Here is a 143,771-nt window from a genome sequence, read left to right as displayed (position 1 = left end):
GAAGCTGATTGATAGTTGTGTTCAACTATATTTGATATTGTGCTTACCTCTTGAATCAATTATTGAGAGTGGGGTATTGAAATTTCCAACTATAATTGTGAATTTATTTCTCTTTGACGTTCTTTTTGCATCATGTATTTTGAAGCTCTTGCAGGTGCATAAACAATGCTCCTGATTAATTGACCTCTTTATCATTATTAAACAAACTTACATATTTAGCATGTAGTTATGAATGGCTTTTTTTATTCCTTTGGTTAAATCCAAATTTTGTATGTCTGATTTTTTTCGCTTTCATTTTAAAAAATTATTTCTTTAAATGTATTATTTATTAATTTATTTAATTTATTTATTTATTTTTGGCTGCATTGGGTCTTTGTTGCTGTGCACGGGCTTCTCATGGTGGTGGCTTCTCTTGTTACGGAGCACGGGCTCTAGGCTCGCGGGTTTCAGTAGCTGTGGCGCATGGGCTCAGTAGTTGTGGCTTGTGGGCTCTAGAGCACAAGCTCAGTAGTTGTGGCACATGGGCTTAGTTGCTCCGTGGCATGCGGGATCTTCCTGGACCAGGGATCAAACCCATGTCCCCTGCATTGGCAGGCAGATTCTTTTTTTTTTGCGGTACACGGGCCTCTCACTGTTGTGGCCTCTCCCGTTGCAGAGCATAGGCTCTAGATGCGCAGGCTCAGTGGCCATGGCTCACGGGCCCAGCCGCTCCGCGGCATGTGGGATCTTCCCGGACCGGAGCACGAACCCGTGTCCCCTGCATCGGCAGGTGGACTCTCAACCACTGCGCCACCAGGGAAGCCCGGCAGGCAGATTCCTAACCACTGTGCCACCAGGGAAGCTCCTTTGCTTTCATTTTTGAAAGGGTTTAGCTGGGCATAGAATTCTGGTTGATAGCTTTTTGTTTTCTTTTTCTTTTAAACATTAAAGATCTTCTTTTTTTTTTTTTTTTTGCGGTACGCGGGCCTCTCACTGTTGTGGCCTCTCCCGCTGCGGAGCACAGCCTCCGGACGCGCAGGCTCAGCGGCCATGGCTCACGAGCCCAGCCGCTCCGCGGCGTGTGGTATCCTCCCGGGCCAGGGCACGAACCCGTGTCCCCTGCATCGGCAGGCAGACTCTCAACCACTGCGCCACCAGGGAAGCCCTTCCGTAGCATTTTAAGATCTAGAATGATGAGGGTAAAAGAAACACGTGCTAGTTTTCCATTGTTAATTAACCTTTTTAATTAAAAAATTTTCCTAGCAATTAACCCATTTTCATTTAGATTTATTACCCAAAAAAATAAATGCTAGAAATTATCTTTTTGTTAAACTGTGGGGTCATAAGTTTGATAGAATCTAGGGTTATCAAGATACTAGAAAGTAAAGATGTGCTCATGCAATATAAGAATTTACTTGAGTGTGGTGTGTTTATACACAAAAAAATAGGACTCCTTTTCATTTCTAAGAATCTATGCCTAGAATACATTTCAACAAATTAACAAAGATGTGTATATATGATTGTTATTAGTGTTCTCGGCAACAACAAAAATAAACAGAACTCAAATATCCAAGTAGAGCACTGGCCCAATCAATAATAACCCTGTCATACAGTAAAATATTAAATATTAGTAAAACTGATAAACCAGGTTAATATTTACTCATAGAGAAATCCCCAGTTTTGTTCAAAGTATTTAAAGTATAATCAATTTCACAAATTGCTGTATCTATAGAGAGAGATTTTAAAGGACCTTAGTGAAAATAAAACTTTAATCCTTGCTTAGAATTTCATGTGGCTCTTTTCAGAGTCTTTAAATTTTTCTGTTTTGGTGATTACAATTTCAACGAGTCATTTTTCAGTTACAGGTATTAAGTATTTCAAGTTGAAAGAAATTTTTCACTGGATACACGTTGATCACTTAAATTATCCTTGTACTTGGAGAACACTTATCTCTCATTCTTCCCCTGACAAACTCCAACTTCTCCTCCTACCCCTCCAAAGTCCTCAGTCACTGAACCCTTCTCTCCCTGCTACCCCACTAACTAGTGATCCCATTTGTTGTGATGCCTGGATTTAATTTTATTTTTCTCATACTGTCTTCCCATTAGCATGTCAACCATCACTGGTGAATTATCATGCCCTTTATGAATCTACGAATACCTTCAGGCAAAGCTCTCACCATGCCAAATATCAAAAACCTTCTACTTTTGTTCAGCGTTATGAATGTGGTGAACGCAGCATGGCTTTTAGCTATAGATCACAACTTACTGAACACCAGCGAATTCACAAGGTAGAGAAAGCCCACAGATACGATGAAAATGCAAAGGACTTTAGGCATCCCGCATCATTTACAGTGGTCCAAAGAATTTACATTCTGGATAAACACCTTGAATGTAACCAATGTGGCAAAACCTTTAACAGAGCTTCAAAGTTTATTCAACATCAGTGCACACACGGCGGACTGAAACCACACAAGTGTGATGTGTGTCTGAGGGCCTTCAGGTTTCTTTCATCCCTTATTACACATCAGAGATTTCATGCTGGCAAGAGATCAAATCTGACTCAGCATCAAAGAATTCCTCCACAAAAGAAACTCTTTGTCTGTACATTTTGTGGAAGGACCTTTCACAGTTTCTCAGAAAAAATTCAACACCAAAAAACTCATACTAGAAAGAAATATTACACACGTAATCACTGCAGAAAGGACTTCAATCCATATTCAGTTTCTCTTACATCAAAGAGTTCATATTGGAGAGAGACCCTATAAACGTAATGATTGTGAAAAATCCTTTAAAAGCCAATCGAATCTTAAGAAACATCAGAAAATTCATACTGGAGAGAAGCCCTTTTCATGGAATGAATGTGAGAAGACCTTTACCCAGCTCATAGATCTTAATCGTCATCAACAAATCCACACTGGGGAGAAACTTTACATCTGTGATAACTGTAAAAAGACCTTTGTCCGTTTCTCAGATCTAACGCGACACCGAAGAACTCATACTGGAGAGAGACCCTACAAATGTAATGTTTGTGAAAAAACCTTTAAACATCAGTCAAATGTTATTAAACACCAGAAAATTCATTCTGAAGAGAGGCCCTTTACATGCGACAGATGTGAAAGTACCTTTCGCTATTACTCTGACCTTAACCGACATAAAAAAATTCATACTAAAGAGAAACCCTATAAATGTAGTGAGTGTCAAAAGTTTTTTAACCATAGTTCAAACCTTAGTAAGCATATGAAAATCCATACTGGAGAGAAACCCTTCATATGTAATCAATGTGGAAAAGCTTTCAGTCTAAACTCTATCAACTTTCTTGACATCTGAAAACTCATAATAAAAAGAAACCCTAAGACTATAGAAGATGCAGGAAGGCACTTAGAAATCACTTACCTTTTACTAGAAATCAAAAATCTAAACCAAAGAGATCAATGGGGAAAGGGTTTTTTTAACCAAAGCCCATTCTTCTGCATGAATTCATCCTGGATGGAATATTTTAGAAATTTAAATACATGTTGAAGAAACGGGAAGATGTGATCAGAGATGTACTTTCTATATTATAATTGACTCAAATCTTTGAGCAAAAATAGTTAAACATGCTCAAGCAAAACGTGAAACTAAGAGGCAGCTCCAAGGGTGTAGTAAAAAGAACAGATTCATTTTGCTGTTTGTTCACAATCTATTTTCACTGGGTGAATAAAGTCATATTTTTAATAGAGGTAGCTCTCTAAAAGTGTAAACTTTTGTATGGAGAGGATGCAACCCTAACCTAAGTGTAAGTAAGGAAAACAAAAGCCATCTCTTTGGAATTAAAACTTCAGAGAAGAAGAAACTTTGCCAGTGAACAATGAAAAACAAAAAGTTGGTCACTATTTAAAAAACTAAAGGATAAAGAGTTAAGAGGGTAGACATGAGAAATCCAAAGGTTGTGGGTCAGTGGTGAGAAGATAGTTTCTGCTCCTGTTCTAACTGAAAACAACTCGGAGACACCCAGCCTCCCCAAATTCTTGGATGTATCTGGAGAACGAAGAGGAGATGGAGAGATTGCAACAATTCTAGGACTTAGATTCAGGACTTGGAGAATGTATTACTCATAGTGTTATCTGTAATAAGTTGATTTCCTGTATTCCCTGATGACTAAATCATAAGTTTTCTAGTGCATGCTAATACTGGTGTGTAATGCTGGATACAATCAGGTCTTGTGTCAGAAACCTAGACTTTCCTGAATTGGTTCCCATAATCATTGGTGGCAGCTTAACCCTGTTCAGCCAAGTGGGATGGGCGTAGTCTAACAAGTCTCTTTAGGACTGGCCTCAATCCATAGAAAGTGATGGAAAGACAACACTGTTTCTTCGAGGGTCATCTTCTCAACTTTCTGACCTCTGCTTTCCCAGATATTAGAGTATAATAGTGGCTGCCACAGAGCTAAATTGTTGTAATCCCCAGATGTGGCCCCTCGTCTCATGATCGTTCCTTATGTGCTTTTTATCTCTAAGAAAAGGTGTGTACATAAGTTCACTTTTTGCAAATAACCTATAAAACTATAATGTGTCTGTTAAGTTACATATGAGCTGAAAATGCAACTGAAATAAGTTTTAAAATGAGTGCAAAATAAATGTTATAAATACAATTATAAAAATGTAAAATGGTTATTGGAATAAGGAGGGGAAAATTTGGCAATTACTCCTAATTTTGGTCCTTAAAATTCTGGTTTAGAGTCAAATTTAACAGGAATTATTTTATGTGCTTAAAAACATTAAGAATTTCCAACATGGCCCCTAACTGTAAAGTCTATATTATAAGGAGAAAAGAAAGAAGCATAATAGAACAGAATAGCTTGTACTGAAAAGTCTAGTATTCCAAATTTGCTAACACCAGACTCAACAGAAGCCTAGATTCCAATAAGCAATGTCTAACATATTCTTTTTATATCTGTTGCTATGTTTCCTGGGAACTATCACTAATTATAAGCCAAAAGTCTCTAATTATATGAAAATAAAAAGGATAAAAGGATAGTCATTATGCAAAAGTTAGGCCATTCAAGACATTCTCATTGGCAAGTTTCAGCTGAAAAATCTTAATTTCCTATCGGATTTTAATATTAAAACACATAAGATATTTCTACTGTTTAAGCAAATAATAGAGTTGTCGGTATGGTAAGTGGAGAGAGAAGATAGAAATGCTTATACAGAGGCTTAAAATGTCATCTAAACACTAACATAGTGTGCACAACTTCCTTTTTTTGCTTTTAATAATTAATTCCTTATTTAAATCCACTATCACATGTTTGAGGACAGAATCCAACAGGGTGTTGTAGGTTGACATGGGTTGCTCCAAAAGATACACTGAAGTCTTAACCCCTGTGTGCAGGAAAAACTCAGTTCTCCTGTGTTTCTCCTTTATCCCACACTACCACCACATTCACACTTGTGACACCAGATGTGTGGGTTTTCTTCCCACACCAAGCAATTCTGTGATACTGTTGAGTGTCTTATAATTTAACTAATTTCTGACTATACCCACCTGGGGGTAGTGTCAGATCCCACAGGGTAAGGGTACAAGTCCCACAAGACTGCCCCTCAACCCCAACTTCAAATCCCAAGTCCAGGTTGTCACCTGTGCTTCTGACAGATTGGCTATAAATCAGAGGTTCCCGTGACCCTCTCCTAGAGTTTGATTAACTTGCTAGAGCAACTCACAGAACTCAGGTGAACAGTTTACTTGCTGTTTACCAGTTTATTATAAAAGGATATGATAAAGGATACAGGTGAACATTTAGATGGAAGACATGCATAGGGCAAGGTATGTGGGAATGGGCATGGAGCTCCTGGGGAAGCCACTCTCCCAGAACCTCCACCTGGAAGTTCCAAACCCCATACTGTTGGGGTTTTTATGGAGGTTCCATCATGCAGGCAGGATGTGGAACCAGGAGGATGGAATACAATGGTTAGTCCCCTTATTACCACCTCTGCAGATGAAGGGATTTGGGTCCATTACTAGAAGGCTATGGAGACAGAGTTAGAAGACAAAACCCAACCTGTTCAATCTGAGAATTTAAAGCACCATAAATTAGGAAATTATAAGCTACTAAATTATCATAGGAACAGTTGGTTTTGATGTGGAATGAAATAAGGTTAGATCCTCAAACATACTGTCACACAACAATGTGGAAAGGAACAGATTAACTTAAACATCATCTTTTTCATTATTTTAAAAGGGAGGCACACGTGGCATAATGTCTGAATTGTTGAACGTTTTCATGGTGCCTAGTGAATGTTACAACACACTTATTAAACACACTCTATTTTATTCTCCTGTGTGAGTTTTCTGATGTGATAATGAGGTTTGATTTATGGCTGAAAGTTTTCTCACATTAATTGCGTTTATACAATTTCACTCCTCTATGCCTATCCACAGAGTTTTAGCATTGTGTACATTACATGATTTGTTCCTTTGTTGATCACCACTTTCTCGGAGCTCATTCCTTATGAGTTTTCTGATGTAGCAGGAAGTTTGATTTGTGGCAAAATGTTTTCTCGCATCCGTGACACTCACAGGGTTTCTCCCTATGTGTATTTTCTGATGTTCAGTGAGAGTCCACAGCCGATGGTAGGCTTCCCCACACTTGTTACATTCCTAGGGTTTCTCTCCCATATGAATTCTCCGATGTACTCTGAAGGCTGACTTATGGCAGGATTTCCCACGTTCAGCACATTCTTACGGCTTCTACCCAGTGTGAGTTCGCTGGTGTTGAACAAGGGGGAACTTCTGCTGGAAGGTTTTCCCACATTCATTACACTCGTAGGGTCTCTCTCTCCTGTGTGTGTCCTCTGATGGCGAGTGAGGGCCGACTTCTGGCAGTAGCTTCTCCCATACTCGCTACATTCATATGGTCTCTCCCATATAGTTCTCTGATGCTTGATGTGTGAGTTTTTGTTGATGGCGTGTCCATGTCCGTTGCACTCATAAAGATTCCCCTTTGTGTGCACTCTCTTATATTCACTGTGGTTTGACGTCACAGCGAATGTTCTACCACATTTCTTAAAGACACTGCGTTTCTCTCTAGTGTGAGTTCTGTGATGTATAGTGAGTGTTGACTTATGGCAGAAAAATTTCCCACATTTGTTACATAGGTAAGATTTCTCTCCTCTATGAGTTATCTAATGTGCCGTGAGGGCTGCTTTAGTACATAAATTTTTTCCACACTGACTGCATTCGTAGGGTTTCTCTCCTGTGTGAGGTCTCTGATGCACATCGAGGGCTGAATGACAGAAGGTTTTCCCACATTCTTCACATTCATTTGGTTTCTCTCCTCTGTGAGTTTGCTGATGAACAGCGAGGTAAGATTCTTGTTGAAGGTGTTCCCACATTCTTTGTGTTCGTAAGGTTTCTCCCGCGTGTGACCTGAAATGTTCAGTGAGGGCTGACTTCCCAAAAAAGGTCTTCCCACATTCATGACACTCATAGGATTTCTCCCCTCTGAATTTTCTGATGCACGACGAGGGCCAATTTGTCAGTGAAGGTTTTTCCACATTCGCTTCATTCATAGGGTCGATCTCCAGTATGAATTCTTCGGTGTCGAGTAAGGTTCGTCTTTACACGGAAAGTTTTCCTACAGTCATTACGAACATAGGGTTTCTCCCCTGTATGAAATCTCTGTGTACAATGAGGGTGGACTTCTTAGAAAAGGTTTTCCTACATTCATTACATTAACTTGGTTTCCTTTCAGAATGTACCCTGTTCTATGTGAAGAGGACTGCCCTCTTGAAGCGGTTTTCCCACATTTTCCATAGCCAAAAGGTTGCTTCAAAGCCTGAATGTTCTGCTGCAGAATCAAATCTTCATTTTGACTTCTGGCTTTCCTAACCGGATTATATTTGTATTGTTTCATTCCAGAACGACTTTTCTCTTGCTTAGAAACGAGTTGTGTTTTCCCACATTCACCAGGAACCTTTTAAAAGTAGCTTTTCTTTGCAAGGATTACTTCTGAATTAGTTTTTAAACTGTTTCCACATGGATATCTGTAGGGTGTTTTTCTTGAGGGAATAATATTCATGCCCAGATTAAATGTTTTCTCAAATACAGTAGCTCTCTCTGTAATCAGTGTTTTATTGCAGAAGAATACAATTTGCCTCAAATGTTTGCCTTGGATTTCCTTGTCCTCCTTTAAGGCATCATCAGTCTAGGAGGGAGGACCATTAATAATAACTTGTGATCCGTGACACATTTGCTATGAAATGAGAGTTCCTTACAAATGCCTTGTTGTGGTGGACTGGCCCAGCTCTTCAGGATTAAGGAAATGTCAAATACAAACATCTCCGACTGATTTGGGGGAAAGAAAAAAACAAACAATAGAAAAAAAGCCAGCCCACCCACACCAGCCTGTTTAACAGGATGAAAGGAAGAGGAAAGTAGCAAAGAATACGAGTACCTCTGCCATGGAAAAAGGAAAACAGTCACAAGGAACAGTAAGCACAAAGTATATTGCAAGTGTGTCTGACACAGTATTGAATAAGACAGATGAGACTCAAAGAAGCACTCAGAGACAGTGAGACCAGCAGAACAGACTTCAGAGAGATGGTCAGAGTTACAAAGAGACACAGAGGAAGGGGTGAGTCTCAAATTTTGCCAGCGACATGGGAGCTTCAGAATTTGCACAAATACAAAGAATAGAAAGAAAGATTGTGGGCTGAGCAGGGCTGGAAGTAGGGTGAGGTAGGCGTGACCTCTAGGGCATCTGCACCACCCCAAGAGTGAGTGTCTTCTTAAGTTTTGTATCTGAGGCACCTTGGTTGTCTCACCCTAGTTCCCCCGCAGTGGGGCTGAGCGTGGAGAGTGAAACTGATCTCTCAGTTAAAGGATGGAGAGAAACGTGGAATGCAACTAGATTTGCAAATAGATTGTGTAAATCAAGCAAGATTTATTTTTTTAAGACTGACCTATGAATGTCTGAATATACAGCAAGTCTATGTTAAAGGAAGGTGGGGTCAGGTAGGCAAAAGAGAATGCCACAGAACTAAAGTTCAGAGTACGCTAAAAGAGGGTCTGTATACCAGGGATGGATAACTTAGCAGCAAAAATCTTTATAAATTTCGATTAAAGAAGTACATTTAGGACTTCCCTGGTGGTGCAGTGGTTAAGAATCCGTCTGCCAATGCAGGGGACATGGGTTCGAGCCCTGCTCCGGGAAGATCCCACATGCCACGGAGCAACTAAGCCCGTGTGCCACAGCTACTGAGCCTGTGCTCTAGAGCCCGCGAGCCACAACTACTGAGCCCGTGTGCCACAACTACTGAAGCCCACGCGCCTAGAGCCTGTGCTCCGCAACAAGAGAAGCCACCGCAATGAGAAGCCCGCGCGCGGTAACCAAGAGTAGCCCCCGCTCGCCGCAACTAGAGAAAGCCTGCACGCAGCAACGAAGACCCAACACAGCCAACAATAAATAAACAAGCAAACAAATAAATAAAAATTAAAAAAAAAAGAAGGACATTTATTCGGGGACAATGTTTTTAAGTATCTATAGCATGACAGTCATTTGCCCTCAATTACTTCCCAAGGTCTGGGGCCTATAAAAAGCGATTCCTGAGGAACATTGCAAAGATGCCCACTACGCTCACTAACCACCATAGAACTCTCATTTCCACTGGTTTCCACCTGCTTGGTTATCACTCACCTGAGTAGTGTTGACTTGAGAATTCCTCTACTGTCCATGGTTCTTCTCCTTGCTCCAGTCTGAAGATCACATCTGGTTTGCTAACGTTGATACCCTGTTAAAATGATATAGAACTTGGACCAAGCCCTTTGGACTTTGGGGACTTGAAGGATGAAGAAAGACAGCTTCAAAAGCTGTGTGATGAAGATGTCCAGCAACAGGTCATTAGAGCTAGAACATTCGGGAGAAGGGTGGAGGGAGGGCAGTGAGCACAAGCACAACGCTAACATTGCCTCAAAGGGTTTAATCATCTCCCCCCTGACGCTCAAGGCTCAATAATGAAATTCAACATGTTTTTGCAACACAGAGCAAACACATCTCTTGGTAGTTACACAGGGAAGCTGTACTTACCCACTGAGATGCGGTTGTTCTCCAGCATCACATCCCTCTATAGGAGCCTCTGAGCACGGTCCAGGTGCCGCCACTCCTCCTGGGTGAAGTCTGCAGTCAGGTCCTTGAATGAAACCAATCTCTGAAAGAATACGTTTAATCTGAGGTGAACAGAAGCCCAGTGGATCCCTGGGGTGCCCCCATCCTCCACTTTGGAGACCACTGTTGTGATCATGGAAATCCATAAAGAGATATTTGTCAGCCAGGACTATTAAGATTTGTGATCAAATTTGCATTTTGGAAGCAATGCTCCAGAGCATAGGGGTCTGCACACTACAGCCTGTGAGCCTAATCCAACCCACTAAGGCCCAAATCCGGCCATGCCCATTTGTTTACACGTTATCTATACTGCTGTCACACTACAGCAGCTGTGCTGAGTTGATTTGACAGAGACCATAGGGCCGGCAAAGCCAAAAGTAGTTATTATCTGGTCGTTTACAGAAAATGTCTGCTGTCCCCAACTCTAGAAAAATGGGAAATGGATTAAAGATCAAATTAGAGGGGAAGAAAACTAGGACGCCACGGTGAGACATGACCACAGGCAGCTCTGGTAGGGGTGGGAAGGAGGGAATCAATCCTCCATGATGAGGAACCAGAGGAGTTGGCCACTAATCGGTTGTGCGTGGGAGATATAATGTGCAGATTATTTTGTTCCAGATCTTTTTTTTTTCGGTACACGGGCCTCTCACTGCTGCGGCCTCTCCCGTTGCCGAGCACAGGCTCCGGACGCGCAGGCCCAGCGGCCATGGCTCACGGGCCCAGCCGCTCCGTGGCACGTGGGATCCTCCTGGATCGGGGCACGAGCCCGTGTCCCCTGCATCGGCAGGCAGACTCTCAACCTCCGCGCCACCAGGGAAGCCCTCCAGATCATTTTGGTAGCATCATATGCTGAGATTAGGAATACAAGACAAAACCAAGAAAAGAACTGAGCATAGGAAACTGACGCATCGCTGTTTCAGATGCCATGCTCGAGTCTGTGAAGGATACAAGTAGAGATGTCCAGTGGGCAGTTGGATATTTGGTTCTGAAGCTCAGAAGAGACAGTGGTGACCAAAAGCAATATTAGAAGGCATAAATAACGGGGAAGATCTCTATGGACCAATACGGAGTGATTCCCAGGCCATATTGGTAAGTAAGAAGGAGTATCTATAGTATGCTACCTTTTATGTAAGAAAGGGGATGTAAGAAAATACACATGTATCTGCTTATGTGTAGAAAAGAAAATACAGAAAGGGTAGACCAGAAACCAAAGAAACTGGTTACCTTCAGGGGACAGGTGGGAATAGCTGGAAAGAATGGGGGCGACAGGAATGGGGTAGAATGGGATGGGGGGAAAGCGACAACTCTCTAAGTGTATCTTTGTCTGTGGCTTCACAGACATTCTCATTGATGCATTTCAAGGAAGGTGCGGTCAGACTGTCAAATGCAACAAAGAGTTTAGTAAAGCATGAACTGGAAAATACCCGCTGGATTTGAAAATATTTACTAGAACAGATTCATGAGTGTGGTGACGGCAGAAACAAGACTGCATCAAGTGAGTTGAAATGACATGAGCAGGTGAGAACCGTGGTTCAAGCAATTCAGAACAATCAGAGAGTGGAGGGCACTTCCCTGGTGGGCCAGTGGGTAAGACTCCACGCTCCCAATGCAGGCGGGCCCAGGTCCAATCCCTAGCCAGGGAACTAGATCCTGCATGCATACCATAACTAAGACCCAGTGCAGCCAAAAATAAATAAATAAATGAAAATAAAATCTTAAAAAAAAAAAGACAGAGTGGAGATTGCAGGGAATGACATGTATGTGTTTAGGAAGTAATCTCCTTAGCTACGCCTGGTACCCCTTGCCTCCAACTCACAGCCTCACCAATCCTCCAATGAAGTGTCTTTTCCTGACACATCTGTACCCCGCCCTTCCCCTTCCATTGCAACTCACATCTTTCTTCTGAAAGTTGAACTGAGGCTTTGCTGAGTCACAATAATCAATGGTCTTTGAATATGGTATGATCACCCAGATTCTGCTCACCCTAGAGAGGAAAATTCTGGTCCAGTAACTCTTTTTTTTTTTTTTTTGCGGTACGTGGGCCTCTCACCGTTGTGGCCTCTCCCATTGCGGAGCACAGGCTCCGGACGCGCAGGCTCAGCAGCCACGGCTCACGGGCCCAGCCGCTCCACGGCATGTGGGATCCTCCCGGACCAGGGCTCGAACCCGCGTCCCCTGCATCGGCAGGTGGACTCCCAACCACTGCGCCACCAGGGAAGCCCCTGGTCCAGTAACTCTTGAATATGCTCCTTTCAGGAATTCTGTCTTGGCCTTAAAATCCTAGGGAGAGATTTCAGTTCAGAAACATGTTCTTCCAGGTGTGATTTCTGTCCTTGGCGCCTTCTGCTTTTTCCTTCGCTGGGATGGTTTTGTTTCCACCTGGGCGTAGCGGCCACTTTTCCATTAGCTGGAATCTGCACTTGGGGTCCCAAGGTTCAAGTGCCTGGTGATCTGGACCTTTCCTAAAATCCAATCAAGGCTGCCGAGAAGTGAGACAATACCGCCGGAGGCAGAAAGAGCCTAGAAGCCTCGATTATGCCTTCTGACCTAAGGAAAATAGGTCCAATGGTTTGATTATCAAAATACATAGTATAACTGCTTTCTAGGGCACACAGAAGGCAAGTCATCATGCCAGAAAAAACCCAATGTGTAGGCAGAGGGGAATGCATATTACAAAGATCATGAGACTGGGAGTAAAATAGACTTCATTTTAAAATCAACTCAGTCACCAGAGAATAAATCACTTTAGCTCTCTGTAAATGAGGTTTTAAAATGTGCTCCAACAGGGGGCAGTAATGCTGACTTCACAGCCTGGTTGGGAGGATTGAGGGAGATATCTAAAAATCTTTGTAACACTGATTTCAAGGGATACGTGTCGAGGGTGTATTATATTCTGGGCTTGCTTTTTACTTCAGAACAACCCTATGGGGCAAATATTATTCCTAGGCTCATTTTACAGATGAGAAAACAGGATGAAATAGCATGCCCTGGGATGCAGTGCTGCTCTGTGGCAGCACCTGGTCTGAACACAAACATCATGCTCTTAAAATCTCATGCAGCGCTGCAGACAACACCCCCCAGCGCCAGCCCCCTGAAGTCTTTTCCAGTCATATCTACACCCTGGCCATTCTCTTCAACTGAAGCTCACATCTTTCTTTTAATAAATGCTTAGTATAAAATAACTAATATAATGATTACCATATTTGTTTCTATAAATATTCCTTCCCTTCCCTAACGTCCTCCAGTATTCTTCAACCCAGCCCAGCAGGCTGCAGATCCAAGCGCCTCAGCGGAACTTTGGGGATCAGATTTTAGCCATTTGGACGTACAAACCTTGCACCTTCACAGAGCACCTTCTTCAGGCAATGAAGGGCTGCAGGGAGCGCCCGCCATGAGGCCTGCAGGTCAGGAGCCCGGCCCTCGCTCCCCTTCTCCGGAACCATGGGAAACCCGGCTCAGGGCCTCCCTGGAGAGGGATGCGGGGAGAGCGCGCATCCACTCTCCAAGGACCGAGGCCAGCTCCGCCCAGCCACTTCCCCTCCAAACCCCGAGGGCTCGGAGCTCCCCGCCGGTCATTTAACTTGTGGGTGTACCCGCTTCGCTCCCAGTTCACCAGGCCCAGGTGACCCCGGAACGCCGCGCCCCGGAGGCTGCAGGACCCTCCGCGGGAAAAGCCTAGTGGAGAACAAATAGACGCGCCCACGTAGAAAGACGAGGCCCCACATGCGCAGAAGAGGCCGCCGGGCCGTCCTTCCCAGGTTTTCCAAAGGGCGGTCGACGCCTTTCCGGACTACATTCCTCATAAGGCACCGCGGCCACCGCCCACAACGGAGGGCTCCTTAGAGGACCCTCTGTTGTCCTTACTCAGCTTGGTTGATTGCTAGGAACCATTAATACAAAAAGAAAAGGTGCATATGAATTTCACCGAAGACTATAGATGAGAAGCGAAGATTACAGACTATGAGGTGTCCACCAAAATGCTAATGATTCCCAAATCCTTATCTTTCTCCTAAACTTCTCTTAGGAACACCAGAGGTGTATAGTCCCTTATTCTTCCTACTGTTTTTCCCACTCAGCATCAGAACACACACTGGGGAGTATACCCAATGAGCATTTTAAATGTGAGAAAGCCTTCTATAGTATATATCCAGGATCTCATAGGGGAGCAAGCAGAAGAATGTAGCCAACACAGCAAAGCTTTCACCTATTTTGGTGAATCCATATACATATTTTGAATGTATGAAAACGTAGAATTCAAACATTCTCTAATCCAAGAATTCATGCTGAAAGTAAATCTATCAGTGGGGAACATTGCATGGCTAGTCCAGCTTATGGCTTGGAAAGAGCAGGGCTGGAGGATTGGGTGACAGCAAGAATATCCAAGGAAAAGACGTGTAACAGGGAGCTCAGCTCGGTGCTCTGTGATGACCTAGATGGGTGAGAGGAGAGAGATCCAAGAGGGAGGAGATATAAGTATACATATAGCTGATTCACTTCACTGTACAGCAGAAACTAACACAACATTATAAAGCAATTATACTCCAATAAAAAAAGACGATGTGAAGACACAGAGGGAATGAAACCTACAAGCCAAGGAACGCCCGAGGCTACAAGAAGCTAGGAGGAGGGCTTGGCGAATCTCCCTCACTTCGCTCAGGAGGAATCAACCCTGCCGACAAGTTGATTTCAGACTTCTAGCCTCCGGAACTGTGAGACAATAAATTTCTGTTGTTTAAGCCACCCAGTTTGCGGTACCTTGCTACTGCAGACCTAGCAAACTAACACAGAAGGCAAGATGGCAGAAGGAATGATTTGAGGACAGGCAGAAGTTACTGCAGCGCTACGGAAATTTTTTAAAAGGAAAATACTTAACATCAAAGGTAAAATTTACCTATGAGCCTGTACCTAAAAGTGATGATTTATGTAATATTTTTATTCTCTTTTCTTCAGTGCTTATCTCAGGGAGGATCTGTGTGTATTCTATTTTTTCTGCCTTTACACACACACACACACACACACACACACACACACATACATTTGAAATTCAACTAGTAAGCTAAGAATACTCTCATAGTCCTCTTCCTAAAAAAAAAAAGAAAAAGCATTCATGGCAGTGGGCAAAAATTGTGAAGATCTTTGTGTTTGTATTAGTTTTCTGTGACTGTGTAAGTGTTAAGGACCTGGGTCCCTGGAGTCTAATCCGTAGAAATTGATAAGAGGCCACAGTGGAAATTGCATTGTCAATATTTGCTGGCTGGTCTGCCTCTTTCCCATCCTCCCTCCAGCCATTTCCCCTCCTCTCCCACCCCTTTCCCGTTGCTCTCCTCCCCTCCTGCTAGACTGTCCAGACTGATGCACCACCTCTGAGGACCAGTCCCTGAGCTCTGTGCTAATAAGATTTTTTTTTTTTTTTTTTTTTTTTTTTTGCGGTACACGGGCCTCTCACTGTTGTGGCCCCTCCCGTTGCGGAGCACAGGCTCCGGACGCGCAGGCTCAGCGGCCATGGCTCACGGGCCCAGCCGCTCCGCGGCATGTGGGATCTTCCGGGACCGGGGCACGAACCCGTGTCCCCTGCATCGGCAGGCGGACTCCCAACCGCTGCGCCACCAGGGAAGCCCCTGTGCTAATAAGATTGAGCCATGGAGTTGGGGACCTGGGAAGCTATAGAACTCAGACCCCGTCCCCCTATCACTTTCCCTGTTTTCCCCCTTATTCTTGCAATAATTTCTCCTCTGTTTTTTAAACCATTCATTCAACAGATGTTTATTGGAGCACCACCTATATGCTGGAATCAGCCTGAGATTCACTATCTCTGCCGTAGATTCAATGCTGGGATTTCTACCCTTGCAAGACCCACTTATGTCGTATTGTCCAAATAACTCAGAAGAGAGAATATCCACACACATCACAAAGAAAATATAAAGTCATAATTAATTTTATTCTAATAGAGCTATCAGGAGGATTGTAGGACGGCATCATGTTCCCCTAAGAGATGTTGAAGTTTTAACCCCCAGTACCTGTCGATGTGGCCTTATTTGGAAATAGGGTCTTTTCATGATCAAGTTAAGATGTGGTCATTAGTGTGGACCTTAATCTGATATGACTGTGTCTTTACTAAAAAAAAAAAGGGGGGGGGGGGAGGAAGCAACATGCAGAATTTGGACACAGAGACAGACACGTACAGCATTATCATGGGCCAGCGGCTGTTGACTATAGGTGAACTTTGCTGCCCTGGCAGAAGGGTCCTGCTGCTGTGAACCTGGGTGGACTCTTCTGTGGTGGATATCTATTGTTGTTAGTTTTTTTGCTTCTGTTTTTGTTTGGTCCTCTGACATCCAAACTGCCTTTTTCTGATAACAAGCACTTCAACTTTCCTTTGAGGACCCACCCTATTCCCATTAAGGTCTGCCATATACACTCACATAGGCTATGCAGTGCACAACTTCAGAGGATCCATCCATTTAAACTGCTGAGTGGTGCTCACTGGAATGGAGCAGTACCCAAACTATACAACAGTCAGTAGCAGCCATTGAATGACAGTCCAATAAATTGCCCATCCTTCTCCTGGCCTAGGTGGGGTTGATTCATTCTGATATAGATGCCATGAAGCCACTGCGCATTAATTCCTGCTATGTGGATCCCTGGGGGTTATCCTGGCTATGGTTCTTTCCAACTCCAATCAATTCCTTTTTGATTTAATTAGCCAGAGATACTTTCTGTTGCCAAGATAGAACTCCCGACAAGTCACAATCTACACCTCACACTGGTAGCCAGATCTCAGCAAAGGGTGTTGAGTATTAAGATTAAAGTTAGTTTTTATTCATTGTCTATTCATTTGTTCATATAATAAATAATTGTGGCTACCTCTTAGATTTGTATATTTATTAAACTGGGAAACTGTTTTACTAAATATACAAATCTAGGCTGTCTGCAATGTTAATGGTGATCCCTAGGGTTGTGCAGTGCACAACCTGTGCACGTCTACCGAACAGCCCTGGACACCACTCTTTCCTCCAAGAGCCATGTTTCCCCAAATGCATGGAGACCCCTTCACCTCAGCAGGGGCAAGAGGGCCTTGCCCTGATGTGCCAGGATCCCCTCCCTGCCTGGACATCACACTTCCTGGTTCCTTCCAAGAGGCCAGTCTGTGCTGGGAACAGTCTTTGATGACACTGTAGTAAACAGGGGTGGCCTCCTGGGGCGGAAGCTGGGGCATGGCCAGCCGGCACTGAAATAGTCCATGGAAGGCCTCCCGGCAGCGCTGGGACACGAGGGCATAGATGATGGAGTTGACTGCGCTGTTCACATAGATGCAAAGGAGGCAGAAGAGAAGGAAGCTGAGGTTGAGGTAAGGTGGGCTCAGGAAGGAATTCACCACCACCAGGGTGGGGTAGGGCAGCCACAGCAGAGCAAAAAGGACCACCACCACAGCCAGCATCTGGGTGACTTGCAGGGTAAGACAGGAAAAAAGAAAGGCATGGGTGCCAAGGGAGAACCCTGGGTTCTGGGTCTTTCTGTGAGCTTGCGGGAGGAGTAGCCCAAAAGAGTATCCGGGCCTTGCCAAGCTGTGCCCTCATGCATGCTCTCCCTTCAGCTCCATCCCCACCTAGAAAACCACTATACAGTCTTCCCTGCCCTGCTCAAGCTTTTGGAAACCTCCCAGCTCCAATCTACCTCCAAAGCCCTTGGATGGGCTACCACATACTGTAAGCAAATTCATTCATCCGCAGAGCCTCAGTTCCTTCTTCTGTAAGATGGAGACACTGTACTGCCTTCATCATAGGTGGACATGAGGAGTGAAGGAGTTAGTGCCAGTAAAGAATGTAGAACGGTGCCAGGCGTGTAGTAGATGCTTATGTGGGTTTACTGCTGCTGCCGCTACTACTACTAATATAACCTCTACTACTATTACTATTGCAATTGCATGAGGTTCAGAGCTGGGCAGAACTGGGTTAGAATCCTGGCTCCACCACGAACCAGCTGTTTGGCCTTAGACATGTCCCTCTCTCCCCGTCATTCCCGGCCACACGCTCCCCTCCGGCTCTTTCACTCACCCTGCTCCCTCCCTCCTGAAGCTCCTTCCTGCCTTTGCCCTTGACCGCCCTGTAATGCCTCTCCCTGGCCCCTCCTCTTCACTTCCTAACTCTTCAGATCTCAGCCAGCACTTCCCTGACAGCATAGACTAAATAAAGCCTCCTAGATGTGTTACACACTGGAGGGTGTTTCAAAAGATGCATAGTTTCTAAATTCCGGAATGAAGTCACCACAAGGGGACATCTGTCAATGGAGCTGGACATCCTTAATACCTGGAAGGACAGCAGCTCACACGTGCTCCTACCCCTGGAGTCCTCAGTGACCCCTTCAGAGACCAAAACGTGGGTGGCAAGAGTTCACTTACTAGAGCTTAAATTGCCCAAATAGTTCTGGCACTGGTTCTGTCCAGAAAACCCTGGATACATTCAATCAGCTCTGGGGAATACGGGAGAGACAACTCTCTCATTAAGGAAGAAGCTGGCCTGGAATGTTCCAGCTTATGATCACATCTCAGAGTCCATGAGTTTAGTTCCTTTCCTAAGAGGCTTGGTTCTGGCTAAGGCAATAAACTCCTGTGCTATAATATTCTCCAGGAACCGTGAAATCGCAGGAATTCCCTAGTAGGTCTTGACTCCTGATTTTACTGAATTCAGATCCCGTTCCATTCCATTTTAGGTTCGTTTGGGTGATAAATGCTGGATGGCAGTGTGTGGGCTCTGGAGCCAGGTTGCCTGGGTTCAAATCTTGGTTCTGTCACTTACCAGCTCTGTAACCTTGGGCAGCCTCTCTGTGACTCAGTTTCCTCATGTGTCAAACTGAGATGATAACAGTTCATACATCATAGAGTTGTTATAAAAATTCAAAATGTAAATTTGTATAAGCACTAAGACCAGTGCCCGGCACATGGCAAATACCCAACAAATGTTAATTGTTGTTTTTGTTGTTATTATTATTCTCCACCTTGCACTGGGCTTTCTGGTTTCCTTTAATGCCTCTTCCCTGTTGGAATTGTACATTGCATTCTGCAAGGACTCTTGTAGGCATGAAAGGAACACTCGGTCCATAGACACAGCCCACCCAGTATGAAAAAAGACATTAATGTCCCAACAAAACAAGCATAATAGGGAGCATATGTTGAATAGTTACTATATGCCAGATTTATAATATTTACTACCATCCATTGAGGTAGATGAGCACTATAATTGTTCTCATTTTACAGAGGAGGAAATCAAGTCTCAGCAAGGTGAAGTGACTTACCCAAAGCCACACGGCAAGACCTTAGCAAAGCTAGGAGCCAGAACCCAGGTCTGGAATACTCTTTTCACCACCAGAAGTTTCACCTAAAGCATGCAGGCAGGAGTTTGACCCCAGTCCTTCCAGGTTGAGCCTGAGAGCAGTAAGCAGTAGTAGATAAGCCAGTGGGAGGGCAGGAGGTACATTTGTCTGGCACCTAAACTTAATATTTCAAACCTGCTCAGCCTGTGCCCTGCCCCCTTCCCTCTAATAGTTGCTTTGACCTAAAGTGGCTGCAAGCAGGATGGACCAAAGGGGCTTTTGAGGGCAGCTGGAAGAGCCCCCAACAGTGTGCCCACTGGAGAGGCAGGGACATGGCACATGTGGTCCTTGCCTGGCTCCGGAGTGACTCAGCCAGGACAAGGTGTCCTCCCGCCTCCCCTGTGAGCTGTGGGTGGGGGTGGAAGGCTGAAGATAAAGGCCAGTTGGGCCCAGAGAGCGCTCCTCCCCCCTGCATTCTTAGAAAACCCTTGGGAGGCTGCACTGCTGGAATGGGGGTGGGGGAAACGAGGAGCCTGGACACATGCGTTCCTGCACACAGTTCCCTTACAGTGTCGCCTCTGTCGCTCCCTTGTCCCCTCTAAGCCTGTATCCTTGTCCATAAAAATAGGTATGAAACCTCCCAAATAGGGATACTATCAGGAACCATCAGAGAATCAGGCACACAGTAAGTGCTCAATAAATGCTGAATTTCTCTCAATCTCCCCAGAACCCATCCTCTTGGGCTTTCAGACTGTCCCGGTCCATTGGGGCAGTTTTAGCGCCAGATGGCGTAGTATAGTCTTGGGAAAGTCACTTCACCTCTCTGTGCCTCACTTTCCCCATCAGTAGAAGAAAGAGAATACCAGCTACGGTGTAGGGACTCGCTGAGGAAGTTTAATAACAAACCAAGATGAATTTAGCGTTTAGTTTGTGACATTGATTCTAAATGAATCATGCCATTTCTGTGCCATTACCTCATACAACAGGAGAGGCAACGGAGGCTCAGAAACACTCAGAAGTGATGTCGCCAAAAACAAGCCGAGTAAGTGGCACCACCTGGACTTGAACTTGAGCTTGACTCTAGGAGGGCCCAAGCTTCCATCCACCAATCTGCTGCTGGCTCAGTACAGGGGTCCGAATGAGGAGGGACATCCCTACCTGCTTTTGGGAGTTGAGGTCACCCCTCTTGCCACGGAAGGAGAAGCGCCCTTGGCCAGCGGGGCCGCCCTGGTGCACAGAGCCCGATCGTCCCCAGTCACCAGGAGGCAGCGGCCCCGCGAAGAGGACGCGTGCTATGAGTGCATAGGACACGGTGGCCAGGCCCAGGGGCAGCGCATAGAAGAGCGCCAAGTCCAGGAAGTAGACGGGCGGGTAGAGAGCGTGACACGCGGTAGCAGCACTGCTCCTGTACGCCGTCGGTTTATGCGGTCTCGCGCGTGTCCACCAGGAAGAGCCAAAGCGCGTAGGCGCCGGTGCCCAGCCACACCAGCGCTGCACTGCGCTTGGTCCATGCCGCGGTGGCCAGAGCCTGGGCGCTCAGAGGACGGCAGATGGCGAGGTAGCGCTCCACCTTGGACGCGTTGATGCCCACGTACTGCACGTAGGTGATGCCCAGGCAGCCTGCGTGGCCGAAGACCCAAACCCGCGCGGATGCCGCCTCGGCCACGGTGGGCACTTCAGCAGCCAGGAGCACCAGCAGGTCCGCGGTGGCCAGACTCACCAGGTAACAGTTGGTGGGTGTGACCATGTGGCGGCTCCGGACCACCACCAGGACCACCGTGGCGTTGCCCGCCACACGCACGGCGCACACGAGGGGCACCAGGGTCAAGGTCACCGCCCGTACAGCCAATGGAGGGTGGGGCATGGGGCCCAGGCCTCGCGCGCTCGCGTGCTCGGTGGGTTTCTCCATGCGCCAGCTGAACTGGTTTCTTCAGCTCCCTGCAGGGTCTCGATTTCACTACGTACGCTGGGGACTCCGAGGAATCAGGAATTAGGCTCGTGCTGCTCAGTTTCCAAGACGACTTGTAGCCGGCGTTGGCGCGATCATTCCCGGGGTGGGGTTTACTGCAGGGGCTCGTTCTGGATTGTAGGGTCGCGCTCTAGTGGTGGACCGGGCACCCGACTGCCGCCCCCTACAGGACCGACTGCTGGAGCTCTCTCAGCTCTTACCTCCCCTCCCCAGGTTCTCGAAGCTCAGGACTCTAAATCCGGGTATCGAGTCAATGAAGCGTGGTGCGTACTGACCGATCTTCGCCTCCCTAGCGTTTTTCTTCTCTCTGCTTTTCACGACCACCCCAGGCAGGCTCCTCTGCTGGAGTTGGCTTGTCCTCTCCATCGATGCCACTTGTCTGATTCTGCTTGCACAAGGGGTCAGGTAGAGGATGCAGGGTGCGCTGGGGAACGGATGCCTAAAAGGGGCAGTGGGATCTGGCGCCCTGCCTGCGCGCCTTTGCCCTGGGCTTTCGTTCCCTCCCTTCCTTCTCTACAGGAGCGGCTCCACTGGGCAAGGGCGGAGGAGTCCGCGACTCGCTGGCTTCCCAACACAATCCTGGGCTCCTGTCGTGTTTTCCCTGGCAGAGACTTCAGCCCTACTGTTGACAAATGGGGAACCAAGGCCCAGAGCTGCGGGGAAGGAAAAGTACTTGCCCATCTGGACTTGGGTTGGTCCTGTGTCCTCCTTGTCACCTTTTCACTTTCTCCTGCTTACTTTTCCCAGTTGTTTTTTTTTTTTTTTTTTCCTCCTGAAGAAAACCTGTAAATTCTTGGAGGGTGTGCCCCACCTTCCCACAAGGGTTTCTCCCATCTCTAAGACTGTGCCACTCACAGGGCACAAACCTGTTAGGAATCTTTAGCTCTGTTCCTGCTACAGAAAAGGTGCTTAATGGTAGTCGAAAGAAGGAAAAAACTTGTTTCTTCACTAGAGGAAGCTTCCTGAAGGTGGGACCACACTAAGCCTCATAAAAGGCGTAAAGGCTGCTTTCCAGGGAGCCTAGCTTCCTGCCTGCACATAGCAGGTGCTGAGGAATATTCACTGCTGACGAGCCATCAATTACGCTCTCTAAAAATTATTTCTTCATCTGTGGAATGGAATAATCATGATAGAACCCACCTCAGAGTGTCCTTGGGAGGCTCACATGATTGATGTGGGGAAAATCCACGTAATGCTTAGCTGTGCTTGGCTGTAGTAAGGGGTGAATATGTTGGTAATTACAGTTATACACACTTCTCTGTGTGTCTGAGCAGTTTGCTCTGCCTACAGATCTGATAAATGGACAAAAAAATTAATGAGAGGGCACTTGGCAGGGGAGTATTTGGGGGGCACCAGCCAAGGTCCTATTGCCCCCCATTGTCAGTCTTTGTAACAAATCATGACTAATGTATGTGAAACACCTAGTATTGCCTGGTGATACTCTGTGTGCTTTACAAGTATTATTTAATTCTATACTCACAACATCCTATAGAGAAAGTATTATTAGATGCCCATTTTACAGACAAAGAAACTGAGTCCCAGAGCAGTTAAATAACATGCTCAAGGTTACATAGGTTAGTAAGGGGGCGGAGTACTAGAATTTGAGCCCAGTAGCTTGACTGTGGAGTCCATGCTCTTACCCACCATGCATGCTATACTACCTCTCAGCAATGTTGTCTGTGATCTTCATCAGTAACAATAGCAAAGCATCCTACTTGGAGCCAAACACCATGGCAGGTGCCTTACATTCATTATGTCTATATCTCACAGCCCTATCTAGGCAGGTATTATTATTCCCATTTTATAGATGAGGAAATTAGGTCCAGAGAGGAATAATTTCCAACGTCATGCAGACAGTAGGGACCAAACAGAAGCAGAACCCCAACACTCCCAACTTTATGCTCCCTGCCCCCACTCCAATCCCAGCTGTCCCTTGCTCAGCTCTTTCTAAGGTAGCAAAGGCCAGTTAAGTCCAGGTTGCCTCTTCCCTGCTCCAGGTGTGGCAGTCCTCCCTGAGTGTGGTCCAGAGCAATCCTTTTAGCCATATTAATTGCAAGTGGCTCCTGGACTTCTCTAAGCCTGCCAGCTCTCTCTCTTCTGCCTAACTGAGCTGTTCAGTTGCCAGCAGCAAGGCGTAGTACTTGGCAATGAACTAAAGATGTCTAAAGTGGAATTCTTGATTTCCCATAACCTACCTCATCCATTTCTAGTCTTCCTCATCTTAGCAAAGCCACCAGTTGCTAAAACATCCACCCAGTTGCTAAAACCAAATATTTGGGAGTTATTATCTTTCTCTGTCCCTCACCACTGACATCCAATACTTTGGCAAGTTCTTCAATTCTACCTCCAAAATGTACCTCAAATTAATCCAAATTTCACCACCATGTTCTCTACCAACACTTTCATTTATCCATAATCTTTTGTTTGGGCAACTGTAATTGTTTCCTAGCGGGTCTCTCAGCTACATTCTTGCTCCTCTCTCTACAGACAGCATCAAGGGATCCCTTAAAAAATAGAAACCATTCCCCTGCTTCTACCCTTCAACAGCATCCTTTTTCACTTAAAACAAATGCAAACACTTTATACAAGCCCTAGAATTCCCTCTGTGATGTGGCCCTTTTCTACCTCTCCCTCTCACTCATGACGCTTCAACCATAGCTTCCATCTTTCTGTTTGGCTTACGTGGTATACTAGGTTGAATAGTATCCTCCCCAAATTCACGTCCACCAGAACCTCAGAATGTCACCTTATTTGGAAATAGGGTCTTTGCAGATGTAATTAAGATGAGGTCATACCGGATTAAGGTGGCCCTAAATCCAATGGATGATATTTTTATAAGAAAAAAGGAGAGGGAGATTCAGACACGGAGACACAGAGGAGATATTCACAGGGAAGAAGGGCATTAAAAGACGGAGACAGAGATTGAAGTGACGCAACTACAAGCCAAGGAAGAAGCTAAGAAGAGGCAAGGAGAGATTCTTCCCATGAGCCTTCAGAGGGAGTGGGCTCTGCTGACACCTTGATTTCAGACGCATAGCCTCCCAAAATGAAGACAATAAACTTTTGTTTCAGGCCACTCAGTGTGTGGGAATTTGTTACAGCAGTCCTGGAAAGCGAATACATGTGGCAACCTCCTTCCTGCCTTGGAACCTTTGTACCTGCTGTTCCCTTTACGTGGAAACCTCTTCTACTGGGTCATCACATGGCTGGTTTCATATCATCCTTTCTGGTCTCCACTGGGATCTGTCTCCTCAGAGATGCCTTCCTCAACCAGCCTAAAGTCACTTCCCTTGAATTACTGTGAACCACAACTCCTTTACTTTTCTTCATAGCACTTACCACTCTGAAATTATTTTATAGATTTCTTTGAATATTTATTTGTTATCTTTCTTATCCCAACAGAAGCAGGCTACATAAGAATCACATCTACATACCCAATACCCAGACAAGTACCTTGTATATGAGAGGAACTCAATAAATATTTGTTAAATGAACTTATTAAATAAAGGCTCAGAACAGTCAAAGAAGAAAAATTTCCCAGTGTCACACCACCAGGAAGTGGCAAAGCTGTGATTTAAACACAGGTGCTCTGATGCTAGAGCCCAAGCTTATAACCATTATGCAATAACATAGTTAACTTTGATGCAGAGGAGGAATAAATAAAATTTGGGATGGGGTCCAATAAGAAAATAAGACACAAAAGAGATTAATTTTACTCTAGTTATTGGAGTTAGAGTATGGCAGCATTAGCTGGAAAAATAAGACTGGGTTTGCAGTGCAAGTCTGACCTAGAAGATTAATTTAAGGCCAGGAAGAAACCTTCTCTTAACATAAGGTTGGGGAGCTGTCCAAGGCCCCTGGTGCTGAATTCCAGGTTTGAGTTGGATGGTGTCATAGAGGCATCTTTCTCATCCATGGACACAGCTAAGACAGTGCATCCTGAGAGCCAGTTATCTGAATGGTGCTTCCGGTTTCTCACCTTCCTGATTATCCCAGAGTTGAGCTCCCCCGTTAAGGCAGTTCTGGGCTCTCATTCCTGGAGGTCCCCTCCTCCAGCCCTTCCAAACGTTTGTAGGGACTCATTCCCTGTATTACATATCTCCTGGCTTAAAATATCTAAAGAAATTTCTTTTATCTGTAATGAAACCCTGACTGATAGGATACCCAATTCAGCCCACATTAGTTCTTTCTAAATTAGACCAACTTAGAGTTTCATATTTCTTTTTGCTTCCTTATCTACCCCTTACTCAGATTGCACACGAAGAAAGCCCTAGAAGCTGACCCAGTGAGCAAGAAAGCTTACTTTTTGAGAAGTATAGGGGCGATGATGAAAAGATTGTAAACTCCTATTTTGTTTTTTAAATCCTTATTGTTAAAAGCAACAACAAAAAAACCAACTCAGGGTTTTACAATAATTATGGCCTCATAATTACAATAAGGATTCATGGTCCCCCAGATCCACTCTAGCCAGAATTTGGAGGGGAGCAGAGGAGGGAGGCGAGTTTGGCCCCGGGGAATCCACAGACCCTCTTTCTGCTACATTGCCAGCTCAGGACAGGCTGCCCACATTCCTTGGTTCAGGGCCCCTTCCTCACAATGACGTCACTCCAACCTCTGTTCTGGTCATCACATTCCCGCCTTTTGACTCTGACCTTCCTTCCTCCCTCTTATAAAGACCATTGTGATTATATTGCCTCCCCATATGCCCCAGAAAATCCAGGATAATCTCCCCATCTCAAGACCCTTGACTTAATCACATCCACAAAACCCCTTTGGTCATGTCAGGTGGCATATTCACAGGTTCTGGGGATCAGGGTATGGACAGCTTTGGGGGGCATTATTCTGTCTACCACATGCATGGTACAAGGGAGCTGGCCTTAGGAGGCAAAGCTGATGCACTTCCTGGGGCCTGATGTGGTTCTCTCAAACGTACTGGCTGTTTAAGTTGAAACTCTTGTCTGGGGATGTATTTCTTTTCTTTCCTTTTTTTTTTTTTTTCAACATCTTTACTGGGTATGATTGCTCTACAATGGTGCGTTAGCTTCTGCTGTATAACAAAGTGAATCAGCCATACGTATACACATATCTCCATATCCCCTCCCTCTTGCATCTCCCTCCCACCCTCCCTAGGGGATGTATTTCTTAGTGCTTTGTATCTTTCCCTTTGGCCACAAACTTGGCCTGATGCAGGCTGCTTCCAGTGCCTGACTATTCCCTTCTGCAAGCCCAGAATCTTCAGGAAGGAGCCGAGACCAGAGAGAGCGCAATTCTACCTCCAGATATCTGGCCATTCAACTAATTGTTCCTGAGCCCTTGCTCTGGTTCTGCTTTAGATGCTAGGAAAACTGTGGAGGACCAGACAGATAGCATGGGATTTACATGTTTGTGGGGATGACATGAAACACACCAGCAAGTAAACAAAAAAAAAGAGGCAGCTAAACATACGAATGCATAGGGAATGAAGGATATTGATAAGGGTACGTATAAAGATGGTAAAACAACTTAATATGATAGATCAGCGGTCAGCAAACGTTTTATTTAAAGAGCCAGATAGTAAATATTTCAGATTTTCTAGGCCACGTCTCAACTACTCAAATTTCCCATCAGAGCAAAAGAAGTCAGAGACAATACTTAAACTAATGGGTGTGGCAATGGTCCAATAAAACTCTATTCATGGAAACAGGCCCGATTTGGCCCACAGATTGGAGTTTGCTGACTTCTGTGATAGAGTAGAACTAGGTGGGATGGGACAGTTTTAGGTAGAATAGTCAGGGAAGGCTTCTCTGAGGAGGTGACATTTGAGCTAATACCCAAATGATGCAAAGAAGCCGGCCATGCCGAGACTTGAAGGAAGAGCATTCCAGGATATGGGAATAGCAAGGGCATTGCCCTGAGGTGCAAACCAGCCTCTGAGGAGCTTAAGTCCATGCGGCCAGGGCATAGGGAGGGAGGAAGAGGCTGGCTCAGTCAAGGTTTTGTGACCCAGGAAAGAGCTCTCAAAGGAATAACTACAGAGAGGTTTTTTTCTTTTTCTTTTGGCCTCACAGCATGCAGGATCTTAGTTCCCTGACCAGGGATTGAACCTGTGACCCCTGCAGTGGAAGCACGGAGTCTTAAGCACTGGACCGCCAGGGAATTCCCTAAAGAGAATTTAATGAAGGCATAGAGGTGGGGACTTGGTTAAGGGAATGATAGCGACACCCCCAGAGACCTGTACCTGGTAGATGGAAGCTGTGCCTCTCTGGAACGCAGGGGGTACCGTAGCAGTGGGAGCAAGGTCACCCAGAGCGTGGAACGTGGCCTTTGCCAAAAAAAATGCCCAGAAGGCCGCAGGGATAAACAGCCTGACCTCGTTCTCTCTTCCCACTTTAAATCACCCGCCGGTGCCTCCCATTGGCTGAGCCCAACCAGGAGTCAGAGGTCAAGGGAACCAGGGTGATAGAACCACAAATGTCAGACTCCTGGGAAAGAGAGCAGGTGAGAGAAAGGCAGAGAACGACCTGGAGGGAAAAACAGGGAATACCAAGCCCACAGGGTATGGAGTTGCGATTTTATTGTAACTTTGATAGGGATGCAGTTGCCATAAAATACGGATTACCCATCAATTTGAATTTCAGATAAACAACAAATGCGGGTTTCGGTATAAGTAGCCTCGGGACATACTTATACCAAACCCGTATTCATTGTTTATCTGAAATTCAAGTTGAACCAGGTGTCCTGTATTTTTATTTGCTAAACCTGGCAACCCTAGATGGGAAAACCCTGAAGGAATTTGAAGCAAAGGAATACAATCTAATTTAGAATTTAATAAATACATTTATTTATAAAATCAAGAAAATTTTAATGACCATAAATAAGTTCAGAAGATTCAGAGACATATAAATAAGTTCCAGGGGCGTTTAGACACCGTCAGGGTGCAAACTCTCCATCTACCAGGTACAGCAGCCTATGCAGACGGAAGCCTGGACAGACACCTGGCACCGGCTGGAGGAACCCTGTCTTCACTTTGCATCATCCTTTTCTGTTTATCCAGGCCTTTCCTGCCCAGTATCTCATTGCGCCCTTAACACATTCCCATGTGCAAAGTAGGTCACACTGATTGTTGTTACGCAGTCCTTATGCAGATATAGAAACCAAGGCTCAGAGAGGTGAAGCGACCTACCCAAGGTCACACAGGGGAGGCAGCAGAAGGGCCAAGGTTACCACTCAGGTCTGGGCAACTCCAGAGTGCTTTCCTCTCGGCGCCATTGCTCTCCGTACTTCCAGGTATCCAGCAGGTCTGTCTAGCCGTTCTAGGTGCTTGCTGCCCGGCCCGGGTTTCAGGAGCAGTATGGAGTGCCCGGGGCCAGCTGCTGGCCTCGGTGCCTGTCATATCTTCGCTGGAGCCGGGCATGAAGGTGGCGGACCCTCCTTGCCTCCTGGGTCTTGAAGAAGGAGGCAGCGATGCTGTGCCTCAGGCGACGGGCGTAGGTCTCCAGGAGGACCGTGGAGCAAGCGACGAGCTGCAGGGCGCCTGCAGCCAGGTGGGCGGCTGTGTGCGGGTGCCGGGGGGGCAGCAGCGGGCAGCCAGGGGCGATGAAGCGCAGCTCCCACTGGAAGGAGTTGTGGGCAGAGAGGAAGGGGCTCTCCAGAGGCGGCTGGTTGAAGAGGAAAGGGATGAAGCCCAGGATGGCGTATGCAGCCTTCAAAAGAGAAAAAGGCCAAGTCAGCAGGCAGACACCCCAGCCGTTCCCTGCCCTCCACCACCTCTGGATGCTCGTGGGTCTGGACGGTCCAGCTTTCCCTGTCCTCATCTACAAAATGGGCGCAAAATCTGCCGTTTTGACGAGGGTCAGCTGAGATCAGGGACCTGAAACAGGCTTTTGGCGGAATGAAAAGCACCATACAAATGCTATCTATATTGTTATTACACTTTGCAGGGAACACTTTAGAGAAAGCCAATTCATGCTTAAGGGCATTTACTCTTTTCTGAGCCCTTAGTGAAACTTCAGATGTTCTAGTCCATCAAGTAAGCACAAGTTTATGAGGATGAGTCCGTGAGGAGCTTCAATTAAAAGACGGGAACCTGGGCTTCCCTGATGGCGCAGAGGTTGAGAGTCCGCCTGCCGATGCAGGGGACGTGGGTTCGTGCCCAGGTCCGGGAAGATCCCACGTGCCGCGGAGCGGCTGGGCCCGTGAGCCATGGCCGCTGAGTCTGCGCGTCCGGAGCCTGTGCTCCGCAATGGGAGAGGCCACAACGGTGAGAGGCCTGCGTACTGCAGAAAAAAAAAACAGGAAGCTGGCAGGATTGGCCCGTGGGCTGTTCCTAAGGCTTCCTCCAGTCTGTTATCTACAGATGTGAGCTATTAATAATAGTCACTATTTATTAAACATCTCCCATGTGGTATGGAGCCGCCTAGGTACTTCTAGAGACTACCACATGTTAAGACTCACAGTAACCTTGTAGGGTGAGGAGGATTGATCCAGTTTGTACAAGTGAGAAAAATGAGGCTGGGATATGCTGCGACGTGTGAAGAGTGGCCTTGGGGGGCAAATTATTTTAATATCTCTGGGTATCAGTATCCTCACCTGCGATAAGGGGTGAAAACAGAACCCACTGCCTCAGGCTGTCGTGAGAATTACATGGTTCGTCTGCCAAAGCCCCTGGATCCCACAGCGTATCCAAGCGCCACGACTCGAAGGCAAGTAAAATTCAATTTTGAGTCAAGGGTTTAACAAGCCCTACCCTCTCCCTCAAGGAAATGACTCTATGCCCACCTTCCTGTCACGGCGCTTACATCATATTTGATGGTGAGCGTGACGGGCACAGCGGGCAGCTGCTGAACCCAGCCCACGGCTGCCTGCGCCAGGAGGAAGGCCACGTGGTCCATGGCCACTGTCACAGCTGCGGCCACCAGGAGCGGGGTAAGCAGCCCCAGCCTTAGGAGACAACTCAGCAGCTCCCCCTGGGACAGCCTTGGCTGGGCCGCCCACAGCAGCCAGGCTGGCGGGGAGGCCACCAGGTGCGTGGCCCCGACCTCTGCCAGCTGCTGAGCCAGCTGCCAGGTAGCGTAGATGTTATCAAACTGCAGGTCAGTCAGGTATCGATGGAGGTACCAGGCTGAATCCACCAGGAGGCCCAGCATAAAGAGCCCTGTGACTGCCCGCTGGGTCCCCAGTGCCACCGCCTGGGCCAAGGACTCCAGGCCGGAGAAGTCCTCCAGGATCTGCTGAGTGACCCTGAACACGTGGAGCCGGAAGGCGGAGCCATCGCCCTGGGCCTGGAGCGTCAGGCCCTGGCTGCCTGCTTGGCCGTCAGGACCCAGAGCCTGGGAGGCTCTGTGCAGCTGGTGAGTGGTGTTGAGCAGACTCTCCAGGGAGCCCTCCGTGACACACCTCAGCACCTGCCCAGCTGCGTGCATGTTGGCCAAGATGTTGGGCACCACGACAATGGCCAGGGTGGCGGTACTCCAGGATAGGAGCAGGCGGCGGCCCTGCTCCGTGCCCAGGGTGGGCACGCTGAGTGCAAACAGACAGCGGGCGGGGGGCACCAGTCCCAGGCCCAGGAAGGCCAGGAGGCCACAGACAGTGGCCACCATGGCCGAGGGCCCTAGAGGATACAGCAGCAGGGACACCAGCCCATAGTAGGTCAGACCCGCGGCAGCAATGGTCAGGGAACCGCACAGGAGGAGCTGGGTCAGCAGCTGGCCACAGCTGGCTGGGACAGGCTGGGAGAAGGCAACCCAGGCGGCCTGCAGCAGGGCAAGGGCCTTGTGGAGCCCCAGGTACCAGAATCTCCACCTGCACACAAGGAGATAGGGGGAGACTCTATCAGGAGGGTTGGGGCATTGTGTGTCTGCCCAATGCCCCTGCCCTACAAACTCGTCAACTGCCAACAGGCTCCACCCCTTTAGCCACAGTGGCGGGCACTCCTCCCAGGTGGGCCAATCAGAGTAACCCACCCCAAACCCACATGACCTAAGCTGAGCCAATCAGAGCCTTCCCCAGGATTATTCTCACTGAGCTGTCAGGGAAGAACTAGTTTCCACGCAGTTCCTGAGGATGAGAGGATGAATACCTGGGCTGCTTGTGTCTTGTGAGGGCAACTGGTGCAAGGGAATGAAAGAGTCATGGAGAGAGAAGCACAAATGAAACAGAGAGGACGAGAGAGAGAGAAATGGGGAGAGATGCTTTTTCACTTGAATTCATAGTCTTGGTCAGCTCAGTGTGACCCTGGACACTCCTTCTTTATGGATCTCAGTATCTCCTCTATAATTTAGAGGACGGGAAGATTGGACCAGTTGATCTCTGAGGAACTTTTCTCCTTTATTGTACTCTTATTTATTCATTCAACAAATATTTATTAAGCTACTACTCTGTGCTAGCCATTGGAGAAACAGGAATGGATAAAACAGAGGAGAATTCCTGGCCTCATAGAGCTTCCATGGAAGAGTGATAGCAGAGGAATAGTAAGAAGAGGTTGGGCTCTGGATACATTTTGCTGGAAGAGCCAACACGATTGGCAGACTGATTGGTTGTGAGTGTGAGAGAAAGAGGGGGGTTCAGGATGACAATGGGGTTTTGTGTCTGAGCAGCTGAAAGCACTGAGGTGTTGTTTCCTGAGATGGGAAATCTGTGGTTGAAACAGGTTTGGGTGGAGGGAGGAGGGGAAGAATTCAATCAGAAAGTTGAGCTGCGAGCTGCTGAACGTGTGACTGGAAACAATCTGGAACTCAGAGGAGAGAGCAGGCTGGAGATATAAAGCTGGGAGTTGTGGATTGATAGACGGTATTTAAAGTCATGGGGTAGATGAGATTCCTTAAGACAGTGTGCTGACGGGAAGGAGAGAGCTCCGAGGACAGAGCTTAGTGGCACTCCAGGGTTCATGGGTTGGGAGATGAGGAGGAACCAGCCCAGGAGACCAAGAAGCCAGGCACTGTGGAGCTTGGGAAGCCAAGTCAATGAAATGTTTCAAGAAGGGAGTGAGCAAACGTGTCAAGTGCTGCTAATGGGTCAAGAAAGATGAGAGCTGAGCAATGACCATTGGATTTAGCCACGTGGAAGTCACTGGTGACCTGGACCAGGGCAGCTGGGTGGCTTGTTCACTAGAGTGGACCCAAGGGAGGATGGATGGAGAAGAAATTGAGGCACGAGTGCAGACAACGGTTTCAGGTCATTTTTGCAGTAAAGGTGCAGAGAAATGGTGTAGTAGTTGACATGGGAAATGGAACCAAGTTCCTTTAGGATGGAGGAACTTGAGCATGTTGCAGATGGGGGATCCAATCAAGAGGGGAGACATTGATGAAGGGGAGGCTTGCTGGTGTGACATTCTTCAGTGAGTGGCATGGGTGAGATTGAGAGCATGGAAGCTGGGGCTGGTCTTAGAAAGGAGCAGGGGCTGTTCATCCTTAGTAGCAGGTGGGAAGGCACAGGAAGTGGTTACAGGTGTTGATGAATGGACAGGTAAGGTGTGCGTACTAATGTATCGGTATCAACCAGTATACACAGAAAGAGCAATAGTTAAGGGCGTGACCTCCAGACTGCATGGGTTCAAATCCCTGCTTCATCACTCACCATCTGCGTGACCTTGGCCAAGTTTCTTAACCTCTTCGTGCCTCAATTTTCTCATCTGTAAAATGGTGCATAAAAGTAATACCTCATAGGGTCATGGCACATAGGAAGTACCATGTCAGCTATTACCTGTCACTAGAGCCTCAATTCCACCAGGGCAGGGACTTGGTCTCTTTTGATCACTGATAAATACCAAGGACCTAGAATAGTGTCTGATGTATAGTGGGTGCTCCATAAATATTTGTGGACTATAGCACGTTTGCTTCTGTTTGTTCAGGGTAGCAGGAAGGCAGATCAGCACCGATGGTGAGGATGCTAGAGGAGATGATAGAAATTTGAAGGCGAAGAAGAAGGTATAACATAGGTGGCCAGGAAAGTGGGAGAGTAAATGAACTCGGGAAGCTAGAAACATGCTGGGCGGCATTGAGGACCCACTTGAGGTTAGAGGTGATGAATTATGGTCTTCCCAGTCCCGCTGACATTTTAATTTGGGACTAAACTCCCTTCTACTGTATAATTCATATTTGAAACATGGTAGCTGTTAAAATGATAGCTAATAATTTGAATGATATTGGAATGGAAAACCAATTCTAAGTCATATTGGGTGCCAAGGTCTGTGCTGAATGTTGTAAATGCTAAGGAACCTGCTGCCACTCGTTGGGTGCTTACTCTGAGCCGAGCACGATGGCAAGCCCTAAACATGCGTTTTCTCATTCAATTCTCACAACAGTCTCATAGACATTGTTATTACTCCCATTTCACAGATGGGGAAACTGAGGTTCAAAGAGGTGAGGATTTACCCAAGATCACACAGCCAGGGAATGGCAGAGACTGAGACCTAGCTCATACCCATCAGGCCTGACCACTGACTGTTTTCTTGCCTGCGGCCCCCAGTATCCAAGTCCCCAGACCTACCCGGTCCTGACGAGATGCTCAGCTATCTCCCGGGGGGCCCTCATGCTCCCTGAAGAGCAGTGGATCTGGGCAGGCGGGCTCAGGCAGTGAAGGTAAGTGGAGAGGAAGTGGGGGGAATTCCGTCCTCCAGAAGTGACCAGAACTGTCACTTCTGCTTTTCTGCCCTGATTTAAGTGCCTCTGGTGGCCTTGTCCCGCCCTGCCTGGGCCCACCTCCCAGGGGGGTGGGCAAGCTGACTCATCCTCTTCCTGCAGGCAGGAGCCAGTGGAAGGTATGGGAGGAGAGAAAAGGCCTTTTCCAAGCAAAGTCTCTAATCCTGATAGCAGGAAGGTAGAATTAGTCCCATTTTACAGAGGAGGAAACTGAGGCTCAGAGAAGCCATACAGCTCATTAGCAGTAGTGCTGGGGCTAGAACTCAGCTCGGCTTCATGTTCCTTCCCCCTGCATAGTTATGTGCCTCCAGAAGAGCCTGATCTCTAACTCTTAGGGGGTGGAAACCCACAGGAGACAATTGGACCTCTGCCATGACTCTTTCCAATCGTCAGGGACTCTGGTCTCCCTCTCAGCTCCCTTCCTGTCTTTATCCCAACATGGACCTGGCTTCCAATCACAGTTCCGTCCCTCCCTAGCTGTGTGACCTTGGGCAGGTGATCTTGCCTCTCTGTCTCAGTTTTCTCCTCTTAAAAGAGCGCAAGGATAAGAACAGTTAACATTTATCGAGCACTTGTTAAGTATCAGGCACGCTGCTACATAGCTTCTCTTGGCGTTCACTGAATCTTTTTTTCCCAACAACCCTTTGTGGCAGGGACTGGTATTTCCATTCTTTAGTTCAGAAAACTGAGATCCAGAGACTTAAGTCCCTTAACCCAGCCGCTCAGTTAGTAACAGGTAGAGCCACGATTTAGAGTCAGCATCCTTGCTCCAGAGTTTACTGGTCAGCCACTGGGCCCTACTGGTGGGGAGGGAAGAATTCACAAGATTCGTGTTGACCTTGGGATGCATCTGGCGCTGCCAAGAGCAGGCACTCAGTGAGTGTGAACTCTGTCTGTGGGCTCTGCCGTAGTCGCTGCCCTGCAGGTACACTTCTGGGCTGTTCTGAAAGCCAATCCCTTCCTGGAAAGCAGGCCCTGCTCCCCGCTACACTCCAGTGTCTTTGTGCCCCATCACTGCCAGCAGGACCACCTCCGCCAGGAGGCCTCTCCTGAGCCCCCAGTCCCCCATCCTACAGGATGGACTGGGGCGGGGGGCACAGTCAGGCAGTATTCCAGACTCCCTGTCATTTCCTTTCTAAGGACATTGCCTGGGTCACTTGCTCAGGCCTGAAGGAGTGTGTTCCATGGCCCAGATAAGGGAAGTGGCGTTCTCATAGTCACACAATTGGATGAGACACCTGTAGTCCTCAGAGGGCTTAACACCCTTCCTGGATCACAAGCCCCTCTAGGAAGCCAGCCCACTGTCAAGTCTGCAAAGAACTGGGCACGCAGAGTAGACCAAGAGCAGGAAGTGCAGGCCCCTGCAGGGGCCACCTAAGGTAAGGAGCAGAGGGCCAGGTGGAAACAGCAGTGAACTGCCATGCGGAGGCCCTTCGAAAAGGGTAGCTTCTACTCCGCTCCAGCCAAGGGCTGAAGCCCCTCAAAAGTGAGGCCCAACATTACCAGGGTGGCCAGTTTTTCCAAAGATGCCAGTCATTCCCAATTTTATGTAGAAGCCTCCAAGTTTCAAAAGCCAGTATTTTTAAAAAGTGAAAGACCCTTGTGCAGGCCAATCTTGGTAGGACTGTGGGCCAGAGCCAGCATGAAGGCCACCAGTTTACAAGTTCTGACAGAGGCCTCAGTAGGACTGATGCAGGGAGCAGTCTAGCTGTTCCTCTGAGCTGCAGGGTCCCTGGGGTGGAGGTGGCAGACTTCACTCAAAGGCCAGCCATGCCACTTACTGTGCTGTGTGACCTTGGGAAAGACACTGTCCCTCTCTGAACTTGGATGTACTCTGCTATAATGAGGAGAATACTAGTACGTGCTTCTTAGGGTTGAGAATTCAACGTGATAATGTATGTTCAGTGCCTAGTAAACAATATATAAATGCTCCAGGCCAGCTCTTTCCAACCTGGACTGCTAGTTTGGCCTGAGTGAGCCCCAGGCTTCTCAGACCAGATCGTACAGGCCTCTATGATGCCCACTGGACCAGATCCCATGGCCTGGGTCCCATCAAACAGGAAACTTCAGGGCATTGTGCTGGTCGGAGGGAAAAGTCCTGGAAAACACTGGCATTTGCTTAGTTGCTGCACTGGCACGAGGGAGCTGATTGGTTAAGGAACATGTTGGTCATTTCCCCAGGGCCTCTAGTGGATGCATAAGATCTGGGAGGATGTGAGCATAGGGAGGGAAAGGGCAGAAGATATTTTTGGCTTTTCTCAGCACATACAGGCAGTCACTTCTGCCTATATAAGGCTGGCCTGAGCCTAAGCCCACAACATCCGGAAGGAGTGTCTGAATCATCAAAAATAGAATGAGCTTTGCTGAGGGGAATTCTGGGTGGAGGATTCAGAGCCATAAGACAGAACATGAAGAGGAAGTGGTAAGTCTTCACTTCTAGAATCACAATCAGAGGTCCATAGAATATTAGAGTCATTGAAGTTTACAGCTTGTGGGGGTAGAATGTTGCCACCGTCCAGTTGGCTTCAGAATGTGGAGAGGTGGCTAGAGTCTTATTGGATAGGCAGTGCTCTCTTAGAGAAATGATGTGAGTCACATAGAAAATTTTTAAATTTCTAGTGGTCACATTAAAAAAGTGAAAATAATTTTAATAAAATATTTTATTCAACCTAATGCATCCAAAATATTATCCTTTTAACATGTAATTAATACAAAAAAATTATAAAGGAGGACCTGGATTGGCTGCATCAAAGGACTCCCTTACATTCTGGCTTCTGTTGGTATGACGGTTAATTTTATGTGTCAACTTGGTTGGGCCACGGTATCCAGATATTTGATCAAACATTATTCTGGATCTTTCTGTGAGGGTGTTTCCACATGAGATTTACATTTAAATCAATGGAGTTTTAATAAAGCAGATTGCTCTCCATAACATGGTGGGCCTCGTTTAATCAGTTGAAGGCCTGAAAAGAACAAAAGGCCAACTTCGCCTGAGCAAGAAGGAATTCTGCTAGCAGGCTGCCTTTGGGCTCGAACTGCAACTCTTTCCATACGTACACATCTTGTTGGTTCTGTTTCTCTGGAGAACCCTCATCAATACAGCTGTGTTTGCCCATTGGGGAGCCCCAGCAGGAGAGCTGAGAGAGAGAGAGGGGAGTAAGACCCAGGGCAGCTACTTCCCTGTGAAGTCATCAAGGGCTGGATGTGTCCCTGGACTGAAGTTGCCAGCTCCAGGTCAGCAGCTGTCCCGCAGACCCCGGGCTGAGAGGTGCTTCTCCATGACTAGCCCTTCCTCTCACCACCAGGGTCTATGCTTTCTCTTGTGGTTTCCATAAGTGACCACCTGCCCACACCTTGTAACTAGACCCTCATCTCTCAGATGGGGAAACCAAAGTCCAAACAGTAAAGGGCCTGCTTAAGGTCATACAGATGTTATGGGTGGAGCCAGCTGTCCAATGCGGTGAACTCCTCGCTCAACGAGTTTTACTCACCTTTTTCCCCCATTTACCCTCACAGCTTCCATTCCTCTGCCCACATGATCCTGCACTTCTCTTTGACGTTTGTGCTGGAGTCTGTCCGTGTCCATGCTATCACTCCACATTTCATCGCGTCTGCTTGTGGCCATGTTTCCACTGTGTGCTTCCTCCATGTTTTATTTAAATGCCCCTCTTCCCCAGTGATGGTCACCTTGGTGGCCTCCAGCTCCTTGGTACCTCAGACAACTGTGGCATGAATATCCTCCTACATTGTCTCCTTAGGGACCCATGGGATAATTTTGCTGGGATATAAGCCCAAGAACAGGATGGGCCATAGGGAACGCAGACAATGAATCCCCGATTACTACCAAGTTGCTTGCCAGGCTGACGGTAATAGTTGTCTCGCCAACAGAAAACAAGGGTTTCTGTGTCCTCGCATTTCACCATCACTCACTGTCCACTTTTCTAGTTTTTGTCAGTCTGATTGGCGTGTTGTTGAACCTTGGTTAAACTTGCCCCTACCTGATTACAAGTGGTCTGAGCATCTCTTTATAAACCTGCTGGCCACTCACATATCCTTTTTCAGAACGGCATATTCGTAACTTTCACCCAATTTTCTCTTGGGTGTTATGGTGGAAGGCTTCCAAAGTTGGTGGCTAGCCATCTTCTGCCCTGATGTGGATGGCACTCCACCCATTAAGGAGCGGAGTTATTTCCCTCCCCTTGAACCAGGCTAACCCTGTGACCTGATGTGACCAATACAATGTGGCAGAATTGACGTTCGTTCTTGGACTCCCAAGCCCACGCCTTAAGGGGACTTGTAGCTTCTGCTTTTGCCTTCTGAGAAGCCCACTGCCATGTACAGAGGTCCCGGCTGGACTCCTGGAGAAGCCACGTGACCCTGGAGGGTCCACAGCCATCATGGACTTTCCAGCGCCAGCTAAACCCCCAGCTGAGTGGCCCCAGCCACACCATGTACAGCAGAGACAAAACCAGGCCTGCAGAACTCTGGCCAAGTGCAGAAATGTGTTCTGTTTTAAGGCCCTGAACTTTGGGGTGATTTGTTATGCAGCCTCAGGTAAGTGTTTTGTTTTTGTCTCTTCTGGCTTCTGGGTATTCCTTGTGTATTCCAGATGAGTCCTTGATAAATTTCTAATGACTGTACCACCCCTGCCATCTCCTTTCCTCCCACACCACCTTGAGCACATGGCTGACTCCTACTGGTCTCAGCCCAGGGCCGCCTCCTCAGAGAAGTCCTCCCTGACCACCCTGGCTAACATAGCCTTTATAGCTAACATAGCCATAGGTTTCTCACATTGGCCAGTTTCATTTTCTTCTTAGCCCACATTATGACCCAGAGTCACTTTACCTATTTGTTTACCTGCCTACTGCCTGTCTCCAGGGCTAATCTCCATGTGGCTGGGGACAGTGGACTAGCACGTAACAGATTCTAAATAAATACTGTTGAATGAATAAATGGAAGAATGAGTGAATAAAGAAACGAGCCAAACAGACCCCAGATTGAAGAGTGAGTTTGCTTTCTCATAAATTCTGGTATAGATTTACTTATCAAATGTTTACTAAGCATCTACTATGTGCCAGAAACTGTTCTGGGAACTGGAGTTACAACACTGAACAAAATAAAGTTTGTATTCTCATAGGTTTATTTTCTAGAGGGAGAGAAAGTTAATAAACAAGAAAGTAAATAATACAGTGTCCTCACTAAATATTAAGGAGAAAAATAAAGCAGGATAAGGGGATAAAAAGTAATGAGGGTGATATTTTAGACCTGATGGTCAGGGAAGCTTCTCTGGGGAGGTGACATTTGAGCAGAGACCTGAATAAAGTGAGAAACAAGCATATATTTGGGAGCAAAGTGTTCTAGGTAACGGAAACAGCATGTGCAAAGGCCCAGAGGCAGAAGAGTTTGAGTATGTGGCTGGAGTAGAGTGGAGAGGGGAGAGCAGTAAGGAAGTGAGGTCAGGGAGGTCAATTCTGTGAAATCCCCAGTTCCAGAACTTAAGGCTTTGAAGCTGTTTTATGGCCACAAAGGCAAATAATCTCCAGGCCCAGGGTTGATTAACATTCTTTATTTTATAGAATTTTCAATCAGAAGTATTTGAAATCACGATTCATCCGGTTACAAGCCCTTGGGTTTCTCTGTGAATGAATTTCTCCACTGCCCCATCCAATAGAAGTGCACGCCCCACCCCAAAGGGCTGTAACTGTGACTAAATGTTGAAGTAATCCCACGGGAAGGACAGGGAGCCCATTCTCCCTCCTCCCCACTGCTCCCAGGGGAACATCCATGACTCACTTGTGCTGTTTCAAGAACAAGTTCAGTCCCTGGGTGCTGCTTCCCAGCCCGAGCTGCTTGGGGAACCTCATCCCTCAGAGGCGTAGGAAGTCGGGGATGTGAGCTTTCTGGGCCCCTCAGCCGGTGCCTTTTCGAGATGTTCCTACTTGAAGCAAGGAGGGATCAGATCCTCTAGGACAGGCTCCACCAGCCACTGGCTCAGGGGAAGTCTTAAGTTGTCCTCGTCCGTAGAAGAGGATTATGGTGTTTCCCTGCCTGAAACAGTTGACCTCTTACAAGGCCCCAATTTATCTTTTGACTTTTCTCTCACCCCTGAAAAATGTGGCCTTTGCTAATCAAACATGCTTACCGCTTCGGGTCGGGGCAGGGAGGTAAAGACCAGCTCCTGGAAGAAGAAGAAGGCTGCAGCCATGAAGGCCCCTGCGGGCCACGTGCGGAAGGGGCCTGGCTGGAGGGGCCATGGGTCACCTGTGAGAGGGCATGGCCCAGACTTGGCCTGACCCTGGAACTGTGGCCACACTGAATCAGACTGAACAGGAAAATCCTAATAAGCTCGGGTAGAAAGGTCTAGAACTCCTCTTGTGTGCTCGGGAGCCCGGAGAAGCAACAAGGAGGCTTTGCACGATCTCCATGTCCTCAGGATGTCATCTGTCCCTCCCCCTGTCTCCAGGGATTGAAAATACCCCTGGCTGCTGGGTATCAGCAGGGGTGATATTTGAATAACTGGTGGAGAACTGGCCCCCACCAAGCAGAGCGCACACCAGCTGTGAACAGCTGGAACAGCTGGACTGGGACACAGCAGCCCCAGAGTCTCTTGAAGGAAGGTGATCTCTAAAGGCAAGATGGTCTCTCCAGATGGTAACTCGTGTAGTCAGTGAAGGATGCTAGCTGTGCTTCCCGCGCTACCTATTCAAGACAAACGCCATTCCAGATTTGCTTATTGTTGCTGAAATTGGGCTTTCTTGCATCCTAACCACAGAACAGCTCAGAGATAAAGGAGCTTGTTGCTCAGGCAGCAGATCTGGGACGTAGCTGCACCCTGAACTGCATGACAGAGGAGAAGGTATCCTAGATAACGAGACTATGGACCCAAGTGGACCACTGGAAGTCACCCTCGCTTGCTGCGCGCTGGATCACAGAGAAGAATTGCTTGATCATCCTGTAGGGTCCTGACAGCAGGTGATGGCGAGACCTTCTGGGAGGGCCCAGCCCGAAGAGAGTATCTGAGGGGGACTCAGAGGGTCTGAAATGTGTCATTGGCCAAGGTGGCTGGCAGTGCTGTGACATTGGTTAGGTGGATGTTGGCCCAGTCCGGGAAGGTGCCCAGCTGGAAGATGGTCTGTGCCCAAGTATTCATGGCCAAGCTGAGCAGCAGGACGCCCATCACGTTCATCAGGAGTCCCGTCCGCGCCTGCAATGGAGCCCAGAGTGAGGGGGGGTCTGCTCGAGGCCCATTATACAGATGGAAAAGCCCAGGCTCAGAGTCAGAAAGCCCTTCACCCAGGACTGCACAGCTGGGAAGTGATGGGGCCAGACACAAACCCAGGTTGGTCGATACCCAAGACCCTTCCGTCTTTACATGCCTTAGGCTGACCCTCAAGGAGCTGAAAATGTCCCCATTCACTGAGTGGTTTCTAGGTGCCAGGCACTGTGCCATGCAGTTGTCACAGAGCTATGCAATTTACCCTGAAAGCAACCCTGTGAGGGCTGTTATCATCATCATTATTCCCATTTTACAGAAGAGGAAAATGAGGCTCAGAGAATTGGGCTCACCCAGGATCACACAACCTAAAAATAATCTGCTTTGATCAGTAAACATACCCTCTGCCTTTCATTTACTGTCTCCCTCATAGAAGGCAACCTCCTTAGAGGCAGGCCTGTGTCTCCCCTACACTGCTCGACCCCCTGCCCGGAACATGGAATGTGCTCAGCAAATATCTGTGCAGTGAATGAACCCACAGTGGATGAACGTCTGTCTGCCTGGGTCCCTGCTGTCTCTTTGCTCTGTGATCTCTTTCTGCCTCTCACTGTCTCCATCTGTCCTGGGGGAACTCTGTGCCTGGAGAGCCTGCGTGGGTTGAGGACTGGTTAAGCAGATTCCCCCATCTCAGTTGCACCAGCTTAGGACCCCGAAGCTTAGGTCCCTGAGCACCCACGGTGCAGACACCCCAGGCAGCCAGTGGCGGGGGAAGGGCAGCAGGAAGCAGGCAGAGGAGGGGCCAGGAGCCGGTTCAGCAGGGGAGCCTGAGGGGGGCTCTGCCGAAAGCTGGAGGTTCCCCACCACTGCCACGACCCTCGGCCTCTGTCTCCTCTCCAGCAGGCTGGGCACCGAGGCCCGGCCCTAAGTCCCAGGTGTGGTCCGCTGCTCCTCTCCTAGAGACGCCGCCACCAGGCACAGAGTGCTTGGCCAAACAAGTCAGAAGACAGGGCGGTGCCCAGAGAGAGGGGAAGCCCCTCGTCTCTGAAGCAAACTTTGGAAAGTAGTCGCCGAGGCAGTGCTTCCTGAAGTTGCCTAAGCATCTCAGAGTGTTTGCTAAAAGGTATATTTCTGGTCCCACTCGGAAGGACCTATTCAGAAATTGCGGGATGCTGGGGGAAGCACAAGTCCTGCCTTGCCCACCCCTGGCGTCCACCCACCTCCCCGGACCTCTGCTAGAAAGTGCCCAGACTCACCATGTCTTTGACCAGCAAGTGTCCAGAGGCGAAGGCGATTGAGTTGGGGGGTGTCGAGACCGGAAGCATGAAGGCATAGGAGCAGCCGACTGTGCCGGGGATCATCAGGTACAGGGGGTGCACCCTCAGACGGATGGCCTGGGCCAGCAGGGGCGGGACAGACCGAGACCGAGAAACACAGAGAAACCACACGGGAGATGGAGACAGGTGGGGAGACAGAGATGCATGGAGAGAGATAGGCGAGTGAGAGAGAACGAGAGAAACAAACGGGAAGATGGATTTAAAGACACACAGAGAGAAATGCGGCCAGAACGGACACACAGGCAGAAATAGAGACAGACAGACAAGAAGAGAACCAGACCGAGGGAGATATGGAGAGAACATTCCTAGGTTAGCGACATTCCAAGCACATGCAGGTTCATCAGGGAGGATGGGCTGGGGAGATTATTCTAGAACACTCCCTCTTCCAACTTGAGTGCGTATCAGAATCACCTGGAGGGTTTGTTAAACCCCAGAGTGCTCTCGCCACCTCTTGCAGAGTTGCTGAGTCAGCAGGTCTAGGGCGGGGGGGGGGGCGGGGGTGGCAGGAATTTGCATTTCTAACAAGCCCCCAGGTGATGCTGATGCTTCTGGTCCAGAGACCACATCTTGAGAATCACGGCTCCAAAAAGCCTCAAGTCCCCTGCCTGGTCCTTCTCTCAGCCTAACGATCCAAACAGCTGGCCTCTGGGTACCTTTTGTTGGGGCCTCACTGGATTTCAGAGATAAAGAGAGCTCAAGGTAGCACCCGTCGGCACTCATTTCCAAATTTCTAAGACCGTGTGGATCAAAGGTGTCTGTGGGTTGGCCTCAGTTAGCAGACCACTGGTTCATCACCTCCCCCGAATGACATGTCCACCTGTAACTCATGTTGATCACTTCGCCAGCATTTTATTTTAAGGTAAGGATTTTTGGCCCCTCTAGGGAATTTTTGTAAACCAAAGCATATACATTCTCTCAAAAAGCACTAAGATCACCCCCTTGCATGTAAAATGTTTTGATTTTGATGATAAGCAACGTCTAGAAGAATAAATCATTTGCTAGTATCTTCTTCAGCGAAAGCTGTCCCTGCAGACCTGACTGGGTCTACTCTCCCTCCTCTCCCCCAGAGCACCCCCATCTCTCTCAACTGCCCGATCCATCAGATCCTGGGGAAGGGTGTGATAAAATCCAATCACACTTAGCAGGGCTACGGGGACCCCTACCCCACACTGCTGGTGGGAGTGGAAATGGCACGCCCACACTTGGGAGGGCAATTTGCCCATCTCTTACAAAATTCTAAATGCACGTGCTCTTTCACCCAGGGATCTCAGTTCCGGAGATCTAGGTGTATCTACATATAAAAAGGTGCTCAGACAAGGAGAGGCCAAGGCAGCATTGCTGGGAAATAGCAGAGGCTGGAAACAACCTCTGTGTTCATCAGTAGAAGATTGCTTAAACAAAATCAGCAGCTATGGATTCGTAATGGAATATTCTCTAGTCACTGAGGAAGAATAAAGTGTGCCTGTGTGTGCTAATACAGTGTGATATCCATTATAAATTGATGCATAAATAAACAAAGAAAAAGCAAAAAGTGATCCAGACAGTGTGCCTGGCATATCACTGTTTGCATACAAAGCATATGCTTGCAACGTTGATTTAATCTGATCACTTTGGTCTATGTTGAGATAATCATAATGGTCTGGTCTTCTTTAGTCTATTTAAATATAAAACTATACTGAGAGTGTCTATTAATCAGTTTGGAAATTTCTAGTAGGATTCACGTGACCTTGGATCCATTTTGTTATTCGCATCCTTGTTTACATGCGACATTGAGTTATAACTTTCTTTTCCTTTGCTCTCCTTCTGTTTTTGGTGTCAGGGTTTTGCTAACCTTGTACATTGATTGCACAGCTTTCTCGATCTTTCTGTGCTGGGGAACACTTGGGGTAAGTGGGGACTGTCTGCTCCTTGAAGGTTTGCTAGCTCTCACCTCAGACATCCCCCTGGGGCTAGTGATTTGTAGAGCAGTGCTTCTCAACCAGGGATAATTTTGTCTCCCCAGGAGACATTTGGCAACGTCTAGAGACATTTTGGATTGTCACAATTTAGGGGGGATGCCTTTGGTATCCAGTAGGTAGAGAACAGGGATGCTGCTAAACGTCCTACAATTCACAGGACAGCTTCACATAACAGAATTCTCTGGCCCAAAATGTCAATAGTGCTGAGAAACCCTGCTTTAGAGGGAAGCTAGAGCTTTGCCTACCATTAGAATTTCTCCTAAGGTTATCTGTCCATTCAGATTTTCTACTTCTTCTTAATCCATATTTGGCAATTCCTATTTTCCTAGAAAACTCTCCATGTCACCATGGGTTACTTTTCCCAAAGGAGGGAATTTGGTGCATTTGGAAAATATTTACTCTGTTTATGCATTTCTTAAAGAAAAAAACAGTATTCTTTTTTTAAAAAAAACATCATGGTTCTGACACTATCACGCATTTTGGACGAGAGCAATGACCAGCTGTGGCTCCTGGTGGAGTTCCCAGGAGCGAGAAAGAGATTTCTGAACGTGTGTTGGGGAGAGGTGTTTCCCTCCCGCCCCAGGACCCTATATGGACCCTCACCAGCTCCGCCAGGACAGGCAGAAAGATGATGATAGTGGCCGTGTTGCTGGCAAACTCCGTGAAGAAGGCGACAACCACAGTGATGAGCAGCACGGCCAGCGCCGGTGGCACCTTCTCCAGGGGGTGCAGCTGCCCACCAATCCACGCGGATAGCCCCGACTCCTGCAGAGGGGAGGAAGCAAGGACACCTCTTCACCCCCCCGCCCTCCAACAGCTGCCCCCACCCCCCCAAGCCTGGGCCAAGGGGGGAGGGTTAGGGTTGGCCACAGCAATGGCAACTACACCCTTTCACATACGGGTTGACTGAGGTTCAGAGAGGGTAAGTCACCTGCTCAAGGTCACATATTCCAGCCTGGACTTCAGTCAGCTTCTCTGCTTCCTGAGCTGCTCTGTACTCCATACTCTACAGGCCCAGGGCCCAAACCCCTGGATCCTCAAATAATCCATCTGGTTCTCCAAATAATCCATTTGGTTGTGGGACCCCCTAAACTTGAGTGGGAGAGGGGAACTGGACCCTGCATGCTAAATCTTCTCGTTCCTCCAGTGATGGTTGCTAATTACAAAAATATTAACACATTTATACAAAATATTCAATATTAATTTTATAATTATTATGTATTAATACATACCAAATATGTAATATATACAAGATATTATATATATCATATATAATAGGAAACGTGTCAGATATATATCAAATACAACACAATGAATAGGATTATCAATAATAAAAATATTTATACTGAGTATTACAATGGTGGTACCACAAACACTAACATTATTAACATATTATTCCTTATCATAAGAATCACCATCATTGAGGCTTTACAGGGTACCAGGCACCTGCCTGCATTACCTCCCTGACTCTTCCCAACCATCCAGCAAGGTAAGCATTCCTCCCCATGTTACAGAGAAGGAACCCTAACTTGGCAAAGTTTTTGTGATTTGCTCTAGGTCCCCAAAATAGTGACTAAGATGTATTTTGCACTCAGGGCCACGTACGTCAGTAAACTAACATTCTCCTGCAAAGTTCCTTGTCACTGGGCACCCTCCACTGTATACACCAGGCTGTCACTGCACCTCTTAATGAAGGGCAGTGCCCAGAGTGGACCACTGCCCTCCAGGACAGAGAAAAGACAAGGTAGATTGTCTCCTCCCTGGCTCCAGACTACACCTGCCACCAACGCTGCAGAATTACCTCCGAGCTCTCTCTCTGCTGAGTTCTCCAGGAATTACTGTACTTACGAGTATTTAATAATGATACTCTCCCCCACCTCTGTCCTCACCACTTCAAATGTATCCTTAACAACCCGGAATCCAATGCACCTTCATTAAAACCCCAAAGAGGAAAAACTGATGTAAAATTGTGCTCGATGCTGCCCCCTGGTGGTGCCATGCAGCAATATCTCATTAAAGCTGCAAGGGCGCTGCCTGTAGGTCGTTTTCTTAACACAGATAACAAAGCTGTAGGCTTAGGAGCTGATCAAGGGCAGAGTTGGATTAGACCCCTAACATTTAGAATCAAGTGTATGTCTACCATAGCCCTTTTATGGTAGACATACACTTGTATGTCTACGCAGTATCTTTTGGTACCAACAAACTCCGGTTTATCAGAGACAATTTACGCTCTTTTGTATTTAATAGAAAATTTGCTGCTTATTCCAGAAATTAAGCTTTCATAGTGGATTCTAGAATGCAGTATTCTGTTTTTACATAAATAAAATAATACATCTGTCGCTACGATATGACTTAAAAGTTACCTTCAAGGAATGAATAATACATGCTAGTTTTCCCTAGAAGAGACCTTATAAAATTAAGGTGCTTCTTTCATATCTGCACTGTTTGATAGCTTAGAAATTATAGTATATGGCAGAGTCGAGCCCCAGCCCCTCCTCTGGCCCAGGGAACACTGCAGGGAAAAATGGGTCCACTAGTTTTTCCCAGAGGCCACAGCTCTGGCAAAGAGACCGACAGCGTGTGTGCAATTAAATGGAGAGCGGCTGGAGAGAGGGAATATTAATGAATTGGATGAATGAGGAGCCAAGAGCTTCCCTGTAGCCGGGCCTCTGGGTGCCAGGCTTCCAGCCAGCGTCCCAGCAGCCACTCAGGGCCCTGGCTCAGCTTCCGTAGCCGGAGGGAGGCCTGGCAGCTTCCAGAGAGAGGAGACCCCCCAGCTGCTCTCAAGGGGACTCGAACGGGCTTCACCTGCCCTTTCCCATTCCCTTCGAATCAGAAGCTCTGTTTCCTTGGAAACACACAGCCACATGGTTTTCCCAGGGACTGGAGGACCAACAACAGGCAAGGTCAGAGGCAGCATGCCCAGGGCGTGAGGACAAGGGCTCTGGAATCAGATTAAGTTTGTCCCCCCACCTTAATCCATTCTAGCTGTGTCATCCTGGGCAAGTAACTTAACCTCTCTGTGCCTCACTTCCTTTTCTGTAAACTGAGATGTACCAGTCCCTGTCCCAGAGGGTTATTGTTGGGATAAAAGTAGCTAATCTGTAAAGCACTTAGAAAAGTGCTTGGGCACCGGGCAAGTGCCCAAAACATGCCAGCTGCCATTAGTGGCATCAAGTCATGAGATGTCAGAGGTGGCGGAACACTCAGAAATTGCCCCAGGCTGTGGTTGTCAAACTGTGCTCCTTACAGCCCCCACAGTTGCCAAGAGGTACCTGAGGCCACATCGCAGGATGGGAGGGAGAGGCTGAGCTGCCCCCTCTTCCTCCTCCTTTCCCAGTTCCAGGAGGTCCTCTCTCCCTGATCTCTCTGACATATAGTAGGGTCAGATCTTAAAGGAGGGTGTTATGGTACAAGTGGAATGTTTAAAGTTAAAATCTCTGGGATTTCCCTGGTGGCGCAGTGGATAAGAATCTGCCTGCCAATGCAGGGGACACGGGTTCGATCACTGGTCCGGGAAGATCCCACATGCCGCGGAGCAACTTAAGTCCGTGTGCCACAGCTACTGAGCATGCGCTCTAGAGCCGCCAGCCACAATTACCGAGCCTGCGCTCTACAGCCGCCAGCCACAACTACTGAGCCTGCGATCTAGAGCCTGTGAGCCACGACTACTGAGCCCGTGCGCCTAGAGCCCGGCTCCGCAACAAGGGAAGCCACCGCAATGAGAAGCCCGCGCACCGCAACGAAGAGTAGTAGCCTCCGCTCGCCGCAACTAGAGAAAGCCCGCGCGCAGCAATGAAGACCCAACGCAGCCATGAAGACCCAACGCAGCCATAAATAAATAATAAGTAATTCTTTTTTAAAAAGTTGAAATCTCAATAGAAAACCCTTGAAAATCTCTTTAAAATCCTCATAAAACACAATAGGCTCAGCTGTGTGTGTACAACTCTGTATAAGAATTCTTAGGTAGAGAGAGCCAGTCAATTTGATTAAAGGAAAGGAGGAAGACTTTATGCACATGTGTGAACATTCAAACCACTGTAATACTTACAAGCTGTGTGGCATTGGGCAAATTAATGAACGTCTCTGTTCCTTGATTTCTTCAAGGGGTTGTGGTGAGGCTTAAATGAGTACAGGTAGAAACGATTCCTCTATATAGTAAGTACTGAACAGGGCTTATTATTATTTATTTAACTTAACGAACACTTAATATAGTGCTCATTCTGTGCTGGGCACTCTTCTAAGTATTTTGTTAATGTTAACTTATTAATCTTCGAAACAACTCCATGAAGTAAGTAGTATAATTATCTGTATTTTATGGTTGAAGAAACTGAGGCACAAAGAGGTTGTGATTTGCCCAGATAAGTCAATTAAGTTTGGAATTTTGAGCCCAGGATCTGGCTCTTACTTCATCAGTCTACCTTGTCAATAAAATAACAACAACAGCAACAATAATAATAATAAGATAACTCTCCAGCAGGAAATGAGGGATTCAGGAGAATACACACGTTTCTACTTGCCTATAGGGTCTGTTCCACCCTGATTTAATACCAAGCTTGTATCACTGAATATATCTGTAGGTAAGTTTATTGTGGGTAGAGATTAAAAGAGATATAAATGAAGGTGTCAGAATAAGACCTTTTTTTATGAGATAGTAAAATTATAATAACAAGGAAAGTGGTGAGGTTGACATAGGCTGTTGGTTTTAACACCTGGTCTGTATCAGCCCTCTGCTAGGTACTTGCCATCCGTCATGTCATCAGTCCTCAAAACAGCCCATATTGTAGGTCTTGTCCAACAAATATTTATTACACGATCACGTTATGCACTAGGACTTTTCTAGATGCTTAGAACAGCAATGGATAAGACAGGTATGGTCCCTGCCCTTGTGGAGCTTACATTCTAGTAACAGAGATACCAATAAACAAACAAATGAATAGGATAACTTGGGGGTAGGTATGGTGTAAAGGAAATAAGTGGGGTGATAAGAGGGAGAGTGACTGTGAAGGGCAGATGCTACTTTAGACAGGGTGGTCAGGGATGGTCTCTCTGAGGACGTGACCTTGGAGCCGAGACCTGAGGGTAAGGACACAGAGATCTCAGGCAAGAGCAGTTGGCAGAGAGAAAGCAGATGCAAAGGTCCTGGGGTGCAAATGAGTCGTGTGGTTGAGGAACTTTAAGGGGCCAATGGGACTGGAGGGGAGCCCACAAGGGGATAGAGGTATGAGCTGACATCAGGAAGGTAGGCAGGGGCTGTCGTGTGTAGGCCAAGTCAAGCCATCAGACTAGAGTCTAATTATATGGGCAGTTTTGCAGCAGGAGAAATCTGCAGTGAGGACATCAAGTGGTCAAGCTCAGAGCAAGCACTGGGATCTGCTTCCAGCCCTTCAGAACCAGCAGGTGGGAGTCCAGTCCCAGTGCAAAGGCCTCTAAGCCCCAGGAGGCCTGGCTGTGACCTGGCGAGGGCACTGGGCAGGGCTAGGAAGCAGGACATGCCCTGAGCACTCTGGTCCCTCCTGCAGCAGGCCGCCTGTGGGGGGGGATGGTACGAGCAGGGGTTGGGGGAGGGAGCAGCTGTCACACAAAGTCCTTTTTGAACAGAAACCGCGGCCAGCTGCCCAAGGCTGGGCCAGGAGCCAGACTGGCATCCCGGCATGCTCCGTGGTCCTGCAGCCAGGCCCACTGAGAGCCAGTCTTTGTCCACCACTCCCTGAGCTTGGAGAAGCCTTTGGGGTGCAGGTCAGGCTCAGGGTGAGGCGAGGTTCATATCATCTCGATAAATGGCATCATTTCCACTGAGTTGCTCAGGGCAAGAACCTCCCCTTTTCCATAATATCTAATCATAATAAACAACTATGTCTGGCTATGTTCTAAGTTCTCCACATGTATTAATTCACTTAATAAATGTAACAACTCTATGAGATGGGCACCATTATTATGCCCATTTTACAGATTAGGAAATGGAGGCACACAGCTCAGAGGTGAAAGATTGACTCCAACCCAGATGGTCTGGGTCCACCACCCATGCTTTCTACCATTGCATTGCATGGCCTCCTCAAGGCCATGGCTAACATGCCACTTCCTCCCAGAAGCCTTCCCTGATACATCCCCAGTAGGAGGCAATAGTGAGAATAGTGAGAAGAGTCAGACAGATGCAAGTTCAAAGCCCAGCTCTGTTACCTACGAGCTGTGTTCCCTAGCATGAGTCACTTAACCTCTCTGGTCCTCAGGATTCCTAAAATGGAGACAAAAACAGTACTTTTGTTCATCGATCTTTTTGTTCCTTTTGAAGTCTGTACCTTTGTATGTGTCATTTATTGAAAAAAATGAACAAAATAAAAACACATTTCACATAAAAAGAGTAGCTATGTAGAGAAGCTGGATGTGCCCCCCGGTCCCCCTTCAGTGTGGCCTTGGTGTGGGGTCCATAGCGTGATGGTTCCGCTCTCGGGACTCTGAAGGCCTTTTGTCCCAGCGCAGGGAGTGCGGGCAGCAGACGGCCTTCACTGTCAGCCCCTGAGGGACCGGCTCAGACCGGAAGTTGTCCTGCCCGAGGTTATACCACTCTTGGGGCGGAGTCTCCCCACCTCTCCTGCTTCCTTCCCTCCCTTTCACAGGGCACAGCCTAATGCCTGCTCACTAATCCCCGCCTCAGAGTCAGCCTCCTGGAAGCTGAACCCGCAATCCCCATGGAGTGAATGTTTCAAGAGAACACACAGGGAGCTCTTGGCTCCTATTAGCGGTGTATCCCTTCATTTACTCTCTTCTTTAATTACTCCCAACAACCCCATAGAGTAAGAACTTCAAGCCCATTCATAGCTGAGAAAACTGGTGCCCAGAGGAGTTAAGGAACTTGCCTAAAGGGCCCCAGCAAGGAGTAGGATAGCTCGGATTTGAATCCAGGTACTCAGATCCCAAGCCTGGGTTTCCGTAACACTATTTGAAACTGATAATTAAAACTGAATTTTATAATGCCATTTGCAGCAACATGGATGGACCTAGAGATTATCATGCTAAGTGAAGGAAGTCAGAAAGAGAAAGACAAATATCGTATGATATCACTTATATTTGGAATCTAAAATATGACACACAAGGAACTTATTTACAAAACAGAAACAGACTCACAGACATAGAGAACAGACTTGTTGCCAAGGGGGAGAGGGGTGGTGGAGGGATGGATTGGGAGGTTAGGATTAGAAGATGCAAATTATTATATAGAGAATGGATAAACAACAAGGTCCTACTGTATAGCATAGGGAACTATATTCAATATCCAGTAATAAACCATAATGGAAAGAATTTGAAAATGAATGTGTATATATATAAAACAATCAATTTGCTGTACAGCAGAAACTAACACAGCATTGTAAATCAACTCTACTTCAATAAAATAAATTTTTTTAAAAACTGAATTTTCCTTTCCTTTTTTTGAATTTTATTTATTTTTATACAGCAGGTTCTTATTAGTTACCTATTTTATACATATTAGTGTATATATGTCAATCCCAATCTCCCAATTCATCCCACCACTCCCACCCTCCCACCCCACTTTACCCCCTTGGTGTCCAAACATTTGTTCTCTACATCTGTGTCTCTATTTCTGCCGTGCAAACACAAAACCGAATTTTAAAAAGTAAGCAATTTGAGAAGTAATTTCAGGTTTCCTTTACCTTAATTTCCCATTTGACCCTTAATTGGCTGTGGCCTCTCATACCTCGGCTTACATGGAGAAATTTAGGGGGGGTGGGGTGGGGCCCAGCTTCATGAGCTGTGGGTTCAAATCCCAGCTCTGCCTTCTGGCTGCACAAAAGTAGGCAACTTGTTTAGCCTCGAGTTGCCTCCATTTCCTCACCTTGGAAATGAGGACAGCAACAATATCTACTTCAACTGTGTCTTTGAAGATTAACAGAGTCAGTATTTGCAAAGTGCTTCCTGAGGTGCCTGGCACTTGGGAAGTTCTCAAGACTGAGCCGTTAGGAGGCTGGACTCTGAAATCAGATGGACTGGAGTTCGAACCCCACCCCTTAAGCAGAGGGCAACTGTATGACCTTAAGAGAATTGCTTCATTTTTCCAGGCCTCGGTTTTTCTACCTGGAAAATGGGTATAAAAATATTCCCGGGACTTCCCTGGTGGCGCAGTGGTTAAGAATCCGCCTGCCAGTGCAGGGGACATGGGTTCGAGCCCTGGTCCGGGAAGATCCCACATGCTGCAGAGCAACTAAGCCTGTGCGCCACAACTACTGAGCCTGCGCTCTAGAGCCCATGAGCCACAACTACTGAGCCCACGCACCTAGATCCCGTGCTCCGCAACAAGAGAAGCCACCGCGATGAGAAGCCCGCGCACCGCAACAAAGAGTAGCCCCCGCTCGCTGCAACTAGAGAAAGCCTGCGTGCAGCAACGAAGACCCAACACGGTCAAAAATAAAAAAAAAATAAAAAAATAAATATTCCCCAACCCTGAGAGCCAGTGTGAGGATTCAATGAGATAATATGTTATGACACATGTTGGACACTGAAGCTGCACTTCCTCTGAGCAGGGCTGGCTGTGCTGAGACTGCGTGCCTCCGGAAATTCTGCTCTGTCAGTGCCTCACTCGCCTCAGTCTAGTCCCGGCTCTGCCCCTGTGCTCACAGAGCCCTCTAGAATAACATTAATAGTAACACCAAGTAATTAATATTCACAACACCTAACATAGCGGTCAAGAGCATAGGCTCTAGAGCCAAACTACCTGGATTCTTATCCTGAGTACATAGCTGTGTGGCTTCAGGCAAGTTACTTTACCTCCCTGTGCCTCAGTTTCCTAATCTATAGAATGGGGATAACGATGGCATCTATCTCATAGGCTTGCTGGGAAGTTTAAATGAGATATGTGCAAAACAAGTTGAACAGTGCCTGGTACAGGGTGAGCCTGCTAGGGTGTTACTCCTCTGTGCTCACAGGACCCTCTAGTCATATTAGTAGTAGTACTAGTGTAATGCTCATTGCAAGCTCCTTGAGATTCTACATCGTGCCTTTTTTCTCTCTTTCTGGGCAGCGCCAGGCACAGCAGGGAGCTGTGAGGTGTCAACTACGATGACCCTCATGTGGCAGATGGGGAATCTGTGGTGCGCGCGGGGCCCGCGTAGTCTGCTGCCTCTGCTCTTGCACCTGCGGCTGCCCCGGGACCGGCACTCACCTCCCCAGGCTGCAGCCTGCCTGCTGCTCTTACCTCACAGCCTTTGGCCATGGCGAAGCCCCCTCCCAGGAGAAGGATGATGTTCCAGGGCACCGTGTCCTGAGCCTTCTTCCATGTCAACAAGGGCTCTGTCTCTGTGTTGGGAGCTGGGCAGAGAGAAGACACTTAGCCTGGGAGGGGACACCCTTCCCCTCCGGGCAGGGAGGGGACCCAACACACATTCAGGACAGTCAGCCGGAGGAGGAGATACCGGCCCCAGCAGCCCCATCTTGGTGGGGACACTCAGGGGTCTCCAGGAAGCCACAGTCTGGCTCCAGCGTCTGATTTGGGGCGTCTGCTCTACTCAGAATGCAGCTTGAGAATCTTCTGGAACTGGGCAGTCCACACGCAGAACATCCTTTACATCTCGTGACAAGCCCCTCTGGGTAAGTACTACTTTCACTCTGATTTACAAGAGAAAAGGCCCTCTTTGTAACTGAAGGTGTACGGGGGGGGGGGGGGGGGGGGGGAAGAGGAAGGAAATGCAGGAGGATAGAAACCAAGGGAATGTTTGGTCCACGGAAGTGCAGGATGATTTGTATTTCTTCAAAAGCAGCCACGTCTGCAGTAGTTAGAACAAGGGGTCGGCAAATGTCTTCTGTAGCGAGTTGGAGAGTGACTAATTTAGGCTTTGCAGGCCTCTGTTGCAGCGAGGCTGCCACGGTAGCATGAAAGCGCCACAGACAAAACGGACACACGTGGGTGTGGCAGTGTTTCCATGAAATTCTATTTACAGAGCGGGTGGCAGCCCGATTTGGCCCTCGGGCTATAGTTTGTCATCCCTGCATTGAGAGCATCCTCCTGGACCCTGTGTGCCCTTGAAACGTGACCTTGCCTCTAAGCCCCCATATCCTCAGCCAATACCCGACACAATAATAGTACCTGGGGGTTCTCGTGGGCACTGATGAAGCAGCGAGGGAGCTGTGAGTGGAGGGACGTTTCTGTTGAGTTTGCAGCCGTATCCCAGTGTCCCTGACACCTGGAAGTCACTCCATAAGTACTTGTCGAATAATATATTCAACTCACACAGCCCAGTGCCTGGTGCCGAATAAGCACTCCTGAACTGGCACTCTTCACCGCGGGCTGCCAGCGGCCTCTCTGGAGGAGGATGGGTCTGGCCCATTCACAGCAGTTCGCCCTCTGTCAGGACAGTTCCTGGTTTAGTGCCCATTGATATTTTGTTTCCCCTTTTCAGTGTTTTTCAAAATTGTACACCGTGGTTTTCTAAAACAAAAGTTAATAATTGGATAATAAAGACAATCAAAGCTACTTAATAAAGGCCCTCCCCTAGATAATTTGCAGCCCTTGGGTGTACCCAGGCGGTTCTGATGTCACACACTGCCAGGGGATTCTTGGGCCAAGCACAATGTATGATTTAAGCCCAGAACTAGAAGAGGCAGCTGGAGATGTCAGGAGGCCCAGCCCTCTGCCTTCAGGCAATAAAATAGCATTTCATTAAAGAGACAGCCAAGGTCTGAAAAAGTAAAGTGACTCACTTTTCAGGGTCGGACAGGGGAGGCAGAAGGCCCTGAGATGAGTTTAACATAATGCAGGTGAAGTGAGTTAAGTGGTGAGTGCTTATAAGACTGCTCACCATATGGTAATGGCAATTAACATTAGCTGCTATTGCCTTTATTATTTTCCCATCCAACCATGCCCTTGCCACTATTTCTCATAAGTGCAGCCTCTAACTGTCTAAATGTCTCACTTCCACGTTATGCCAGCTGCCTTCTAGAGCAGGAGCTGAAAGCACAGGCTTTGAGGTTGAACTAGAAAGAATTCAATCCTGGCTCTGCCGTTCGGCTATGTGACTTGGGCTAGTGGCTCTGCCTCTCTGAGGCTCAGTGCCCTTATCTGCAAAAGGGAGCAGCAGTACCTTCTCAGAGACCAACTGGGAAGATGACACGGGCCCATGTATGCAAAGGGCTCAGCCCAGGATGTGGCCCAGAGCAGGTCCTCGGTCATTTATTTAACAAGTGTATATTGGGGACCTACCATGTGTCAAGCACTCTTCTAGACACTGTGGATATGGGAGTGGTCAAAACAGAGAAAACCCTGCCCACTGGAAAACTTATATTCCAATAAGTGAGGCAGGTGATAAATCAATAAATGTATAATGTTGGGACACTGTATGTGCTATGAAGAAAAAGAAAATACAGGAAAGGGACGGAGTGACAAAGGAGGGGTGCTTTTATAGATGGTGTAGTCAGAGAAGGCTTCTCTGGAGATATCTGGAGGAAGGGCTTTTTGGGCAAAGAGGAAATGGAAGCTGTCATCATCCACATGGTGGTCATCTTCCTCCTCCTCCTCAACGACACCCTCCACCTCCTCTTCCTCCTCCTCACCGTCCACATCACCATCCACATCATCGTCATCAACATCAACAACATCGTCGTCATCCACAAGCACAGTGCCTGGCACATAGTAGGCAGAGCATCAATACTTGCTGAGAGACCATAAAGGGAGTTGCAAGTGCAACTCAGATCCATAGAAGAATGGAAGACAGTGGGTAAGATAAGAAAATCAAGGTTGGCTTGGATGTCTGGGTTCCACCCCCTGTCTCTTTTTAACTAGCTGTGTGACCTTGATCAAGTCACTTTCTCTCCATGGAAACTGACTGACCACTCTCTAAGGCCGCCTGTAAGACATGGGTGTTGAGTACTAGAAAGCATCATTTCGGCCAAGTCTGCACGGGCCCACTAGTTGCCGAAGGATGGGCAGCGCGGGTGGAATTCCCTCTCCCCACCCACTGGGCAACACTGAAAACTCCAGTTTAAAGAACCCTCAGCTGAGGCAGGATGCTACACTCCATGGGCCGGATCCAACCTAGAGATGTGTTTTAACACTACTGGATGGGCCCACGTAGTATTTGTTTTCCAGTGTTAGCTGCCAAAGTTTAAAATCAGGGAGATTTCATAAAATTCCAGATTCTCTGCTTCTCTTAAAAAATCAGCAAATCTGGCAAAACTAGTCGTGCTTTCCTACACGGGGACAGTCAGGGGAGACTGAGTAACAGCTGCCCCCTTTATTTGGACGTTGGCTTGGCTGTTTCCCACAGATCCCACCAGGCTCTGACACTGAAGGTCCTGCCAATTACCATCACCCTCTGCTGCTGTTTTCCCTGTAACACAGAAACTGTCCTGTTGCAAAAATGTGAAAGGAGAGACGGACAGGGAGGGCCAAGTTCCACCAAACACTTTCTCCTGCATCCAATCAGCGGCACACAAAAATGTTACGCGGCGTTTGAATTTGGACATGTCCTAGAGAACTGCTAAAGCCAGGGGTGAAAAGTGACTAAGGGCCCCACTCACTTCCTAACTGGGAAAGCAAGGCCCACAGGGTACAGGAACTTTCTCAAGGTCACCCAGCAAATTCGTAACAGAGCTGGGATTCCGCACGTGTATGCCATAGTGCCCTCCCCACAGTCCCAGCTGAGAGGAAGCTCTGGGCCTTATGAGCCCACCCACAGGTGACAGAACCATGGCTGGGCACCTGATCTAGAGCAGCCAGGCCACAGGCTGGCCAGGAAACTATGAGGCCACGAGGTGACACAGTAGGAAGCGATCTGCTTTTATAAGAACAAGCTGGACCAAGCAGTTTCTGACTCAGAAGCATCAGTAGGAAGTAGAGAGACAACTCGGTGAAGAGAAGTGATAACTGAAGATGCAAGAGCGGACAGAGAGAGAGGGCCGGGTGATATGGAGGCCGTGAGCGGGCTGAGTTCTGAGGAAGCAGAACGTGTGAGGAAATAGGTACTGTGAGGGGGCAGTGGCTGGAGGGAGCAGACACACCCGGAGACGGAGCAAAGCCTCTAAGAGAGTAGCTGCTACGAGGAAGCAGAAGGTGTGTGGGACTCGATGCTTCGAGAGACAGAAACAGGAGGCAGGAAGTAGCCGGAGCAGTGGGATTAGGTACTGTGAGGGAAAGGGCGCTACCCCACAAGGGAACAGAAGTTACAATGAAGCGGGAACTCGGATGAAGCAGAAGCCACCGAGATGCCACAACTCAGAAGCAGTAGAAACTCTGAACAGACCAAGAAATGATACCGAGAGTGGATGGTGAGGAAAGCTGGCTGGCCACAAGACAGAGAAGCAGAGAGGAATGGCTGGCCACAAGACAGAGAAGCAGAGAGGAAGAGAATAACTGAATCCCGTTCAGTGGCAGAGCCTCAGGGGCCACAGCCTAAGCCTCCTCGAGGTCCAGCTCTGCTACAGTCTGTGCGTCCCTGGGAAATCGGCTCCCTACTGGTCCGTACGCTGCACTGCACACGCACAAAACCCCACTCCTCCTGGAAACCGGAGCTGTCCTGTGTAATACGCTATTCTTTTCCAACAACAGAAGATAGTTGGATTACGACCTCCTAGTTCCTGACTCCTGGTCCAGAGCTCATCCCACTGCCCCAGATGGAGATGGGCCAGTCACAGCCTCTGTCACAGGTGGCAGGCGTTGGCACCTTCTTCTGCAGACACCGGCTGGAATTCCGGTGGGGTCACAGATTGGTGATCTGAAGGCCAGCCTACAGGCAGGTTGGTGTGGAGGGCTCAGTGATTCCCTGAGGCTGAATTTGAATGCCTATAGCCAGTTTTGCCTCAGTTCCCCCACCACTTGCTATCCATTTAAACCCAGCTTGAGGTTTTCATCTCCGGGCCCTTAGGCAACTGACTTGCAACTCCTGCTTTGGGCCCAGAGTTTTTCTGGGCAAAGTCGAGCCTACTGTATAGGTACTTATATGACTAAAGAAAATATTAATAGATGTCCGCAAACCTCTTATTGAAGAAATGAAAAACATTTTATCTGTGGACACAAATTTGAATTTCATGCCACGTTCACGAGTCATGAAATATTTTTCTTTTGATTCTTTTCAACCATTTTAAGAATGTGAAAGCCATTATTCTTAGCTCACAGGCTGTATAAGCACAGCCAGCCAGCTGGATCTGGCCCATGGACTATAATTGCTAATCCCTGCCCTGGACTGTCACCTCTGGCAGACATGGTAAATGCTCAGACGGGGAAAGGGAAGAAGCAGCACCACGTGATTAGTACAATAGGGCTGTCAGTCCCAGGAGGGCCCCACCTTCAGGCCACTGATGACCACGCTCCAGGCCACCGACACCCCAGCCTTGCCCACCTTACCTTTAAAGTCAAACCACCACTTGAGAGATGGCTTTTGGGACGGGAAGAAGAACAAGACGGTGACAATGGACACGCCAGTGACAGCATCAGAAATAAACCTACAATGACAAGGCCCCAAAGCATGTGACCCTGGGCATCTCAGCAGGCCAAGGTTTGGCAGATTTGCAAATGAGGATCTGTCGAAGGGAATTAGGCCCACCGTGAAGGGAACATTGTTGGAGGCCACCGGATTCTGTTCTGCACTGCAGTCAGCAGGGATGCAACCACCCATGGATGCAGAAGCTCTTTATCCACTGCTCCCTGGGGCATTTAGACTCTGCTTGAGCCAAACAAATGTTTATCCTCCCATTTCAAGGACCCTAGGAAGAGGGACTTGATCAAAGAGGGGAGAATCTGAGAGCCACAGAAGGTTGGGGTCTATGGTACCCCCATGCATCACCATAACCGGGGCTCCTGTAACAGTCCTGTATGTATTTGTTCAGCTCCTGCTTGCATTCCTCCTGGGATGGGCAGCTTAGTACATGGAGATGCAGCCCATTCACACCAGCAGAGCTCAGATGGAGCCCACCTCATAGCCCCTCAAAACCTCACTACCACCTTCCAAGGATCCACAACATGTCCTATGGAGACATTAAGCCCACAGAAGTCTTAGAAACAGCCCTTGAGGGCAGGCATCTTCCATTTCAGATGAGGAATCTGAGGCTCAAAGAGCAATAGCAACTTGCTCAGGGCCAGACCATAGTCTGTAGAGGAGATGGCCTTGAACTCAGATATATCTGGCTCCAAGTTCAATGAGGCACAGAGCCAAGTGCCAACAAAAGGGCTTTCAGCCCACATATTTGGGAATAAGAGTATTCAAACAGCCAAGAAACTGGAAAAGATGGCCCATATCACTGTAATAGAGAAATACAGATCAAAACACATGCTAACAGACAGGCAAAACGTGAAGAGGGTGATAATATCTAATGAGGATGTTGAGAAACACATGCTGGCAATACATTTCAAAACTTTACATATGAATACCCCTTAATCCAGTTGTTGTACCTCTAGGAATTTATCCACAGGAAATAATTGGGCTCTTGTACACAGATTATGTACCGGGACGTTCATTATTGATAAGATTAGAAAAAAATGGAGGATTTTTAGTAGGGACATGTTTAAATACATTGTGTATTATAATATATATAATGAAATACCCCTCAGCTGTTCAAAAAAAGGATAAAAGATATTATCAATTGTTACATTTGACATGGAAATACAACCAAGTTACCTTGTAAATTAAAAAAAAAAAGCAAGTTTTTATCTGCAGTATTGGACACGATCCAAAAAGGATTTAATTGGTTAAATAAATTAAGATGGGCCCGTTCTATAGACTACAATGCACTGTTTAAAAAGAATGAAGTGGGTCAGAAATAGCAGGTTGTCTATGATCTCATTATTGTATTTTCCAATTTTTTGTTATATGTAAACATATATGTATGTGTGTATATATTAATATAGGTTGTGTGTGTGTATCTGAAATGTTATACACCAAACTGTTAATTGTGATAATCTCTGGGGAATGAAGGAAAACTAACTTTTACTTTTTCAATTTAGCATTGTTTGAGTTTTTTATAATGAGCATAATTTTGTAACTAAACAACAAAGAAAAAAGCAGATCACAAATACTATGTTTCATGTATATGTATAACTAAATCACTTTGCTGTACACCTGATACTATCACAACATCGTTAATCATCTCTACTCTAATATACAATAAAAAGTTAAAAAAAACAACAAATACTATGTTTACTGCAATCACATTTCTGTTGAAAAAATTCTTGTGTTTGCTAGGCTTCTTTTTAGTGAGTTTGCATGTGTTTTAAAATTAGTTGTATTGAGGTATAATTAACATGCCATAAAATGCACCCATTTTAAGGATACAGTTCAATGAGTTCTGACTAATGTATACGGTCCTGTAACCACCAATGCGATCAAGATGTAGAACAGTTCCCAGACAGGCATTTTTTAAGTCAGAAAAAAGACATACATCAGAACTGCAAATTGAGGTTCTAAGTGATTTTCACTATTGTTGGAATGGTTTATAACACCAGATTTCATTTGAAAAAAAACCCAAAGTACCTACATTTTGGAAAAATAAAAGAATGGTAATAAGAGCCACTTCTTTTGGCTCCATGATATTATATTGTTTCTTCCTCATAAGAACCCTCACGAAATTGGAACGTGTATCCCCCACTTTACCAGGGGTGGGGGGAGTCTGAGGCTCAGAGGGTGAAGTGTGTAGGGCTGCTCTATCCAGTATGGTCACCATGAGCCACATGTGTCTAGTGGACACTTGAAATGTGACAAGACTAAATGTGGCAAGTGTAAGACACACATCAGATTTTGAAGATTTAGTGTAGAAAAAAGAATGTAAAATAGCTCAACAATAATTTATTGTATGGATTACATATTGAAATGATATAGCGTTAAATAAAATCCATTATTCAAATTAATTTCATCTGTTTGTTTGTTTTTTTTACTTTTTTATGTGACTACTAAAAAATTTAAAATCACATTTGTGGTTCACATAACATCTCTATTGGATGGTGCCGATCAAAATCATCAGAGCTCGCCAAATCCAGAGGACGTATCTTCCATCTAATCGTGTTCTAACTAGATCACACCAGATTTTGACATATTTCCCACTCACTCCTTCCTTAAACACTCCTCTCTCTTGGCCTGTGCTAGTCCGTTGCTCCAGCGTTTCCCCCTACCTCGCTGACTGCTTCTTCTCCATTTTCTCTAATGGGATCATTCTCTACCCAGCTCCTAAACGTTGGGGATCCTCAGTCTTCTCTATGCTCCTATATGCTTTCCCTGGCTGAGCCCATCAATTCCTAGGGATTTAAATTGGAAATTTATATGGTGACCCCCAGATTTATATCTGCAACCTGACTCCTCTGAGCTTCAGGCTTGCGCATCCAACTACCCTTTGCAGTATTTGAAAAGCATTTTACACTTGGCACGTCTAAAACAACTCCAAAATGGAATTGTTGATAAGCCACCCCCAACCCCCTAAAGAAATGTTATTCTCCAACTACCCACCTATGCAGGTAACTCCTTTCCCTCATGCCCCCAAATCCCACCCAGTAGCAAGTCCTATCATTTCCAACTTTGAAATATATCTTGTCTGCTCCATCTCCATTGCCCCCACTCTCATTCAAGCCATCGAAGCTTTCGTCCCCAACCAGGGCTCAGTAAACATCTCCTATAAAGGGCACACAATACGAAAACAGCCACAGACAATAGGTAAATGAATAGGTGTGGCTGTGTTCCAATAAAACTTTATTTGTAGATACTGAAATTTGAATTTCATATAATATTCATGTGCCACAAAATGTTTCCCCTAGCCACTTAAAAACATTAAAAAAAATTCAAAACCAAGCGGCGGACCAGATTTGGTCCATGAGCCTTGGTTTGACAACCGCTGGGGTCATCTAGGTGGTGCTATAGCTCCTAACTGTTCTCCCCACCTATATTTTGCCCCCACTATCCATTCCCTAATAAATACAGCTAATATGTGATTGAGCTCTTTCTAGGTGCCTGTCTAATCACTTGACATGTATTAACTCACTGCTCCTTAGAACAATTCAATGAGAATTGGACTATTTACAACACCATTTTACAGATGAGAACGCTGAGGCACAGAGAGATTAAGTACCTTAAAACCCTCCAATAGCTTGCTACTGATCTCCCATTAAAAAAAAACAACAAAACAAGACCAAAACTCTTAGCATGTCCAACAAGACCCTTCATGGTCTGGTCCTCACCTGCCCTTCCAGTCACATGTCTGCCAATTTTCCTCCCTCCCACCAGGCCCTGGTTACAATGGGCTTCTTTCAGTTCTTCAAATGTTGATTTCCACCTCAGGCTTTTAGTAGATATTCCCAGTGTGTCTCTAATTTTTACTCTTCCTAAACTTTGGTTCTTTCCAGAGCTAACCAAAGTCAATGCCCCCTACTCCATTCTTTGAGAGTATAACCCTCTCACTCCTTCTTTCATAGCACTCGTTACAATTTGCAGTTATTTTGTTGTCTATTTGTTTTTATCTCTGTCCCCAGCTGCTGGCATAATGTTTAACAAAAAATAGGTGCTCAATAAAAGTTGTTTGAGTGAATGAATGAATGAATGACGTGCTCAGGGTTGCACAGTTTGTAAGTGGCGGAGCTGGCATTCGAACCCAGTTCTGTCTGATTCCAAAGGCAAAGCTCTTAACACAGGAGACGCTAAATGTTTTATCATCCAAACCTAAACTCTTTTGAGGGCAAAAGAAGGAACTGTTAATAATTACATGGGATGAGAGGTGGAAACATAGCCCAGTTCTCCCCAGCTACACTGCCTCCTCAGCCCCAGCGGCCCAGCCCCGAGTCTTCCCTGTTGGACTCCATCCCATGGGTCCCCAGAGTCTCACCCAGGGGTGAAGAGGCTGGCCCAGCCAGGGATGAACTTCGGGTCCCGGGAGAAGAGGAGGATGGCGAATATGCAGAAAAGGATGAACACGGCCTGTTCGGCAAACCTGTGGCACAGAGATGCAGACAGCATTGTGACCGTGGGCTGTGGCTGGACCACAGCACAGGAAGCCCTCAGGCAGGGGCCCACTGGGTGTGACTGGGCCAGGCCCTACCTCTGAAAGCTGGAAGTAGTGCACTCCCCAGGTGGTCCCGAGAGTAAGGGGAGTGGTGTCCCAGGTGTAAGTGATTCCTTTCCTGGGGCTCCCATGCTGCCCTAGGATCCTTCCTGAGCATAAGGCACCCTTCCCCACAAACCATTCATATCACTCGCGCTGGGAATTTCCCATAGTCCTAGGGACAATCCAGAGAGAGAAAGAAGTGAAACAGAGACAGAGTCAGAAAAGCAGAGAGAAAGGAAACAGACAGAAACAGAGAGGTAGGCAAAGAGAGAGGAACAGTCATACATACAGAGGGGGACAGACACAGAGAGGGACAGACATGGAGAGAGCGGTAGACAGAGGCAGAAAGAGAGAATCCCTAAATGTTGCAGCAAATATCTACCCAATGTGCCCATTTCACAGATCAGGGAGCAGGGCCCAGAGAGGGTTAGTGCCTTGCCCAAGGCTACACAAAAAATTAGTGGCAGAGTCAGACCTTGTGTGAAGGCCTGCTAACTCTTAGTTATTTTCACTACGTGAGAAATGTGTGCGAAACAAGCTTCTGGAAGCCACCCAAGGCAGCATCCCATATTCCATGAACCAGGAAGGAAAGTGCGCATTAGGCGGGAAGGTGACAGGTTCCCCCTCCAAGTTCAACCTGAGAGGCTTACTGGTCCTCAGGGTATCTACCCCAGCGACAGGGCAAGAGCTGACTGTGTAAGTCATCTCCCTACTCTCCATCTCTAGGCTCCCAGGCCGTTGGTCCTGAAATCCCCTTGGGACTCAGTCTCCAAGGGGGTCAGGGATTAAGTCAAGAGGTAGCTGTCTTGAAAGTCTAGTACCTGGCTCTCTCCCCACCCTGAAAACCCCTGTGCCACATACTTGATGGGCCCCAGGTTCTGGAATTCCTCCTGAATCATGGCTCGAGCCCTATTTTCTGCGTCACTTCTGATCTCAGATTTCTTCTTCCTCCAGCCCCTGAAACAGAAAGTGGGGAGGTTAGGAGTGGCCACTGCAGTCTAACTAGCGTCTCATCTACCCCACCACCATCTGGCCAGGTCTCACTATCTCTGTTTTGGAGACTCTGCAACAGCCTGCTGAGTGGTCGGCCTGCCTCTATGTTCCCTTTCTAAAATCTGTTCTGCCCACCTATAGCCTGGATAGTCTTCTAAAAATGTGAATCTGATCATATGGCTCCCAGGCTTAAAATCCTTTAGGGGGTCAAACAGACTCATGAATAAACAGATAAACCAAGGAAATAAAATAGAAAGTCCAGAAATAGACAAAACTATAAATGGGGATTCAATCTATGATAAAGTTGGTATCCCAGCTTGGTGTAGAAAAGATGACCTATTCAGTCATTGATGTTAGACATATAGATCAATGGAATCGAATTGAGAGTCCAGAAATAAACCCACATTTCTATGGTCAATTGATTTTTGATAAGGGTACCAACACCATTCAATGGGGAAAGAATAGTCTTTCATCAAATGGTGTTAAGACAACTGGATAGCCACATGCAAAAAGATGAGCGTGGACCCCTACCTCATACCACATACAAAATTTAACTCAAAATGGATCAAAGACCTAAATAGAAGAAGAGCTAGACCTGTAACATTTTTTCGAAGAAAACATAAGGGTAAATTTTCATGGCTTCAGATTAGGCAAATACCTCTTAGACATGATACGAAAAGCACAAGCAACCAAAAATAGATAAATTGACTTCATTAAAATTAAAAACGTTTGTGTGTCAGTAAATGGTATCAGGACAACTGGATGGCCATCTGGAACAAAAAAAAAAGTTGGATCCAAACCTGTACCCCCAAGGTTGGATCCTTACACTGCACCCTAAGGATAAGCTCCAAATAGATAAAAAATTTAAACATAAAAAATATTAAAATACTAGAAGAAAACATGGGATTATTCTTTTATAACTCCTATAATGGAAAGACCTTTCTAACTGTAATTGAAAATTCAGAAGACACATAAGAAAAGATTGATAAGTTCATCTACATAAAATGTTTCTAAACAATTCTGCATGGAAGAAAGCACTATAAGCAAAGTAAAAAATCAGGAAAAAATATTTGCAACTCATACTCAAAATAAGCACTAATCTTTCAATATAGAAAGAGTACTCGAAATCAATAAAACCAAGACCAACAATCAATTTTTTAAATGTACAAAAGATATAAACACACAGTTTAACAATTCACAGGAAAGGAAATACCAGGGTCTCCCATGAATATATGAAAAGTTTTCATATTGCTCCTCAATATGAAAAGTCTCTCAAAATTACTTCTAAAATAAACGCAAATTATTTTTCTCTTATCAGATTGGCAAAAATCCACTTTGCTGCATGGAAACAGACACTCTCATACATTGTAAATGGGGGAACAAATTAGTGCAATTCCTACGGAGAACGACTGGACAATATCTATTAAAATAAAGTGTTTATTCTCTGACCCAGAAATCCCTCCTATGGGGCTTCCCTGGTGGCACAGTGGTTGAGAATCCGCCTGCCAATGCAGGGGACACGGGTTTGAGCCCTGGTCCGGGAAGATCCCACAAGCCGCGGAGCAGCTAAGCCTGTGCGCCACAACTACTGAGCCTGCGCTCTAGAGCCCGTGAGCCACAACTACTGAACCCGCGTGCCACAACTACTGAAGCTCACACACCTAGAGCCCGTGCTCCGCAACAAGAGAAGCCACCCCAATGAGAAGCCCGCGCACCGCAATGAAGAGTAACTCCTGGTCGACGCAACTAGAGGAAAGCCCGCGCTCAGCAACAAGGACCCAATGCAGCCAAAAATAAATAAATAAATTAAAAAAAAAAAAAAAAAAGAAATCCCTCCTATGGAAATCTACCTTACAAAAATACCTGTTACTATACAAAATGGTATCTGTCAGGGAGACCAGTCACCAGAAAATATATAGTATCTGCTTGTATTTGCTTATGGAAACTCTGGAAGATTACCCGAGAAACCAATAAAAGTGGATACCTGTTTGGGAGGGATGTATTGGGTGACTGGGTAATCGAAGGCATGGTTGGGAAGAATTCTCACTGCATACCTCTTTGTATTGTTTTTGATTTTTGAACCGTGTGTATGTGTTGCTTATCCAAATTAAAAAAATAAATGCTTTTTAAAAAACTCACAACGGTTCTTTTTTGTGAAGATCCATGTCCCACAAGGCCCTCAGTGATCTAACCCAGGGTTTCTCAGTCTTGGAGCTCTTGACAATATTGGGGCAGGATCATTCTTTGTTGTGAGGTGGGATAATTCTTTGGGGTAGGGGGTTGACTTGTATGTTGTAGAATGTTTCGCAGCACCTCTGGCCTCTACCCCATGGACCCCAGGAGTACTTCCTTGGCTGTGACAAGCAAGATGTCTCCAGACGTTGCCAAAAGTCCCTGGGTCGGGGTGAGGTGGGGGGACGTAAAATCATGCCCAGTTGATCATTTTGTCTCATTGCCCACACATCTCCCTCACACCCTGAACTCAGTCCCTTTAACCTTTTTTCATTTGCAGAAGACCCCTTGCTACCTCTGGCCTGGGGGCCTTTGCACTCATTGCTCTATCTGCCCGGAATGCTCTTCATCACCCCCATCTCCTTCTCCCCTTTACTGAGTTAATCTATTCATTCTTCCTATTCCTGCTCCAAACGCACTTTCCCAAGGAAGCTCTCCTGCCCTCCCAGTAAGGTGAGAGCCCTCTAGCGTGCACCCTCAGATCTCACCATCCATTTCCCTCCCAGCACTAACCATGACTGGTATTTCTGCTTTGATTAGTTGTTCACTGTCCGCCTCCCCCGACCTAGACTGCAAGCTCCCCAAGGGCAGGAGCGCCGCAGCCTTGCCCAGGGGCTGCCTCCTCAGCACCTGTGTGGCAGCATCAGGCACGTAGCAGATGCTCGGTGGATACCTGCTGAAGGAAGGCGGTGTCATGGGATTGGCCGGAACCTTTCCTGCTACCCACCCAGAAACGCCTCTCTCACTGGGCTTCCCTCCACTTGCACTTCCTTCATCACAGCCTCCTCCGAGACCAAGTATTGCAGATGTCCAAGGAACAGGCAGACAGGAGAAAGGGGCTCTGTTTCAGGCTCAGCACTGGGGAGTTTTCGCACTCTCCCTCATTTAGACTTTATTTTAGCTTTAGCTCATTATTATCCCCCAACTAAAAGTGAAGAAATTAAAGAAGTAAAGGCTCAGGGAGGTGACAGAGTTGCTCAAGCTCATGCAGAACCATGATGTGAACTCTGGTTTATCTGAGTCCAATGTCTGGGCTTGCTTCTCTCGGCTAAGCTGGGCTTTGAACCCTGAGTTTCTGCTCTGAGGGATCAAGGAACACCACGATCAGAGCCTTTCTATTCTCAAGGTGTTTTCACATCTCTTTGATCCAGAGTAGCTGTTACTGGTCCCATTTTACAGATGAGAAAAATTAAGGCCCAGAGAGGTGAGGGGACTGAGTCAGAGAATGACTTTATGACATGCTTGCTACCCCAGCCCTGAGCTGCAGCTCCTATTTTAGTATTCCCCAAACTCCAGGCATTCATAACCTACTTTCACAAACGTTCGTATAGCCACATACCACGGGGCTCGTGTTTCCTTAACATTTTCCTCCAACTAGACTCAGCATTTTTATTAAAGAAATGTATTTAAATGGAAAACTTTCTATCGCTCCCATACGTAGAAAACAAGAATCACTTGTCATACATAGAAAGCACCCACAGGGCTTCCCTGGTGGCGCAGTGGTTGAGAGTCCGCCTGCCGATGCAGGGGACACGGGTTCGTGCCCCGGTCCGGGAAGATCCCTCATGCCGCGGAGCGGCTGGGCCCGTGAGCCATGGCCGCTGAGCCTGCGCGTCCGGAGCCTGTGCTCCGCAACAGGAGAGGCCACAACAGTGAGAGGCCTGTGTACCGCAAAAAAAAAAAAAAAAAAGAGTACCCACAGAAATAAAGACATGAAAGCAAAGCAAAATGGCTAGATACCACTGCTGGCTGTAGTCTCTGGGCCTGAGGCTTGCTCTTTCTTTTTTAAAAGGCTAATTTGGAAAGGTTAGAGAGTTAAAGTTTTTCCTCACCCTACTGAAACTTTCTCCCCAGCATAAGCAGATCGATTCTACATGAGTCGATAAAGGAATATTTTTCTCACTGTCTGAGTCAATGTTATTTGATACCTTGTCCTCATGACCCCCCAGACTCTCTCCTGTACTGAGGCCCTGTGAAATGGGAAACGCTGCACATCTGCTCCTCTGATATGAGTGTGTACCTTACTTAAGTAACAACACTGTTAGTAATTATTGATGGTGAGCGACATTCACTGAGGGCTTGGGCTTAGCAGGCGAGTTCCCACAGCACCTGTAATCCCCACATCCCTGGGAGGCGAGGAGGACTACAGGCGCCACATCTGACATGAAACTGTAACGACTTAGGACAGCCACCGCATCATCCCGCCGCAAAGCTCAGGTGAAACACCAGGGTACCTCAGGGTTATCCCTCCATACAGGAAGGAGATCCAGAGCCAGCCCACCAACAGGAACATCAGCATAAGAGGGAAGGCGAAGACGAACCAGGAGCCGAAATTCACCACGTCGCACTGTGGGAAGAAACTGGAGAAAAGAGGGAGGTGAGAGCCCGCCGAGGTCAGCCACGCCGATGGATGCACATATACTTACAGACGAAAACTAAAGGAAGTATGCTAAATATTAATAGTGGGATTGAACGTCGTTCAAATGTTTTTTTCTGTATTTTCTGAGTGTTCTATAATGTGTCTATATCGTGCATGATCAGAATAAACTCATAAAATGTATTTGCGGAGCAAAGGCCAAGGAGAACATTCAGGGCAGCCATTTCCCTGTCTCCCCAGGTTCCCCGATGGGGATTCAGAACCCCATATTAACCCCATATTCCTTTCAAATACCCTCCTTCCTGACCAGAAGGTCCTAGCTTGTGCAATTAAATGTTGTATATGATTTGCACGTAGTTTGCGTGCACTTTACTCAAAAGCCTTCATGTTTGATACTTTTACTTACAGCTCCAGCATTTCCCCCCTAATTTCTTTTCAAGTCGGAACAAAGGCTTGCTCACATCAGAGCAGACAGGCAGCCTAAAAACCCTCTGATAGCAAATGCCCTCCCATTCTCCCCAACCCCCAACTCAGGACCAGCCCCTGAGGCCCCCAGAGTCCACGTCTTTCCCGTCCAGCCCTGGGGATGTGCTCCAGCAAGAACTAATACCCAATACTCTGCTTTGTCCTCCCAGTCAACTGCCCCTTTGCTGGCACTTCCTGCTAAGGGAGGAGACTAAAGGGTCAGCCCAGATCGTCCCTACATCTGAAGCAGGGCCATCTCGGCTTCTGGTTTTCCAGTCTCACAGCCAAGTCTTGCTCAAAGAATGGAGACAAAAAGACACCGAAGGTTTGCAGTGGGCTGAAATCAATTGGGGAAATACTGCTACCTCCTGAATCAGAATCTCTGCAACCGAGATCCAAGCATATTTTTTTCACCTTCCCTGGAGACTCTAAAATGCACCCATGGCTGAGAATCACTGTTTTTCATCATACTCTTAAAATCAAAGGATTTGCGAACCTGAGAATGTGGTGCAGGGTTAAGGTTTTAAAATTGGTTCATGAGGTAAGACATGGGTGTACTTAAGTTTTCTCATGAAAATAACTTTGACTACCCGCAAGTATAGTACTGATTTATGTATACCAAGCCCACTCTCAGGAAGACCAACCGAACCAGCTTTCCCTCCATCATCCCAGTAAGTCCTTGATTCTTTGGTTGAATACCAGATAAAGAAGCTGGCCAGCACATGTGGCCATGTTGAATATCAAATAGTTTTGTTGCTGTTTGTTTGTCAAATACTTACAATCATAGATTAAATGCATCTCCACTGCAATGAAATCTTAGAAACCCCACCTCTCAGAATCCTGGAATCTGAAAATACTTAGAATCTTGAAGGATTCTAAGGATTTTTTAAATCTTCAGACTAAGAGGTTTGGAATAATGGAATCAACGACAAGCCACCTTGTCGAATCCTTCTCTGATTCTCATGCCCTGACAGATGGCCACCCAGCCTCTGCTTGAACAGTTTCAGCGATGGGGAGATTTCACTTCTTGGCAGAATCCACTCCACTGCTGGCCCGTGTGGCTGGTTGCAAAGCTTCTCACAGCACATCACAGCCACACACCAACACCCCCCACCAGGGTTGGTTTTAGAAGCAGATGTCATATCGTGTCACCCCTCGGCTCTCAGCTCTCCTCTGACTCCCCATCCCACTTTTAGGAAGAGCCGCGTCCTTACAATTGTTGCCTTAGTCTGGCCTCTTCTTACCTTATCCCCTTCTGAACCCCAGCCTGGCTGGGCTTTGTGCTGTTCCCCAGGACAGTCCCACCTTTGTACAAGCTATTCCCTCTGTCTGGGTTGCTCTTCCCTCCTGTGTCCACAGAGTTCACCCCCTCACTTCTAGGTCTCTGCTCAAATGTCACCATTATCAGAGAGATCACACATCCATGACCAACCTACATAAAACAGCATCACTCCTGTCACCTCTACTCCACTATCCTGCTTTATTTCATAACTCGTCACACTAACATATTATATATTCTTTTGCTTTTTCCTGTATTGCTTGTCTCTCCCACCAGAATGGAAGTGCCCCAGAGTAAGGACTTTGCTGGGGTTTGTGCATCGCTGGGTCCCCGGAGCCTGGCCAATAGAAGACATTCAACAGACACCCCTGAATGTTGGATGAAGGAGGAGGAGAAGAATAGAAGGAACAGAAACCCCAGTGCTGGGGAGTGGGTGGGGCACTGGCTTTTACCTCTTGAGCTGGCCAAGCAGGATGAGGTTGGGGGCCGTGCCCGTGAGGGTGGCGGTGCCCCCGATGCTGGCCGAGTAGGGGATGGAGATGAGGAAGCCCTTCCAGATGTTCCTGCGATATTCCTCCTCCTTCTTAGAGTTAGCCTGGAGATCCATTGGAGCCTCTGCCTCCTCAGGACAGTCTTTGCTTTAAACAAATCCAAAGAGAAGCCATTCAGAAGACACTCAGAATTCCTGGCCTTATGGGGAAACACACTGCCCAGGACGGGAGAGCTAAGTGAACTTTCCAGAAGGCAACTGGCACAGGCTCCAAAAACCTCTAAAAATGTGCAACCCTTCAGCTTAAGTGTTCTACTCTAAGAAGTTGTCCTAAAGTAATAATTGGAATTAAATATAATTTAAATGGAAAACAAACTAAATATCCATCAAAAAGGGATTTGGCTAAAAAAGATGATCCTCTTTCTGGATGGAATACCAACGCAGCTATTAAAAATGGTGATGTAGATGGGTGTTTATTAAAATGGAAGATGTCCATTATATAAAGTGAAAAGGTAGGAAACAGCACTACTTAGTTTTTTATTTTAAAAATATGCACATATTTCATGAATATATGAATATTAATAAAAGTCTAGAATGGTATACACAAAGTTGTTTTGGTGCCTTTCTTGGGGACGGAATTATGGATTTTTTTCCCTCTTTTAGTTTTTATTTGTACTATCTGGGTTATTTTCCTGGTATAGTTGAGGAGTTTGGGGAAAAAATAAAATTAAGAATTGTTAATTATATGGTTAAAAGATAATGATGTTGACACAAATTTATTGAGGTGAAAAGATGTCCACTACGCTCCATTAAGTGAGATGATGCATTATAAAGGGGCATATGTAGCATGATCAATTTTTTTAAATAAAGAAATGCACTTATGTATATAGAGAGATATCAAGAAACAGTCTAGAATCGTATTTACTTAACTGTTCTAACCTATCTTTGGGAGTGAGATACTGAGAACATTTTTCTTTTTGTTTAAGAGGTTTTTTTCTTTTTACTTGTGCAATTATAAAATGTTTACAAGCGAATAAAACTAAGAATTGTCCCCGCGTAACAAATCAATTTCTTTTAAAGAATGAAAGTTCAAATATCTTAAGGCCTTAATTACTAACATGAGGGGCCCCTTCTCCAGAGGGCAGTGGGGATGTGATCTGGGTCTGAAAGGAAGACAACGGCTGGAAGCAGCTGGAGACAGATGCCTTGGCCTGACTTTTCAGGGTGAGAGGCCTGGTCAGGAATCTGTGGCCTCCCTCAGACCTGGGGCCCCAACCAGACTGAGCCTCACAGGAGAATGAGAGAGGGGAAGGGCCCTCACGCTCATCTCGTTCACTCCCTCCCTCGTTTGGATGGGAAACGGAGGCCCGGAGTGGGGCTGGGGACTGCATCCAGTGGACATGGAGTTCCAGAGAGTGGGGATCAGCTCTTTTCCAAAAGACTCAGCACAAGCTCTGCATGGGCAGGTGGTTCCCAGGTTGCATGGTAGTGAGTAGCTGGGCCAACTATAGAACCCATATCTCAAAGCTGGACTCAAAGCCCCCAAACAAGGTGCCAGGAAGGAGCGCAGGCCATGGGATAAGATAAACTCAGGTAAAATCAGGTCCCTCCTCTGCTAGAACCCTCCACCAGCTCCCATCTCATTCAAACTCAAAGCTACCTCAATGGCCGATGAGGTCCCACATGCTCTGTCCCTCTACCATTATCTTCCTGCCACACAAGCAATCTCTCTGACCCCCAGGTCCAGCCACACTGGCTTCCTGGCTGCTTTGAACTCTCAGGACTTTTGCACCTGCTGGTCCTTCTGCTGAGAACCCTGTTCCCACAGATCCTTCACCTCCCACAGCCGTTTGCTCAAGAATGACTTCCTTAGTGAGGCCTTCCCTGACCACACATTTAAAAACTGCCCTTTACCCCAACCCCATCCCTAGCCTGCTTTCCTGCTTTGTTCTCCTGCAGAGCACTCACCAACCTTCTGACACACTATGGATTTTACTGTGTATTTGTCTCTCCGCAAGGGCAGGGTTCTTTTCTGTTTGTTGCTGTATCCCTGACAGTACCTGGCTCATCGTAAGCTCTCTATAAATACTTGTTGAATGAACGAAACAGACCTGACCGATGCCCAGCAATGCCTTGAGCAAGTCACTTTACTTCCTGCTGTTTGTTTCATCACCATTAAATCGAGATAACAATGCCATTAATAACAAGCATTACCATCCGTGCATGGAAGGCCCAGAAACCTGCTTTAGCTACATGTTCTCATTTAATATCAAAACAGCCCTATAAGGTGGGTTCTGACATCATGTCCAGTTGGTAAGTGAAACTAACTGAGGTTCAGAGAGGTTAAGTGACTTGTCCAAATCACAGAGCCGGTAAGCGGCAAAGCCAGGCTTCAAAGCCAGGTCTGCATGGTTCTAAGCACCCAGATCTTATCCACACTGCCATATACAAAAGACACCAAAGACTAAATGTGCTGTCAGTGTCAAGATACTTCTCAAGTCACACAAGTGCGAAGGGTGTCTCAGGATATTTTTGTCTTTGGAGCCGCTTGGCCTGGTACACCCTCTCCTCCACGACTGTCGTGTGGCTTGTGCCTCCTGTTCTTCTGGTCCCTCCTTCTAGACACTGCACCTCAGCAGACCTTTAGGGATTTAATGTGCTCCCCTGCCCTTCCTACATTTGCTTTTTTCAAGGAGCCTGGAGCCAAAGCTATAAATGGTGGAAACTTGGGCATTAGGTCATCTGGAGAAAAACTGGGGGGTAGGCGGAGGATTGCTTGGAGCATTGAATTCCTGTTCATCATCTCCTTGGATCAAGCACTGGCTCCTCTGTGAATTCCACCAGGGACTCACTCTTCTGTGCCGGCAATAAACTGCATCTCCGTGGGCACAGCATGCAGGCCGTTTTTCCGCACAGCAGCTAGGAGGAAAGAACACGACGTCTTTAGTGTGATGTAGTAAATGGGACAGGAGTGTCCCATTCTTGTGCAGTCAATCAGAGTGCTTCCTCAGGTCCTGACCTATACTAGTCATTGGATCCAAAAAAAAAAAAAAAAAAAAAGATACTCAAAATTCCATCCATCCCTTTTTGGAGAGGGCTTCAGGCCCGTGGGCAGGGAGTTCACTGCAAGGCTGCTTGACAACCCATAACTCAAGCCTAGGCTAACCTGAGCTGTCATTGTCAAAGGGATGTTTGGGAAAGACTAGCTCTGAGTGGTAATGGGTCAGCAATGGGATGGGTGACCCCAGTCTGCCATACATTCAAAAAGCATTTATTGAGCACCTGCTGTGTACTATTGACTATGAGCTTGGGGAGCACAGTGAATAATATAGGACAGTGTCCTTGCTCCCATGAAAGTTATATTCTAGAAAGGGAGACAGACAATAACCAAATAAAGAAAACTTCCAGTTGTGATGAAAGTGACAGAGGAAATGAAACTGGGCAACGTGATGGAAAGTGACTGCAGCGTGGGGAGGAGGAGCAGGGGGACTATTATGATCAGGTCAACAGAGCAGACATATGAGCTGATGGCACTTGAGCGGACACCTCAAGGATAAAAAGGAGCCAATCATCTGAAGACTTGTGGGAAGAGGGGCGGGGGCAACAGGAACAGCAAGTGCAAAGGCCCTGAAGTGAGAGTGTGTCTGGTGTGTTGGGAAGCAGGAAGGAGATCAGTGGGGCTGGAGGGGCATGAAGGAGGAGGAGAGGTGGGAGAAGTGGCAGGAGTGAGGCAGCAGGAAGTGGTGTGGATCACACAGAGGTCTTGGGGCTCACAGTAAGGACTTTAGCTTCTCCTCTGAGCCAGATGGGAGTGGAGCCAGGGGAGTGTTTGAGCAGAGGAGAGTCAGGACAGGATCTGACTTCATTTTTAAAGAAGCCCTTGCTTGATAGGCCAGTCTCCCCGCAGGAGCCTTGGAGTGTCGTGGAGACAACTGAAGGGATTAAAAGTTTCGGCAGCTGAAACCATCACCGAGAGCAAAATAATCCATCCCAGGGCATTGGAAGTGTGACTGGTAGCTGAACACATGGGTTCAGGGTTCAAGTCCTAGCTCCATCACTTGCTTTGCGACCTTAGATCAGTGTGGCTCCCACCTGGGGTCGATTCTGCCTCCAGGGGATATTGGACAATGTCTGGAGACATTTCTGGTTGTTGCAACTGGGATGGGGGGAGTTGGGGTGCTACTGGTCAGAGGTCAGGGATGCTGCTAAACATCTTATAGGACGTAAGTCAGCCCCCACAAGAAAGAATTATCCTACCTAAAATGTCAAATAGTGCCAAAGTTAAGAAACTCTGGCTTAGATAAATCCCTTGATCTCCTTGAACATCTTTAATTCATAAAATGGAAGTAATAATTCCCCTAGGGTTATCAAGAGGATTAAAGAGTTGACTTATTTGCTATAGACAGAATGTTTTCATCACCCCCAAAATTCATATGTTGAAACCTAATCCCTAATGCGATGGTATTAACAGGTGGAGTTTTGGGGAGGTGATTAGGTCATAAGGGAGGAGCCCTCATGAATGGGATTAGTGCCCTTATAAAAGAGACCCCACAGAGCTCCCTTGCCTTTTCCACCATGTGAGGACACAGTGAGAAGATGGCTGTCTACAAACCAGAAAAAGGCCCTCAACAGACACCGGATCTGCTGACGCCTTGATCTTGTACTTTGCAGCCTCCAAAACTGGGAGAAATAAATACCCAGTCTCTGGTATTTTTGTCATAGCAACCTGAACAACTAAAACGTCATTTAAAGCAGGGATTAGCAAACTTATTCTGTAAAAGGCCAGTAGTAAATATGAAAAGCCATATGATCTCTGTTGTAACCACTCAAATCTGCCATGATATCATGAAAGCAGCCGTAGACAATACAGAAATGACTAGTGTGACTAAACATTTATTTTTGGATACTGAAACTGAATTTCATATAATCTTCACATGTCACAAAATCTTCTTCTTCTTTTGATTTATCCAACCATTTAAAAACATAAAAACTATGCTTAGCTTGCAGGCTGCATGAAAAACAGGCAGCAGTCTAGATTTGGTGGGCCCAAGTTTGCCAGCCCCTGATTTTAAAAATTTAACAGGAATCTGAGCACTAGTGGGGATTTAGAAAATGTGGGTTACTACCAAGAAAGAATAAAAGAGTGGCCCCTGAAGTCTGGAACTGGTCTGACCCAGATACGACAGACACATCATTCTCTTGTTGGACCTAAACAATCTCACACATCACCGACTTCAGACAAAGTCACTCTGAGACTGATAAAATGAGCCAGAGCAAGGACACCTCATAATCTCGTTTAAGTGCAAAGCCACTTGCCACCCACAAAATATCAAGCTTCCACTTCTCTTGCTAAATAAGTGGTTACTTCTTGCCTAATCACAGAATCGTCCCCAGTCTCTGACAGCACCCAATCTAGAGCAAACCCTACTTTCTTAGCCCCCATCCCCACCCAAAATGACCCAGCCAAAGCCCAAATCCTATGAGAGGTGCTTTCTAGCACCCTCTGAGTTGACTGTAGTTGCCCGTGGTGTGTGTACTCCCTCACTGCAGCAACGATAGCAAACTCAACCTGTTTAACTACAGATGTATTCCTGGGGGGCTTTGGCCACGTGGACTGGATGGAAGGGTCTAGACTCCAGCCTCAGTTCTTTCCCTGTCTCACCAGGGGGCTTGGGGAAGTCCCTTCCCTTCTCCACTCTGGGCTGTTCTTTTCCTGCTGGTACCACGAGGGAGCAGCATTCCATGGTGGCTGACTGGGTCATTTTTACTGTGCCTGAGGCTGGCCCTGCTGACCACCAGCAGTGGTCTGAAGGCTAAATTCACATCAGCTCACCCTGGGCCGTGGGGACAAGGGCTTCAGGGCTCCCGTGATGGGAACACACGTCCACATGCAACACACGGGGCCGGAGGCCGGGGCACTGAAGCAGGAAGTGAAGGGCTGTTAATAGGACACTGATGCTGGTGGGCAAAGTCACTCCCCAGGGGATGGCCAGACAGGAAGAACCCTGACCCAGTGACTCCCTACCCCCCACCCATCTCTAGCTCTCTCTGTACCCTTCTCACCCGGGTTGGGAATGGCTGTCACGCAGCATCAGATGTCTGCAGAGCTCACCAGCATCTCGGGTATAACAATAGGCCACCTTCCTCAGCCCTGGATGAACATTAGAATTTGCTGAGAATGCCCAGGTCCCACTCTGGAGGTTCTGGTTTAGAGGCTCTGGGGACTCAGTACTTTTAAAAGCTCTGTAGGTCATTCTTTTGGGCAGGCAGGGTTGAGAAGGCTCCCCTGAAGTTAGAGATGGGGAACTGAAGCCTCCAGTGGCCGCCCACGACCTTAGAGGGGGTGAGTGCTCCCCAGTTTGCCACAGTCCTCACCTGGCCGCTTTTCTCAGCCATGCAAGCTGGCTGCTGCCAGCATCGGAGTTGGAGAGCCCTGATACAAAACTGTACGTGCTATAGACGAGGCAGAGGAAGCTATACATACACACACGGCTATGAACAGTAATTATCTGTAGCAATTAAAATTAGGAAGGAGGGAGTTTCACTTTTTCTTTATGCAAATTAGTAATGTGAAAAAATTTGATACCAAGCATTATTTTTTTCTAACGATGATGATAAAACCAATGAAGATGAAGTTGAAAAAAACTTGGAAAACCAAGGTGCTACTCAGCCCCTAGCAGCTCAGCTACTCTTAACCATTTATCCCGGGTCATCCCTGTACTTCCTGTGACCACGGTGACCCAAGTGACCACACGAAAACAGGCCAAAGTCTCCAAAGGTTCTGACTTCCCCGGGTCCAGAAATCGCAGGCTGGTTAGGTGCTCGGTGTTTACGTAAGATCTTATTCAAATAATAACAATCCCTGAGTTTATATCGGGTGGGGGAGCTGAGAACTTTCACATTTGTAATCTTACAGCAGCCTCAAAACAGACTGGGAGAGCTGGGCAGGGGTTATTACCTTCCTCTTTACACCTCGGGAAACTGAGGCCCGGAGACACGGGGGAAGCGTGGGATAAAGATGACTCACTGGGTAAATGGCAGAGTCGGCTTGTTCCCAGGACTACTGATTCCCCACCCCTTGAATCTCACCCCACCTCCAAAGGCACCCACCTGGCTCTGACCTGGAACAGCTGACTCTAATTGAACCTCCCTGGTATGACTGAAATGTTCTTGAAGTTTGGCACACAGAAGGCTCTCAGGAAAGAGTTCTTGTATCAGATTAGGTAAATAGCACCCCAGGGGAAGTCAAAGGTCCCCAGGATAGGCAGTTTTACATCCATTCATTTACTTAGTTCCCACAGCCGCCTGGGCGGTAAGGATTAATGTCCCCATTTTATATATGAGGAAACAGGCGTAGAGCAGTTCAGTAACTGGTTTGTTTACTTATTTATTTATTTCACACACTTATTGATTATCCACTACGTGCCAAACAGTGTTCTAGGTGAACAATGCTATAGTTCACAGCAATGAGAAAGATTGACACAAGCTCCCACGGAACTTGGAGTCCACGGAGGAGACGGGTAATAAATCCTTCTCAACTAGCAGTCATAGGAAACTTCAACCTGAATCAAGGTGTAGGGTCTTATTACCCACTCTTTCCAATTCCTGGAACTCTTATACTGGTTTTTATATAATAGCAATAGTATCACTGCCACGTATTAATCATGTCTATGTGCCAGGCTCTCATTTCTCATGTAAGCCTGACAACGATATGTACGAAATGGGTGGTTTTGTCCTCATTTTATAGATGAGAGAAGAGCCTCAGGAAGAGGCCCCCTCTCGCAGCCTCATGAATGAAGAGGGAAGAGGAGGACAATGCTTAACTCAGCTGACAGACCGCTTCTGGAATGAGAGCGTCTTGGGCATTCTTAAAGGAAACGCATGGGTGGCAGCCTAGCCTTCTCTGGGCAGAAAAAAGGAGGGGGGAGAGTGGAAGAGTTTAGATTCAAAAGCCAAATGGGCCCCTTACTGGCTGAGGGACTTTGGGCAAATACTTCGCCACTCCGTGCATCAGTTTCCTCCTCTGTAAAACAGGCATGATGACAGGGCCACCCCTGAAGGGCTGAAGTAGAGGATCGAATGAGAACATGCATGTAGAAGGAGAAGCCACCACCCATGTGGCCCTGGTCCCCCAGGCAGTACAAGGAGCAGAGTGTGTAAAAGAACTGAAGAGAAGCAGCAGGGCTGCCCTCCAAGGCTGAGGATCCCTAGGGTGTTGTCCAGCGAGCCCCGTCCTGCCCCAGGCTCTATCTTGTTCTGGCTTGTAAGCACAGATTCCAGATTCAGAGAAAGCTCAGCAACTAACTCACCATGTTGCTTTGGGCAAAGCATTTTGCCTCTCTGACCCTCAGTCTCTTTGTCTGTAATATGGGTGTCATCTACTTCATAGTACTGTTATGAAGATTAAATCAGCTAATGGGTATGAAAAATTTAGCACAGCGTCTGGCATAGGGTGGGTCTTCAGGAAATGGTAGCTCACATCATCCTTATAGTTGCTGCTCTGGGTGTCCCTCAGGGACTTAAAGCCTCCAGGAAAGCCTCCAGGAGCCTCCTCGCCCCTATCCTGGCCCATAAACAGAGTCTCCACTCCCTCCACTCCTGTCCTTACCTCCTGCCACCAGGACAGAGCACAGAAACTGGATGAAAGAGAACATCTCTCTTTGCACTGGAATTACCCATTTTAGGTCTTGGGGCTGATCATTAACTAATCCCCGATCTCTGATCCTGCCGCCTATGAAAGCAGAGGTCTGCCCCAGCCTCTCAGGGTCTCCTGCCTCCTGACATCCTGCAGCATAAGGGGAAAGACTCTGGATTTCGCATGACGCTGTGTGTGACCTTGGGCAAGTCCCTTCCCCTTCTCGAGTCTCAGGTTTTTCATCTTCTTTCATATAATGAGGGAACTGGCTTTCATACCTTTTTTTCTTTTTTTTTTTTTGTCACTAAACTCTTAGAAAAAACATCTTCTATGGGAGGCAGAACAACAGAGGTTAAGAGTACAGGCGCTAAAGTCAACCCACCTGGATTCAAAATACCAGAGCTGCTGTTTTGGAATTATGTGACCTTGGGGACTACTTTAACCACTTTTTAAATTTCTTCCTCCATTCCCATTGCTCTAAATGAGGTCAAAGCTAGCTCCACGTCATTCAGATGTAAGGCCCTTAGATGAGACCTTGCATAAAAGTAAGTACTCAGTAAACATCGGTGATTGTTACTTGGAAGCTCAGAGTAGGTAAAGTGGGGGCAGCTGGGTTGAAATGAGAACGCAGAGTTAACTGCTTGCTGCCACCCCAAGGTGACCAGGAGGTATTCTCTTGGAGCCCCAAGACTCAGGGTGCGGCAGCCATTTTGCAACCACGAGGGAAAGACCAAGGGAATCACAGAGATACCAGTGAACAGCCCTGACATCCTTGTGCCTCTGAAATGACCCTGGAACTGCCCTTCTCTGACTTTTTGACATTTGAGGAAAATAACCCTTGTTCTTTAAGTCACTGGCAGACAGGCATCCTTTTACCTGCAGCCAAAAGAATTCTCACTGATGCAGCCGATTTCACGCGGAAGAGGGTGGGCTCTGCAGCCAGACTGCCTGGGTGCAAAGTTGGGCTCTACCATTTGCTCGTTGTGTGACTTGGAGAAGTCAGTTCCCCTCTCTGAGCTCTCATTTAGTCACTTAAAAACATGGCAGCTACTTGTGTTTTGTTTTCTTTAGAACACAGTTTCAGAGATTTAAGTGAATCCAATCCCTCATTTCACGGCACATTCTCACTACCTGTTGCACAAGGCCACTCTTTTTGTTTTATTTATGAATTTGGTCCCTTTTACCCCCATTTCCCAATCCCATCCTTCCCAGAGCAACCACTGGGATGCGTTTAATGTATAGCTTTTCCTTTGTTTATGTTCTTGCAAACGTTTTGTCTTTTGTGAGTATTTTTAATTTACATAACGATATTGTGCTCTATATCTCCTTCTGGCTTTTCCAATCACAACTAAGTTTTATGAGATTTATTTCTATAACTATATGTCCCTCTAATTCTTTGTTCCTAAAAGCAGCATAGTGCTCGGTGATGCACCCACCACACTCAATCTCCTCCTTCACTGGCGATGGTGGCCATACCACAACCCTAAACCTAACCCGAACCTGAACCCTAACCAGCATACCACAGGGAATGCTGCACTAAACATGGTCACGTGTGTCTCCTCATGAACCCATGTCAGAATGCCTTTAGCACTTGCATTCAGGGCCAAACTTCTGGGTTCCAGGGTATACGCACTCTTAGTTTGATCAAATATTTGTAGAATGCCCTTAAGAAAGGCTGACTGTCCACACTGCCTAGCAGCGCACAGAGTTCCACTGGCTCCCATTCCTGCCAACACTGGGCACTATCCAGCTTTCTTATTTTTGCCAATCTCATTGAAATAAATCTCATCATTGTTTCAAGTTGCATAGTACCTACTTCATGAGGCTGTTTTGAGACGCCAAGGAGTTAATGTATGTAAAGTGTTTAACTCATTGCTTAGTACACAGTAAATGCTCAATAAATGCAAATTTTTAAAAAAGGTACCATGGTTTGACTTAGTGAATTCTCAGTTACTATTATTAAACTTGGCACATAGTAGGTGCTCAATAAGTGCATTCCCTTGGCCTTCCCCAACACCCTCTGGATGTCCCCACTCCCACTCTTCCACCTTGGTGGAGTTCCTCCCAGTCCCTTCCCACAGACTCACCTGCTTTCTCTTCACTCTCCCAGCTGAGGTCTTTATGAACCTCCTGGCCAAAGAGACTCTTCAGGATGGCGCTGGCGATGGGCAGCATCATGGCAGTGGAGGCCGTGTTGCTCAGCCACATGGACAGAAAGGAGGTGGTCACCATCATCCCTAGGATGAGCCTGGGAACAGAGGGAGTTAGAGGCCGATCTAGAACTGGGGCCTCTGGTTTGTATCCCACCTGTTTACACATGGAAAGTTAAGGCCCAGAGAGGACAAGCTAGTGACCAAGTGGGAACCAAATCCATTCACCACGCTTATTCTAGATCTAAGGAAACTGACTCAGTGTATGTAAGTGAACTGACCTCAGGTGCCCAAGGTAAATTAGTTCTAAAGACACACCAACCCTGACATTTTCTCTCCTTTGCCCACAAATCCTGGATAGCTCCCATTGCAGAATAAAGGTGTCTTGGTTTGGCACCAAGACTCTCCACTGTTTCACCCTAAGTGGCCTTCCCAGCCTCCTCTCTCCCCCTTCCCTTCCCACTCCTCCCAGGCACCCCTGCTCAGGCTCTGCTGAGTTTCTCGCCAGCTCCCAAACACGCCTTGATGTCCTGCCTGCCTGCCATTGCTTGGTCCCTCCCACCAACAGGAATCTAAGTTTAGTGATTTGCTTTTCTTTACATTGAACTCTTAATCCACCTGGAATTAATTTAGTTGTATAGAACAAAGTCGGATCTAAGTAGAATTTTTTCCTAAAGAATACACAAATTATTCCAACACCCACCACTTCTTGAATCCTTCCCTTTCCCACGGATTTCAGTTTCTTCCAGATTATTTATTCTGTGTTTTAAAAATCTATTTCTGAGCTAGTGTCATACCGTTTTCATTTTTGTAACTTTAAAACATGTTTGACAGCAGCCTCATCCATTCTTCAAGGCCAAATGTAACCTCCTCCAAGAAGTCACCCAATATCTCTCATGTGGGCTCATATTGCACCATGTGTCCCTTAGGTATTAAATTCTGCTCTGTGTTGGGATCAGTTCTATAGATGGAATCTCTCCCATAGGACTGACAGTTCCTCCATGAGGAAACAGCTACAGAGCCTAGCAGAATGCCTGGCCCAGAGCAGACGCTAGAAAACCATGAGTTATTCAGAACCTCCTTCTCCCTCATCGCCACCCCCATCCCCACCACAAAAAGAGCTCTCAAACCTATCCATTCAGCCCATCTCCACTGCCACCACCCTAGTCCAAGGTGGCACCATCTCTCATCTGGATCCCCAGAACAGTCTCTTACCTGGGCTGCATCTGGCTTCTCACCTTCATCTGATCCCCTCATGGCAGCCAAGAGGAATTTTTTAAAAAATGCAAATCTGGTCATGTCACTCCCCAGCTTAGAATTCTTTAAAGCAGAGATTGATAACCAGGGGGGCCATAGATATAATTCAGAATGGACATGATAGGGGAAAATATACCTCTATTTTACTAACATCTAATAGAAATTAAATATTTCCTTCAGTGATAAACATAGGCAAAAAAGTTCAGTATTATTAGAAGGGGAGGACTTCCCTGGTGGTGCAGTGGTTAAGAATCCACCTGCCAATGCAGGGGACACGGGTTCGAGCCCTGGTCCAGGAAGATCCCACATGTTGGGGAGCAACTAAGCCCGTGAGCCACAACTACTGAGTCTGTACTCTAGAGCCCATGAGCCACAACTACTGAGCCCGCATGCCACAACTACTGAAGCCCGCGCGCCTAGAGCCTGTGCTCCACAACAAGAGAAGCCACCACAGTGAGAAGCCCGCACACCACAATGAAGAGTAGCCCCCGCTCGCCACAACTAGAGAAAGCCCGCGTGCAGCGACGAAGACCCAATGCAGCCAAAAATAAATAAATTAATTAATTAATTAAAAATTTTTTTTCTCTGTTAGAAGGGGAGTTGGTTACCAGTAAAGATCACAGACACTTCTATATCACATTATAATAGTTGAGACATCTTGGAATATCACTGACACTCAGAACTGCCTCAAAACTACAGTTATGAGGCTGTTGCTAGATCTCATCATTTATTGTGTTAATAAAGAAGTACATATAGTATTCTTACAAATTTGTGTGGTTTTAAAAAATTGTTTGGATAAGTGCATTTTGCTGTAATTGTTGTGGTTGTTGTTTTAAATCCTATGTGTTGTGCTTTATGAATTTAAAAACATTACTGGGAAGGAATCCTTAAGATTCAACAAATTGCAAAAAAAAAAAAGATTAAAAGAACAACAATGACCTTATTTTAAAGGCCATTCAATCATCTTGAAATAAAAGTTGGAATCCTAGCTAGGGGGCCCAAGGCCCTTAGGAATGGACCCTACCTCCCTGCCTCTCCAAGGCCATCTTTCCATCCACTCTCCACCCACCATGTCACCTTGGCTGGTAAACAGAAAACCAGGACGATAACAGCCAGCATTTACTGTGCAGGTCCAAGCTACTGTATCATCATTTTACAGGCAAAGAGAGCCTAAGTCACCTCCCAGAGCAGGAAAGGTGGGATTCAGCCACAAGTAGTCTGAGTCAAACTGCTAATATGGCCCCCTCTAAAACTACTGGACAGGAATCCCTGGGGGTGAGGTCTGGGAATCAGCATTTCAACTGATTCCCATGTGATTCTTACATACTTTCGAGAACTGCCCAAGGGCCTAGCACTGTGTCTGGCACACAGAGCGGCTCACTAAATATTTGAGAAATGAATAAACAAGTGGATGGTGGGACAGGATGAGTTTGTTGCCCTGGATGACCAGAGCAGGAAGAGTGGGTTTAAGCTCCAAGAGATGTGGTCCCTCTGCCTCGCCACCTCTGGGCTGTACCCATTACCTGGCCTTACCTGGCCGGCTGGACCCCAGTGAGCATCAGGACCTTGAGGGCAATTCTCCGGTGCAGGTTCCACTCCTCGATGGCGCTGGCCATGATCAGACCGCTGAGGAAGAGGAAGTTGGTGTCCAGGAAGTACTGGGCGCAGACCTTGTTGGAGGGCAGGATGCCCAAGAAGGGGAAGAGGATGATGGGCAGCAAGGCCGTCACCGAGAGGGGCAGGGCCTCTGTGCACCAGTACACCGCCATGAGCAGGATGACGAACAGGCAGCGACCTTCCTGCAGGGGGGAGATGCAGGCTCAGGAGGGTCAGCAGAGCTTTGGGTGGCAGAGGGAGAAGAGGTCCTGGAGCAGGGCCCATCAGGGCCCATTCCTCGGGGAGGCAGTGGAGAGGGTAAGTGCCCAAGGCTCAGACTTTGAGCCGGTGCTGTCACCTATCTGAGCCTCATTTTGCTCAACTATAAAATGGGGAAGCTATATCTGTCCATTTTATAGGATTGTTTGACGATAAAATGAAATACCCCATTGTCTTAGAAGTAGACCCTGAGATGAGCATGAGAGGGAAAAGTAGTTTGCTCGACAGGGAATCTCAGAAAGTTCTGGAAGGGCAGTGAGGAAGTGAAACAGAGAAGGACGCCAAGACAGTGTATTAACAAGAAGGTTACTACGGAGGGCAGCTGGGGCTCAATCTTGATGGGGACCCTAGAAGACAGTGGAGATCATGCCTCAGAGTAGTCCCCCTGGGAGGCAAGGAAGCTGCTATTTATCTGCCAGCTCTTGGTCATCACTGGTTGAGGGCTGCTCATGGGAGCGTTAACTCCCCAGCATTTCGACCTGCCCAGTGCAGCAGCCAAATTAACAAGTTCATGCAGAGCATCCAGGGCTCTGCAAGAAGCTATTGGCATGTGCAGAATGGTAACCGCCAACAGGGACGTGGACAGAGCACCAGTAGCAACGGCCGCATCCATACATGGCATTTAGCACAACGTCCAACACTTGGTACCCACTCTATAAATAGTAATAATAATTACTGATATTTATTGGGCTAGTAGGTACCAGCTATTGTTTATTCATCACAAAATCCCAGTGAAGTACGTATAATTATTATGACCATTTGGTGGATTGGGAAACTGAGATTCCAGGAGGTCAGTAGCAAGGCAATGGTTGTGCAAACAAGACAATCTACCTCCAGAGCCAACTCTCTTAACCAAGTACCCCACAGCTGTTACCAGCTGAATGCTAGAATCTATGCCTTCAGGTTGACAATGCAATTTCAAAGATTCAAAACAAAACGGATCTGTGGTTGCCAAGGCTGGGGTTAGGATGTTTGTGTTTTGCGGGGGTGGGGGGAGCTGCAAAGAAGCACAAAGGAAACTACTGGGGCGACAGAAATGTTCTAGACCTCGATTGGGGTGGTGGTTGCATGGGTTTGTACATTTGTCAAAACTTGTGAAACTATTCACCTGCTGATGAAACAAGAGCGCAGTAATGGTAACATCTTCTGATACATCAGTGTCCCTCAGGGTCCATAACAAATAGTGTCTTATTATTCCCATAGTCACTATTTAAATAAAACTGCCTACTGCCCTGACCTTGCTTTCTTATATTCTCTCAAGGCAATGATCTTGTGTGTACAGACTACTTCTTGGATTTGGTGCTGTCTGATGCCATTTATTCTCCTTACTTCTTACATAGTAGGTTTTGTTGACTTTATTCAGTGTCCACAGCACACTGAACTGAATTCCATCCTAACAAGCACCATCCTAATAGAACATATTCTCAGCTACACAGGACAGGCATCAAACTATGTGCAGACACTACAATTAGTTAATCCATCTAAAGGGGCAAGGTCCAATGGTCCAGGGAGACCAATGAGATGGCTTTGGCAATAATCCAAGCAACAGATACTGGCAGCTAGGGTCTGATGGGAGCAGTGGAGGTAACAAGTCGTCAAATTCTGGATCTATTTCTAAGATAGCTTTGCCAAGGATCTGTTATGATGTGTAAGGCAAAGAGAGAAGCCCAGGGTAATTCTAGTTGTTGGCCTCAATGGAAGAATGAGATTTTCCCTTACTGAGAGAGGGAAGACTGTAAGACACACCTACATCCATTTCCAAACCTTGAAAACACATCCTGAGACTCTGCTTAACACGCCCAACATAGGAGAATTTCCATTTCCCAAGTGCCTTAGCTTTTGTACCAGTGTTTACATTCTCTCATGCAATTTACAGACCTACAAAAAGTCTCTTGCAGAGAGAATTTTTGTAAAACAAATCCTCTTTTCCCATTTGTCTATTTTTTCTTTTGTTGCCTGTGCCTTTGGTGTCATATCCGAGAAATCATTGCCAAATCCAATGTCCTGAAGTTTTTGTCTTATGTTTTCTTCTTAGATTTTTATAGTTTTAGGTCTTATGTTTAGATCATGAGCACATTTTGAGTTCATTTTTGTATGTGATGTTAGATAAAGGTCTAACTTCATTCTTTTGCACATGAATATCCAGTTTTCCCAGCACAATTTGGTGAAAAGATTGTCCTTTCCCCATTGAATGGTCTTGGGACCCTCTCCAAAAATCATTTGACCATACACGTGAGGGTTTATTTCTGGGCTTTCTATTCTGTTCCATTGGTTTATATCTGTCTTTTTGCCAGTACCACACTGTTCTGATTACTGCAGCTTTGTAGTAAGTTTTGAAATCAGGAAAACTTCTGAGTCCTCCAGCTTTGTTCTTTTTCAAGATTGTTTTGGCTATTTGGGGTCCCTTGAGATTCCACATGAATTGTAGGATGGGTTTTCTATTTCCACACAAAAAATCACTGGGGTTTTGATAGGGATTGCACTGACTCTTTAGATCACTTTGGGTAGTATTGATATCTTAACAATATTAAGTTTTCCAACCCATGAACACAAGATATGTTTCCACTTACAGTCAGTCCCCTATTTCTGATGGTTCAACTTAACAATTTTTTAAACTTTATGATGGTGCAAAAGTGATATGCATTCAGCAGAATTTTGAAGTTTGATCTTTTTCCAGGCTAGCAATATGCAGTCTGATCCTCTCTCCTGATGCTGGGCAGTGGCAGCGAGCCTCAGCTCCCAGCCAACCACACCATCATGAGGGTAAACAACCGATATACTTACAAGCATTCTGTACCCAGGCAACCATTCCGCTCTTCACTTTCAGTACAGCATTCAATAAATTACATGAGATATTCAACACTTTATTATAAAATAGGCTTTGCGTTAGATGATTTTTGCCCAACTGTAGGCTAATGTAAGTGAGCACATTTAAGGTAGGCTAGGCTAAACTATGATGTTGAGTAGGTTAGGTGTATCAAATGCATTTTTGACTTATGATATTTTTAATTTACAATGTGCTTATTGGGATGTAACCCCATTGCAAGTTGAGGAAGATCTGTATTTATGTCTTTCATTTCTTTCAGCCATGTTTTGTAGTTTTCATTGTACATGTCTTTCACCTCCTTGGTTAATTCCTAAGTATCTTATCCTTTTTGATGCTATTGTAAATGAATTATTTTCTTAATTTCCTTTTTAGATTGTATAGAAATGCAACTGATTTTTGTGTGTTGACTTTGTATCCTGCTACTTTGCTGAATTCATTTATTAGTTCTCACAGTTTTGAGTTGTTGGGGTCAGGGAAGAATAATTGTAAAACAAATCAACACTGCTTGAAACAAATATTTTAAGAGGTCAGACTATTGGACACACATTTTAAAGATCGAAAGCAAAAGCGATAATATGGAATCAAATACCACGACTAAAAATTGCCTAAGTTTTGATTTCCTAACATCTTTTTGGTTCCTATACCAGGCAGATTCCTACATATCAGGGATGAGAGATCTTAGATAATCACAGATTTATAAGTATTTATAACTTCCAGCCCTTTGTCCAAGCAAAATTGTATATTGAATCACAATATAAAACAGACAAACCTTGAGAGTAAAATTTAGTTAAAAGGAGTTTTTCCGGGAGAAGTGGGATGAGGAGCTCCCTACTGGGCCCCCTGTTCACTCCCTCCCTCCCACCTACCCTGGCAAACCTAATACCTCCCTGATCCAGGAATTCAATGGAGGACAGTCAGACCATCGCCAAGCCCCCTGCTTTACGGATATGAACACTGAGACCAGAGAGGCAACAGATAGGTGTCAGGCATGTTTCTAGAACCCCAAACTGGGGTTTCCCAGGCAGCTGAGATCCTGCGCTGCATCTGTTATAGAAAAGGACCTCTTTGTCTCAATGGGTGCTTGGAGCCAAAAGCCATCGTTCCAGGGTTCCACAGAGGCAAACAAAGGGGCAGACCCAACCCAGGTACTCCTAGTACAGCAAACAAAGATGCAGGAAAGTGGCAACACAATAAACAGCACCCCATTTACAGAAGCTTCTGGAATGCCCACGTTCTGCCAGGGGAGTTTCAGGGACCACCCTGGAAGCCAATGAATCCAAAGGTTCAGGCCACAAAAAAGCAAATTTGGCCAACAAGGTCTTCTTAGGGCTTGGAACCTGTGAGTCCACAAATGGACCCGAATATCAGCTAGAGACAGTTTTCATAGCTCAGAGAGGTCAAGTGACTACTCTGAAGACACACAGCTTCCTAGAGATGGAGCCAGGTTTTAAGTAGAAGGCCATGTCCTGGCTCCTTGTGTGGCAGAAGCGTGATACCACTTGTCTCCATCCCCTTATCCTGCTTCATTTTTCTTCATATAACCAAGTGCTGCCACCTGTTTTAGTCAGTGTTCCCCAGAGAGAGAATGGATAGGACATATCTAGATACATGTAAGAGGAGACCTGTGATAGGATTTGGCTCCCACAGTTATGGAGGCCAGGAAGTCTCACGATTTTCCATCTGCGAGCAGGAGAACCAGGAGAGCTGGTGGTGTAATTCAGTCCAAGGTCAAAGCCCTGAGAAGCAGGGGACTGCTGGTGTAGGTTCCAATCTGAGTCCAAAAGCCCAAGAACCGGAAGCACCGATGTCCGAGGGCAGGAGAAAATGGATGGCTCAGACAGAGCGGAAGGGAATTTGCCCTCCCTCCACCCTTTTGTTCTATTCAAGCCCTCAGCTGATTGGATGATGCCCAACACATTGGTGAGGGCAGGTCTCAGTCTACTGATTTAAATGCAATCTCTTCCAGAGACATCCTCACAGATACACTAAGAAATAATGTTTCACCAACTAACTAGGCATCTCTTAGCCTAGTCAAGGTGACATAAAATTAACCTGAATGCAGACTTTGTACTTTACTGGTTTTCTCTTCCACTAGAATGTAAGCTCTAGGAGGGCAGGGATTGTGTCCCTGAAGCCAAGAACAGTGCCTGGCACATAGTAGCAACCCAAAATATTTATTGAATAACTAATACGTGCTTCTGCAACTCAGACAGTGCTTACAACATGTTCACTATCATCCATTCAGCAAACATTATTCCTGACCACGTGCTAAGCACCAGACTGGGAGTTGAGACTACGAAAATGACTGAGACATAGTCACGGCACTTTTACCAGGAAATCTGACAGTGCCAATCATAGGACCATTCTCAATGGCTAGTTCTCCTCAAACTCAAATGACCTTATCAGACTCTACCCACCAAATATCCCTCAAGTGGTGTGCTGGTAAATGTTTAACAACTGGCTCTCTGAAAAAACTGTGGGTGTATATGTTTGTGTGTGTGTGTAAAAGTTCTTGATTATTATTCAGTTCAGCTAAGAAGCCACTCATGTCATTGACCACTGAGTTTAGTTCCACTATGAATGCCGGTTATGTTTTAATTTACATTAATTATTAAGACAAAACAGACACAATGAAGGAACATGTCAGGACGTCACTTGCTTACCAATGGTGTGTCTTCTTTACTGTATCAAATGATGGTTTTCAAATACCAGAAGAATAGTTCCTCATTTTTTGTGCTAGTCACAATATAACAGCTATAGACAACACATTTTAAGTGTGATCTGTATTACTAACTTTTCCCATTACCTTCTCTTTTTTTTTGCGGTACGCGGGCCTCCCACTGTTGTGGCCTCTCCCGTTGCAGAGCACAGGCTCCGGATGCGCAGGCTCAGTGGCCACGGCCCACGGGCGCAGCCGCTCCGCAGCACGCGGGATCCTCCCGGACTGGGGCACGAACCCACGCCCCCTGCATCGGCAGGCGGACTCCCAACCATCGCGCCACCAGGGAAGCCCTCCCATTACCTTCTTAAGTCTAGACAAGCAACCAAACAATGAGCTAAGCCCTGATTTGTAGTGTTTACTGATTTCTATGGTGTAAATATGCCCACATGGCTGATTTCAAGCCACCAAGTTACATCACTGAGCACAGTGTTGGAAAGAGATGGACTGTATCACAACACTCCACAGTATTTCCTCCGCACACATAGATGTAAATAACAGTAGATGTAAATAATCCCAAGACCATAGATAATAGTAAAACAATTAGGAAGCGATGAGTTTTGACTATCTATTACCTTTGTTTTGATGTAACTTTTTAACCCCAATTAATAAAATTTCATTTTAAATAGTATCTATGTTTAACAACTAGCTAGCAAAATTCGTGAAATGTAACCATTAGGTCTTGTGAGCCAGTATATGGGCTCCAGTCACTCTGTGGGCCTCCAGGCAGAAGAACATCCATGGAAAGCCCCCAAGGAATCTGGGTCACATTCTGGTGCAAACTCGACATTCTTCAACCCATGTGTGGTATCATGCTCCATAATGCATCCATTGTTTAAAAATATACAATTATTTGCTGTCAAAGTTGGAAACTTGCTGCTGGCTTTGGAAGACACAACTATCCTGTTTTATGCGCCACCTGACAGACCGATAGGTATTCCAGTTTGAAGAATATATGTCTGTCTTTATCAGCTCAGGTTGCTACAAGCAAATACCAGAGACTGGGTGGCGTAAACAGCAGACATTTATTTCTCACAGTCCTGGAGACCTGGAGGATCTAAGATCCAGGTGTCAGCAGATTTGGACTGTGTGGAGAGCTCTCTTCCTGGCTTACAGACGGCTGTCTTTTCCTTATGTCCCCACGTGGTCCTTCCTTGGTGCCAGGCATGCAGAGACAAGCTCTCTTCTTGTAAGGGCTATAATTCCATCATGGGCCCCCCCCCCCCCGCCCTCATGAACTAATCTAATCTTACAGCTTAGAAAGGATACTAAATGGATAGTATGAACTACTTTATACCAATAAATTTGATAACTCAGAGGAAACAGAAAAACTTCTTGAAAAACATAACTTATTCAACAATCAGAAAAAGAAAGGCTGAATATTTCATTGTCTATTAAAGAGAATCAATCATTTAAAAACTCCCCTCAAAAAACAACAACAAAAAAAAAACCCTCTAAGCCCTGCTGACCTCGATGGTAATTCTACTAAACATTTAAGGACTAAGTAATACCCATCTTACACAAACCCTTCCAGAGAACAGAGAAAAGAGGAGCATTTCCCAATTCATTTTGTGAGGCCACGGTAACCCTGCTACCTGAGTTATCCTTACGAGGGCATGAAAAGAAAAGAAAAGAAAAGAGAATATTATAATGGTCGAGGTCAGTGGCATGAAAAGCCACCTAGTAAATCTGAACCCTAAGAAGCTCTGTTCAGAGCTGCCTTTTCTATCCTGCCTCACATCACCATGCAGGAGAATAATTATGATAATAATGACAACCAAAACCACCAACATGTTTTGAGTACTTATTAAGTTCCAGGTATTTTACATGTATTAATTCATTTAATGAGAGGTCCTATTATTTTTCAGAGGAGATTATAAATGACATCGATTTAGTCATGCATGTAAAGCTATGACCCAGGTAATTCAGTCCCAGGGTAGTGTTGCTGCTCATGAACTGCATATCTAAACAGAAATTCTAATCTTTAAACTCTCTTCCCCTAAACATTTAAAGGGCTCCGAGTATAATGAGAGTTAATGAACAAGTGCTTACAACCGGCCAGGTACTTTTCCTAGTAATTTACATGCATTAACTCATTCCGTTCCACAGCCATGCTTGGAGGCAGATATTATTGTCTCCATTTTAGCGATGGGACAACTGAGGCAAAGAGGGTAAGTCAGGTAACCTGCCCGAGGATGCTGAGGCAGAGACCGGGTTTGAACCCAAGGCGATCCGACTACAGAGTTTGCACTCCGTACCACTCCGCATCTCTGCATGATCCATGGGTGCCCTTGCCACATTCCTGCAGCCTCTAACTCTCTAGCATCCCTGGAATCTCTCGCATTCCTAGACCAAAAGAAACCCTCTCAAGCCTGGCCTTGCCATCTACCTCCCTCCATCACCTCTCGTCTGTGCCCCCACTGCCTCCAAAGGGCATGCTTTTAATAATCACCATGTCCCCTCCCAATTCTCCCATCCAGGAGCCTCATCCTTCTTTCCATTTTGGCTCCTTTTCTCTAGAAAATAATCTAACTGGAAGCTGTAGTCCTCCCTCTCTTCATAGGATAGCAACCACAACCACAATAAGACTACTAAGACCCAACATTTACTGAGAATGTACTATGTGCCGGACACCATTCCAACTACTGTCCCTGCGTTATCTCAGTTTAGTTGTGATTGTCACAACAGCCTTATGAAGCAGGTCCCGTGATTATCTCCATTTAACAGATAAGGAAACTAATACACAGAGTGATTAAGTAACCTGGCCAAGGTCACAAGGGCAGCCTACTGGATAAAACAGGCAGGTTCCCGGGCCTCCACTTAGCATTACGTCAGTACAGAAGTAGGAGGTGGGGAGAAGCTAAGCAGGTTACTTCCAAATGTCCAATCAGCATCTGGATGAATAGCAATGAATGAATTTTTCAGCCTAAGTATAACCCATGTAACATTTGGGACATACTTATACTAAAAGAATTATTCACTGTTCATCTGAAACTCAAAGTGAACTGGGCACCCTGTATTTTATCTGGCAACCCTAGCTGGACAAATACTCCAAAGATGTGAGGAGGAAAATCCCGAGTGTTCCTTGAGGACCAGAGGTGGGTCACCAGGGCCACTTTAAATCCTAAGAAGTCTGCTTCTATGTAGGACCCCCTCAAAAGTTCACACAGAGCAAACCAATGGAAAACCAGGCACTGGAAGGGCGCAGCCTATCAGATAAAATGTATCCCATAAGGAAAGTGTTCCTGGAGTGGGGACCCTCTACTCCCCCACCTCCTGCGATGCTCGCAAGACAATGTGTCAGAGGACATACCAGGCCCCCAGTGGGGGAAGCCAGCTGAACAGAGGAGCCAGCAAGCACTCACTTGCTCCCCAGGTGTCTCCTGCCCTCCTGGCTTCTCTCACACTGGATGTCAGAGACCTCTCTCTAGAACACGAGGAAGAGGAAAAACTTAAGGGGGAGTCCGGGAGAGAAGGATCTTCCTCTCAGTGGCTCCCAGCCCGTGGAGCACCCAGGTAGGGGAGCGAAAAAGACTTCTTCGAACCAAGTTCCACATTTTGATCCTTGCCTGGAACTGAACACTGACTTTCTGAATAGAGATCGTGTTTGTATATTCAAGTAACTGGAGGATTTTAATTACTTCTCAAGAGTGATGGGGAAAGTCATGGTCTGCAGGAGTTTTAGTCCAGGTTATAGGGGAAGAACGTCCCCTACTGAATACATTTTAGAGAAATAGCTGGAGAGAAAAATAAACATGACTTTTAAAAAAAAATTAGCTTTATGAGCTATAGTTTACGTACAATAAAATGCGTCCATTGTAAGTGTACAGTTTGCATTTCAACAAATGTATGTACCCATACAACCACCATGCCAATCAAGACAGAACATTTCCAATAAAGAAATATACATACAAAGGAATATTACTCAGCCACAAGAAAAGAATGAAATAATGCCATATGCAGCAACATGAATGGATGTACAGATTATTATACTATATGAAGTAAGTCAGATAGAGAAAGACAAATATATGATATCACTTATATGTGGAATCTAAAAAAATGATACAAATGAACTTAGTTACAAAACAGAAACACACTCACAGACATAGAAAACAAACTTATCAAAGGGGAAAGGTTGGGGGGATAAATTAGCAGTTTGGGATTAGCAGATACAAACTACCATATATAAAATAGAGGACCTACTGCATAGCCCAGGGACCTATATTCAATATCTTATAATAAACTATAATGGAAAAGAACCTGAGAAAGAATATATATATGTATATACGTATAACTGAATCACTTTGCTGTACACCAGAAACTAACAGAACATTGTAAATCAACTATAGTTTAAAAAAAAAGGTATAGAATATTTCCATCCCCCAGAAAGTTCCCCTTAGCCCCTTTCAGGTCAATCCTCACACCCCCTCCAAAACACTGCTGTGCTTTCCATTGCTAGAGATTGGTTTCTCCTGTTCTTGGACTTTACTTAAATGAAATGATGTACTTTTGTATTTTCTGCTCAGTATAATGCCTGTGGATTCATCCATGAAATTGCATGTATCAGCAGTTAATTCTTTTTTACTACTGCCTAGTATTTCATCCTGTAAATATACCACTCTTTCTTTGTACATCTTCTTGCTGGTGGAAAGTGGAGTGTTTCCATTTTGGCATTATTATGAATAAAGCTGCTGTAAATATTCAAGGACTTCTGCTTCGGGGGTGACATCCTGCCAGTTCTTTAGTGCAATGTATTAATTCTGCACATTATAGAATGGGGGGGAGGGGGAGAAGTGCTGGTAAATTCTGGCTGCAAGTGTTGCCTTTCAAAGGCCTTGAGTCCCAGGCATGCATTCTCCCTCTCCCTCTTTCCTCTCTTTTCTCTCTCCCTCTGTTTCTCTCGCTCCCTCCTGTTCCCTCCTCGCTCTCTGGGTGCTCTTGCCGGGATGTCAACATCAATCCTTTGTGGAGGAATGATTCCAGATACAGCATGTGTCAGCCAGGGAGGTGATGTGAGGGAAATGGCAAGAGTTGGGAAGTCGATCCTTGGCCCACACGGGGCTTGGGCAGTGAGTGGGTCAAGAGTGTTTCATTACCTTGCTGGTTAGGGATTGCAGCAGGGCCGAGGTGACCCCAAATAGCTTCCCTGCCCCAGCTGAGCTTCCTGTGGGCAAACTGGATTCAGAACTGCCATCTGGATGCCAGACATCTGGTGAGGAATTAATAAAGTACTACTGCCCCTCACCCCCACCCCTCCACCCCAGTGGGCCTCGAGGACAAAAACTGGCTTCCGGAGAGCAAAAGTCTCCCAGGAGGCATGGAGGCAGGGACCAGAGAGCTGGCCTGTGGACAGTAAGCGGTGGGCTCTCAGAGATCCAGCGGGCCAAGCCCGTTCCCACCTCCAGGTCTTTGCACCTGCTGTCTCCTCTGCCTGGCCCTCACTCCTTGATCTCTGGCCCCTTGATCTCTGCCCAGCTCACTCCTTCTTGTTGTTTGGCCTCATCTCAAAGGTCTCCTCTTCACAGACCACGCTATTGTCTGTGGTCTGATCTCCACCATCCAGCCTTCTTGTCAAGAACTTACCAATGGCCAAAGTATTTCTTGTTTGTTCACTTATCATTAGCTCTCTTCCCACCAGACTGTAAGCTCCACACAAACAGGGCCCTTGTCTGTGTTTGTTCACCTCTATCTTCAGGGCCTCGATGGACATTTGTTAAATGAATGATTAAGTACTCTAAATCAGGCATCACAAACTCAAATGCAAGGGACAATTTAAAGAACGAAGTGGGCTGGCATAAGAAATATCACCTTGTTTTCTCAAGTCTGATTTGCAATTCTGACAGTGTTGTGGGTACAGAAAACCATCCTTTTAGCAGGGAAAAAAATGCCCAAGTTTAATGATAAATTACAGCTGGCACTGGGCTTTAGTGTCATGGGTGCAATAGGGAGGAGTGGGGACTGTGGTGAAGTGGGGAACATAGGCCCCTTGGAAACAGCACCTGCTGCTCAGCTCCTGACTGTTGCCATGGGGAAACGTGGGGCCCATGATGCCAGATCTCCTGTTTTTTCAAGAGAAGCTTGAAATTGTGCTTTTATGTGAAATCTCACCATTTTAAATGATTTGCCTATTAAAAGGAAAGTGTGGGCCAAAAAGTACATCTGCAAAATGCATCAGACCCATGGTCACCACTTTATGACCTCTCGTCTAAGTGGTTTTAATTAGTGGAAAATCCCAGAAAAGTGCTCACACATACACAACTTGGAATCTAATGTGAAGTTGTTCACAGATTACTAGGAATCAGGATGCTCTGTGAAAAATCCCTGTTCTGTCTTAAAATACCCATTTTACAGGTACAGAAACTGAGGTCACAGGAGGAGTGATCTCTTCAGGACCGCACAGAGCACAAGAGAAGATCTCATGGCTCCCAGTCCAAATAGTGGATCAGGGAGTGGGGTCCAGTGAATCCATGATTTTACTCCAGTGCACAGCACGTCTGACCCACCTCTACCTCTGGGCTCCCTGTTTGGTGAACTCAGAGCAGCCACATGGACACAGGGAGAGTCAGTCTGCGTGTCTGCAGAATGGAATCTTCCTTTGATCCTTCAAGGGCAGATTAGGGTAGAAGGAGGGTAGAAGGCTAGAGTCACATGATCCTGAGACCCTGTTCCTTTGAATTTTAACTTCTGGAGTCCAGAGGTGGGGGAAAGTGTCTGATCTTGCAGGCTCACTTTCTGGGTCATCTCAAGAGTCAGCAGTCTGCCACTTTGCCACTTTGTTCTGTCCAGAGGCTCAGCTTCAGGAAGGGGAATCTTGCTGAGGTGGCCCAGGGTAGACGGAGTCGTGGCTCCAGGTGAAACATCTCTCACATTCCCAGCCTGTCCCCTCTGCCAGCAGAAGCTGGAGTGACTCAGCTAAAACCTCCAGGGGTGGACAAGCCCGAAGGAGACTGCAGCCCGAGAAGACAGGGGCCAGAAGCCAGAAGGCTGGTCCTCACTATGAGGGCTGATTGATCCCAGAGGCCAGGATTTGGCAGAACTTGATGTGGATGTGCTTGGGAGATGGCTGAAATGGAAAGTGGTCAGCTTTCTTTTTCAGAAGGGAAAAGAATGCCAAGGAAATCTCTAGAGCTGGGCTGTCCAAATGTAGTAGCTTCGGGCCACCTGTGGCTATGTAAATTTGAATTAATTAAAGTTAAATGATATTTAGAATCCCAGTTTCTCGGTCACATGAGTCACATTTCAAGTGTCCCATAGCTATGTGAGACTAGTGTCTACCTTTCTCAATGGAGCAGATCTAGAACATCCCCATCACCACAGAAAGTTCTGTTGGACAGAGCTACTCTAGAGAATTTGGGACTGAGGGCCAGGAAGTCTGGGTGTAGTGGTTTGGCCACTGAATTCTTGTGTCAAGTCACTGAGTTCATTCATCTGCAAATTGGAAATAATAATTTTGCGATGTCTACGTCACAGAGGATCCCATTAGAATGAGTGCACGTGAAAGCATTTTGAAATATGTACTTGACAGGCAGACTATTTTAGGAGTGAGATTATGAATAAATGTGTTCATTACATGCTCTGCTTTTCCAAATTTCAACAATATGTATTTTTTTAAAGTAGACGTTCCCTGAATACACAGTTAATATATCTGTAAAATTCTGGGGTTACGCTTTCTTTTTCTGAGAATTAGGAGATATTTCACTGTGCAGAAATTTGAGGCCAGCCTGATTTCTTCCCTCTTACAGCTCATCATATTTTTTACCTGGATAGCCATAAGATTTTTTGGTTGAATCCTCAAGTTCATTCATGTTACCATGATATAGCTCAGGGTCGATGAGTAGAAGTTTTTTTCTAGGAGACAGAAAATTTGCACATGTTTTAAGTTCGCTTGGTTTCAGAGACGTTTTCTACTATTAAAGATTCCAATATTGTTTTGTTTTACTTGTCTGATTTCTTTTTCTTTCTTCTTCAGCAATACCAATTATGCAGAAGTTGGATTTCCTTTGTCCCCCCTATTGGTCATTTTGCTTTCATCCTTTCTTACTCTTTCTTTCCCACTTCATTTTGTTCAATCTTCTTTCGCCTGTGTAACACGTCCTTGATTACGTTTTTAATATTTTCCATTTTGCTGTTTCTAAAAGAGCTTTTATAATAGAGTGGCTTCACTTTTATCCTCCCTCCACTTCCAGAAGACTGCTTTTTTCATCTCCGTCTACCTTTTATTATCTCTTCTTTGACCCTTTTTTTTTTTTTTTTTTTTTTGCGGTATGAGGGCCTCTCACTGTTGTGACCTCTCCCGTTGCGGAGCACAGGCTCCGGACGCGCAGGCTCAGCGGCCATGGCTCACGGGCCCAGCCGCTCCACGGCATGTGGGATCTTCCTGGACCGGGGCACGAACCCGTGTGCCCTGCATCGGCAGGCGGACTCTCAACCACTGCGCCACCAGGGAAGCCCTTCTTTGACCCTTTTAGTTCTCATCTTGAGATTTATTTTAGGAAGGCCATCATTTCTTTAATTTTTTGTGTATTTCACAGAGAAATGTCTGTTCAGTAGTTTCTCTTCATTACACAACTCTTCCAGTATTTATTCTTTGTCTACTATTCATTTGATGTTCCCTTTCTTCTTATTTCTCACACAGTCTTTTTGTAGGTCCCATGCTGGCTACTTATCACAGTTCTTTGTTAAAAGAAAGTGTGGGGAGAGGGGCTAGGAGGAAGCTGGGGCAGCAGGTGTGTCTATGCAGTAGCCCTGTGGATTATCTCAGAACCCTTTCTCACCACCACTGCCCTGAAATATATCTCTACTCTAAGCAATAGACTTAGTGTGGAGATTAAGTGTAAAGACCCAAGAATGTCACAGTTCTTCAGTATCTCCTTGAGTAAGTCTCTTCGACTTACTGAGAGAGAAAATTAGAACCCTTACAACCATATGGTTGATCGTTATCCATCCTTCTCTCACCTGCCACTTTAACATCCTGCTTCTTACCAATGGTCTTCGAGCTTCTTCATCCAGTTCATCTGAACTCTGAACTGTCACATGCATTTCAGTGACTCTCCCTTCCCGTGTGCATGCTTCAGGCTTTGCTGGGATTAGGAAGGGCTCATAGAGTTGAAAAATACTTCTGGAGAATTCTGCCTCCTGCCCAGGGGCTGCAGAAGCTCTTGGTTCCCTCCTGCAATTTGGTCCAAATCCCACCACCATTGTCAGCTCTTCTTCACAAACCAAGGGTGGGATTGTGGTCTGCCCTTCTTTCCTCAGAGATGGCATTTTCTTCTCCATTTGTTGCTTTTTGTTGCTGTTTTCAGACTGCTTCAGAAAGGTGAATGAAATAGAAAAGTCTGGACTCCACCAACTTAAACCAGAAGTGCCTTCCACCTAATAATTTTGTCATCAGAAAATACTATATCTCCTTTTGTTTATCTGTATTTTCTAATCTTCCTTCAATAAGCATGCACTGTAGAAACAGTATGGGCTTTGGAATCAGACAATCCTGAGCTATAAACTCAATCCTTCCACACTCTAGCTGTGTGACCTAGTTATTTAACTGCCCTCGCCCTCAGTCTCCCTGTGTGCTGTAGGCACATAATAATAGTACCTACCTCGGAGAGTGATTTATTTCATATAAAATAACCACTGACCCAGTGATGGACACGTGGGAATGCTCAACAAATATGACCTATTGTTACGTTGTAATAATTATTAAAAATCATATATTAATGTTACTTTATTCTTAATAATACAAGTTTAACTCCTTAAATGCTGAGCTTCAAATACATTGTACTTAAATCTTTAAATAAATCCTAAAATATCAGAGCCAGAATGAACCTGAGATGACTTAATCTAGTGGTTCTCAATAGGGGATGATTTTGACCTCCAGGGGACAAAGGGACATTTTGGGGTGATTGGAGGGGATGATGCTAGTGGCATCTAGTGGGTAGAGGCAAGGGATGCTACTAAACATCCTACAGTGCCCCACAACAGAAAATCATTTGTTCCCAGTAGGATCAATGTCACCAGTGCTGAGGCTGAGAAACCCTGGTCTAATTTAACCCCTAATACAATGACTGCCCAGAGAAGGAAAGTGGCTTGCCTGAGGTCACACAGCAAGTCAGAAGTAAGGACTTGTTTTACCTTGTTTCATAGAAAGACCATTGCGCCCTGAGGTTTATCAGACAGCAGGAGTTGGGAGCTGGGCTGGGACCAGGGTGAGGCAGGTGCATGACCCTGACAGTGAGTCCCTCCTTAAACTTTGTTCCCAGGGTGCCTCGCCTGGCCCTCCCTAGTCCTGACCCTGGTTGGGAGCAAGAATTGGGCCAGGGGTCCCCTTAGTCCCTGACCAGCCTGATTCATGCCAACCCAATCCAGACATTTCTTACAGGAAGCTTTCTAATCCCCCCACCAAAGAAATCCCAGCTTCTCAGGCTCAGCCAATCCATAACCACGGGGATTAAAGTCTGCAGGCAAAACACGCAGAGGTGACAGGGGAGAAAGAAGAAAGTGCCATGTCAGGCGGTTAATTTTTGAGCTGGGGAATGATTTCCAGGCAGACACACGGCAACTTTTCCCCCATTGCCCCTAAGTCTGCCCCCCTCACTCAGGAAAAGAAAGAAAGAGAAATGGTGTGTTCTCTGAGCCCAGGGCAGGAGCTGTCCGGAAGTTGCATCCATCACCACCTTCCCTCCTGTGCCCCATCTCCCTGCTGGGCTGAGTTTTTGTCAAGGCACTGGGCTGTGACCAGGCTCTCAGCAGGCACTGGAGGCTCCATGCCAGGCCCTTCAGGGAGCAGGACCAGGGCCAGCTGCCCACAGTGGTGCCCTCCTGCTGCCCACTAGAGGCCCATTCCCCAGGAGTGTCCAGGGCCAGGGCTGTGGGAAGCCCTGAACATTGAACTCCAGAAAGGCCAAAGCCATGCCTTAAACCTCTCAGTATCCCCTCATCACCCCCAGCCCAAGGCTGGGCCTACACAGTGGTCAAAACCCCTGGGGCCACTCAGGGCTTGAAACACGGTGGCTCAGGCATCCATGACTGGTGTGAGTGGCCTTGGGCAGGCTCGGAGCTGTTTGCTCACAGATAACCCAGGAACGATGGCATCTCAGAGTCACAGTGGTACAGCACCTGGAAAATGACCAGTTCCCAAGAAGCTGGAGCTGTTGGGATCAGCAGAAAGAGCAGTGGACAGGGAGCTAGGAGACGGGGGCTGAAATCAGGACCTGATGCCAAGAAGCAGAGGAGCCTGAGTCACGAGCTTGGCTTTCAGTGCCAGAGTGCCTGGGCTTGAATCCTGCCTCTACCGCTTCCTAGAAAAGTGACTTAACTCTGTGCCTCAGTTTTCTCATCTGTAAAATGGGGATGATGGTAATGATGATAAGAATTTCAACCTCATAGAGTTATTGCTATGGGGATTGATTAAATAAAGTGAATGTAGGTTGAGTGCTGGGAGCAGAGCGCTGGTAGAGTAAGGAATATATATAAAATGTTACCTCCTACTGATGGAATCTGTTACTTTTGCACATTTCTTGCCCTCTTTATATCAGAAGTTTCATCTCAGTGATCCCTAAAGCACTTCCAGTCTGCCATGTGGGGATGAAGGCAATGATGCTAGGTAGATATTGACCCCAAAAGGAAAGGAGTTTGGAGCACACACAGCAGGCCCAAGCAAAGGACCCAGCAAGACGAGACAACCCAGGAGAAACCCTCTCCGCTGAGGCCAAGAGGCACTGAGGCATGAGCCTCCACTTGCAAAAAGGGAGTTAAGTAAGGCCAGCTGAGGCTCTGGGTGCAAGGCCACTAGGAGTCACAGAGTTGCCGGTGCAAATCCTGGTCTACCACCTACAAGCTTCAAGCTTTGGAAGGACCGGTGGCCTTTTTGAGCCTCTGCGTCCTCATCCGTAAATCAGGATGCTTATTACGCCATCCTGAGAGAGCTGGGAAGGAGATCAAAGAGAACATGGATGGATGTGGCCGTTCTTTGGAAGCCCTGCAACGCTGGCAGCAGCTCTCTCCGTGGTCTCCCGAGCAGCTGTCCCTCATGGGCTCAGAACAGCAGCACTGTTATTCAAGATGGCTGCCCACATTGAGCACTTACTATGTGCCAGGCACGGTTCGTGGATTCCCTCATTCAACTCTACCCACAGCCCCACGAGGTAGCTACGACCGCTGTTCCGTTTGGCTCAGAGAGCTTGAGTGACTGGCCCAAGTTCACACTGCCTCAGCGTGAATGACAGGTGAGAATAATAAAGCTACCGTTCATTGAGGGCTTACTATGACCAGGCACCGAGCCTTGCCTGCATTAGCTCACCTGCTCGTCTCACAACCCTGTTTAGAAATGAGAAACTGGAGGCACACAGGGGTCCAGCAACTTCTTCATCCATGTGTGCATCTCCAGCAAAGGATGAAGCCGTGATTTCAGCATAGTGGTCCGAGCTCAGGGCAGTGGTCCTGATCCCCTGGGCCCTGGTCCTGGGCTCAGTGAGGAGAGTAACAGTAGTGATGGTAACAGCCAGCATTTACTGAGACTCACTATGTACAGGTGCTCAGCTAAGCCTTTTACACTTATTGTGACTTTTGCTCCTCCCACACTCTGGTAGTTTCTGGAAATGGAAGGACAGATATTCAACAGCAAAGCACTTTACAGGCCCTTTCCCATCCTCTCTGGATCTGTTCAGTCTTGAGGATAAGCCCGGCTGATCTTAGTGCCCACCTTCTGGAGGAGACAGGCATGGAGGGTTAAGACTGAAACGAGCCCAGGGTGACCCAGAGGGAAATAGTTGAGACAGCGCACATGTCTAGTCTCTGATTTCCAGGCAGGGCTCCCTCCTACCCTCTCTTCTGAGAAAGCAGTTAGGAGCCACCTGTGTCTATCTGCGCTCAAGACTCAATGGGGGAAAGAGGAGAAAGTGGAGGGGGTGACTTGTCCCAGGAGACCTCTGAGGCAGCCACTCTATCCTCCTACCCTTTCCTCTGGAACGGACTGTGTTAGACCCCTGGACTTACTAGCAGGTGTTGTCACAAGGTAAAGTTCTTCGAGCCATTCATTAAAAGCGTTCCTGGAGCAGCTCACACCCCACTGCTGCCCAGGCCTCGCTAATCATTCATGAGCCAGACAGGCAGCTGGGGGCAGGGTGGCAGCTGCATGGGACCCTGGAGTCCCCAGCGGCCTGGCTCTACCAGAGGAGGACAGAACATGTTCTTCTGAAAAAGAGGCCAACTGACTGTGTGACCTTGAAGGGCAGCTTCTTCTTCTCTGTGGGCCTCAGTCTCCCCATCTGTGCAAAGGGCCCTTCAGTTCCCAACATGGGTGGCGGGTGTGCTTAAAGCCCGCTCAGGGCTTCTCCACCTCTCGCCGCTCCTGACAGCCTGTCCCACACCTTTGGAGGCCTGGTGTGGGAAGGAAGACTTTCTCTGCTTGAAGTAAAATCCAGCCTGAAGGCATTATGGTGGGATCTGTCTTTAAATCCCATCTAAGATCTTCAACTTAGCTTCCCTATGTTCAGGGGTTCAGGGGTCAGTCTCCTGGAAGGGCTGTCACGAGGACCCAGGAAGACCATTTGATATTTCTTGAACACTCTCCATGCTCCCACCTCAGGACCTTTGACTTGCTGTCCCCTCGCCTGGAATGCTCTTCCTCTATATGCGCTCAGGGCTCCTTCCTTCACCTCCTTCAAGTCTTTGCTCCAATGTCATCTCCCTCAGGTATTTGTTCAAATGTTCCCTTCTCGAAATCTTCCTGACTCTAAAATTGCACTTAGCTCCATTCCAGGCTCCCTGCCTTCTCTGATTTTATTCTCCACAGCACTTATCAACATCTGACATACTACAGATCTTACTTATCTGCTTGCTTTGTTTGTTTGTTTTTAATGTTTACCCCTCTAAAATGTCAGCTCCTTAAGTATAAGGATTTGTGACTATTTGGTTCATTGCCATGTTCCTCTAGAATAGTAGCTGGCATGTAGTAGGTGCTCAATTAATACTTTTAAACTCAATGTAATAATCACTTAGGGACAGTGTCTGGCACACAGGAAACACTAAAGAAATGCTGTTTTGATTCTGTATTCATTCTGGACATACTTATTAAGCACCCTGTTTGCCTAGTGCTAGGGGTATATTAGTGAACAAGATGGGCAGGATCCCTAATTGTACTTTACTATTTGCAGGGTACTTCACTGTTTACAAAGTGCTTGGTTTCCCTGGCTCCTCCCCACAGCCCCATGAGGCAAGCGGGTGCATGAGACAGATGAGGAAACTAAGGCTGGCAAGGGAAGTGTCTTGCTTCCCCCCACAGAGCAAGTTCTTGGCAGGGATCCATCCTGGATCATCTGAGGCTGCATCCTGTGTGCCCACCACTTAGCCTAACTTCTCCTGGGCACTGAGGTCTGCCCTGCCCCCGATATTTTCAATTCTCTACCGTTTACCATCATCCCATCTCCACTCTGGTCCAGCTGGCCCTGCCCCAGGCATCCTGGGAGCTGATGCAGTGGGGGATGGGAAAGCTGACCCCTGCTGTTAAGGCCTGACCTGTGGAGCTTCCAAGCCGTTCTTGACTATGACCCTCCACTGCCCACAATCCCTCACTTCTTAGGCCTTTGGGGCTCTGGGCTTCAGGGCAAGAATAAGAATGGCAAGGGAGGACTTCCCTGGTGGCGCAGTAATTGGGAATCCGCCTGCCAATGCAGGGCACACAGGTTCGAGCCCTGGTCCAGGAAGATCCCACATGCCACGGAGCAACTAAGCCCGTGCGCCACAACTACTGAGCCTGTGCTCTAGAGCCCATGAGCCACAACTACTGAGCTCACGTGCCACAACTACTGAAGCCCGTGCGCCTACAGCCCGTGCTCCACAACAAAGAGAAGCCACCGCAAAGAGAAGCCTGTGCACTGCAACGACGAGTAGCCCCCACTCACCACAACTAGAGAAAGCCCGCGTGCAGCAACGAAGACTCAATGCAGCCAAAAATTAAATAAATTAAATAAATAAATTAAAAAAAAAAAGAATGGAAAGGGAACTTTCACTGGGATTTTTCTCTGAATAAGCACTATCTCATTTAATCTTCCCAGCAGCTCCTAGGAGATGAGCTTTACTCCATATACAGTGGAGGAAATGGAGGCTCAGAGAACCCAAGAACCTACACAGAGAGTAAAGGGAAGAAGCCAGTAGGATGCAGAAGAAAGTCTCATCCCCTATAAAGCACTTCCACGGGCTCCACGGGCTCATTTGTAATGCAAATAACAATACTACTACTGCCAACCATAGTAACAACAGACATTTACCTAATACCTCTTATGATCAGGAGCAGCCCAGAGTATTTTAGGTATCTAAGCCAATCTTCACAACACCCCTCCAAGGTAGGTCCCATTAGTGCACCTCATTTCACAGAGGAGGAAAATGAGGCACAGAGAGGCTAAGTAACTTGCCCAAGGTCACACAGCCAGGAAGTGGGGGAGCTGTCCTGGAGTCCAGGAAATCTGGTGCTAGAGTTCATACTCTCATGATGTTGCCCCCTCCCCCTCAGAAAGTGATTCTGGGGGACAAACCAGCCCAGTGATTCTGGGCAGACCCCTTGTCCAGAGGAGGAAAGCCAAGGTCTGAAGGAGGTCCAGATCCCGCAGAAGATCAGGAGCAGGAAAGGAAGCCAGGCCTCCCAGGTAGATGGCCAGTTTAGTGGAGGTAGGAAGAGCCTCTCAGGACAGCCTCAGTTTCCCCAACAAGAGGTGGGAGCTGGGTCGCGGGCAGGGCCCTGCATCAGGCCTCTGCCAGCTCCCCCAGGCCTGGAGACCCCACATTCTAGTCCCAGATGTCGGCACAGCAGACCACGTTCCCAGGACTCATGTCTCAGGAAACTGCCTACACTTCTGTTTTTTGGACCCTGTGCTGTAAAATGCCCTGCTCGGGCACCAGGAGAAGTTTTGCTGAGTCCCAGCCCTTTCCAGAGAAATCCAAGGGGGCTCCAGACAGGGGCAGGAAATGGCTAAAAGGAGCAGGAAGACTTTTCCTTCCTTTTCCCACTCTCCAGGCCTCCCAAGCCAGCCAGCAAAGTGGATTGTCATGAGAGTAAGGTGCAAGCAGCATGTGAAATCGAGGGGACAATCCGGGCTGTGGGTGGCAGCAAACAAGGGCCTCTCTTGTTATTTCTCCCAACCAAGGGAAAGGAGGCTGTTCCCGCCCGCTGACAGCCCAGAGGGCAGAGGGAACGCGTCAGCTCCATGCAGCAGAGCCCGGAACAGGGCTGGAGGGCCAGGGGGTGTTTTGTCTCGCCTGGAACGCCCTCCATTTCCAAATCCCCTCCACCCTGGGAGGCCTTCTGTGGCCAGGCTGTGTGTCCACAGGCAAGCACTTCCCCTCTCTGGGACACAGTGTCCCTGACAGAAAATTGGACTTGACTCTGCCTGCCTCACAGCCTGCTGGGGGATGAAACAAGCTAACGCATTGAAGGCAGAGGTTCTCAACCTCAGCACCACTAACATTTGCGGCCCAAGAATTCTTTGTTGTGGGGACCATCCTGTGTACTGTAGGATGTTTAGCAGCGTCCCTAGATGCCGGTAGCAGCTCCTTCCAGCTAAGACCATCAAAAATGTCTCCAGGCACTGCCAAATGTCTCCTGGGGAGCAAAATGCTTAAGAACCCTGATTTAAAGGACTTCCCAGAGCCCAGGACACAGGCACTGATTTATCCATGAAGGCAGGCAACATCTGTTGAGCCCTTTACAAGCATCATTAATTATTATCATACCCATTCACAGATGAGAAAACTGAGCACAGAGAAGTTAAGTAACTGGCCCAAGGTCACACAGCATATTAAAAAGCCAGGATTTGAACCCAAGCACCCAAATCCAAGCTCCTACCTATCATGTTTGACCAGCCACATTAGTTCCTATCTTCAGGTCCCTCTGAGACCTCCAAACTCCCACCCCAGTGTCAGAATGACAGGTCTCTCCTCTGGGAAGCCTTTCTTAATGTCCCCCACCGCACCCAGCACAATCACTCCTTTCCCCGTTGCCTCCACTGAACCATGAAGGAGTGTGGGCTTTCAACAAGGCAGGCGTAGGCTCAACTGGCAGCCTCACTACTCATTCAATGGCCGTGAGGTGGCAGGTGACTTCACCTCTCTGAGCCTCAGCCTTCTCATTTGTAAACTGGGTCCATCACCCTTGTGTCACACAGCAACTAAAAGCACAGACTCTGGGGCTTGAATGCCAGAGTCGGAATCCCAGCTCTGCCACATCCAAAACGTGGGAGCTTGGGCAAGTGACTGAACCATTCTGTGACTCGGTCTCCTCATCTATGAATGTGGATGATAGCAGCACCTGCGCCAGAGCCAGGGCAAGCATAAACGAGCTAGCAAACATATCTTGAGTGCTTTGAACCGTGCCTGGCACTTCATAAATGCTAGAGAGGTGTTGACTATGGCTCTTAGGAGGCCTCTTGGGGGACAGAGGAGAGAGTATGAATAAGGCATGTGGCCCAGGACATCAACAAACTTGAATTCACTTCCTGAGCCTCCCAGGGACCAGCACATTCCTGTAAGAGAGCTTAATACAGCTGAAATCAAATCCCTCTTTCAGCCCAGACTGAAAGAGGACCCCACAGGAGAGTAGAGCAAAAGGAACTGGGCAGGGGGACCACTGGGCTGGCCAGGAGGGGCATGCTGGCCTCACCAGACCTTTTCCAACGTCTTCATCGACTGGGGATCACTGTTCTGTCCTGTGTATCAGTCCTCCTGCCTTCCTCCGGCCCCCACCCAGCACAGGCTCCATCCCATTGGCTGCCCCTCCCCCTATGAATTTCAGGGACAAGTACATAGAGCTGAGAGCCTGGTACCCCTATTTTGCAGATAATAGAAAGGGCCGCAATTCTTTATCAAGTACCTACTATGTCAGGCACTGTCAAGTCTTCCAAGCAGGTGGGTTTCATTATGCCCATTTCTGAGATGAGGAAATGGAGGCTTGCCAGAGATGGCCTGGCCTTGTGTATCTCTCTCGTCCCTAGTGCATCTCCGCTGGAGAGAGCAGTTTGGGCACACCTGTGTCACTTGTTCCAGGCCCTGGCCAGGTCCAGCCTAGCTAGGATGCTGACTTTGTGTCTGCAAGGTCTGAGGGTGTCTGAAATCCTGCTCATCAGTCCAGAGGGCATTGTCCTGCCGAGTTAGGCCAGGAAACACAATCTTGCTCCCCGCCGCATCACCAGGAATCGCACTGGCCTGTTTATACACCTGGCAGGAGCTCCGGGAAAGTGGAAAGTTGGCTGGACCTCAGAGGAGCGTTTCCAAGGCCAAGGGGTCTGTGTGGGCAACGGGTGAAACCTGGCAGGAGAGCATGGATGGGGAACAGATGAGGGCTCTGGGACCACCTGGCTGGGAGGGGCTGGGAAAGTCCCTCCATGTGCCCTCTGGGCCTCAGTCTTCCCAACTGAAAAACGAAAGGGCTGGAGACACCGATTCCAGCTCAAATCTTCCACAAATGAGTAGCAGTCTGCGGTTTTAGAAAGTGCATGTCTTCTGAAATCAGAGATACCTGAGTTCAAATGCAAATTCATTCATTCACTTGTTTACCGAGTACCTACTATGTGTGAGACACTGTCTTAGGCACTGGGGATGCTGCAGGGAACAAGACAGACACGGGTCTTGCCCTTACATCACTCACAGCCTAGTGGTGGAGGCAGACAGTGAACAGATAATGAACACTTCATTATCTGAAGTGAATGCCATGAAAGAAAAAAATAGGAAGCTGTTTTAGAGAGTGCTTTGTACGGTGAGGAGAGTAAGTGTTCTTGAGAAAAGGTAATCAAGGAGGACTCCTTGGAGGAGGTGCCTTTGGAGCTAAGACCCAAATGACCAGACAGATCCAGCTGTGGAAGATCAGGGGCAAGAGCATCCCAGGCAGAGAACAGCAAGTGCAAAGGCCCTGAGGCAGCAACAAGCTTGGCAGGTTTAAAGAACCAAAAGAAGGCCTATGAGGCTGGACCATAGTGAGAGAAGAGGAGTATGGGAGATTGTAACAACCATGTTTGCAAGTTTCTGAATCTGATGCTCTGGCATCTTGGGACCTTGCTAAATAAGCCTGGAGTGTCTGCCTCTCCTAGGGCTAGCGAAGTCCTAGAGATAGTAAACAACTCACCTGTGCATCAGTTTTTCAAATGTAAACCAGCCAATCCAGAGCCCACACCCCCAACCACCTCCTTTATTGGGCTCTCTCACTCCAGGCCACGATTCGCCTGCTGTAATCATCCAGGGCCAGCGACCAAACAACTAGGGACAGTCTCTATGTCCCGGAGCCCACTGAAATTATTTGAACTAGCCAGTCCTAGGTCTGCTTACTCTGACTTGTCCGTTCCTTAAACATATAATATATTGGCAGATAGCGATGAAGACCACGAAGTAAGATAAGGCAGAGAAGAAAGTGTAAAGGGTTTTCTGTATTCTATGTTAGATAGGGTGGCCAGGGAAGGCCTTTGAGGATGGTCATCTTTGAACTAAGATGAATGAAGTGAGGGAGAAAGGCTTGCAGACACCTGGGGGGAAGAGCAGTTCAGACAGAGGGAACAGTAAGTGCAAAGGCCCTGGGGTGAGAGCAATCTTGGGATATTTAAGGAACACCAAGAAGGCCAGTGTGGCTGGTGCAGAGGGAGAGAGGGGGCCTGAGCTTCTAGTAAGTAATCAATAAATATTAGCTGGTCCTATCCTTTCTTGAGGGCTTACTATAATCTGAACGGAAATAAGGGAGCTTGACCTCTGCTTCCCCGCATCCCTAATCTAGAAGTTAGGCTTCAGAGATTAATTGAAATGTCGATAGAATAAAACAGTGATGACTGGGAGCCTGAGATGGGGGAATCACTGGACAAGAAGAGGGAGATGGAGGCACTCACCCCCGCCCTGCCACTCACAGCTCCCTGTGAGGCTTCAGGCAACTTCCTTCCTTCTCTGGGCCTCACCTTCCTCATCTGTAAAAATGGGGATAATCATTATTCCCACTTCTTAAGGCTGATGTGAAGAGTAAATGAACTAAAATGTGAAAGGCATGTAAAACAGTGTGGGGCAAATAGAAAAAATTTTTATCAATTATTAGTATTATAAACTCCCACCACGTTTGACACGGCACTGGACAATTTCTGTATCTTCTCTTAGTTAAGTCCCATAGTAGCCCTATGGGAAGCACGTGAGTTCTCCCCACTTCACAAGTGAGGAAACCGAGGGTCAGAAATGTGAAATCTCCAACCCAAGCTCCCTGACTCACAGTTTCAGAACCAAGACCCAAACCCAGGTCTTCCCAGCTCCAAGGCCCATGCTATTTCGATCATCTTACTTCTGAGTCTCAGTTTCCTCATCTGCAAAATAGGCGAGTTAAAACGCATCTAGAGCGTTGGGTAAAAAAGTAAGAAGTGATGGTGCAAGTATAACACACGATTTCACTGGGCCCAGATAATAACCAGGGAGGAAGGTGATGTATGGGCATGGTATCAATGAAGAAACTGAGGCCCAGAGAAGCCAAATGACTTGCTCAAGGTCACAGAGCAATGATGTGGAATGAGAATCCAGTTCTGATTCCAAAGACTCAAAACTGGGAATGAAATAACCATTGTCCTGGTCACCCACCTGAATTTCCCCCACCCAAGAATTAAGCATATGCAAAAAAAAAGTGGGCCTCTGACTTCACAGATGTACTACCGCCCCAGAACAAGTGTGCTGCTAGCCAGACTTGATGCCTTTGTGCAAACTGGGAAAAGGGGCTCTTCCTCAGGTGGATCCAGCACTGCACCAGAGTACACAGCTTGGCATGTGGAGTGCGGGTTGGTTCAGTCTCATTTTGCCTCCTCAGGTCTCCTTGTGCAGTGCACAGCCTGTAGGACACTCTGCAGCAGTCCTGCCCAGAGCACCCCCTCCCCCAAACTCCTCCTGCTCAAAGCATCCTTAGAAAGAGTCACCTATGAGTACCCACTGTAAGAACGCATCTTGGCCAGATGGTCAGTCCAGCTAAATTTGCTTTCAGTGGGTGTAGGAAGGGAAAGGAGGCAAGATTTCTCTGCAAACACAAGGGACTGGTGCAGATCTCATCCGTCCCCTCTAGCTGCCCAAGGCCGGTCCTCTAATATCCACCTCCCAAGATGCCCATTCTTGGAAAACTTTGAGGTGGTCCCTCCGGCAGTGTCCTGACTTCCTTAGGCTCTGGCACTCTTTGTGGCAAGAGCCATGATCCCCAGTGGCCCTGGAAATTGCAGCCACTGCATTCCAGAAGGGCATCCCACTCCTTTTCACCCCTGCTGACAGGGTTCCAAGCCAGGAGGACATAATGTAAGAATTGTTCCCATCCCCTGCCATCCCCACCCCTTGGCTCTACCCTTCAGATTAACCCCAGCCTCCCTGCAGCCTCCCTCACCAGTCGCCAGGGGACAGGTGTATGAGAACCAACCCTTTCGATCACACAGTCTTCTAGAACATCAGAGCAGCAATGGCCTGTAGACCTTATCAAGCTGGAAAAACAGAACCCAGCAAGGGGCAAACGATCAGTGCCAAGGATCTCAAACTTCTTTCCCGATACCTACAATTTTGCAAAAGTTTTTGGGAACCCAGGTGTACCCTATGACCGGCATTGGTGGCTCCAGAGTTTCCAGGTGAGAGCGGCTTAGAAGCAGCAATCTGATGTTGGGGGTGGGGTAGACACAGAGGACACTTGCCTTGAAGCTTCATTTGCACAGAAAGCACAATGTTTTTTTAGACTGCCAGCCTTTGTTTGGGGAGGTTATCACGGGATTAAAACTGGTTACGATTACAGGAATTGTCTTGAAACTATGTGTGCAGAGCACACCCACTCTGTTTGCTTTAAATGTATGTCACAGATCAATAAAAACAGCAATTTTCTCTGTTCATTATTCTCTAAGGATGCTTTTATTCACATTGTACATTAAGAGACATGTCAGTTATTAATATCCAAGGATATAATAATAATATAATATGATAAATACATGCATATTACATGGAGGAGGGGGCTTTGAGTGTGCCGACAGAGATTTTGAGGGAGGCTAATAAGATCTCCCAAGAAGTCAGACCTGCCTCCTGGGAGGAGGCCCTGGCTTATCAGCCACTTTAAAAGGTAGTGACATCTAGGGCGACACCAAGAGTACCCACCAGGGATCTGTAGGGAAACAGGAGAGGTTCTTAGTCAATTATAACGAAAGAAAGAGTATAAAATGCAGCTGTTAGAAGTACAGACACTGCATTCTGGCTTTGTACTGGCTGTGTGGCCTTGGGCAAGTCACCTAACCCTGCTGAGCTTCCATTTCCTCACCTGTACTATAGGGATGCTAACAGCAGCTGCCTCCCTGATTATGTGGACATTATGTAGGACAATGCCTGAGAAACTCTTAGCATGGAGCCTGGCACATGAGAAGAGTGAAGCACTCAATGAAACACTTTATTTATTAGGCTCACCACCATCGCAGAGGGTCAGGCATTCGCTGTTACACGTGCACACTGGGGACCATATGGAAGTGGATTCTCTGTGAAGCTAATGAAGTTTAAGCTTCAGAGCCACTCCCAAACCCTGTACTGAATTTTGTATCTGTAAATCTGTAAGCTTTTTCTTAAAGAGAGCCCCTTAAAAAGTACATGCTTCAGGCCCCGTAACACTTGGACCTGCCCCTGGGTTCACAAACCTTGCTAGAGGGCAGAGCGGAGAGAAGCTTTCAGAACACCCTGCTGAGGAGAGAGACTCTGTGTGTTTCATCACTTCTTCCCCAGAGCTCTGCCTGGGACCTCCCAGACCCATCTAGCCTTCCACCGGTGATGCTTCACAAAGCGAAGCAACTTCCTTACTCAGCCCCTCACATCAAATCTCAGAAGCTAGCATGGAGGTCGCTCCATTTTATAGACAAAGAAAGGGAGACCCAAAGAAGAAAGGAGATTGGTCCAAGGTCCTGAAGTCAGCGAGTGGTCTGGGGTGGGCTAGTTTTTGAATAAGCAACCTAATCCTTACACCAGGATTTATTGTTTTTCTCTTGCATGTCAAGAAAGTCTAATTGCTTGGATAATTCCACACCAAAGAACTTGCCCTGGATCTCCTGACACCATCTCCTTCGTATAACTTCCTCACCCCCTGGGCCCAAGGAGGGCTCCTTCCTCCAGGCATCCCTCTCTGAACACCTCTCCCAGCTCCCCTGGTCTCTGCTGGTGGTGCTGGGTAATCCGCCACTAAGTTACACACTCTCTTTACTTTTACTTCTATGAACATTTACTATCACATTGAGGGATAGTGAAACAACTTCCTGGAGGTAGAAGCCTTGTCTAATGAGCCTAGTGCCCTCCCATGATGCTGCAAATGGGCTGAGCAGAGGTGAGGGACCCAACAGGGACCTGCAGTACCATCTCCTTCCAGCTCCCATTGGTGGTGACTTTTATCATGACACTCCTGGCCTCAATCTGCAGCCTTTGATCTTCTAGGGATTACTTTCTTTGAGAGTCTAGAAACAGGTCATGTTCTGGATTCTGATAAGCCAGGGATTGAATCCCACTCAGCTGTTTGCTATGTGACTGTGAGCAAGTCACTTCTCTCCGAGCCTCAGTTTTCTCCTCTGGAAAATGGGGCAAATGATCCTCCCCCTCTGAGGGGCACTTTCAGTCTGGATTAAATAAGACGATGCACATAAAGCAAATTTTAGCACTGCACCTTGCTCCCGGCAAGCGTTTATTAAATCTTGGCCATCCCCATCATATGAGGCGCGTGGAAATAAGACCAGCCTGTGCGTTCTTAGGCACTTACTGTGTATCAGGCTCAGTTCTAAGAGATTTACATAGATTGCCTCATTTAATATTCACCACAACCCAGTGGATTGGCATTATCGTTTCCCCTATGTTTACAAATGAGTAAACTGAAGTTCAGAGAGGTTAAATGACTTGCCCCAGGTTACACAGCTTGGCATTCATCAAGCGTTCCTTGTGATTATCAAGTGAAATGTGCAACACAGCGCCAAGCACATAGTTAGAGCTCAATAAAAAGAAATCATGCCTGTAGAAGTGAGAAGATCCAGAAGGCTAGGTGGGACCCAGGCTCCAAGGAGCAGCTAGAAAAGGGGAACTGCGGCAAGAGGTGTTCACAGCAGGCCAAGGCAGGGTAAAGGGGGGACGGTTGAGGGGGTCTGGTGAAATCTGTCTAGACTGGGACCTCAGCGGTGTTCCGCCTCAGAGGCTCGGGAGGAGAGGGTCCTGCCTGTTGCACGGCCGCCCAGGGCGCGGAACGGGGGGGCCCACAGGCAAAGGAGGCGTTACCTTGGGCGGGAGGGCGAAGACCACCGGCAGCAGCGCGAGCGGCGTGAACAGCAGCACCAGCAGCCGCCGCGCGCTCCACACCTTCTTAGCCACTGTCGCCAGCGCCGCCATCTGCGCGATCGCCCCGCGGAGCGGGCCAGTCCGGGACTGCCCGCGCCTGGCCCCCCGGCTCCGGCTTATAGCCTGGGGGAGGGTTTGGGGAGGGGACTGCGCTTGGGGACCCGCCCTCTCCCTGCGCCTCCCGGAGGAAAAGGGTGGTGCCTGCTCCCCTGGGACTGGGCGAAAGAGACCCGGGAAAGTTAGGAAAAGTTCGACCCTAGCACTAAGGAACAGGACTCCAGCCCAGAAGGCAGAGTAGCCTCCGGTTTAAACCTCCTGACTTTCCAGCTATGTGGCCTGGGGCAACGGGCTGAACCCTTCCTTACTCTCCCGTGGAAAGGGACATACTGACAACTGGAAGATTAAATCACTTACTAGTAATAAGTGGGTTCAGGTACTGGCTCTGCCACATACTAGCTGCGTGGCCTTGACAACTGCCTCTGAACCTCAGTCTTCTCAACCACAAAGTGGGGGCGATGACAGTGACGGTCTCCACTAGACAAGAGGTCTGTTGGTAGCTATTGCTGTTGAGATTGTTTTTCTTATTCTCTCCCGCGGTGGGTCAGTCACCTGTGGGTTGGCGCCTGGAGGGGTCTTTTTGTTCCTCTTGGATAAACGCACAGGAGTACAATCCTGGATTGTATGGTAGTTGCACCCTTGGTTTTTGAAGAAACCGCCATGCAATTTTCCAGTGTTAGCACTGTTTTACATTTCTGTTAGCCACGTATGAGTGAGCCAGTTTCCCCACGTCCTTGCCAGCATTGGGGTGGTATTTTTTATTTTAGCCATTCTGATAGGGGTGTAGAGGTGTCTCACTGTGGTTTTTTGTTTTTGTTTCTGTTTTTTTTTTGCGGTACGCGGGCCTCTCACCGTTGTGGCCTCTCCCGCTGCGGAGCACAGGCTCTGGACACGCAGGCCCAGCGGCCATGACCCACGGGCCCAACCGCTCCGCGGCATGCAGGATCCTCCCGGACAGGGGCACGAACCCACGTCCCCTGCATCCGCAGGTGGACTCCTAACCACTGTGCCACCAGGGAAGCCCTCACTGTGGTTTTAATCTGCATTTTCTTAACGGCTAATGATGTTTAACTTCTTTTCACGTGCTTCTTTGCCATCTGTATATCCTCTTTGGGGGAAATTATTTCCTCCTGTTGTTTGCCCATTTTCTCAGTGGACCGTTTTTTCTGCTGTTGAGTTTTGAGAGTACTTTATATAGTCTAGATACCAGTCCTTTGACAAATACGTCGTCTGCAAAAATTTTCTCCCAGTCTATGGCTTGGCTTTTCATCCTCTTAACAGACTTTTCAAAGAGCAAACATTTGTAATTTTGGTGGAGTCAAATTTATCAAATTTTCCCTTTTTTGGATCATGCTTTTGGTGTCAAACTCTTTGCACAGCCCTAGATCCTGAAGATTTTTCTCACATTTTTTTCTAGAAGTTTGATAGTTTATAGTTTTATGTTTATATTTAAGTCCATGAGTTAATTTTTATATCAGGTATGAGGTTTAGATTGAGGTTCTTTTTTTTTTTTGCCTATCAATTTGCCTACCAATTGCTACAGCTTCACTTGTTTAAGAAGTTATCTTTATTCCATTGAATTGCTTTTGCACTTTTGTCAAAAATCAATTGGGCATATTTGGTGGATCTATTTCTGGTTTCCCTATTCTGTTCCATTGATCTAATTGTCTATCCCTCTACCAATACCACACTGTCTTAATGACTGTAACTGTATAATAAGTCCTGAAAATAGGGACAGTGATTCCTCCCACTTTATCCTTCTTTTTCAAAATTGTTTCAGATATTCTGGTTTCTTTGCATTTCTATGTAAATTCTTAGAATATTATCTATATCTACAAAAATTAAACCTGCATATCGATTTGGAGATAACTGACATCTTTACTCTGTTGGCTCTTCTAATCCATGAACGTGGTATGTCTCTCCATTTATTTAGATCTTCTTTGATTTCTTTGATCAGCATTTTATAATTTTCAGCCTAAAAGTCCTATACATGTTTTGTTAGATTTGCACATAAGTACTGCATTTTTGAGCAATGTAAATGGTATTCTATTTTTTTCAGGATCCATATATTCACTGCTAGTATACAGAAATAAAATTGAATTTTGTATGTTTATCTTATGTCCTAAAATCTTGCTCAATTCATTAATTAGTTCTAGGAGGTTTTTTTTTTTTTTCTCAAATCCTTCTGACTTCTATATAGACAATCATGTCATCTACAAATAAGAACTGGTTTATTTCTTCCTTTCAGATCTGTATGTCTTGTATTTACTTTTCTTGCCTTACTGCACTGGCTAGAACTTCAGGCACTATGGTTGAATAAGAGTTTGAGAAAGGACATTCATACATGATTCACAATCTCAGGGAGAAAGCATTCAATCTTTCACTATTAACTATAATGTTAGCTGTAGGTGTTTTGCAAATGCTCCTTTTCAAATTGAGAAAGTTCCCATCTATTTTTATTTTTCTGAGAGTTCTTATCATGGATGAGTGTTGAATTTTATCAAATGCTTTGGGAGGGGGCATCAATTAATATGATCAAATTATTTTTCTTCTTTAGCCTATTAATATGATGGATTACAGTGATTGGTATTCAAGTAGTGAGCCAGCTTTGTATCCCTGGGGAATATGCCACTTGATCATGATGTATAATTATTTTTATATTTTGTTGAATTCTATTTGCTAATATTTTATTAAAGATTTTTACATCTATAATCATGAGGGATATTGTCTGTAGTTTTTCTTTTTTTATTGCCTTTGTCTGGTTTTGGTATCTGGATAATACCAGCCTCATAAATGAATTGGGAATTGTTCCCTTCTCGTCTAGTTTCTAGAAGAGATTGCATGGAATTGGTGTTAATTCTTGTTTAAGTGTTTGGTATTATTTCCCACTGAAACCATCTAGGCCTATAGATTTTTTTATTTTTTGCAAAATTTTATATTTAATTTTCTTAATAGTTATAGGGCTATTTGAATTATCTACTTCATACTGAGTACATTGTGGTACTTTTTATTTTCTGAGGAGTTGGTCTGTTTCATCTAAATTGTTAAATGTTTGCATGTAGAGTTTCTAGTACTCCCTTTTGATGTCTGCAGGTTCTATAGTGATATCCTTGATTCATTCATCCATTCCTGATTCATTCATTTGGTAACCTGCATCTTTTCTCTCTCTTTTTGTCAGTCTTACTAGAGATTTTAAAATTTAATCCTCTTTTCAAAGAACCAATGCTTGGAGGTTGTTTTTCTGTTTTCAATTTCATTGATTTCTAGGCCTATCTTTCTTTTTTCCATGCTTCTCTTTCTTTTTTCTTTTTTTCTACTCTTCTTTTTCTAGGATATTGAAGTGGGAGCTTAGATTATTGATTTGAGATCTTTTTCACCTTTTCAAATGTATACATTTAATGATAAAAATTCCCCCTCTCTGCACTGGTTTAGCTGTGTCTCACAAATCTTATGTGGTGTATTTTCATTATCATTCAGTTCAATGTATTTTTTATTTTCCCTTGAGATGCCTTCTTTGACCCGTGGATTATTTAGAAGTGAGGTGTTTAGTTTCTAAGTGTTTGGAGATTTTCCTATGATCTTTCTGTTATTGATTTTTTAATTTGATTCCACTATGGTCAAAGAACCATAACCTTGTATAATTTCAATTCTTTTAACTTTCTTGAGGTTTGTATTACGGTCCAGCATAACTATCTTTCTATATGTTCTATAGTCACTTGAAAGAATGTGTATTTTGCTGTTGCTGGGTGGACTGTTCTATAAACGTCAACTAGATTCTGTTGTTTGATGGTATTGTCAAGTTCTTCTATAGCCTTGCTGATTCTCTGTTTACTTATTCTATCAATTATTGAGTCAAGGGTGTTGAAGTCTCTATAAATGTAGATTTGTCTATTTCTCTTTTCAGTTCTATCAGTTTTTGCTTCACATATTTTGTAGCTCTGTTGCTTGGCATATACACATTTAAGATTGCTAAATTTTTTAGTGTATTGACTCCTTCATTATTATATAATGTCCCTCTATGTCTCTGGGAACTTTCTTTGTTCTAAAGTCTACCTTCTTTGATATTAATATAGACACTTATGATTTCTTTTGACTACCGTTTGCCATATATATATTTTTATCCTTTTACTTTCAATATGCATATATCATTTTTTTTTTTTTGCGGTACGCGGGCCTCTCACTGTTGTGGCCTCTCCCGTTGCAGAGCACAGGCTCTGGATGCACAGGCTCAGCGGCCATGGCTCATGGGCCCAGCCGCTCCGCGGCATGTGGGATCTTCCCTGACCAGGGCACGAACCCGTGTCCCCTGCATCAGCAGGCGGACTCTCAACCACTGCGCCACCAGGGAAGCCCTATATTTGAAGTGAGTTTCTTACAGACAGCATACAGTTGGGTCATGCTTTTAAAAACTCCACTCTGCTAGGCTCTGTCTTTTAATTAGTGTTTTTAGACCATTTACATTTAACATAATTGTTGATATATTAGGGCTTAAATCTGCCATTCTGTTTTCTATATGTTCTCTATCTATTCTCTATCTCTCTTATTTCTCTGTTTTCTTTTTCCTGCCTTCCTGTGGATTACTTGAACATTTTTTAGAATTCCATTTTGATTTTTACATAGTGATTTTGAGTGCATTTATTAGTATGGAGTTTTTAGTGCTTATTCTAGTTATTACATTGTATGTACATAACTCAGCACAGTCTACTGGTACCAATTTCAGTAAAGTATAGGTACCTTATCTCCCTTTATGTCCCTTTACTTTACCTGTTTTAGTATTATTATCTTGTATTTCCTCCTCACACATTTAGAACCACATCAGACAATGTCATAATTTTGGCCTCAACCATTAAACATAATTTAGAAAACCCAAGAGGAAAACAGTTTATTGCAGTAACCTATATTTTTGCTTGCTGTGTTCTTTCTTCCTTCCTGATATTCAAATATTCCTTTATCATTTCCTTTTGGTTTAGAGAACTTCCTTTAGTCATTCTTTTAGAGTAGGTCCAATGGCAACAAACTCTCTTAGGTTTTCTTCATCTGAGAAGGTCTTGACTTCCCCTTTGTTCCTAAAGGATATTTTCACTGGATATAGGATTCTGAGTTGACAGTTTCTTCTTTCAGCACTTGACAAACATTATGCCACTTTTTTCTGGACTTCATGAATTTTGGTGAGAAATTCGCTGTCATTTGAATTGCTTTTCCTCTAGAGGTAAGATGTCATTTCTCTCTCACTGCTTGCAAGGTGTTTTTCTTTGTCTTTGGTTTTCAGAAGTTTGACTATATGCCTTGGTGTAGTTTCTTTTAGTTATCTTGTTTGGAGTTAACTCAGCCTCTTGAGTCTGTACGTTTATTCTTTTGCCAAATTTGAGAAGTTTTCAGCCATTATTTCTTTGAATACTTTTATGCTCCTTCCTCTTTTTCCTCTATTTTCAGAACTCCAATGACACAAATGTTAGACCATTTGTTATAACCCCACAGATTCTTGAGGGTCTGTTCATTTTTTCAGTCTATTTTCTCTCTGGTGTTCAGATTATGTAATTTCTATAGTTCTATCTATATATTTTTTAAAACTATGATTTTCTAAAAATATGAATAAGAAATAAACTAAATTCCATGGGGTCAGCACTTTTGTAACCTGTCTTGGTGTAAGAGTATGCATGAGTTTCATCCACAATGAATCTGTTTATACTTGGTCTACTAGTTTTTATATATATATATTTATTTATTTAATTTATTTATTTTCCTTATTTTTTTTTTGGCTGTGTCGGGTCTTAGTCGCAGCACACGGGATCTTTGTTGAGGCACGCGGGATCTTTGCGTCATGGCTCACGGTCTGCTCGGGCTTCTCTCTAGTTGCAGCGCGCGGACTTCTCTCTAGTTGTGGCATGCGGGTTTTCTCTCTCTAGTTGTGGCACGCGGGCTCCAGGGCGCATGAGCTCTGTAGTTTGTGGCACTCGGGCTCTCTCATTGAGGCATGTGAGCTCAATAGTTGAGGCACATGAGCTCAATAGTCGTGGCACGTGGGTTTAGTTGCCCCTCGGCACATGGGATCTTAGTTCCCCTACCAGGGATCGAACACACGTCCCCTGCATTCCCCTGTACCACCAAGGAAGTCCCTGGTCTACCGTTTAATATGCTTGAACCATTCAAAAGAATCAGATTTACTAAAATGTATAATTGCAGTTTATACTGTTCAAGGGAATTTAATCAAATTAGTGATCTATGTCAAATGCTCAAGGAATGTTGGCTTCATACCTTACTTATTAATGAATAATAACAGCCAACATTCACTGAGTACTTACTCTGTGCCAGGCCCTGTTCTAAGAGCTTTATATGATTTAACTCACTGAACACAAAAATGACCTTATGCAGTAGATGCTAATATATTCCCATTTTGCAGAGGAGGAAACTGAGGTACAGAGAGCTTGAGTAGCTTATCCAAGGACACACAGCTATTAAGGAGGATTCAAATCCCAGTAGTCTAGCTCCAGAGTCCCCATGCCTAACCACGACATAGTAATGACTCAGAGTATATGTTTTATTAGATATGTTTCATTAGATGTGTTTATTAGATATAAGAAATATGACTTTTACGGTGAACATTAAAGTAAAATAACACCTCATCCCCTCAAATATTTGAGAGTTGTCAACAATTTGAGTGTATGCACTCAAGAAGCTGTTTCCTAATACTCAGTACCATCAGATAACAAGGGTCATCAACACTCCTCTAACCATCTAACACAGTGGTTCTCAACCCTGGCTGCACTTGGAATCACCTGGGACGCTTTAAAAATGCTGACGCCCAGGCACTGCCCTTAGAGAGTCTGATTTAATTGTCTGGGATGTGGCCTGAACATCAGGATTTTTAAGAGCCCCCAGCAGATTCTATTGTGCAGCTGGGGTTGAGAGCCACTTTTGGAACAACTCCACTGCTTTCCAACTCCCCACACCCCTAAAAGCTAATCCATCTTTTGTCAGATTCTGGTGGAATCATTTCCCTGATGCAAAATCTGAGTTGGCTTCTATAACTTCATATCTAGAGACTTCAATCCGGTTCTCATGGCCCTCCTGAGTTCTACCAAAATTTTGCCACTTAATATCTCCAGGGCCTGGGCGTGGTCTGTGGTAGGTGCTCTGTCAATGTTTACTAAATGAATATTTAAACACCAGACTTGGTTTTCCTCACCATTAAACTTGGGGCTAATCATACACACCTTTCATTATTCCTTTTATTCAATAAATATTGACTGCATAGCAACTATATACCAGGCTATGAATACAATCATAATAAGACCAAAAATTTAAAATCTCTGCCTACCTGGAACTTTCATTTAGTTGGCGGGGGATGGAGTTGGAGGAGACAAATGATAAACAAATGAGTAAAATGTATTATGGCATAAAGATGAGAAGATGACAAGTGCTACGGAGGAAAATGAGGCAGGAGAGGGAGATGGCTTGTGATGGGGGGCGGGGGTACCATTTCAGATAAGGTGGTCAGGGAAGCCCTGGATGACTAGGTGACTAAGGGCCTTAAGCTAAGCAGAGACCCAAGGAAAGTGGGTGAGTGGACCCTCTGAGTATGTGAAGGAAGCATTCCAAGAGGAAGGAAAAGCCAAGTGCAATGGCTCTGAGGCAAGAGCAAGCAAGACCTGGCTTAGAGTCATCAAGGAACTGGGTACAGAGGTGTGATCAGAAGGGCAGCCAGCGACTAGAAGACACAGGATCTTGAAAGGCTGAGCAAGGATTCTGCATTCTACCCTGAATGACAAGGGCAGCCACTGCAGGGATTTAAGCAGAGTGACAGATGCTGCTTTCATTATGTTAGTAACAGATTTACTTAGATATAACTGACATAGCATACAATTCATCCATTTAAAGCCAAGAGGTCCAGAGTTTTTAGTATACTCACAAAGTTGTGCAGCCATTACTATAATCGATTATAGAAATCTTTCATCATCCTAGAAAGAAACCCCACACCCATTAACAGTCTCAACCAACGCCCAATCTCCCCCCAACCTCCAAAGCCCTAGATAACCACTGATCTACTTTCTGTCTCTCTAGATTTGCCTATTCTGGACATTTTGTATAAATGGAATCATACAATACGTGGTCCTTTGTGTCTGGCTTCTTTCACTTAGCATGATTTTGTTCAAGGTTCACCCACGCTGTAGCATGTGTAAGTACTTCTCTCATTTTTATGGCCAAATAATGTTCCATTGTATAAATATACCACATTTTATTTATCCATGCGTCACTTGATGGATATTTGAGTTGTTTCTACTTTGGGGCTATTATGGTAACGCTGCTATGAACATTTGTGTGCAGGTTTTTCTGTGGACATGTCTTCAGATTTCTGAGGGAGGGACAGAAAGGAGCTGTCATTGAGACCAAATTAGATGGTGGAATATTTCTCAACACCTGAGAGGCAGACCCGTAAGGAAACACAGATCATTTTATGTTGTACTAGACGGTATTCAAATAACATTTAATCCCACAGAGTGAAAGTTATTCCCTGTGTCAATTTTCTTTAACTCTTCATTACACCACGGAGAGGGTCTCGGCTGGGTGTTAGTGTCCCTTTAACATCTCATCACTTGGTAACTCTCTTTGTAACAGCCAAAGAAGATTTCAAGGCCAGAGACTTTGACATCTTGCTGCGACTGGACAGCACTGGTTTCTTTTTATTTTATTCATTCTTCTAATTACTTTTGACTTAGGACAAGTGATTTCTTTCTTTCTTTCTTTTTTTTAAACTAAAGCCCATGATTTTAAAACAATCCTCCTTTTAAGTTAATCTATTGAAGTTTACCATGTGAAGCAACTGAAAGAAAAACACTACGTAACTCTTAGTATGGGAAGTGCATGGTTATTGCAAAATTCCAAAAATTGGATGCAAAGATCTGAAATTTGGGAAACCAAGAGATGGCAAGAGAAAGGCCCTGGAAGAGGCGCAGTGCTCACTTCCTATCCAGGTCATGCTGCCACGATTCCCGTAAACCCCTAGGGTAAGTTATTTCCCAATGGACCCTTTGCAGGCTGTGATGAAACCCTCTCCCATGTCCTTTCAAGTTGGAGACCTGACCTTGAGCCAGCCTAATAGTCGGCTTCATCAAAGGTTCTAGCCAGGTTAGTGTCAGACAGCCTTGGATGGTCAGCGAGGCCCTGCAGAGAGCACTTTGGACATGTGAGGCCTGGGTGTGGGAGGATGGGGTGCTCCAAACCGGAAAAACGAGTCCTGGGGATTTGGACCAGCTGACATCATAGAAACTCAAGTCCATTCCCCAAAGCCCGGAGGCAACTGGGACCAGGGTATATTGCACCCAGCGCCCCCGGACTGGCTCCCTGTTTCTGGAACCAGCTGAGAGATTCAGAGTACAAATATCTTCTATTAGAGCAGAGGTTTCAATCTGGTGACTCAAATGCAGTAATAATAATAATGATAGCATTAATAATAGCAAGCACATATACTGCACTTAACTATGTGTGAGGCACTGTTTGCAGCACTTTACATATATTAATTTATTTAATCCTTATAATAATCCATTTTCATTACCTTATTGAGCCTGTCACACCGCACTGGATGAAGCAACACTCAAATTCTGGCTGTATCACTTGCTTGTCATGCAACCCATTGGGCCTCAGTTTCCTTATCTGAAATGAGAACAAAAATTGTATGTAACTCATAGGGATGTTGGGAGGATTAAAAGGCGAGGCTATAGCACAGTACTTGCATATGGTAAGTGTGCAACAGTTGGCCACTGTTATTCTGCTTGTGGCAGATTTTCCAAGGACAGCACCAATATATATCTTCCGTCCCATGTGTGCATCCCATATGCTCCTCTTACAGTGTGATTAACACTTCGCACTGAGAGTTGGGGGTCTACGTCCCCACCTCTGGAAAGTGGGTGGGGGCTTGTGATGCACCAACCGATAGAACATGGCAGAATGGATGCGATGTGATTTCCAAGGTTGAGCCATAAAGTGGGTACAGCTTCTGCCTGGTTCCCTCACTCTTTGAGACTCTTGCCCTTGAAACCCAGCTGTCATATCTGGAGTTCAAACTAAACCAGGCAGTAAAACCACATGGAGAGAAACCCAAGAAGCCACTAGCAATAACTAACTGGCATATGAGTGAATGAGCCTTCAGATAATTCTAGCCCTTTGCCTTTCAACTAAGGCCCCAGATGTGGTAGATCAAAGACATTCCTCGGTTAAAAAAAAAAAAAAAAAGACAGCCCTGGGTTGCCCTGTCCAAAGTTCTGACCCACATAATCTGCAAACACAATAAATGGTTGTTTTATGCCATTATGTTTTGGAGCAGTTTGTCACACAGCAATAGGTAAATGTTACCACCACTATTACTTTTCTCACCCGGAGAAGAGCTTCTTATAGGAAGGAGAGTCTGCAGACATGAGGCCTCTAGCTGGATGACTTAGAACTCTACAGGGGACAAGGGGGCTCCAAGGCTGGTCCCACTAATTAGCTCCCTGCCTTTGTTTCTTCCCCCCTTTACACTGAAAAGAAAGTAGAGTGTGGGAGGGAATTCTTTCTTTTCCTTTTTTTGGTGTGTTTTATCTTTTGTGTGTGTCGGGGGAGGGAATTCTTAAAGAACTTCCACAGTCAGAGGATGGTTTGACTACCATTTATTTTCATTCCCATTGGTATACCCATTGGACAGATGGTACGCGGGCCTCTCACTGTTGTGGCCTCTCCCGTTGCGGAGCACAGGCTCCGGACGCACAGGCTCAGTGGCCATGGCTCACGGGCCCAGCTGCTCCGCGGCACGTGGGATCTTCCCAGACCAGGGCATGAACCCCTGTCCCCTGCATCGGCAGGCGGACTCTCAACCACTGCGCCACCAGGGAAGCCCACTACCCCCCTCTTTAATACGCAAATTACAACCTCTGTAAAGTGTGTGTGTGTGTGTGTGTGTGTGTGTGTGTGTATACATACACGCACACTGATTATACACATCAGCTTAGTTACTAAGGGGCTTGCTATGTGCCAAGCACTGTGCTGGTCACTTACATGAATGACTGAATCCTGCCTAACACTTCAACACCATGTCCCACCTGCCTTCCCCTCAACCATTGGGTGCCACCCTCTTTGTGACCTTCTTCCTGCTCCTTGAACATGCCAAGTTCTTGCACTGACTGCTCCCTCTGCCTGGATCTCTCCTCCCCACTCCTTCCCCACCATCCCTTCATAGTGGCTGGTTCCTTCTCCTCACTCAGGTCTCAATTCAGACGTCACCTCCTCAGAAGGGCCTCCGTGACTACCTAATTTAATGAAACGTAGCCTTCCTCAACTCTACAACACTCCCTCTGTATAAAATCCCCTCAGTTGTTACTTCACAGCATGACTCACCATTTGAAATTATTCCCTCCTAGATGAAGCCCCATGAGAATAAGGAGTCCAGATTGTACCGTGCTACAGTCCCAGTGCCTGGGACATAGCAGGGGTTCAATCAACTATTGAATAGTTGAACATGCTTTAAATAAAGTGTATTTTATTACTATGAACATCGACCAAAATCATGCATATCATTCGTTCAACAAATATGAATTGAGCGCATACTATGTAGCAGGCATCTTTCTGGGTGCTGGGGCTCTGGCAGTGATCGAATGAAGCAAAAGCCTCTGCTCTCATAGAGGTTTTATTTTGGCAGCTCTGTAACGAGATGCATGAGTGACATATATAGCATATCACACGGTGCTTAGTGCTATGAAGAAACATAAAGCAGGGAGAGAGGAGAGAGCCTGAGGGGAGAGTATGGGCACCAGTTTCCACTTCGCCTGCATGGAAGGGACTCTCAGTGCCTCCCCCACTCCCTTCACTGAGCCCCGTACCACGGTCAGCATCTTTCAGCGTGACATCTTGGTCAAGGCTTCTAGGGCTCCAAGAGCAATACTGGCTTTGAAGCAAGTCTCAGCAGGTGGGCTGAGGCTGGGGCGGGGATAAGTCACCCCTTGAGATACCCTGGAGGGAGGGAGTCAAGCAACTTGACCTCTCAGGGCCTTTCCTCTCTACGGGGAAAGGGGCAGGGCCCGGACTCCCCTGGCCTGGAGCTACAACTAACTCTGGATTCTGGGCCATCCCCTAACCCCCTCTATCCCAGGCAGAGAGCAAAGGTTTACAAACATCAGGAGGCCTTTGATCGGCACCAAACCCCCAGGCTTCTGACTGTTTTTTGTTCCAAGCTGCAGGCCAGGACCCTACTCTGCTTTGCCTCCAGCAGGGAAGACTGTGGGTAGGTGGTGTGTGTGTGTGTGTGTGTGTGTGTGTGTGTGTGTGTGTGTGTGTGAGTTTGGCATAGGGGAGGAAGGCTCACGTAGCTCCTTGGTTTTTTTTCCAACAAGCAGGCTGGGCTTGTATAAGGGAATCCAACTCAATTCAGTAAATGTTTACTGAGCACCCACTACCTTCCAGGCACCAATAGAGAAACAAGGGCTGAGACGGTGCAGCAAACAGGACCCTCTGCCCCCCAGAGCATACAAGAAGCAAATGGTAGCAGGTGCTCGTGAATGGGATGGAGACAAAGCTGGGGAGGTGATGGGGAGGGCTGAGGCTGGGGGCGTTAGCTTCTATACAGGGTGCTCATGGAAGACACAGTGGTGTTTGACAGAGAATTTAAGGAAGTGAAGGCGGAAGCCATGTGAGGATGTGTGAAGAACAGTGTGACAGGCAAAGGGAACAGCAAGTACAATGGCCCTGAGATGGGAGCATGACTGCCTATTGGAAGAACCGTGTGGCTGACCCAAAGCGAGAAGAGGGGGTCAGAAAGATATCCCATGCTCTTGGATTGGAATTCTCTCACCTTCTGTAAGAAGCAAAATCTTCCCCAGAAGCAAACTTTGCAATTTTCTCTTGTATCTTACTGGCCAGTAAAAGGTCACATGCCCACCCCTATATCAGGGACCAATCTGAGCTTCTCTGAGATAAAGCCATCTGCACCTAATAAATACCTGGACAAATACCAGGCTCTGTCCAAAAGGAATAAGGGGGCTGGCTTTTAGTAGGCAACAGACAATGTCTAGCACAGTCTCTACCATACAGGCTGATGACTCTAGGCAAGGTGCTTAGCATCTGTGAGCCTCAGCTTCCTCTTCTGTAAAAGGGGTAGAGCAAAGAACAATTGTTTCTGCCCTACCAGCATCCATTTCCTGATCTTCCCGTGAAACACCTTGATTTCCCTTAGGGCAGTGGTCTCCGAACGGCAGCCTCAGCATCACCTGGGAACTTGTTAGAAATGAAAATTCTCAGCCCAGCCTGAGACCTTTTGATTCAGATAGATTAGGGTTGGGGCCAGGCAATGTGCACCTGTGTATCCTTGGCTTATAAAGTGAAGCAAATTATGCTGTATTATAATTGCCTGTTTGTTGGTCTCTAAAAATAGTAGCAATATAAATTATATAATAATAACAACAACAGCTAATTGTTACCATGTGCCAAGCACTGCAGTAGTGCTCTACGTACATTATTTCATTAATGCTTATGGGGGCGTTGATGTGAGACCCAGTTCCTCTACAAGGAAGGACCGATTGCCCCAGATGCAGATGTAGTCAGCAGGCAGCCTTCATCTGTCTCCCCTTCAGGAATCGAGTCACAAGCAGAGTGGCCTCATCCAAGCCCAAACCCTTCCAGGGGTGGGCCGCTCATGTCTGGGTGATGTGAGATTATGAAGGCCTGGCCATCTCTGCCTAACTTGGGACATCTCTGCAGGGCCATTGTAGCTGCAGACACCCCCCTCCACCGGGCGGGGAAGCTGGCTGAGGCTGTTGTTGGGTCTGCCTCTCAGCCCCACTTCTGACCCCGCTCTCCCTTGCTTCCTTCCCTCCCTTCCCTTCTCTGGAGGCTGACACCTTAATAAGCATCCTACATGCTAAACTGCATCGCTGGGTGTGCTTCCTGGGAATTCCGACCCAGCAGAGTGCTCACAGCAGCTCCACGAGGTAGACACCACTGTTAGCCCATTTTACAGATGAGGACACTGTAGCTCAGAGGTACAGTGAGGGGGTCCCAAGCCATGCAGCTGGTGAGCAAGGAGACATGGGATGGAAGCCATCACACTTCTGAAGAGGGAAGTGGCATCCTCTGGCTTTACAAGGGTGTCTCTGGCTGCTGAGGAAGGATGCAGGGGGGTCCAGGGAAGAAGTGGGGCAGGGCAGGGGGGACAGGGAGCAGTGGGGAAACCATTGATTGCAGCGGCACTGGGATAGTGGTAGGGGGACTTCCTCGTCACTGTAGCTTCTTCGGGATCTGGCACTGAGCTGGACACAGCCAACATGCTTGCTAAATGCCTAGTGAGTGAGCGAGTGAGTGAGAGAACGCATGACAAAATCAAGGCGGGAGGGAACTAGACGTCCCCACGTGTGGTCTGTCTTGCTCACTAGGATCCTGAGTGATAAGCATGGTGCCCACATCTGGACACTCAGCTAAGGTGTTGAGTGAATAAATGAACAAATTCAAGGGAGAGAGAGAGGGAGGGAGACAGCAAGAAGAGAGGGAAGGAGAGGAAGGAGAACAAGGGAGGCGGAGGGGAGGAGGACAGAGGAGGAAGAGGAAGGGAGGAGAGAAGGAAGTGAAAGAGGATGGAAGGGGAGGGAAGTTTCTTTTTGACTTCTTTGCACAGAGAATGACGGTAACTCGCGACCTCTGGTGGCGAAGGAGAGCCGCTCCACTGGGTTCGGGGAAAGCGGAATTCAGTCCTTTGGAGTTGCAGGGCCCTGAGTTCAAGACAAAAGAGGAGATACCCAGTTCCAGAAAGAGGGTTGGGGCGGGCCCTTGTAAGGACGTGGGCACTCACTGTCAGGGGCTCTGTCAGTTGGTGACGGCAGGGTCAGGGCTCTGGCGAGGCAAGAGAAGCACCTGCCTAGGGCACAAACTTAAGGGGGCCCCTAAAACTCAGTTAACTGAGACAAATATGTTAATGTAATATTTTAAAACATCAAAGTGTGGCCCACAAACCAGCTGCCTGTTTTTGTAAATAAAATTGTATTGGAACCAGGATCAGGATTCAGGCTAACGTCCTCAGTTATGGCAGAGATTACAGCCCACGTGCCTCATGAGTGCAGGTGGTCCCATCTCCTCTCGGCCAGCTCAGATCATTTAATAAGAGCACGCCTATACGGGGCACTCAGTAGGCCAGGCTTGGGTAACTCCATTCTGTGGCCGGCGGACTGGCCACAATTTCCCAGGAGATGTGGGCCTGTGTCCTTTTCAGTGTTGGACACATCTGTGCCACATCACATTTCCCTGGCTCTGCCACTCATTAGCAGTGTGACCTTGGGCAAGACTGAATTTCTCTGTGCCTCAGTTGTCTCCTCTGTAAGATGGGTTAGTGCACACAAAGAACTTAGTGACTGCTCAATAAAGTTAACTGTTGTTAAAAATGTGGGCTTGAATCCCAGCTCTGTCACTTATTGTGACCCTAGGACGTCCTACTTCTCACTGCTAAGAGTGTTTCCTCATCCGTTATAACCCTTGTTATAACCAGTGGGAATTCACCTGCTGCTGCTGGTGCCACTGGCTTATCGGTGCAAAGCACAGGCTGCCTGTCCCCTGTGGACTTTGAGGGATCTGGGATCGCAGAGGGTTCCTTAGCCCTCTGCGAGACACTGAACTAGGAGAAGAATCCACTGCTCCCCTAGGAAGGCTTGTTAATCCTTATTTCCCTGCCCTGGCCACGGGCTGAGTATGAAGACAGGAAATACTCCTGCTGGGAACACGTGTGAAGTGTCTCCAGCCTCCAGTGTCTCCCTCTCCCTCTTAATGCCTGCAGAGGTCATTTTTGCTTCCCTGCTGCCGCTGCTGCCGCCACTCCCACAGCCGCTGGCCACCGCGTCACATACCCCGGTGACTGCCGCACGGCTTGCAGCATGCTTGCCGATGCCTCCATCCTGGTCTACCGGCATCACAGGCTAACCTTCTCACTGTTTTCTTGCCTCCACTCTGGCCCTTTGCAGTTTTGTTTTTTCTACCAATGTCATCCTTTCACAATGTACATCAGATGTTCCTGGTTTAAAACCTCCTGAGCTGCATTAAGAATAAAAACCCAGCCTTGTTACTCGGCCCTGCGTGACCCAGCGCTTACCCACCTCTCCGATCTCACTTCCTGCTCCTCCTCCTTGCTCGGGGCGGCAAACCAGCCCCACCAGCCTTGCTGTCCCTCAGGGATGCTCCTCCTTCACCAACTTGGTACCTGGCGTCCCACGCTCCATCTCCTGGTTCTCCGTCACGTCTTACTCCCAAGGTCACCTCATCGAGGCTTTCCCTGACCACTCCTCCCTCTCCCTCCACTCGAGGTCACTCAGAATCTCAGCATCCTTTACAGCAGGGGTCCCCGACCCCCGGGCCTTGGATTGGGACCAAGTACCGGTCCGTAGCCTGCTAGGAACCGGGCCGCACAGCAGGAGGTGAGCGGCGGGCGAGCGAGCGAAGCTTCATCTGCTCCCCCCCTTCCTCCCCATCGCTGGCAGGACCGCCTCAACCAGCGCCCCCAACCCCCGGGTAAAACTGTCTTCCACGAAACCGGTCCCTGGTAGCAAAAAGGTTGGGGACCGCTGCTTTACAGCCCTCATCACTGTCTGAAATTGTCTTAGGGACTCAGTTTGTTTCCAGAGACATTCGTGTCCCCTCTGTATCTCCAGTGCCTGGCACACAGCGAGCGCTAGGTATCCGCTGACTTAACAGCTGCACGCATGGCTCAACCATTCTCCCCACGAGGTAGAGATTAGCCATATTAGCTGTACAGTATATGAGGAAACTGGGGAATAAGCCCTCAGTCACGTTGAGAATATTCATTGAAAAAAATTATGGCCAGCTCCTGTGGCCTTGGAATTATTTGAAAATAGTGTAACATAATGCCAACACATATTATAATAATATGTGTCATATATTGAAATGCATCTCTTTTCTTAAAGGATCAGTGGAGAGCATATGGGCTTTGGAGCCAGGGAAAAGTACCCCTTGCTACCTGTGACATCTTGGACAAGCTCCCCCCCTTCTGAGCCCGTTTCTCTATCGAATGGTGACAATACCTAATTTAGCGTTGTTTTAGATTCAATGCCTGACGTGTAGTAACCAAACAATGATGTCAGTTCTCTCAACCAGTCACCACTACCCAGAAAGGGAAGTTTTCTTTCATTCCTGGGCATCTGCCGTGTGCAGAGTGATAACTGTGGTGAACAAAACTGACACAGTCCAAGTTGCTCCAGAATGTTCACTCCATGAGAACAATGCTTGTCCATCTTGCTCATCATTGCACCTGGTACCCAGTACAGTGCCCACACTCAAAATATTGACTTGCTAGTTAGAGCTTACAGGAGGAAAGTGTTTTATTATACCTCCCTCCCTCCCAACACACACACAAATTCTTTGGGGGAAGAAACTGGGCAAGGATAAGTGTGAGCTAATTCGCGGTACTTTACATCTTAATACAGTTTTCCTGCACCTTCTCTTAAACCAGGTTTTATCAAACTTCAGTCATTTCCAAGCTACTTCACTATCTTTGCTCAATCTACTTACTGTCTTTGATATAAACCGGCTTTTTTACCTATAGAAATTAAAAGGAACTTTATACCAATCACTTCTTAATTAGAAGATAGCCATAAAAACACAGAGCAACAAAAATAAAAAGTCTTGTACAGGGGCTTCCCTGGTGGCGTAGCGGTTGAGAGTCCACCTGCTGATGCAGGGGACATGGGCTCGAGCCTGGTCCGGGAAGATCCCACATGCCGCGGAGCGGCTGGGCCCGTGAGCCATGGCCGCTGAGCCTGCGCATCCGGAGCCTGTGCTCCGCAATAGGAGAGGCCGCAACAGTGAGAGGCCCGTGTACCGCGCAAAAAAAAAACCAAAGTCTTGTATAGAAATACATAAATTTCAGTTGCCTGAAAGCTATGAGCCTGCTTTTTTTAAAAAGGAGAAACTGGAGTTAAGCGGCGTTCTTCATCATTTTTTTTTACCATGACCCTCAAAAAGAACTGTATTTTACATCAAAACCTAGTACATACCATTGTCTATATACACATTTCAAACAAGTTTCATAAAACAATACTTACAATACTACATGTAATGTGCTCTGATATTTTCTAATCTCTGATTCCATTTCTTTCTTAAAATGCTCGTTGTAACCCACTGTACTGGTTTCAAAGAGGAGTCTGTCATGAACACAACAACAAAAAAGGCTGGGTTAGAGGGCTGATAAAGACATACTGTCACCAACTGAGACTCTGTCCTTGCCTCACCAGGACTGAAAACAGAATAAGGTTCTCAGTATGTGGTTCAATGTTTTGTAATGCCATGCCCTTGATCTGAGGTGTACACGGCACAATTGCAGAGAAAGCCTGAGATTTATTCTGAATGCCCAGTTCTGCCAGACATGCCTTACGTACAGAGTAAGCTCTTGAGAACAGTCAACTGCAGACGATAACGCCTAAGAAGCATGATCACAGACGGCACCTAAAAATATCCCACCACCTTTATTTAGGTCGAATCTCATATTCATAGCATTCCTTCAAAGTTACTGTGAACAGCTTAACCGTCTGTGGTCGTCACAGAATTCTTCTACCCCACCATGGACCTCTTTCTCCCTCTCAGGCGCACCTCATCTAATTTTTTAAGCACTGGCCTGGCCTTTTTGGAGGCAGCGGAGTAGCTCTTCAGAAAGGCTTCAAACACAGTCTCGGTGTTGGGATGGGTACTAAGGAAGGCTTTCTCTAGCACGTACAGGTCAACTCCCTTATCTTCCGGAAGTGCTGAAATGAAACTCAGCCCAAAGTCTATGAGCACGATGTTCAGCTGTTCCAGGGGAGGTTTCAGGAGCATGTTGGACGTGGTGAGATCACCATGAATGAGGTCTTCATCGTGCATTCGAGCCAAAACCTGTCCGATTGCCTTGGCTAAGCCAAAGAGACTTTGGGGAGATTTTTCAATCTCCATAGTGGATTCGATATAATCTCGAACAGTCACTGAGCCTTCGATTTCTTCCATGAATAAGCAGTTGGAAGCATGGTCCACAAAAAAGACAACCGGGGCACATATTCCTGCAACCAAGACATAAGGGGTCATTGAATTAGATACTTCTTTTTTTTTTTTTTAAATAGTAAGCTTAATTTTCAAAGACTGAGCCAGTTTTTTACAGTGTGTATCTGCGTATTTCGGGAAAAAGATTTAGGAATGCTGCGGAATGGCAGACCTTAACTTCTCTGGAAGTTTCCCCTACAGGACTGTGCTAAGACCACCCCATAGCTAAGGTGAGCAGAGCCAAAGCTCCCTCCTCCCTTCCACCCTTTATGATTGGACTTCATTTGTCATACTTATTCGCTAAAATACAAAACAAAATAAAGAGCCAGAAGGGTAAGCACAGCCCAGTCAGAGCCGTTTCTACCTGACAAGGACACCAGCAGGAGGCCAAGCCACGTGCCGGCTTAGAGATTCATCTTTATAGAGAGGAAGGACAAGTTTAAATCCCTCTCCCTTCCTTATTAGCTGTATAACTTTAAAGTCACATTAATTTCTCTAAGCTGCCATTTCTGCTTCTATAACATGCGATCAATACTTCCAATAATTCAGTGACTTCTCTGAATTTGAAGATTCAATGAATCTTCATTGAATGTCAATCACCCTCAAGACACTTCTAGATACTGGAGACAAATCTGTTGGGATACAGCAGAAAAAAAGCAGGCACGATCCCTGCTTAACAGAACTTAGATCTTGGAGAGGGTGAAAATAGAAAATATGAACACGTGAATCATGTCGTTAAATATGATCAAGGGCAGAGGTGCATCTGCCTGTCTACTACCGAATTTCCTCCAGATCTCCCTGCACCTAACAGTGTCTTGGAGTACAGCAGACACCTAAAAAATACCAATGACAGAAACAAAGGTAGGAAGTGTAAAAGTGAAAAGCCAGTGTTTCTGGGTCAGAGGGATATGGGGTGAGAGCCTGGCTGGGTTGCTTGGGCAAGTTACTCCTCTGAGCCTACGTTTCTCATCTGAGGACAAGGTTTACAGTCATGGTGCAATGATATTTTAATGAAAAAATAAACAGTTGAATGAAATCTAATGTTTACTGAGCGCCACAAGTCAGTCCTATGTTCAAACATAATACATGGCATACACATCTCGTCTAATGGCCACAACATCCCTATGAGATGGATATAGCTACAATGACTTCCCTTTACATGTGAGGAAACTGAGGCTGAGGTTATATAACTTTGCTGAAAGGCTATATATGAAGCAGCGGAGTATCTGAACCCAGAGAGCCTGGCTCCTGGGCAAGTACCTGTAATTACGTCTGCTTCTTAAAAGGAAAAAAAGATAATGATCGAAAATTGAGACGGTACAAATGGGGAAACCGAGGTTCAGGGCAGTTAAATGACATGCGCAAGAGTGGCAGAGCCAGAACTGAACCAGGCGCCAATGGCTCCGGGACAAATGCTAGTCGCTGCAAGGCCAAGCGGCTTCTGAAGAGTTAATGAACGAAAAGAAGGATAAAAGGATCACATTTCTTAACGGAAAGCCATGCAGAAGGTACAAACAGAGAAACTGAGGCAAATCGCGGCCCGCAGCGCAGGGGAGCCCCTTACCCGCGTCCCCCACGCCCCCAAGCCGGGCCGCCTCACCTGCGCGGCGACAGCGGAGCAGCGCCCGGGCCTCCTGCACCGTCCGTCGCCGGCCGAGCCGCGCCTCCAGCGCCGGGTGTCGGTAGCCCTTGGGGAAGCGGTACTTCACCACGGCCGCGCGGCCCTGGAAGCGGCCGCGGAACACGCGCGCCTCGGCGCCCTGCTTCACCAGCTCTAGGCCGCTTAAGAAGCGTCTGCTCCGCTCCCGGGCCGCTACCAGTGCTTCGGCCGCGGGCGCCAGCCCCTCGTTCAGCTCACTCTCAACGCGACCTGCCTCCGCCATGTTTGCGCCTCCGCATAGCCGCTTGGAGACCCTCGGCCCTCTCCGGAAACTGTCGGAGCTTCTTCGGCTAGCTCCGGAAATCCTCGGAGCTCTTCGGCCACTCGAACGCCGACACTTCCGCCTTGTGGAACTGGTTCCTCCTCCCAACCTTTCGGCTCTTTTCGAAGCCTAGTGGCCCCGCCTCCCTGCTCTTCGGCTATCTCCGTAAACTCTCGGTAAACCGCTCTTTCCACTCCTCGGCTCTTTCCGGAAGCCCTTGGTGACTCTCGCGGTCGGCTTTGTTGGCCCCTGCATCCCAGCTCTTCGGCTATTTTCGGAAAGCTTCGGTGCTTCTCGAGGAAAAACTTTTTCGGAATCTGCTCTCCTCAGGAGTCTTTATGGACCCTGGGAAGCTGCACCCCTAGGGGTTCTCTTCTTGGAACTCCTCGTCCCTGAATTGCCCCCCAATAGGGGCTTACACTAGTGTTTATTGAGTGCATTCAGGAGGAATAAAGTTAAATGATGAAAGCCCATCTTACAGAAAAATAATAATAATAATTGAGAGTCAGAGAGGGTGGTGGGGATAATCAGGCTGCGGAGTTTTTCAAAGGAGACAGAACCCAAGCCGAACTGGGAGTGATTAGCAAATAAACTTTTACTGTTTATTTTATTTGCAAACCTAATACAGGCTATAACAAATTCTTACAATACACAGTTTTGTCCACAAGAAAAATTGAAGAACCCCTATCCCTGTCATCAATCCGCGCCCCCCCCCGTCAACTATTGTATAACGTTTCTTCCCAGATTTTTTTTTTTAATGTATATGTGTTCACTCTCACACATAGTGGAGGCAGCCTCAAGTGCCTGTCACACTGTGTGATGCAGCAACAAACATTATTTCTCTGAGTTTCAGATCCATCATCTTCAGAAAGAAGATAATTAGTTTTACTTTAGCAATAGCTTATTAAAATTAAATAAGATATTGCTCATGAGGGTACCTGGTGGATTGCATACACTTCACGTGTGCATTTTCCTTCCCCCATCACTGAGACCGTGTTTGAAATATTGAAGAAAGGCCCTTGGGTCTGAGGGTTGCTACGACTGACACCAACCCTCAGCTCCACAGTCCCTGCGTTCATTCATGCACAGGGTAGGTCACCTTTTCCATCATCAGACCCTTTGTGTTGACATAATGTGGTTTCCAGCACCTTTCATCAGCCAGCATATTTAAAGCTCACCCAGAAGCAATTCTATTTATAGTGCCCAGTTTCCCAGGTTTGTAGTTTCATTATCATAATTGTTAGTGTCCACATGATCATCTCCACGGTTACCAAATCTGTCTGAACCCCTCTATATGGCTGTCAGCATAACTGATGCCATCTTGAGTCCGTACAGTTCCTGCTGTCCTTCACTGACCCTACCTACGCCTGTTCTGCATAGTAAATCTTTTCTCTGTCATCAAGGGCTTTGTAGTTAATAGATGTTGTTTAATGATCTTTAGGTCCAGGTGGCCTCTATGCTCCGTTAGCCTCCAAACAATGATGAAGACCTTTGCTGATGTACTCCTAGTACCTACAGAACTAGTTACCCGTTCATAAATCTTGACCTAGGAATACACGTCCTGTTTCCAAGCATGTGCCCCCATACCCTAGGTTAACTATAAAGTTGTCCCAATGGCCCCTTGAAGGTTCAGAGTGCAGCTGCAAATGCACTGGGTGGATTGCTGTCCACCAGTTCCTACCCTGTAAGTTACCCTATAATAAACTGATCTATTGATTATATGGAGCTGCCTACCTCATTTTTTATTCTCCAGAAACCTGCTCAGTTTGGTGGATACTTTTCGTTCCTTCCGACCTCCAACACCCTCCTTGGAAAATCCACTGTGCAAACATATTTACAAGTCCCAGGCTTGCTATGGTCAGACTGGTTCTGGCTTCTGTGGTAGGAAACCTATTTAAAACCTTTCAGTGGCTCCTTGTTGTGCTTCAGATAAAGATCCATGAGGTCCTGCATGCGGCCCTATGTCCCTCTTTCAGACTCATCTCCCACCAAACTCCCCTCTGCAAGTCCCAGGGCACACGTTTGCTTTCTCTCAGTCTCATTCTTGCCAGGCTCCCTCCTGCCATGGGGTCTTTGCACCTGCTATTTCCCATGTCAGAAGTGCTCTTCCCTCTCTTTGTTGCCTAGACCCATCTAGGCATCCTTCCATTCTCAGCTCAAATGCCACTTCCTCAGGGAAGCCCTCCCTGACTTCTCATAGGAGGGAAAAAAACAACCTTGATAATTCCTGGTGCCCCTGTGAATCTCTCCTCTTTTGCGTTGCCTTTTTGTTTGTTTGTATGACTATTTGATTAGTGGCAGGATTTAGTTCCTTACAGACTGTTAATATGAGGGCCTTAGTTCCTTCTTGGCTATTGCCTGGAGGCCACCCTCAATTCTTGCCACGTGGGACTCTCCATTGGGCAGCTCACAGCACACAGGTGGCTTCATCAGAGTGAGTGAGTAAGAAGAGATCAGGAGAGGGTGAGCAAGATGGAAATCGCTTTTATAACCTGATCTCTAGAATAACAATCATCATTTTTTCTGTATTCTACTTGTTAGAAGTGGCTCACTAGGTCCTGCCTACCCTCAAGGGAAGCCATTTTTGAAGATGCCTACCAAAATGCCCGATTAGAACTTTTCCTTTCTCATTTGGGACAGCCAGTGAAGAGGGATTCTCTATTCTCTAGGAGAGATAGAACCTGATAGCAGGCATGCAAACATCTTCCTGACTTAATGCAAGCCATAGAAATCAAAGATCAACGACTTCATGCCCTTTTTCATCGTATGATTTCTATAGGTTATCTCAGGAATGGAACAGCCCAGGCTTTTCTGTACCAGGTCTCTTGGTGACAATTCCAGATACTCATATGAAGGAGGAACTGTCACATGGCAATGGCCAAGGGGCCTCCTTGGGCTCTTCTCCATGCCAGAAAGGCAGTAGAGTGTGATGGATAAGAGCCCAGTTTTCCCCATAAGTTTGACTTCCGGATCAGATGTATGCTAGTGTGTGTCCTTAAGCACTATCGATTTTTTTTTTTAAGATTATTTTTGATGTGGACCATTTTTCAAGTCTTTATTGAATTTGTTACTGTATTGCTTCTGCTTTATGTTTTGGGTTTTTCAGCCACGACGCATGTGGGATCTTAGCTCCCCGACCAGGGATCAAACCCTCACCCCCTGCACTGGAAGGCGAAGCCTTAACCACTGGACCTCCAGGGAAGTCCCAGCCCTATTGCTTTTATTTATTTGTTTATTATGCAAGCAAGTTACTTCACTTCCCTTTACCTCACTCATAAAATGGGGGTAAATTTTAATAATCCCTGCTCATTAGGCAGTTGTAAATATACATAAGGTGCTTAAATCAATTATCCCTCAATAGTTTAAACTGTTGTTTCCGGTTATCGTTGCTGCATAAAAATTTACTCCAAAACTTCAAATTCAAAATGACCATTTTATTATACTCATGGAATCTGTGGGTCAGAAATCCAGACTGGGAACAACAGGGATGGCTTGTCTCTGCTCCACCATGTCTGGGGCCTAGCTGGACAGACTTGAGGATTGGGAGCCAGAATCATTGAAGGCTGGCTCTGGAGCCCGTGCTGGGAAGACTCAAAGGCTAGGACCATCACAGGAGGATCCACATGTGGCCCCTCTGTGTGCCTTGGGCTTCTTCACAGCATGGCAGGCTCAGAGTAGTCAGACTTCTTAGAGGCTCAGAGCTCCAGGTCTGTGTCCAGTGTCACAGTGACCCAGCCTCAGAAATCACACGATGCCACTCTGTGCAACCTACCGGCCAAAGCACGTACAAGCACACCCGGATTTCAAGGGAAAGAACAAAGAATTTTGGAGCCATATTTTCCAACTGCCCCAGCTATTAATATTTTCAGAACTGTACACGGGTCCCTTGGCTCGGAAGATCATGTCGATGCTGTCTTCTTTGCCGAGATGCTTGTCTGTGTTGGTGGCACCCGACTCCTGCTGGGTGAGGGTGTGGCTACTGACGCATGTGAACAAAAGTGTTTACATGTGAACACACATGTTTACGTGTGAACACGCAGTGAGAGGCCGGAGAAGCCTCTGACCATGAGAGTGCTGAGCCTGCATTTGTGTTTTTGCCTGATGGTGAGAATTAGTGGGCATGTCCCCAGCCTGGTTCCTTTCCAGAACTCCAGGCTCTTATATGGAACTGCCCATCTATTTCCACTTGGACGCCTAATGAGCATCTTAAACATCACACAGCCCAAACAGAACTTCACATCTCCTTTCCCACCCCAGACTGCTCCTCTCCCAGTCTGTCAGCCCTTATCAAGTCTATCTGCGATCTGCCAACTTTTCTCCAGCCCCACTGCTATCACCTTAGTCCAAATCAACTTCACCTCTCACCTTGCAATAGCCTCCCAAGTGGTCCCCTGTTTCCACCCTTACTCCCTATAACCTGCTAGAACTCCCCAATTATTTCTGTGTCAGTTGGAATAAAATCCCATCCTAACCCTGGCCTCCCAAGGACTTAAATGGTCTGCGCTTTGCCAACCCCTGCCTCGGGCCCCATCTCCCTCCACCCTCCCTGTCAACCCCTGTGCTCCAGACACTATGGCTTCATTTTTGTTTTTATGCTCCCCAAGCTCCTTCCTGCAGGGCCTTTGCCTTTGGTCTCCCTTCTGTCTGGAGCCTGAGGTCTCAGCTCAGAAATCCCCTCCCCAGAGCAGCCTTCCCAGAGATCCCCTCCCAAGCCCACCCCCAGCAAAAGCAGCCACTGTGCTTGCCTAACCCAGCATCCTAGCTTAATTCTCTGCTTGGTCTTTGTCACTACTAGCTGGTATTTCTCTGGTTCCTTTGGTTATTTATCTTTCTTCTTCCTCCACCAGAAAGTAAATTCCAGAGGAACAAAATTAACTGTCTGTCTGGTTCTCCCAGCCCATGCTCCAGGCCTAGGACCCTGCCTGAGCGCAGGTGGGACGTGTCCAAACCTAAGTGTCCAGTGAATGGAAGATGAATGTGGGAGAGTGAGTGGCTGAAGTGGGTATGTGTGAGTCAGTGTAGATGCATGAGTGTGTGTGTGTACACATGCTGGCTGAAGAGGCCAGACTAGTGGCTTAGTCTGAGGCGGGACTAGAGGACCACAGTGATTGGGAAGTCTCCTTCCCGCGGGGAGGACAGGGAAAGACAACTTGTGGGGTCCTCCCCACAGTGGGGATGACGGTGGGTGGGGTCCCAGCCAGGCCGGGCCAGACTGGGGACGTCCAGGGCGCACCTCTGTCCCGCCTCCAGGCACAGGGGCCCAGGGCTGGCCGACGTGGCAGCTGCGCTGCCGGCGGGCAGGCGGGGAGGGAGGGACGGAGGCTGGAGGCGGGCCGGAAAGTTTGGCGGCGGAGGCGGGGACTCGGCCGGGGGATGCGCGCCCGGGTCCCCAGAGCCCCCAGCTCGCCTCGGAGTCCTGCTCAGCATGGGTAAGTCGCGATCGGCGCTGCGGGCAGGGAAGGCCGGCGACCCCATCCCTGCGCGCGCACTCTTTGCCCTGAGCTGCAGCTCCCCGACCAGATACAGCCCACTCGGGTGGCAGCCGGGACAGCAGGCCTTGGCTGGTGGCTGGGAAGGGACGTGGGCCCACTTCCTTCCATGCTCCTTTCTGCCCAGAAAAAAAGTGACCTGAGAGGGCTCCTTACTTGATACTGGGCGCTTACTCGGGGCCAGACCCTTTCCTGACCGCTTTAAGCCTTACAGCGTCCAGCAGGCGAGTGAAATTGTTCCTATTCTGCAGATGAAGAAGTGGAGGCTCCAAAGGGAGCAAATTCATTCATCCACTCGCGGAGCACTTCCCACCAGGCGCCGTTCTAGGCCCGGGGATGCTGGCCTACACAAAATAGACAAAACCTCTACTCTCCAGATACTCAGTAGAGGGGAGATGGGGTGGGGGGAGGGGGGCAGGGAATTTCTTTGTTGCTCCAGGGGACTAAGGTTTCTGTTTTTCTCTCTGGATTCGGAAGCATCAAAGGGTCAATATTCATCCACCTACTATGTGGCAGACATTGGTTTAGGGCTCGGGGACTCAGTGGCCCTGTGTATAGATTTTGGGGTCAGAAAGACCAAGGTACCAGCCCTCCTTCCCCCACTTCCCAGGTGCATCGTGACCTGGGACAGTGTAGTTAAGCTCTCTGACCTTCAGTTTCCTCATCTACAAAACGGTCCCCATAAAACACCCTATCACAGGGAAGCCATGTGAATGACATGAGAATATGAACTTAATTACTCCATATACCACTTGCCCACGGTAAATGGTCAGTTAACATGAGCTTTTATTTTTTTATCACACCCAACATTGGGATTCTGGAGTCAGACTGCCCGAGTTCAGAGCCTGCTCTGTCACTTTACAACCATAGGCAAACATCTTTACCTCTCTGTGACTCAGTTGCCTCATCTGTAAAATGGGAATGGCACCAGTGCCTGTGTTACAGGGTTGCTGTAGGAATGAAGGCAGCTGACACAGGTATGGCTTCTGGAAAAGGATGTGAGGTTGGCTATAGTGACTGCTCTGTAAGTATCACCTGTTGCTGGGACATTTGGAAGCCCGCCTTCTGGGTGAGCATATTTGCGTGGTTCAGTTTCAAACCTGGTCTTTCCCTGGAGTTTCAGGGGTAGACATGGCAGGTCTCTGGTGGGGGAGGGACCCAATACATTGTGACTCTGGTTGAAATGCTGCTCTAGTGTCACCAACTGAGGGTGCACCCCTGGGACTTGCAGCTGGTGATATGGGCACCCAAAACCTGGGTTCTTTCCGCTTCACCTGCCCCTTGATTCTCTCCCTGGGCAGCTCTGCCTGCCACAGTGAGAGGCTTAGAGAACTGAGGGGTTTCCTCCAGTGTGGGACAGCTTCATATACTATATTTAGACAGACAATCCATAGAAAGGAAGAGTGGTTCCTAAATCCAGGCTAGGCCACTCTAATTTGGAGGCCAGGATTTACTTCCCTTCCAGGCTCTGGACCCTACTGCCCCCCAACCCCAGGATGCTCAAAAGCCAAGATCCTTTCTCTCTGGATTCCCTATGTCCTGAGTTCATTCATTCATTCAGTCATCTGTTTACTCAACCAGTACTTACTGAGTGCCTACTGTATGCCAGGAACTGTCCCCAGCATCAGGAGACAACTGAGAACAAACAAACAATTCCTGTTCCTTTGGGGCTGACATTCTGCTTGGGGAGCCCAATAGATATGTAAAACATATAGTTATTTCAGATGATGAAAAGTACCATGGAGAAAAACAAGTAGAGAAGGGGATACGAAGTGCTGGGTGCCATGGGAGTTTGCATTTCTAAGTAGAGGGCCAGGGAAGGTCTCATAAGAAGGCAACGTTTGAGCAGAGACCAGAGGGAAGGGGGATTGGGGCCTCTGAGATGGAGGGAAAGGGCTTTCCTGGCAGAGGTGATAAAAAGCCTTGAGATGAGACAGGCTTGGAGTGAGGCGGAACGGGAAGGAGGCTGGTGTGGCTGGAGCCCAGTGAAGGGAGGCAGGTCCTACAGGGCCTTGAAGGCCACTCTCAGGACATTGGCTTTTTTTCAGAGTGAAGTGGGAGCCTTGGAGGGCTCTGAGCAGAATTATGTGGTCTGACTTGGGCTATCGTAGGATTCCTCCAGCTGCTCTAGAG

General features: G+C 46.7%; 3 protein-coding genes across 7 annotated transcripts; all 3 read right to left on the bottom strand.

Moving 5' to 3' along the window:
- Positions 1-28,425: 28,425 nt before the first annotated feature.
- OCSTAMP (osteoclast stimulatory transmembrane protein) lies at positions 28,426-33,909 on the bottom strand. The gene is given in 5 exon segments (XM_029219921.1): positions 28,426-28,578; positions 28,581-28,658; positions 28,660-29,082; positions 30,178-31,180; positions 33,866-33,909. Coding segments are annotated over 5 exon segments (1,701 nt in total).
- A 5,659-nt stretch (positions 33,910-39,568) lies between these two features.
- Positions 39,569-124,789, bottom strand: SLC13A3 (solute carrier family 13 member 3). 5 transcript variants are annotated; one of them, XR_003793130.1, is made up of 14 exons: positions 115,088-115,198; positions 84,954-85,219; positions 82,101-82,261; positions 74,231-74,297; positions 71,341-71,526; positions 69,002-69,127; positions 64,404-64,499; positions 63,324-63,428; positions 58,870-58,967; positions 53,731-53,843; positions 45,126-45,287; positions 42,484-42,621; positions 40,160-41,221; positions 39,617-40,065 (listed from the first exon to the last, which is right to left on the bottom strand). XR_003793130.1 is itself a non-coding variant. In XM_029220616.1 (14 exons), exons 2-14 carry the CDS (start codon positions 110,767-110,769, stop codon positions 41,045-41,047), a joined length of 1,770 nt encoding a protein of 589 aa, XP_029076449.1. In that variant the 5' UTR covers positions 115,088-115,103; the 3' UTR covers positions 39,617-41,044. The 5 variants fall into 5 exon arrangements, 4 of the variants coding, with proteins under 4 accessions (XP_029076448.1, XP_029076449.1, XP_029076451.1 ...); XM_029220616.1 differs by adding an exon at positions 110,695-110,769 and having other exon boundaries at positions 39,617-41,221; positions 115,088-115,103; XM_029220615.1 differs by having other exon boundaries at positions 39,569-41,221; positions 115,088-120,979.
- An 8,367-nt stretch (positions 124,790-133,156) lies between these two features.
- TP53RK (TP53 regulating kinase) lies at positions 133,157-136,157 on the bottom strand. Its single transcript, XM_029220619.1, has 2 exons — positions 135,828-136,157; positions 133,157-134,247 (listed from the first exon to the last, which is right to left on the bottom strand). Exons 1-2 carry the CDS (start codon positions 136,108-136,110, stop codon positions 133,769-133,771), a joined length of 762 nt encoding a protein of 253 aa, XP_029076452.1. The 5' UTR covers positions 136,111-136,157; the 3' UTR covers positions 133,157-133,768.
- Between the last annotated feature and the right edge of the window lie 7,614 nt (positions 136,158-143,771).

This window comes from Monodon monoceros, unplaced genomic scaffold (genome assembly GCF_005190385.1).
Source record: "Monodon monoceros isolate NGI ecotype Baffin Bay Population unplaced genomic scaffold, NGI_Narwhal_1 Super_Scaffold_13, whole genome shotgun sequence".
Taxonomy (NCBI): Eukaryota; Metazoa; Chordata; class Mammalia; order Artiodactyla; family Monodontidae; genus Monodon; species Monodon monoceros.
The sequence above is the reverse complement of the archived record's forward strand: the minus strand, read 5'-3'. Positions and strand labels throughout refer to the sequence as shown.

Excerpts from the sequence above, each read along its gene's own strand:
- SLC13A3 (XM_029220615.1), bottom strand. The coding sequence starts at position 115,198 with ATGGCGGCGCTGGCGACAGTGGCTAAGAAGGTGTGGAGCGCGCGGCGG. Across the intron at positions 45,288-53,730 it reads CCATGGCCAAAGGCTGTGAG|GAGTCGGGGCTATCCGCGTG; the intron begins GTAAGAGCAGCA and ends TCCCCTCTGCAG. Across the intron at positions 42,622-45,125 it reads TGCCTGTCCTGGCGGAGCTG|GCCATCCGTCTGAGGGTGCA; the intron begins GTGAGGGTCCAT and ends CTGCTGGCCCAG.
- TP53RK (XM_029220619.1), bottom strand. The coding sequence starts at position 136,110 with ATGGCGGAGGCAGGTCGCGTTGAGAGTGAGCTGAACGAGGGGCTGGCG. Across the intron at positions 134,248-135,827 it reads GCTCCGCTGTCGCCGCGCAG|GAATATGTGCCCCGGTTGTC; the intron begins GTGAGGCGGCCC and ends TCTTGGTTGCAG.